Source organism: Apteryx rowi, unplaced genomic scaffold (genome assembly GCF_003343035.1).
Source record: "Apteryx rowi isolate R43461 unplaced genomic scaffold, aptRow1 scaffold_55, whole genome shotgun sequence".
NCBI lineage: Eukaryota > Metazoa > Chordata > Aves > Apterygiformes > Apterygidae > Apteryx > Apteryx rowi.
This window is the reverse complement of record NW_020450816.1, coordinates 2,842,343-2,986,521: the sequence shown is the minus strand read 5'-3', so window position 1 is coordinate 2,986,521 and position 144,179 is coordinate 2,842,343. Positions and strand designations below refer to the sequence as shown.

Genomic DNA, 144,179 nt, shown 5'->3' with positions numbered 1-144,179 from the left:
AATGTTCAACATTTAATTTGGAGGAATGCGTACTTTGCTGACATTTAAGAGTACGCAAAAGTTCTCACTATTTTTTGCTTGACAGCAAAAGGAGTTTTTCAGAAATACTGTAGGGCCAAAAGAGCTGAGAGTCAGGTCCAGGGTCTAGTCTTGCCTCTGCTGTTAATTAAGGGCACTGTCTAAACCGCAGGTGAAGTATTATTAATTCCAGGATTTACACAGTGCTCACACAAACAGTGGAGTGACAATGATTCACAGCAGTGTTGAATAAGAACAAATTACTGGGTGATAAGAAGGCTGATTAAGCAAACCACCTCTCTTCAGTGTTGAGTATCTAGTCAAGGCATTAGAGAACTGCTCGTATCCAGTACATTTCCTGCTCACCGGTAAGAGTTTTCCTGCCTTTGGCTGTTCATTCATGCATCACTCTTTTTTTCCCTTTTCCTGAGAGATGACAAGCCGTGGCGGTTTGCTCAGATCCTCCTGCTGAATGTGAGAGTTTGTGTGTCTAGTGAAGGAGCCGYGTCCCTGGGCTGGGAATAACTAGGGAAAGCAGCTCGAGCTCCTGGAGGAAAGCACCTGTAGTGAGCCAGCCTCTATCCATTGGCAAATCAGTGCATGAAATGCTCTGAAGAGTGAATACAGTCAAGGGAATCATGATGCGCTAGCAGGATTTCTGTGAGCAGCAGAAGAAACTTTATTCATTGAATACATTATTTGCCATGAGTTATTTTCTCAGCTCTGTTTCTGACAGTGAAATCTATTATCCTGAGAAATAATCTTCCACCCCAGCCTCACTACTTGACACATTTAAAGTTAGACTAGAATAAAAATACAGTTGCTTGTCAGTAGAGAAGAAGTTTGCATTAGCAGGGCAAGAGATTAGATGAGCCATTGCAGAATGTCCTGTCCATTTCTACATGCATGATGCAATTAAGTTTCTGTTTTAAAGAACATAGGGTGGCAGGGCAATACCAGCCAGCAGGAAGAACAAACARCAGGCTGCTAAACCATTTTGTTCATTAGTTGGCATGAATTTCTGGAGTTCTGTACAGAACTAGATACTTTTTTCCAATTCTGTCTAGCAGGGATGGACGAGAAGGCCGATTATACATCGAAAAGTATGCATGCTCAGGAGGACAAGTAAAAATTAGTTTGATACGCTAGCTATATCTTTTGGTTCTCACCACCTATTCAAATAAATATATCTCATCTTTTCTGTCCTTTTCCATCTGGTCAGGAACAAATGGTTTCTCATTTACATTCTTCCTTTACAGATTAAAGGGTTATTTTCTCCATATACTGGGGGCAAGAATACTTTACTGACCTTAAAAAGTAAGCTGCTACTTGGGTAGCTGTTGCTCCTGGATGGATGCAGCTGCACTGCCCATTGCAGTATCATGGTGGGCACTACCGTAATTTGACCTTCCTGAGTTTCAGCCCAGAATCTTCTCTGTAATCACTCTGTTGCAACAGTTCAGTCCTAGGGAGCAATACATATTTTTCTCAGTCTTTAAAGAAGCTTTGAAAAGTGTTGATTATTTCATTCAGGCTGCTTTATTCTGGAACTGCATGAGAGGGAAAGGCTTTTTTGAAGTCGTTAAGTCGATAGCAGTGGTTCAGCCTTGCCTTAGGAGTTCAGTATGGGTACCGGATTTGGTGCAGTGACCCTGACTGTAAAGTCCTCCAAAGTGCGCAAGTCTTCACCTTGGAAAGGTAATTGTTCTGATGCGAGAACAATGCAACACACTAACACACGCAAGAAACTTCACTGCAGTCAGGCAACAGCAATCTGCAATAGAAAACTTCACAATGTTTGCAAGGAAGGATGGGAGCCAGGCTCTATCTGTTGCCTGCAATGACACTGAGCAGGGCCAATTCATATCATCATTTAATAGGAGTGGCGTACTTCCCTAAACAGGTACTTTATTTAGAGAAGAGCTATTGCTTTGATTTATATGGCAATTGGAAGCTGATCTTAATTCCTAACAGCTTTCTCATGTGCCTCAAAGTTTCAAACTGATGAAATATTTGCATATATATTAGGGAGGATACTGCAATGGCTCTTTTCTGAGTACATCCTAGCATTTTATTGCATATTGCAGATGATCATTTTGAGAGGAAAAAATGAGTTTGCTGCCACATTTCTTATGATACCTCCCAGAATACATTACAGATCCTAATTGAGACCATTATTTTCAAATGCCCACAGACTCAGGTTGTTTTATAGGCCTATAAAACCAATTCATTATTCTCCTCTGCTGAATTTAAGAAAATTTTATTTGTATCTGATGAACTGATTTACAGCTACATCTAGGAAAGGAAAACAAAAGAATGTCAATATTCACAGGTAAAGAAAATTTATTAGAAAATGAAGATATTACTCTGCCTGCCAGCTCTGTTTCTTTATTCGAGTTAAGGTAAATACCTGTTGCAGTTAGGGAATTTTGGAGACATTCTTGATGTAAGGAAAAAGAATGGAAGAACTGCTTGCTGGCTGGGTTTTTTTGGTTGTATTTAGTTGTTGTTTTGGAAAATAAGAATATGGGAATTCTTTTTATTTATTATATAAGATCTTTGTATATAAGGCCATTTGCATAGTTAAATTCAGCATATGAGTATGGTTGAAAATGATAAATATTTTCTACATTCTTTTTCAGCACTGCATTTGGCAACTTTTCTCCCCAGGGTCCCATAAAAGTGCCAGGACATAATCATTATTCATAATTCCCATGTGCATTTTAACAAAAGAAAAATATCTTTGACTTGATATCTGTTTTCATCTCCTGCAACCGTTTGCCACTGTAAACATGCTTGTCTACAAGAGGAAAGTACATATACTTTTGCTTTTTAAAATAGGGTGTTGATCTATCAATAATGAATTCGGCTATGTCTTTTAACTCTCCCTTAAATTCAGTATGATTACCACTGTGTAATATGGCTGAAATATGTGGCTATCCCAGCTAATGAAGTGGCCACGATTATTCCAAACTAGAAGCAGCTATACTGCAATGCAGTACAGCGCATACACCAAGGAGAGCAAAGTGGTTTGCAATAGTCAAGTATATAATCCTGCTCATAGGAATCTGTGCTCAGTAAGGAAGAAAAAGACCTTGCCTGCATTTTGTCAGATAGTCTACCAGTCAGTGCCTGTGACCCCCTCATCTCCCCAGTCCCTTTGGCTGAAATATTTGCATCTTCATCAGAAGTCACAGACCTCTTCACTGATGTTTTTGAGATTGTGTGATCCATTTCTGTACAATTCTGTACAAAATTTCTGAGTGTCACATGCTGATTTTTCTGGCTTCAGAATAATTATTAATGGTAGCAGCAACCTATCTTAAATACAGTTTTACCATGCAGAAAAAGTGATCAGATTGTCTTGTCTGCTTAGATACTAAGGTTTTTTGGTGAAGGAATGGCTTGTTAGGCACAAGCTCCATTTGGGCTTGCTCACAGAAGCAGTGATACTCAGTGTGGCACGTTGGTAAATGAGGAAGTACTTGCAAAGAAGATCTATGACAATTCATTTGAATTCAAAATTTGTTTTGAAGTGGGACATTTTAATGAACTTTTTTGGCTTAAGCACTATAAACACTCAAATTCTTGATTATTATTAACATTAGTATTCATAAAAGGTGAATTATACAACTAAAGCTGAGATAGCTGAATATTTTGAAGAGCAAACTTCAGAGTGCATTTCACTGCAAAATTAGCAACCCCTCATGCAATTAACTCTACCAGCTAGCTGTATTTGTCATCTTGCCAGGTAAATGGAGATAATATGGAGACTTGATGTAGCAGCAATAATTCCTAAGCATTTCACAGCTCCTCCTCTTTTGGTCCATGTCTTCTTCAGCAAGGCCCATTCAGATAGCTTTATAATCTCTCTTAGTGATGTGCTTCCTCTGTACGTTGCTCCCCTGCCTGGACGCCCTGGTGTTCGCCTTTTGTAACAATCTTGGGTGGCACCTGAATGTTGAACTCGGGATCCAAGAGGGCCTCCTGCAGCACCTGAGGTGCCCCCACGGGGCTGGGGGATGTGGCCCAACACCCATGGGAGACCCCTGCCCCTCAGGAGCGGTGCTGGAGGCTGAGCACGTGCCCCATCAGTGCTCAAGGGCCACAAAACGCTGCATTCAGGCAACTGGATCTCCCTTGCATTTCACCAAGAGTGYAGCTGTTTTAGGCTGGGTTTTCAGAAGTGATTCAGGACAGGGAAGCTGTTGTATTCCTCACCCTTTATCAGTTTTTTAACTGATAAACGAATTCATAAAACATTTTCAAAAGAAAATCAAGCACAGGGACTAAGGTTTTTAACTGCTAAGGCTGAGAATTAAATATTTACGTAATTTTAAAGATATGAAACTTCATCTGCTATGATCCTAAGTTTCACTCAGACTATAGGTTTTGTGCTTCTAAATCCCTGTAGCGCTTTTAAAGTATTTTATTAATTTCTTGTCCATTTCTATTCAAGAAAAACTCCAAAAAGCCAAGACAGAAAATGCTGGAGATGACAACCACAACTCCCGCTTCTAATGCTTGGTAACTTAAGCTTGTCCTAGAAAACCTTTTTTCTTGCCTTTCCCAATACAAGCATAGTTTTCTTTTTTCAGAACATAGCGGTAATCAAATCATGCTAGTGCCCTGCTAACAACAAACACATTTAAACATAAGACATTGTTGTTGTGTAGAAAAGGTCCATCTATGCTCTGAATCTATACATGCCAATTTTGAATAGCAAAGAGTCTGCAGTTTTTCCAGCTGTTGAAAGCACTTAAAACCACTGGTCTGAGGAAATGCTTTAGTTCTGATTTGATTTATGCTTGCAATTTTGCAAGTACATTGAATTTTCAAATTTAGCATCCATTCCCAGAAATACTCTCAAAATATGTGTTAATATATTTAATGCAATGGCCCAAACCATTGAAGGAGGAGTATAAATCATTGAAAAATGTTTTATGAAAATCAGCCTCAGCATGTCAGATTCTGTTTTCATACTAGAATGCCAATATCAAAGCCAAAAGAGCTGGCCTGATTTTCACCAAATGAACAAACACATACATTTTTTGCTCTGTACTTACAGACTGCATTTTGTATTTTTATATTGACAGACTGAAGGAAAATATGCAAAAGCCTCCTTCAGCTGGAGACAACCACAGTGCAATTGCCATCCATACAAGCAGGAAAAGCTGACACCGAAATAAGCTGTTGCCTCTGGAACATGTAAGTTCTTGTTTGAGTCTTGGCTACTGCAGAGACAAATGATAGGGGCTGTGCAATCTCTTCTGCCAGCAGAGAGCTGTGATTTGTTTATGTTGAAAGCTGCAAGATTTGTACACTCATTCTCAGAAAACACAGATTCAGGATGMTGCAAGCTGCAATTAGTGCAAAAAGAGTCAACTTTTAATGTCTCTGCACAAACCTGCAGCAAGTTCATAGGGAGTACAAAGCACTGTACAGCTCACAGGCTTTGTTCCTCTGCAGGCACAAGGAGCGTTACAGTGCACCATGCTTTAAATGTGGAAGAGCTTGTCTGCTCCTGGCCAACTCTGTGGCTGTGCTTCATTTGTCTGAGTCATCTTGCTCTCTTTCATGGGAATTTCATAATACATAAGATACCAAAGTTACATGCATATCATGTTGTGTAAGATTGTATATGCTGAAACACGAGCACTGGAGTTGGCAGAACAATGTATGCTAGTGCCAAAACCAATAGAATACCACATTTCTGATAGCTTTACAAAAGCAAAACACTTAACGCTTTTGTCTCAAGTTTCTACTATTCCCTGCAAAAGTGAAGTTTCTTTTTTTTCCCTTCACTGGAGAGGGAAATTGTTTCTAAGAAATTTTTTTTTTAGTAATGTCATCAAATGTTTGCCCAAAGTGAATAGTGGAAAAACCTGTATTGTCCTCCAAAAAGAAACCTTTATATAATAATACATAGAAACAAAGTCACTTAACCTGGATTAAACAATCACCTCCTTTGAAATCTCAGAAACTTTTCAGCACATCACACAATTAAGATTTTTGGCTTTGAATAGCTTTCACAGGAGCTCATTTTTTGCATATTTCTATGTCTTGGAAAAGTGAAGGTGATTCCTATTAGGAGCACAACCAGCACAGATCATTAAAATAGCATACGTATCTAAGCAGGCGGAAAGCGTGACTACCTCTGGCTCTGCTCCCATTGAGCAGCTACCTTTGCCTAGCTGGTTTGCATTAGAGCCCTGAGGTGTTCCTGGCATCACCATCCTGAATTTCTGGGGCATTTCTGTCTATCCAGGTTTCATGTGGCTCCCAGATTAAGCAGGCTAGGCTCTTCTGGTATTTCTTTAAGCCCTATCATTAATGCCTACTGAATAAGATTCTTTTTTTTTTTTTTTTTTTTTTTCCCCTTACCCTTTTTTCTTCTGAGCAGACAACTGTGCATACAGGATAGTACTTGGCTTTGGCAGAATTATGATTTTAAATGTACATACTGTTATTTGTTGAAACAAGGAAGCAAATCAAAGATGCATGACTCACACTTAGACTTGGAGGTAAGGTTTGGGATGGCCCTTTGTTTCTGCTGTAGTGTCCTCCACAGTCTCAAAGAACAGCTTTTCCTTCTGATCAGCTGAGTTTTTTCCTTCTGGCAAATGAGTCGTCATTCCCCTGGAGCAGTTCTGCCCAGGAATTTCACCTTGTAGCTACATGAAAAGCAAGAGAAATGCAGCAGTAGCTTGCAAATGTGCTTGGCTTTGATCAGTCTGTACCAATAAATGGGTAATTTTAAACATACACTTTTTGCCCATTATCCAAAAGGGAAAAGAATCAAAAAGAAAATAAGCAGATTGGTTTAAATTTCAGGCATAATTCTCACAGATTCAACACCTGTTCACTGGAAATGGTTCCCCAATTTAATTTATTTAATCAAAGTCCAAGATCCAAGTCACTGAAATGTTGAGTCTCTCCAGTCTGTGTATTTGGATGTATATTTTATGAAGTATTTCCTATTTTTATAACAGATAAAAGCAAAAATCAAGGGGTGAAAAAAAAATCCTCACAGATGTTCAAAGTCCACATCTAGACTTAGGGCTAAGGTCCATCATTAAAAGTCAATTGAAAAATCTTGCTTTTCAATCTTCATAAAAAAGGATTGCAAACAAAGATGTTTATTGCTTTTCTACTATTGATGATGAATGTTTAATTCACAGTAAATAATTTATTGGATGAACATCCCTAGTTTTCCTAGACACAAACTTGTCCACAAGCAGATTGCAAAATTTACAATAATACTTTGTGTAAAAATAAATATGAAAATAAATGAACTGTGAATCATGAATATTTGTACTTTGCTAGCTATTATGACAGCTGTTACAGCTTTACAGGATCTAGATACAACTGTGCCGTTTTGTTCCTGTTCTTTAACTGGGTGGACTATGCATGCGACCAGGCAGGGCCTGATCCTCCTCACATGCAAGTTAGTTTAGTCTCTTCCTTGGGAGCAACAAGTGTGATTAGGCCCCCACAGTGAAAAGTAAATGTGGCTATTTAAGTATACAACTTTCTGTGTTCCCACAGTTGCTGCTTAGTCTGGCATTTGAAGGTCCTTTAATCAGTTCTCAGGATCAGTTTAGTTTTTTCAGTGTTCCCTCTAGCAGCTGGGATAGGTGCTGCTGCGGTCTTGAGAGGAGTGGAGGTGCAGCTAGGCTGCTTCCTTACCATGAGAAGGAACAATCCTTCCAGGGTGAAGAGGGAGCAAAGGTACTCTATAATGTGTACCTATAACCATATCTCCATGTGCTGATGAAGTTAGGGCTGCATTGCAGCATGACTAACTAAATAATTGAGGAAGAGGCAAGATAGCCTTGCAATCAATGCAATCGCACATGTGAGCGAGGGAAGTAGGAGAGCAGACCTAACAAAATCTGTTCTTGTTATCAGCTCAGCTGCAATGACCCCAAAGGTGTCACTTTTTTTGTGCCTGTTTCACTTTCTCTTCATAAAATGGAGACACCAGTGCTTTCCTTTGTGTCATTGCAGTGAAAGTTTCTTTAAAGATGCTTATGTGTATGTATATGTACAGTAGCATACGTAAGTATGCCTGTACTAAACAGGTATATTATTGTAGATCTTGTTTTTCTGTCTTCCTTCATTAATATCAAGGCAATTCATTGGGTACTAGTTAGAATTCACGAGCTTCAAAATATCATAAAATGAACACTTCCATATTTATGTGTGGGCAATTTCAAAAAGCTTCATTGTTTCTACCTTACAAACATAATTATTTAGTTTTAATTCCACTGCTACCTTCTGCAGCAAGTGAAAGTGTGTTATCTAAATTGCTGGAGCTATAAAGTCATGTAGATGTCAATCCACCCCATTCTGTCTGGGACTTAAGCTGATGTGAAATGGAAGCATAAAGTGTAATTTTTYCCCACCCAATGCAATCTCCTATTCTGGTAACTTAAAAACTTTTCTGTGACCTGAGTAATGGTTGGGGGATTGTGCCCATGGCAGCTAATAATGACAAGACGCGGGCACATGGACTAGGATGGGCATGACTCCTGTGTGCTAGGAGACCTTAACTGCTTGGTAAAGGTGTCACCGATGCTCCTTACRCTGGTGTAGAAGGAGCTACTGTTTCCTCTTAATGCTGAATCCTGAGGGCTATGTTATCTTTACCTGATGGATATGATACCTTTACTGATAGTTATAATGATGGTGCTGTCAGTTAGCCATATACTGAACTCCAGCTTGCTTGCTGGAATAGCGGGCAGGGCTGGAGTRCTCCCTCACCAGCGTGCAGATGAGCAGGGCGGCCTCACTCAGCCTTTGCTAGCGCGGCTCACGCAAGGYTGACGTGGGTCGCAGAGGGATGGTACCAACAGCTGGGCCCACAGATCGGAGCTGCGGCAGGGCAACAGTGGCAAACAGCTGGAGACAGGGACCCTTTCGTCTGGCACAGCCACCGCTGAGCAGGGACACGCGGGGCTGGTCCAGAGGTTCCCCGCATCTCTCTAGGGGTGATATAATCTGACCCTTTGAGGTGACCTGAGCTAGTATTTTTTTCTGACACATCCCCCTGCACACATGCTGGTGTCTGTAGTACACGTTTGTCACTGCTATTGGGAGAGATGGCCTGGGAGCTGAGGCTGTTAAAGGGCAATTTCTCTCACAAACCTAGATAAACCTGCTGGCCACTTTCCACCCTCAATTTCCCTTTGAATTCTTACTGTTGATAAGGATTAATGAACTGTTTCCTATAAAGCTGGTTTCACTCTTTAAGAAAAAAATACAGGGGAACAAAATTTAATCACAGGCAGTTCTGGTTTTTTCCTGCAGTCTAAATTCCTTTAGCTAAAGCTAGGTGACCCATGAGTTTGCCCAGTTGTTATAGCAAAGCTCTCTTATCTGACTCAGTATAGGAATAAATCATGCAAGGTACATGCCCTCAAAGGATTTACAAGACTGGCTTTCTGAGTTTCTAGTACAGAAAAATAATAAAACTACCATTGCCTCCAAATAATTGATGGTAGCGTACCTATATGAGAAAAAGACACATGGAGTGTGTAAAGACTTACATCCACAGAGACAAAACCTGAAGGAAAAGGATAAAAACCCAGGGAGTGTGATCAGGGTAAATGGTCTCTAGTGAGTCTCTGCAGAGGTTATCTCTGTACTCTCAGGTTGTGAAGAAGAAAGGAGGTTTGCTATTTTTGGCATTGTCAGGAAGTGTTTTACAATGAGTTTCAGCTATCAGTGACCTCTCATAAATAAAGACGTGAGATCCATGGATTTAGGCAAGAGGCTCCTTTTCAATTTGAATTTTTTCAGGTTTTATTAGTGCTGGTGATTTTTAAATTATTGGCCTCCCATGTTGCCCTTACTGTTATTTGGACTATACTCTCCTCAAAGGTATCCATGACTGACTTAGTTTGCACATACCCTGAGTATACCTAGTGTCTAATGAGCTCCCTGGGTTTCTCAAGCTGTCCTAGTCCCAGCTTGTTCGTGCTGTGCAGGTTTCCCAAAACAACTCACCATAGCAGGTTGTTTAGCTCATTCCTGCTTGCTAAGGGAGGCCTATTGCTTATGGTCTCGACTTTATTACTACTTAACTCTAGCCTTGCTGTGCTAATTTCCCCCCGCAGGTGAGCGTCTGCTTAGGTCCAGCAGGCCCGCAGGCTTCCCCAGGGGCACCGCCATGGGTCGGCTGGCTCTGACGCAGCCCATTCCGCTCGGCACCGGCAACGCTGCGGGACCGTGGCGGTGGCTGCCCCTCACTGGTGCTACCTGCTGTGCCTGAAAGCCTCCAAGCAGAGTTACCTATAATGCAGCTTATTTCACAAGTATTTGGGCCATTAATAATTTGTTTAAATATACCTCCCACAGAGCAAATCTCGTCCTCAGAGTTAGTCTTTCCTTGGTGTTTGCATTAAGTGCTTTCCCAAGCAGCTCATATTGACTCTGAGTTTTACCATCAATTTATCTTGTTAATAATATCTGAAATAGCACGCTTCACTTTGTCAATTAGGGGTGCTTATAGCATCTATGGAAAGTAAATTTTTCTCTTCTCTGCAATACTCTTCTACTGTCGTTTTTCTTCATTTGGCTTAGTGTTTGAAAATGTTTTTCTTTTGCATATTAATGCTCATTGTGACTAGTGGCACACAAAGGASCTCAATTTTTCTCACAGCTCACATACTGTACATATGTTTGATATGTTCCTGGGGACAAAATATGTTAGTGGGCTCTGTGGTTATGCTCTGTTGCCAAAGAAATCCATGATATATGGCAGTAATTTGAATTTATAATCTCAACAAGAAACTTTTGAAACAGAAAACACTTCCCAGAATTCCAGAGCAGCAGGAAGAAGTGCCATTTTCTTTCACAGCAACTTCACATTGCGTGAAAAGAGCRCAACAGAAAGACAGCGCACATAGAGGTGTTCGAGAAAAGTAAGGTTCAAGAGGACTGTACCATTTAAAAACATTACTTCCTTGGAAAGATGCATGTCTTACTTTTCTGAAAGCAGAAGTCTCCTCTCACCTCAGAGGTGGAATGTGGTAGCCAGAAAGCACTGTATTTCTTTTCCAGCTGTGCTGATGCCAAGATGATGTCAGTTCTAGTGTAGAAGTACATATTTCATCTATTTTTACAATGCTTTGGCAAAAATGCTGGGTCCCTATCAACAGTGCTGCCTGCATGGCTATGACAGCCTGAACAGAGGACTTGGAGGGGGTTGTTATTTTGCTATTTTGTCCTACTTGAGCTATTCACAGGTCTCAAAGGCGGACTATAGGGAATGTTTGCCAAGGGGGAAAAGCTTGAGTTTATGTTTAGACATTAACCCCTGTAGTTGTAAGGCTTCTAACAGCAGCTCCAGCAGTTTCCGTGATGGAGACAGATGTCCAGTGGAGATTTTTTCTTCAAAGGTCACGAAGTAATCATCAAGCAGCAACTGCAGGTTGACTCTGAACTGCTTTCATGAAGTTGGACTCCTTTCCCTTCCCACCCATCACTTAAACTGAATTACATACGGAGCCACACCRAATGAGTAGTCATATGTAGGAAGTTGTGATTGTGTTCCTTTAGCTGGCTCCCATTTAAAAAACAAAACATAACRTTAGATTAAGAATAATTTCACAGTTCTACTCAGCTAACAGATTGACTTCTTTGCCCAGAGGTGTTTTGCTCTGTGGCTGTTTCATAGGAAGAGCAGAATATCTCTCAAAAGAATCACCAACATGAAAGCCAAGACCTCATATGCTCTTTAGGCCCTGACTTCTCTGCAGGTTAAGAAGAAACTCATTTTGAAACCGAGTTTCACGAAGCCTTGGCACATGTGCCCCAGCTTCTGGCTCATGATGCCTCCTGGCTCTGGTGCTTTCCCTGTTTCAATAGCAAGGATGGTTTGCCTGAATTCCCACAGGCATGGAGCTGGGGCTGGGTTAAGCRCTCACCCAGGAGGTCCGCAGAAGCCAGGCAGGAGGCTGCTGCTGATCAGCCCGCGTTGCCGCTGCTCTGGGGAAGAGCCGATGGCACGTATTGATGGGGGAGGCAGGCTTTCCTTGGCACTGCTATTACTTTTAAGTGCAGGCTCTGAGTGAGCTCTGAAGTATTAGATATAAAAAAAGGAACAACAATGTAGCCTGTATCAAGAGTAATATAATGTCTAGTTTTCTGGCCAATGACTATTTTTCAGAAAATGCCAAGATGAAACAAAAGAAATCGCAGAAGACTGAAGACTGGACCTATTTTTACTGGTGCAGATGAATCAATTCATATCAGTAACATGCTGATTTATTTAAACAATGTCCCAGAGTGCTTGTTTTTCTTGGAAATCAGTTTCTGTATGTTCCCTTTGTTTTAATTCCACATACCACAGAACAGCTTTATAAATCTTCTGCGCTGTCCATCTGAGTCCTGTTTAAGCACACTAACACCTTTGGGACATACGAATACCGATCTCTGATTGATGGCGAGTCTCTGTCATCAGTGCTACAAAGCTGATCTCTAYGTTTCCTCCACAAGAAATAGCCCAGCTCTTCCTACCATGATTTAATTCACAGTGAGTGGGAGATTCAGAGAGCACAAGCACAGTCAGCACTCAGCCAGGCCAAATCTTTTCAAAGTCATTACAAATTGGGCTGTTGCAATAGCTAGAGTGGCTGTAGCGTGTTGATGCAGAGGCTTTTTCCTTTACAGTTTTCAGATACATCCCCTTAAGCTGGTGTGAGCTTTGTTGCCAAACTCTCTCCTCAAGACAGACTTTTTTTTTTTCCGAAGTGGGACTGCCAAAATGTCCCTTGAAGGCCCCATGAAATCTAGAGTGAAATTATTAGCTGAAATTGTCAAGGTTAAAATGAGTTAGTAAATTAATTCAATTAATTTCAATTGTCATAAAGACCAAAAATAGTCAAAAACTTGTCTGAAAATGAATTCTTTGCACTTGGTTCCTGTGTTACAAGGGAAAGTCTGCATGAGTTTTTTGAATTATACGTGACTTCAGTAAGGAAACCCAGCAATGCCTGGTGTTACTTTTATTCCAAAAATGTCTAACAAATTTAATGATATTCCAGGTATTTTTAATGGCATTGTTAATTCTATTAAAATCTTTTTATAGACCTGACAGAATACAAAATAGTGACAGAACACATGCCATGGATATATCAGAGTCTGATGTCATACTCCCCAAGTTTTCTGGTGGTTACTGTTGCCGGTATAAAAGCTCTGAAATGTTCCATAAGTCAATTCTTATAAGAAGCTCCTGGGTACAAAGCAGCTGAGGAAATAATAGCTGGGTTTTGGCAGGTCTTAAATTTAACAAATACATACTTAAACTAGTCAAGGATTCAGGGAATACTGTATTTCTCTCTATTTTTTCAAAGCAGAACATAGGTCACTCAGAAGTTCTTTTTAATCCTTCCAGGGTAGAATAATTAATAGTTCAAGGGCATGAAAATTTTTCAGTTGTTTTCACTCTGTTGTTATTAGAGCAGCTTTAGTTTCTGTCAGCATTTCTGTTAGCTGTTCTTTTAGCTGGAGGCTTGTAATTTTGAATAATGCTCATTCTGGCCTGAAACTCAGCAATATATGYATTAATCAGAGAACTTCTGATGTTTGGCTGTTTCTTCACCACATAGCCAAAGTTATGACCCCTTAGTTTCACTAAAGAAAAGTCTGGATATCTTAAGGGAAAGATATAGGCATAGCTCCTCAGAAAGCAGAAAAACAGAGTGATTTTTCAGAAAGAAAACAGTGAGCGACTTCAGGGAAATCTATAAAACATCGAATTTATTTCTTGAGACCAAAATAATCTTTTTTTTCCCCGTATCCTTCCAACCTTCCATATCATTCCAATCTCAATCTTTTTTTTTYCCCCCCATAAATGAAGTATAGGAAAAACTGCTTTCAAATCGATAACCTAGTGCCTTGTGAATTTAGGAAATATATATTTCTTTCCTCCAGTTCAGTATTTCAAGTTGCTTCAGACAATACTAGCTTGGAGCCAACAAGGCAATTTGAAAAGAAACTAAAAATACTTATATAGTATATGCAAAAGTGTCTCTCCAATACAGCAGATGGTGTTAACGAGTGAGAGAAGTGCAGGGGCAGAAGTGGTGGACGCAGTTTCCCCACTGTCTGCTTCTTGGGCCTGTAAGGTGAGCATCTCTGTGTAACCATTTGAGAACTGGAAATAAAGTCAGAAAGAAGAAGGCAGCTAATATAAACTTATTAATTAAGCAGCCAGAGTTCTGTCTATAGGAAGTGTATATGTGTATAAATACATATGTTTGCACACACACACACACACACGTATATATATGAATACATACAAAAAACCACACACAAATGTATTTGTCTTGGGGTGAAATGTGACCTACTCAGTCTAGTCAACTGAGAGGCAACCATTTATGCATCTTTTTGTTCRTCAGGGTATATTTTGGTTTTGTACAGCAAGATCAAATCACCTTCTTACACAGAAACAAATTATTAATTACTTCTGCCTACATCTTCCTAAAACATTATTTCATAATGATACCTATTTTTTCACAATCATTAACAACTTTTGTTAAGCTTCTTTCTTTAGTTTCTGGATGCAAGTTTGTGTTTGATAGGTAGGAATGACAATTGTCACTGTGACCAATTTATGGTAGTACTTAGTCCTTCTCTATTACAGCGTACCTGCCACAATAAAAGATATTTCAAGGCACACCGGAAAGGAAACACTAATCATGATAATCATAATCATTCTGTAATTTTTCTCTTTAAAACATAGCTATAAGATGTGTTTACATGCCATCTRTCATTTAACTTTCATATCTCAGACACATACTTAGATCAAAGTATCTTCCTGAATACAGCGTGACAGCAGTTTAATTAATAGAACAGTCAAATTAACAGCTACTTGACACTGAGGCATTCAACTATTTCTAACTTTAATGCAGTTAGGATCTCACTTACAGAACATCTATTTTATTGATGGTAAAAACTGGTAATATTTTGGATCCTCATAGTTCATAAATGAGTATGGCTACAGATTCCACTTGTGGAAGGAGGGTTTTTGCTCTTCTGGAGGTGACATATCCTTTCTGTTTTCTTTCAAAAATATCTCACTTCTGACACACCTAATGTAGCCTCCTTTTGGTGTCTATGAACCTGCAATCTCTCTCTCTTTTTTTTTCTTTTTTTTTCTTTTTCCTGAAATCAGCATCATCATGTGTGTGAGAAATGAACTCTCCAAATCTGGCACATTTTAAAGGTGAGAAATTATTAGATGCAATTCCCATGACAGAATATAAATAGTTTGGGAGAAGGCCCAGATGGAGGGTGTTTTTGAAAGAGAAAAGATGAATTACTAGTAAAGCAAACTGCAAAATGGGTAGAACRGCCAAAGAGAATAAGGATAAGGAGAGAAACTTGAAGAAAGATATACATATTCAGACTATAAAGGAAAAATGCTTACCTTCGTAAAACTGCCACCAAAACTAATCCAAATCTCATCTGCAAAAACTTTAGACAATTAACACTTCCCTGTTCACTTTTTCAAAGTGTGAAGAAAAGCAGGAGCTGTCTCTATCTTTGCCCTAGTATCCTGTTAGCCCTATCTTATCCTATAGTTGCTTTATGTAGCATGTCAAATGCTTGTCACTGAAAGCCTTGTCAGTTCTGTAGGAGATGCAGCATACCATGACTAAAGTTGTAAAGTGCTAAGCAAATGAAAAAGGCATAAAATGGATAAGAGGAAAAAAATAACCTGCTGTTAAATAATCCTTCAAACAGTGTTCTGTACAATTTGACAAGATTAATAAGCTTTTCTCATAATAGCGCCTTACAAAATGTGGTGTGTTGGAACTGGGAAGACCCATTTGTCCTGTGTTAAGCTAAGGACAGTGGCAGACGATTAGGATGAACTGTCTATAGATTTCAGGCTCACTGACTTACACATTTTTTAAAAAGTATCTGGGCCCGTATTCAGCTGATCATGAGGAAATACTTCATTTCCTACTTTAGAAATGTAGGTTCTACCACCAAAAAAACAGGGGGAGAGACACTTAGCTATACAGATTCATGGACCCTGCCTTTATACCTCTGTGTTCTGCTGCTGTCTGTGTTGCCATTGTTCAGCTACATTTTATAGTCAGGGTGTTTTTTTAAGGTGTACATCTGAAGGCAAAGATGGATTTTTTAGGATATAAATTGTGTGTATGTTTCATATATAAAATATGTTTTCCAAGATACCAGGTAAAAGCATTGGTACTTGCATCTACACACTGATGAGCAAGGGCAATCCTAAAGCGGTGCATTGCACTGCATAGGAAAGTAGGGCACAGCCACACAGATCTTATTTGGAGCGTGGAGGAACCATTTCCTCACCAAATTGAAGGCCAATTGTCATTTCTGCCGTGGGAGAAGTTTCCTGTTGCAAGGAAATTGAAACTGTTGAAATTGGTCAAGGACAAATAGTTTATGTTGACTGTATTTTCACACCCCAGTGCACAGTGCATATCTTTTGTAGGATGCAGGGGTCCCTCTGAGCCCTCACATTGAGACCTAAGTCTTGGAAAGATCTCAGCTTACAAACGGCATCTGTGATCAATGGTAACAGAAAACCTGCTTTAAAATAACAGCAAAGGAAGCTACTGTGCTGTTCTCTGAATAACCTACAGCACTGCAGAGTAAGCCATAAATCTGCTAACAGGTCTAACACAGATCTAGCTTTCTTAGCAAGTGTGTGTATGACTTTATAATGTAGAGGGCAAGCACGCACATCTCTCCTTTCACCACTTGAAACTCTGATAGCTGTTTGGCTCATAAAGCCTTTGCTGCAGAGAGATCCTTCAGTCTTGCAGGGATTTAAAGCTGCAGCTAGCATTGGGGAATGGGACAGAATTTGATACGGAAATGCTCAACAGGACTTGAAAAGTTTCAAACCTGCAATTTGATAGCTGAAGAATGTATCCTGTAATTGCCTGAGGATTGTACGGAGACTCACCAAACAGGATAKTGGTACCCATTACCAAACCAAGAATGAGAGGCATAGCCTCTCCTCTCTACCCAAACCCCTTCCCCTAAAATGCCCATCCAGAAAAACACACATGTCCATGGAGGCATTTCTGATTAAAGTGATACAAAAAACRACATTTAAAAAAAGTAAAAAAAAGAAATGAGACCACTGTGAGAGAGAACTAATAGCACTAATGGTCTCCATTTAAAATTCTATGGCTTCCTGAAAGAAATGAATAACAATGTCACCAAGCCTGGCCAAGAAATGGCAGGCAAACCTGAAATGTTCCCCCCTAAAGCCCTGCCAAGGGATGCTCACCTCTGGCCTGCAACACATGCACTATCCCAGTCACAGGCTGCTCTTCAAGAAAAGCTRCCAAAGTGTGCAACCCACTTCATGAAGTCATGAACCTGCTGATTTGCCACTAATCACATGCAGATTAAGGAAGCTGACAAGTCTTAGGCCCTGCAGACAGCTCAACAGTGAGACAGCAGCCCTTGAGGTTACCGTTTAGAGAGTGTAAAAATGCAAGCAGGGCAATAGGAAGCAGTCACATCACATGGGTAAAGTTTAGCATATGGTTGGGTAAATCTATGAATTTGTTAGCCGGTGTTGTTTTATGTTAAAATCTTTCAAACAGCTGGTTAACACCTCTCTGAAGGGCCAGGAAGTTGTGTTTTCTTGACATTTCAGTAAACACATTCTTTTATGGAGCAATGGCCACTTGGCTCATGAAAAGGGGTCAAAGCATAGCGTTCCCTGGGGAGAGAGGCAGAAGCTCCTCGTGTGCRAAGAAAGTGGACAGGGGAGCTAGCCGAGCCCGCCATTGCCAGCCTCCAGCATTCAGAAATCATGAGAAAGGATTTAAACAATCGAGGGACTGCTTGAGCTCTCCAGCAGTTTAGAAACCAGTCATCTGGGTTTCTTCTAGCTGCTTTTTCTAAGGGAAGTGGTGTCTCCTTCTTTCATGTTTTGTTTTAGTTTTCATGGTTCAGTGCCCCCACAAGCTTTAGAAACACGAGCAGAACAGAAGTGACCTCCAAATGCTCAAGAGCAGGAGGGAGAGAGCCAAGGGGCCTGTCAGGGAGGCTGGGAGCCCAGCCGTGTGCAGTCCCGCACCTTCCCGTCACTGGCAGTAGACCTTTTGGACACTGCCTCTACCCCACCACCTCCCTGGCGACGCATGCCCACGGCATCCCTTGTCCAGTGTTTTATGAGTCTCAGGTGTGGACTTGGTTGAGTGACTGATAGGATCAGGAAGCTTAGTCACCTGAAGACTTAAGTGAAAATGTGATGTAGGCATATTTCCCCAGACTGCCTCGCTATTCTCTGATAACACAGATTTTTCACCTACCGGCCTCATTCAATCCACACCGCTTGCCCTCCGTTAATCACTTTCCATTCTGAAGAGAAAGYCCCATAACAGAGTTTTTCTTTGCATAAATATATCTTTTTTCAGGGTGGTGGTGGTGGGGGCAGATCTCATATATACTAGCAATTACTCTTCTGTTTCTAGACATTTGTAGCATTTATTTCCCCAAAACAGCTTGGGAAAAGACGCAACAGTTGAGGCCCATAAGATCTGTGGCTTCCCTGCCAACCTGGCATTATATTGTTGATTGAAATTAAATAGGTGAATCAGTTTCTAGTGAAGCTGAAGGGGAGACTGCAAATAACATGTCTGCATTAATTTGAGTAAAATCCATTACTAGAGCACCATGACCCTTATTATTAGACTTTAATGGCTAGGAATCTTAACTACTGATGTCATGCAATAGCTGTAATTATATTCCCAGACCACAGTCATCAACCATGTTATTGGATGTGCCGCACATGCAAACAGAAAAACAGTTCTTGAGCAGGTGCCAGGCCTGTGCAAAGGGCTTGGCAAAGCAGGACAGGGTGGCGCAATATGTAAACACCAATGGTGGCTGTGCACAGCTAAAGAGAAACAGCTATGGGGTGGCTCTGGGGCTTAATTTTATGCATTAGATAGATGTGATGTGATTCAGAGGTTAAAACATGGAGCAAAATACCTTTCAGTCTATCTTTTTCAATTTAGCTCTTCTTGTTAGTGGCACTTTAGGATTTTATGTGAGATGCTAGACTAATTTCTCATTCATTAAAGCCATCAAAGCTGAATTCCCATGTTTCATTATAGGAGACAATCAAATATGCCTATAGAATGTTTGTCTTTCTTTTTCTTTCTTTCTTTCTTTCTTCCTTTCTTTCTTTCTTTCTTTGTGAAGTTTTCTGTTAGCTTTCCTTCACAATAAGCAAGAGCTAATGAGCATTCATTGTCATAATACAAACACTGTCCTTGGCCCTATTTTGTGGAATGCCTAAGCTTGCACTAGCACAGCTGATAACAACTGATTTAATTGGAAATGCATTAGGATAGGTCTGAGCAACAGACATTGCATTGGAAGACATGGGGTTCAGCAGTCTCCAAGTCAGGGAAACATTTATTTCTAAGCATATTTAGGATTCCTGTTAAGCATATGGTTACCTTCTGAAGCTTACAGATTTTCAGTCCTTGACACGTAATTCTTTACAACTTGTCTTCTGATTTTGTGTGTGGTGAAATCATCTCATTAAATGTGTCCACTGTATTGTTCATTTCTGACACATATATGCAGGGTTACTGTCTGATCTTTGATGTGCAGTTTCCATTTTCTCTGCTGATCTAATAGAGTAGTTTTTCAAATAGTTATGGAGGTGTTGAATCCTGAAATAAGAATCTGGATCCTTAATTTGAATTCCTGGAAAGAATCAGTCTGATAAATGCTGAGTGATTAATGTTGTAGAGATAATGCAGTTTGATTTCTGTAGTGTGGCAAAGCAGGTCTACATCCCATTTGTTTTCCTCTATTTGCACAACTCTCCTCTTGTAATCTTTTCTCCTTGTGTAATCAAGCTTGCGGTTTCCTTCTCTGTTTGTATTTTGATACAGTATGGGTGTTGGGATTTTACATATTTTGTCTAATGTTGAATTAAACTCAGGGAAAAAAAAATCAACTTCCACTTTACCTGCGGGGAGAGATACCAAAACCATTACAGTGAGAGGAAAAGGTGGCCCCCTTCATGGGGGCCAGGAATAACTTCCTTCCCTGCTGAGCAACAGGAAGAGGCTATTTCTGAAGCTCTCATGTTATGGATACTCACTTTGATTTTCTTTGGAAGAAACCTGCACCAGTCAGTTGCCATTCAGGCCTTGCTTTTTCAGGCAGATGGACGTCTTTTATTCTTTGCACATTGCAGCCGTGTGTGCAGCACATGTTTGTTGAAGCTGAACATGAGTACACATAAGGGGAAGTCTTATTCCACTCAGTCATTCTTCCTGGAGAAGCTCCATTTAACAATTAATAGCTATGGTGAGACGTCCCTGCTTATGAAGTTAATGATTTATTTAAACGTAATTTCAGAAACTGAAATGCCCTGAGGTGTGCATTATTCTGACAGGAGTCAAGGTTAAGCACTGGCTGTAGTGTGCCAACAAAACAGATGTTTAATTGAAGTCATATAAAATATTTACAGTGAAGTTGCAGCTGTTCATGAAATGCAGCACGTGGCACACCATTTGATATGAAAGGTTTAGCAAAAATCCTGAGATGTGTCTTGACAATGGCTTAAAATAAATAAGATGTCATTAATTAGTTTCTCTCCTTCTTAAAGCCAGGTTGGATTCCATCTTTCTACATTAAGATTCACTTTGCCAGGGTGTTGGGTGCTTTTGCCATGAGCAAGAGTGACAATAATTCCCCAGAAGCCTGTCTTAATCTAAATTTCATAGCATACCCAAAGCTGAATGCATTATGTCTCTGCCAGTTTTTATGTTCTTAGTCATCTGGAAAACAGCAGAATGTGACTGGATGAACATTGGTCCTGAATTTTGTCTTTCAATGCTGTATGCGTTCAAGTCAATATCTGCTTCTTTTTCCCAAAATAGAACGTGAATGATAAAGATGTGGGAGAAAATATAACTTGAACCTCATGAAATGAAAGCAGACTGCTAACTTTGTGATTTTCCCTCCTGACTTCTCAAAATATTTATTAGCTGTTTAGCAAGGGAGAAAAAATGATCCCCTTTCAATGTAAGCTGGAAAACTTTCAGGACATTCTCTTCCTTTTGCTTTTAATGTTCCAGCAAGAAACTCACTCAAAATTTTAGACCAGGAAATTGCTCTTTCAGCTCTATTAATGTAGCTCTGTAGTGGGAATGGTTGGGGATTCGGCAGTGACTGCTGCACCAGCCGCTGCTCAGGTTTCTCAGCTTCTTTCAAAGAACTTAATCTCTGAAAAGGATGTTCAGCATTTTGCCTAGTTGAACCCTTTTAAAATGAGTCGTGCTTACATTATGATGTGTCCAGCTGGCATAGTGACTCATACACAGACAAATTAACAACATAATGCAATTGGCACTTGGAAATAATAAATCTTTAATTTAGGAGAGAATTAAAAACATGGGCACAATCTCCTGCAAATAGCTGCATTTGTGCAATAGCTAATTATGCACACTCCTCGTTTAGTCTGACTGTTCACAGGGAGAAAYAGTGACCTTCTTGGAGCTGGGGGCAGAATTCCCACCAACTTTCATTGGGTCAGGATCCTACTCACCACATATAAATAGAAGTGCAGGTGTTCTTATTTGCAGACTTAGACTCTTGCATTGGGTTTTTGATGCATTTATATTACATTTTTTCCCCCAGGAGTCTTATAAGCAGGGCAAAAACTACTTTCACAGCAGTCTTTCTTCTTTGTGTAGGATTAACTTCTATTTAACAGGGAAAATGTTTAAAGTTATTTGAAAATTGGTGAATAAAGAAACATAGGGACAGGTTCGCAAATGCTGTTTGAATCCTCCCTCTGCCATAAAAAAGGCTTGTATTAAAAGGGGTTGGATTCTTAGCCATATTATCTAACATTTTTCTTTAAAGCCAAGGTGAGGTAGACTATAGTTTATTTCATAAAGCATTATTATGAAGATTATAAAGACAGCCTGCCTTTTGGATGCAGAATGAGATAAACAACATATGTAAGCAAATACAGACAGTATGAGTTCTGKTTTTTTTATACACATCTTTACCATATCTTACAAAAAAACAAGAAATAACACTACTGCTCAGTATCGAAAAGTATCCCCCTCTCCTGTAAGAACAGATAGGTATAAGAACAGTAACAAAGTCCATATTTAAAAGGTGTTGAAAGACTTAATTCCTGCTAAAATCTTTATTCTTCTTGGGGATCTGGCTCTGAGTGAATTTGGCCTGGTTGCWACAGGATGCAGAGACCTGCATGCTGGCTTTACCCAAATGTACTGGGAAGGGGGCAATCTCATGTGAAGATGTCTGTTTGCCTCAGATTGACCTGAAATGCCTCATATGAGCAATGTGGATTTGACCATGGTAAAACTGAGGGTAAATGCAGATACAGAGATGATGTACATCCTTGGTTGATGGTTGGATGATGTGCAAGCTTGGCTTATCCTGCTCCGCAGAAGCAGTTACCTGCATCTTTACTGTCCACTCAATCACTTGATCAATTTAGGTCATTGCCAGCTCAAGGATCTTCACACCACACTAAAAATGAAATGTAAGTCTGGTAAGCCATATCATGCCTGAAAGCAAAGCAACATGAAGGTACCTCTGAATTTGGGGCCTTGGATGCTTATCAATACATGTTGGTTCAGATGACACCCCAGAAACATTATTGCTGCTTTATTGCTACATGCTGAGCCCACGTATTTGTCCTGGTATTACTGGATAGACTAATTGTATCTAGAAGGTGACTTTACAGCATCTCCTGAGCTCGAGGCTCCAAGTCCTGGTCCTGACCCAGATGGCTGGGGGAATGCAGCTGGGACTCCTTGCAGCTCCCCTCCAGCCTCTTTGTCCCTGTTTCCTTGCCTGACTCCAGGGAGACAGACCAGAACCACCCAACGTGAGATCATGATGTTTCTGACACTTGGACCTCAAGCCTGGGAGCTCTTCCAGTTGCTTTAATTTAGATATTGCTGGATAACCCGTTAGGTGCTGCTAGTTAATAGATCTACTAAGCACCAACTGTGTCTATATATTTTTATATACTTGACCATAATCCATGCTTTTATTAAGACTTCATGATTTTATATAGCTTTACACCACTAGGAAATCTAGCAAAAGCTAGTTTCACCAAATCAGTTTGTTTTTCATCGAGTCTGACAGCTTCATCAGTTCTAATGACTTTCTCCTCATTCTTGAAGAATTATATTTAACTGTGCTAGGGGTAGCTGAACAGAGTGTGGATGGGATAAACAGTACAATAAAGCAAAACCCCTACAGGTAGCTAGTGTATGAATACCACCYTGTCTTCCTTCCAGCCATCAGCTTGGGTTAAAGGAAATGTTTGTGTTGAGTAGCCCACACCTATTTTTTTAAGGTAGAAGTTTGAAAAATGTGCCTTGATTTTACATATCTCTGAAGGGCAGAGACAACAGAGTGCTAATGGGATAGGACAGCGCTGGACTGGATGTGAAAGTGGAGACCAACATGACAGCAGCTGGCACACAGGTCCAAGTGCCTGTCCCATCTCTCCTGCTTTCATGATTTAAACATCATCTCCTTTTTTACCACTATGGTGACTAGAGAAAAGTAGAAGGTTTCAATTAAACTTTTGGTAGGGACTGGCCAAAGAACACTAAATGGAGATTGGGGAAGGCAGGCTGAGTGATGGGAGACAGCTTGCTTCTTCCAGGGTTGTGCTGGCAGAGGATTGGCTAACCATAAATTTGGCATAGGTGCAAAGTACCCCTGGATCAGAGCACTTTCTCAAAATAGAAGCTTTTTACTGAAGCAATACAAAACCCAACAAAGATGCCACTTACAGAACCAAACCAAACCAAAATGCTGGTTTACTTCCAGGAGATAAAATCTACCATAGTGGTTTATCACTTAGCTGAGGTTTTGTACTTTCGAATTTCTAGAAGACCGCCTTGAAATTTAAGAGGCAGGGTGCTGGAAAAGTTCTCCGACTCCCTTCAGTTGAGTGAAACAGACACTTTTCAGGAAAAAAAAATGAAACCAAACCTAAGCTGCATTTATAGTATCCCACATAATTTACTTTGTAAGCTATAAGAAGAGTCCAACTTCTCTTCTAAGAATGACTACTTCTGACTGGAAAGGGAAGAAAAAACCCTAGCAGATGGTAAAACAGAAGAAAATGACAGTGCCCATTTCAGATATGGAGCCAAAAGCTTATTGGCACAGTCTTGGAAGACTTTTGGCTTACAAAAGTATATTGCATAGATTTCTAAGAAGACTTCCAATTTAATAATATTTTCTGCTTCTGCATTTCTTCATGGTAATGGAGCATGCTGAATACCAAGGACCAGAAGTACAGGAGGGAATGAGAGTGAAAAGTCAATGAATTAAGAAGAAATAATCATATGTTTTAAAAGATTAACTAAATTCAAGTCTTGGGCAAAATTCCATTGTATTTTGAAATGGTTACTATCTCTCGGAGAAACCAAATGAAAATTAGATTAGATGAAATACTATGCTTTCCATTTATTTTCTACTCTTCTTTTCACATGGTTCTGACCTCTGTATTCCTTGTCCTCTCCCAAGACAGCAGTTGTGCTATCCAGATTGCTAGCAGTCATCAGAGAACACAGCTATTCCACTCTTTTTTTTTTTTGCCAAGTTGTCTGCTGAAGGCGAGAGAATAGTTTTAAAGCATTTATGTATTAAAATATATTCAAAGCAATATAAAGTCCATTTATAGAACCCACAGAAATAGAGAAATGTCCTAGGTAGCCTGAGATGTAAAACAGTATCCTTTTTCTCCTGATAAAAATACTTCTTTTCTTTCTCAATATAGGGAGGTGTATAATAAAGCTTCATTAGCTCAAAGCCAGAGCTGAAAGAATAATAAAGAAAATAAACCCATCAATATGGCGGTCTACAACTCATTTGACTGCTTTGCATATATTTTAATGTATTCTTGTCTGAGCTTACATGTGAATGATGTCTTCTTTGCATGACTTGTTATACAAAATTTATATTCTGCTATGTATTACTGCTTGTGCCTGAATGTAAAATTTGCAAGCAAATGTGCAGCTGTTAACAAAAATAATGAAATAATATTTCTTATGGGATAAGAAACCATGGTTAATTAAACCTGGGCATCATGATCCCAGCTCTCCCAGTCAGAAAGACAAGGTGATGAAACCACAGGCTTCGTGACCATGGAAGCATATAAATGCAAATTCCTTTGTGTGAATGTGAAAGAGGACTTTTAACAGAGAACTTTCTGTATGCAAAGGACTAGAAAAGGACTAGAAAAAAGATTTTACTTCTCTCTCTCACCTTTACACTGTAAAGAGCCTAGTCCCCGTTTAAAAGTGAAGGTTTGTGAACAAGTCTGGGGTGCAGCATTTCCTTTTTAAAAAGGGAAGTAAGAAAAACCTGTCTGGCATCTGGTTCCCTACCTAGAGAGCTCCCATCCTCCTCCTGACTGACTCAGACCTAAATTATCTTAAGTGGTTTGCAATTTTTACTGGTGCTAGGAAGGATACTGCTTCCTGGCCCCTTCTTTCAAAGGACTGAGCAGCTGGAGCATTGAAGGGGGCTCTGAGCGTTTGGCACCTGCACACCCTCTGCCCTGCAGTACTCAGAAATAAAGGCATACAAACCTTACAGTCCCAAAACACAAAGACACCTGTTCCTCCTCTTCAAAGAGTGAAAAACTTTGAATTAGCCAACAGAAACTAATGTTTGACTTAGCATCATAAAGGTTGGACGTCATACTAAGAATACAGAAAACTTGGAGCAATTTCTGTGAAGGTGTCATCATCAAGCAGTGGGTGGAAATCTTTGCGTATAAAATGCATGACAAGTAAGTGCAAACAACCGAAATTCCTGGACTGCAGGATATTTTCACAGGCAATTCTGCTGAATGGAGGAAAGGCTATATACTGAGGAAAATGAGGTTTGTTCCTCAGTAGCTGTCACTAGCAGTCAATTAACTTCAAAAGAGACATTGAAATTGGAAAGCAGAGTGACAAACACAGTCTGCAGCCTGTAGGAAATAGGGTAGAATTGTGTTTTATTTCATGAGACTGCTATCTCCTAAAATATTTTCTGTTCTAACCTTTATGAGAGTCAGGCATACAAATGCTGTGTTTTCTCCTAAGTTCTTAGGGCTGGATGAGTAACCACGGTTTGGGCAATGAATATTTGACTTAAGGATTCTCATTTTAGACAACGTGAATGCTTTTATAATCTCCACTGCATGCTCAATATGAAACATGCCAACACCAAACATAGCAGAGAATAAAGGACAGAAAGGACTATGTTAACGAGAAATGTATGTTGCCACTCTCCTCTAGAAAGGTTTGCCAGGGACGGGGTTGTGGGATAAATATTACTTTTAGTATAATAAGTCACTTCTGGAAATAAGTGTTCAAACCCTCGCCCCATTTTCTGCCTTTCACAAAGTCTCCGTACCAGCTCTCCCAGCTTGATGAGCTTGGTCTTGCTGGTGGAGGAGCTGGAGATCTGAATGAGCAGTGGAGTAGTCAGGGCTGTACTGGAAATAGTGGGTGTCAAAATTAGGGGCACCCCCCAGCCCACTCCGTGCCAGGCTCTTGTGGACCCTAAGGCAGTGCTTCCGGTCAGCATGACTTCCAGATATACAGAGGGTAACGCAAGCACAGTGTGGGTGGGTGTGAACGTGCCATCCAAGAGCATCTGAAACCAGTGGCCAATTTTCAAATAGTTTTGACAGAAGACCCCTTTGAAAGAGTTTCAGTTTTACTTCAGTATAAACAGCTGCAGAGAAGCAAGGGATGTGAGTGAGAGAGGAAGGAAGAGGAGGAGAACCCCTGTCAGGGCTCCCATATAGTCTAGCGGTGAGGATTCCTGGTTTTCACCCARGTGGCCTGGGTTCGACTCCTGGTGTGGGAATCCACAGTATGTTGGTGCCAATTTTCACCTGCATGTTTGATAGTCCAGGATCAGTCCTGGACTTTCCTTCCATCTCCTAGAAAATTTACTGCTGAAAGTCAAGGCATTTATGCTGCTGGAGTGAAAAGTTTTAATTAAAGTTGRGTTTCAGCTATGAGACAAGTCCGCGAGAACCAAAGAGCTTGGGCCAAGGAGAGGGGAGTGAAGTTCTGGCTGCAGGCTGTGCCAGGCAAGAACTGGTCACAGAGACGCTTGGTGGGGTCAGGGCAACACACCAAGGGAGCCTGTGCTCTGGCTTTGGCGTGYGCCCAGAAAACACAGTTAACAGTTGCCTTTTTCTTTCTGTGTTCAAGAGGCTTGACAGCCATCCAGGCTTACCCCTAGATAAAAATGAATATATCTCATATTGTGCAGCTTCTTTTTGCATGTGTATCAAATTTCTTGACCTGTCTTAAAATGAATCAGGCCTGCGGGCTTTTTTTGTGGAAAATGCCAGATCCCAGTGACTCTGGCCTTAGCCACAGGCTGTTAGAGAAACAAAGGGCGAATGCAGGGGGGGATCGTTACCCAGCGGCCCGCTACGGGGGCCGCCTTCCCTAATGAGCCTGACAGCATGCGGGGCCACCTTGCTCTTCATATGTAAAGCTAATCCCTTGCCCTCCCTGACAGCCACTATTTACATTTGCAAATGAACCCACCGCCCCCCGCTGCCGGTGGGTGCTCGGAGGGGCTGCGGAGGCGCAGAGGGCCGGGGAGACGCGGCGCGGTCGCACCGCCGCAGCCCGACAGCACGGCCCTCCCCTGCGAGGGCAGCACCTGCCTCCCCGCCAAGGCGTCAGCCAGCGCGGGAGGTGGAGGAGTAAGCGTCGCAGCGACGGGAATACCAACGGGGCTGCTGTCTGACCGAATTGCTCCCGAAGGGACAAGGTCATCGAACCCCCTCGCTGGCCCCGGGCGAGTGCCCAGCACGGGCTGAGCCCGGCTTCCTTCAGACGTCTCTTGCTTCTGCCTAGGTCGGCAGGGAAGAGCGAGACGACCGGCTGAAACGGCAGCTGAGCACAGCTCCACTGCTAGCGAGCAGAGGTGCTGGTCGGGGGCTACGCTGCCGGAGGGCAAATGCGCGGCCACCAGCGTCTTTCTCAGCCTGTCCTCACGGGCCATCGTGCTGCGGCTGTGCTGCAGAGCTGCGCTGTGCCAGGGCTGCCAGGAAATCGGGAATGCAGGCTGCGGGGAAGGGGCACTGGCGCGGCCAGCTGGCCCTGCACACCGGCCCTCTGCACAGCCCTGCCAGCCTCAGCGAGTGACTTAGGGAAAATTTTCGGTAATTTGCCCATGTTTGCCTATAAGCAGCTCCTGCAGCTCTCTCCCACTGTTTCAGTGGGATGTGAACTATATGCCTTGCAGTCTTCATCCATCTAAAGACTCATTTGCAATCTGTAGGATTCTTCTGCAACTCTGGAATTTACAGACTAGTTTACAACCATATTTTGCTTTAAATCCTCAAAGTCAATATTGGTTAAGTAGAAGTTTGTGGGGAAACAGAGGGGGAATGTACCAAGAATTTTTCTTCTTTTATTTCTCACCCCACCAACCACTTTTTCTATGGCATTGCTATTTACTCCAAACCCTAATATCCAGACTGTAAAAGCATGGAGGAAACCCATGCCCATGGCAGCAAAATAAGCTGGAAGCTCCTTGGCAGGAGAGCCAACCTGGTGGGAAGCTGCCGAGCCCGGAGGGGAAGGAGGGGAGGAAGGGGCACTGTGGTCGCTGGGAGGGGGCCAGTCTGAAGAGCCGCCGGAGCTCACCCTCTGGTTTGAGTGAACGCATTGACATCTGGCGGTGGGGGCTTCTGGGGAGCACACGTGACAAGCAAGGAGATGCTGTGTTACATTCTGGTCTAATGACAACTGAGTCATTGATTTGACTAATTTGCTGGGAATGATCCTGTGAATGCATTTTCCATAGGAGAATGAAGGCAAGAGGTCATCTCTCCCGTATGCGATCTCACGACAGTTGCTAAATATGCTGAAGTAGGGGAGGAAAAGTTGGGGACGTGTGCGCTATATTCCTATTTTGTTTTAATGAATAAGGAGTAACACTCCTGCTAATAGCGAGAAACCAGCAAGGGAAATTACGATCGTTCTCGCRGGGCGCAGCAGGGAGCCCTGAGCCTGCTGCTCGGCTATTGTGTGCCTCCAAAGACGGGCTTGTTCTGCTGAAATGCCAGGCGTTTCCAGAGTTAAGGTTATCCTCGGAGCAGAATATATAAATAAGAGATTGCTTGCAAGCTCTGCAGCCAGGCTTGGGCTGTAGGAAATGTTTGTTTTCATTTCTGTCACTAGGCAGCAGGGAACCCATCGCCTTTGTTCTGTAGGTAATACTGCTGGCGGTGGCAAATATTGACATACATGGAGGTAGTTTTCATTTTCATGTGTTTCTTGTTACCACTTACTGCTATGTGATTTTGCTTTTCTGTTCTCTTGTTTTCCAACGATTTGGAGGGGGGAGGGGGGGGTTGACCTTCCTCCTTGGACCCTTCCCGGCACTGACTATATTGTCCTGGGTTGCAGACAGCATGGCAAAACTGCAGGGGATATTACAGTCTCATAACCCTTGTGATGACTTACCCCAAATGAGTTGACAGCTTCAGCTTCAGCCCAGTATGACAGGAACAAGGGTGCATGTGCCAGAGGCATTAATTAGCAGGCTTGACAGGGATCCCCTTGTAGGAACTGAACTTCCCTTCTGATCCTTTCACAGTTGTTGTTTCAGCTCAAGGCTCAGAAATGTTGCCAGGTGCTACGTAAAGAACTTTGTCCTGTTTCTATGTATGCTGTACCTGGCTTGTGCTTAGACAGAGAAAGGTGATTTTTCAGGGTTCTCAAACATTGAAATGAAAGGAGGGAGATTTCAAGATGAGTGACTTGTCCAATATGCCTTTTCTTCTTTCTACGAGTGCTTCTTTAGTTAATTTTCTTTAAGGCACTCTACATGCAGCCAATGATTTTGACTTATTACTGATCACAGAAAATACTTGTTTCCATTACTGATCAATTCACAAATTCAGGAGCACTGTCACACAGCTAAACCCACTTAAGTAAAATGATCTTCCACAAAGAAAAATAACATCATTAAGAAATACTGTAAATGGCTACACAAAACTTGTAAAAGGAAACAAGAAACGTACAAACAAACAACAACAAAAAAAAACAGCCAGGTACTAAGAGTTCAAATTTGTAAAATCCTACTGTATTTTCAGCTAATCACAATGGCAAAGCATTAAATAACATTTTAGCAATGAAGTAAATACTTGTAGCGCTCCTTATATACCACATACAATGGGAATTGCCTTAACATTTGACATTGCTCAGAGAAAACAGATGATTTTTATTGAAAATAAATCGAGGAGAATAAGACTGAAAGGAACCTCAAGAAGTCACCTAAATCTTTGCTGAAATCACTCAGCGTTTTGAGTAACTTGTACATTTGATAGGAGCTGCCAAGAGGTATGATATTAACCCTTTAGGGCAACTAACTGGTTGCATAGTTCATATTGACGGTGATGGTCAAAACTACCCCAGGGGTAGTTTGCATTTTCTTATGTTGCTTGTCAAAAATTGCTACATAATTTTGCTTTCCTAATGGTGGGGGCAAATATTCCTTGTACCAATGCATCCTGGGTAGACAATCTGCTCTTCCAAAGGCTCTGAACTGTTGACATTTATGGAGTAATACTTCTGAAGTGTCTCAGTGAACAACTGCGATGGCTTTTCAAAAAAGCCCTCTTGAAAATGATGCCATAGCAACAGTCATTTAAAGTTTGGTGTGAAGAAGAGAGTGAGCATTTGGCTGACCTGTAGCTTGATTCAGCTTCTCAGCCTTCCTATATGAATATCCAATTACCGGTTTGAGCTGTCGTAGTAGCYGGGGAGAGGAGGGGAGGGGAGGAAGTGCTGATAATCATGTTGCAATTGCAATTCTTCCACTGTTCTTTCCCTTTCATCTACAAATTATCCAGATTGGGAATGAGTCGTTAATGAGCTGATCATGATAGCAGGTATTTGTTCATAAATATGCTCAGAGTAGTTCTCAGGTGTTAAAGGCTTCTTTAGCTTGCCTTGCGGGTGGTGGTGTGATTAGCCATTGACCTCATGTGGTGTTTCTGTCCCACCTGGCTAATTGAGCCGTCTGAAAAAAGAACAGCGATCTCTAATTATAATTTATACTTTCTGATACAAAGTGCTGGACTAAGAATAACCCATGCTAAAATCTGTGAAACATTCAGGATTCACAAACCTCTGATGACTGCAGTCCTCACAGAAAAAAAGGCAACATGCCTACCTTGAACCATTCAAAATTTTAATTTGTGAACAAAGTCACAAATCCAGGTTCTTTTGGTAGGAGGGTCTTATCCTTTTGCCAGTTGTAGTGGTGCAATTTTGTTCAGTGAGAAGTGAGGCTAAGCACGAAGCTTGGGAGAGATGTTCCTTTGCAGGGGAAGGAATGTTGTTCTTTCTCAGGCTCAATATTGAAGCTGTTCATCAAAAGTTCAGTATCCTYCATCTGCAAACAGCACCCAGGGGCAGCTTTCTGATGTCAAAACTTATCTGGTTCAGCAGCATCTATTTCTGCCAGTGCATCTAAGGCTGCAGGTTTACATACCTGACAAAATGCTGCCTCAGCATCCAGGGCTGCTGCTGCCACTCTAAACGTACTGTGGCCAGGACTCAGGGTAAAATCTCTGCGTGCCAGGGGAAAGCATGCATATCCTTAACCGTTTTCAGGATTTTTGTAACCCCCTGCCTGCACCCTCCTGCGCAACAAGATACTTTAACAAATGGTTATCCCACCCTTATCAACCAATGAAAAAGAACATTTCTCACATTATGTGGGCCTCTAGGAGAGAAGAGGATGCCCCCTGCTCGCTCAGCCCTGCTTTTTGCAGTCTGAGGAATCACTTACACCTTTTCCTCCTGGCAGGGAAGCAAGCATTTTTACAATGAGGTTAGTACTAGCAGTCATTGGGGGGAATGAGGATTATAGCTCAGTTGGTCTTAAAAACCTGGACTGGCACTGATGCTGCCCTCATTCCCTCATCCAGTGATTTATCCCACTCCCAGTTTTCCACAGCAGGAGAAGCTGCCCCATAACAAAGGAGATCTCATACAGAACCTACAAGAGCTAATTTCCATCATGACAACTCCCACCCCACACTGATGGTGGCACAATTAATTTTTCCAGTTTGCGTTTTCTGCAGCCGCAGGTACACGCTCCTGTTGTTGCGCTGGCTAAAGGACGGGCCCCACAGCCTCGTCACCTTCGGAAGTGAGTGCCCATTTCTCAAATTGACCAACAGTACTGGAGGGACTGGGCAAGAGACGAGGGAAATACTCAGAGCAGCATTACGACCAGGGTTCCCTACAACTCCCACCAGTTTAAAGGACTTTAAATCTATTAAACTTTCATCTGAATAAACACGTTTGTATTGTGGCAGAGGGATGAATAAGCAATTGCTATGGAATAGTTTATATTGGATAATGAGATAAGTGAAAAGCAAGTGTGATTTGCTTCAGTTTTCTTTATTTAAAAAATTATGGATGAAAAAAGGAAAGGAAAGAAAGTTTGATGTAAATAGAGAAATGAAGCTGAATATAATCTACAATGCACTACCAAATCTGTGTTTAGCTGCATGTTTTTTTTCACTGGCATTATAGCACTGAATTATTTATCAAACAGATTAACAGTGCGTACATGTATATTTAATGTAAAATTATCATCCACTTACAGAGGGTTTTTAAATTAGTACATGGGAGAGGCTGGCTCCTTGGGTTTTTGCACTACTTTATAGAAATCGCCCTTCCCCAACTTGTGAACTCCATTTAATTCTGAATATAGTACTCCAGGTTCTTATGTTATCTGACAGAAGTCTAATAGAAACACCACTGATGCCTGAGGCATACAGGGCCTTCGATACCCTGAGTAACAAAAGAGAAATAAGAGAGCTGCTGTGGGCAGAGGTGGGACCTCACAGTGCTGAGCGGGGCCAGGCTACGGCTGCATGCACATGTGTGGGGATGGGGTAAGGCAAGTGGGTCAGGCCAAGGGTTGACCAGGAGTGTTACCTATAAGCCTATAATGACCTGAGCCTACTACCCAAAAGCCTCTTTGTTGGGGGGGATATAGCTGTCACGCTATAACGTGGCAGCCAAGCCCCTGCTTAGCCATCCTCAAAAGACATCTGATGTTTCAAAGTTTTCCAGCCTCGGCATCTCTGCAGCTAAATTCTTATTGCAGCCTTGGAACATGCCCATTACATACATGACAGAGTAACTTCAGTGAAATAGGASTGTAGATACCAAGATATTGTAAAAATCTTTAGCTGATGTTCAAATCTACTTCTTAAAATGAAAGTCCTATTGAGAAACCTGGAGAAATTTTTTGCATCTTTTTCTTCCCTCTCCCTCCCACAAACACATCGAGCCACCTATGAAAATCAGGCTGTGCCTTTTAGTTAGAGGTTGCTGTCAGACGCAAGCCACCCTGGTTTGTCTATCTAGCAACATCATTCAAAGCTTCAGTTCGCTTTTTGTGTATTTTTTTATTGTTTGCAGTCTGAGAAAGATCAGGCTGTTGGTAATTTAATTTACTAGTTTTTCACAGCTGAGAAGTGATTGTTTTCTTGTGCCTACAAAGTACAGCTTGATTATCAGAATCTGTTTTCTGCATCTAGCATAAAAGTTATGGGATTCTGCTTATGTATCAAAGCGACGGTTCCTTCCCAGAGACTTGGTTTGAGCTATTCTGGGCAGTTCTCAAGAGAGAGGGGGGGAAAAACAATATCAGAAGATTACCTTCAGCTTGCAGCACTGTAGCTGCACAAAGAATTGCAGTGTTATGACTAAATATTTATAGAAAAGCACTTGCTAAAAAGCTCAGTACAGTAAACAGCTACCATATTGCTTCAGTCATGACTTCTCTGATACAGGCCAGGAAGTGTCCATTCCTGTCAGTATTTCTGGCCAGGAAGAAGCCAAAAGACCATGCACTGGAGAACCACAACAGGGAAGCATAAAGCACCTGGGAAACATCTGCCCCATCTTCTGATACAGCAAAAAATGCTCAAAAGTTGTACTGAAATGAGATGGCAGCTGATTTTAAGCTATGGCAGATGCCGTTGCCCAGTGCCTCCCCTTGTGCTGTGTGCCCACATGTATGCACCTACTGCCAATCCCCATGTCTCCCATAGCACTGTACCGCTTCCTGCGGCCCATGGGAGTCGCGAGGACCCTCCACCAAAACGCCTCACGCAGCGGCATCTCGGAAGGCAAAGTTTGCCTCATGCTATTTATGCTTCTTAAAGGCACTGCTTAAAAAAACACACTAAAGCAGATGCTGGGCTGAGATGATTTGAGTTTGTATTTTTATTTTGTTTTCAGCAGTATCTGTGTGTGCTTCTTCATTTTCCTCTGAGTGGACAAATCTGCTTTCAATTCTTAAACGATCTGAAATGATCTACTTATCTAACCCATATCGATGAAAAACTTTCATCTGAGGATCAAAAATATCCTGGTACATTCAGAATAATGAATTTACCCTGTAGGATAATGTATTTTAATCCTTTCGTGAGCTAGCTTTCCTCCCAATTTTAAACCGGGGACGCCTCTTAGCAATCTAAAAGACTTGAAAGACTCGATTCTCTCCTGCATTTATGCACACACATATTATCACTAATTGTTTAGTCTGTCTTTAATCTATCTAAATGCGTAATATAGACTTCAAACATATTATTTTGTTTCCATTTCAAATTGCACAATGAGTCACTAAGCAGAAAGATTTGTTCACTGCCAGTTTTTAAATGTTGATATGATGGACAGAATTTGCCAAATTGTTAGCATGAGATAAATGTCTTTTCACCTAAATACTAGTGGCGAATACCTCTCCAAAGTGCAAGGCGCCAGGATTGACATTCTGTTTATACCTTTCTCCCCTTCTTTTCTCCTCTCCTCCGCTTCCAGTTAGAGTTTGATTAAAATTGTTAATCTTGAGTGTTTGTGCTTGATGCTTGCATTTATTATACCTGTACAAGTGTTTCAAGCCCTATGAAACAATACAGAAGTATTCTTACAAGATGTCAAGGCTGTCATTATTTGGCATATACACAGAGCTTAGCAGCTTTGGGCAAGCCTCACAGACCATTCCCTGTGAATTTACAGGAGCAGCCCTGAGCTAGCTGCCGTGACCAGCAGTGAGCTCAGTGCTCCCATGCATGACCCCTCGACCTGCTCACTGACCTGCCCCTGGTTTGTCCTGTCCTCGCAGACACAAGCGGCAAGTGGGGAAAGGCAGCAGCCTCATGTGTTCGSGTGGGCGCTTCACGTTGCTCCTCACACAGTGTAAGACTGAGAACGCAAGCCAAGACTTTGGGCAAAGGCCGCGTAAAGGAGCTCTCCGTCCCATCTGAAAGTAACAGCAGTTTGGGGATTGTTTTCCAGACCCTGATATCTGAGGCGCATTTTCTGCTTCGACTTCTGTAAAAGTGGATTTCTTAACTCTTCTGTAAAATATAAAATCTGTAAGAGATTTTCTGACTTTCCTTTTTCCTTAGGCTCTGCTGAGGATGGGGAGGCAGATTCATATTCAGTTGATTGGCTGAACTTGAACTTTGAAATTTTTCTTTATAAATATGTGATTGTTTTATATTGAAGAAACAAGTAAGCAGAGAAGCCATATCTAGTGTAACTAGCACCACAAAGAAAAGTTATCAGGGAGAGAAAATTTCTTTAAATACAGATGTGAGGCAGCTTTTAGATAAAGGTTAAAAAGACAGTGAATGAAAAATAGGTGTATGACTGAAACAGAACCTTATGTAATGTTCACAGACCTACTCCAATTACCAGAGTTTTATTTTTTGCAGAATCCCAGGGCATATGAACAAGACTATTAGAAATGGTTGACAGCTCAGAGGTGGTAGATTGAAGAAGCACTCTTTGTGACAGATGGACCCAAGAGCCATTAAAAGCTCTCCATAAAAAGAAGTGTGTTGATTTTTAAGAGGTTTGGAAATAAAAAGTTATAGGATGAGATTGCCTTTGAATGTGCTTACTTGTATTTACAATACACATCAGTATAGTGAATTTTGTCTTAATGTCCACAGGAGGTAGGACCAATAAAAGACCATATTTAAACTATCAGTAGCCCCAAGAGCATTTACATTGTTAATGAGAATGATAGCTTGAATTTTTCTCTTGAGAGTCATTGAAAGGAACCGGCTGATATAGCTGGTCGGTAGTGACAAGCAGAGTAACTACTATAATTCAACCAATAAACTATGTTTTACCTCTTAAAAGCTCTGGGGTTTATGATAAAATGGTGAGAATTCTCTGGTTTGTCCTGTGAAATAGTGCCATTCAAATCAGTGGTAATGACATGGAAAGAAGCAACTACTGAATGCATCGAATAAAGATCAGTTTGCCAACAGTCATGTCAACAGTATTAGGGAATCTTCACTAGGTGTCTCCAGAAGCAGATCCAAACTGCAGTGTCAATATACAGATCCAAAGGGTCCCCAACCTGTGCTTGTTCACGGGGCCGTGAGTGTGCGCGTGCATGTGGGTGTTTGACGGAGAAGTGAGGTGCACTGCTGCTGTCTCTGGGAGGAGATGTGGGCTGGTGTTGCATCCCTGGGAGATATATACCCTTCCACAACGTAATTGCTCCTAAAGGGCTGATAAAGTGAGTGGAAATTAATACATTGCTGAGGTTGTCTGGCCACCTAGGAGACCAGAGAGTAAAAAGCAAAAGGCAAACTCCTTTGTGTTTCAAGGTTTTGAATCAATCACAGAATGGGATTTTTGGAGGATTTTGCTCCTTAACACAGACAATGATGTGCCATTATGGTGAGGGCAATCTCTATGCATTATCAGGAGATCTGGACATGTTTTATACAGATGGAGCAGTTAGACATTACTTGCATAGTGAAAATTGCAACGGGTGGTTGTTTGCTTTTATTGGTGGCTAACAGGAGATTTTTCCAAGCTGCTTATAAAGATGGCTGCATGGAAAAAGTATTACTGTGGAATAAAGCAATGCTATTTATATGGTGGATGAGCTTAGGCTCATTAGCAATGAAATGCTTCTCTATGTGATAAAAATTCTTTGTCAACATCAACTGAATCAACACAGCACCTCTGTGAGAAGATGGAGTATTACCTCAATTTTGTGTGTAGAAACAGAGAAATATCATTCATGATCACACATAGATCAGTGATGAAGCTTGATCGTGAAACCAGATCACATTACTCTCAAAGGCAGCTGCTACTACCAGGCTGTAAGATAAAAGACACAAAATGAAATTGTTTAGCACAAATAAGGGACATTTGCAAAGCAATCCTTTTACCTTGGGTCAGCTGTAGTGTTATTTTCAATATAGCTTCTCATTCAGTAAATTTCGAAGATCATCAGGAGTTACTGCCAGTGATCAGCTTTGGTAATAAAATCTCAAGGTTTTGCTATACCGCAGGTTTTTCTGCTATGACTGCTTTAGCTCCTAATGGCGTGTAAGGAGAAAAGCCGGGCCCCAATASTGTTGATTCAATGAATTTGCAGCTTGCTAAAGGAACACTGCTCTGCCCTAACAGGATTTTATGGGAAACAAAAGAAGGGGAAAAAATGCGTTCTCTAACAGAACAGAAATCCTCTGGTTTTGCTAAATAGCTAACTTATCTGAATGCCACATGATGATACATCCCAGTAAYACATAAGCAAGCACTGAGATCAGATTGGTTCCACATTCAGTCAAAAACCCATCGAACATCATTAAATCACTGCAATGACCTCAAAATGAAAAGATTTCTTGTGGGTGTAAGTGGAGAAAAATCCTGTAGCTAGTTTTATGCTGGCAATGTTAAGTGTGTTTCAAATGTCTTTAAACAGAAACACCGGGTAAAAGCAGTCCCTGGGACATCTGGAGCAGGGAGCAGCAGTGGCGGATTTGCGCAGCCCCCTGCCTTGCATGAGGTCAGGTTGGCCRGTGGGCACCGGACTGCGTCCTGGCCACTCTCTTAACAGCTCCGGGGAGCCTCCAGGCTCAGCAGCAGCGTGGACGAGAGAGCATCTCCAAGTCATCCTCCCTAGGTAGAACAAAAGGCCCTGGCAGATGCCAAGCATTTATCCCATTGTTCTTGCTTGGCAATAATAGAGTCATAATTGCTAATAATAGATTAACATTATATAATTTTAATAGTTAGGCTTCTCTGATAGAAAGGCGAGAGAAAAATATTTGGGATTGTACTCCTCTAGGTTCTCTTTATGTACTGTTGGCTTGAGACAAGACTTATGAAATGTCAGCTTTAGAGTAATAAATGAGAGGATAGTTATGGGCTGCCTATAAACCATATTTTGACTATAAAACACAGTAATCCACTCTTCCCATGAGTCAGTTTACATGAGAGTCTGCTGGATTTCATTTTTGATGAAGCAATATTGTTTTGAAGTAGGAAACATGACAAAACCTTAAGCACGCTGGACATTAAATATCRTATCATATTGCTTGACTGGAACAAAGGACACATAGCTGAATATAATTTCTGTGTTGAAATTACTTTTGTAATTTTTAAATTGCCAGCATGATGATATTTAGCTGCTGAAACCTGAAAACCAAAAAAACAACTTTTAATTTTTTCTTCTCTTCCTTTCCTCATGCCTAATCAGTTGTATGTAAGACTTATGAAGGGCAGGACTATTCTGTAGTCTCGTGGTATGACTGTAGTTTGTGTCGACATACCAATCTATCTTTAAACTCACTCCCTGCAGTACAGTAAYGGAGCAGAGATTTCAAAGCAGGGAAACTGCTTGACTATTTTGAACCCTATTCTGAATTTCATGTTACAACGTGGAATTAGTGGTACTCAGGTTGTTTAAATGTAGGTGGGATATCTCTAGGTCAACAACAATTAGACATCTGGACTGCAGTATAAGTGTCTCCTGAGAAGGATGCCTGTCGTACAGCAGTAATCTGGCACCAATGGCAGGAATGAGGAGTGTGTGTGTGTAACTCATAAATCATTTCCAAGAAGAAAGTACATTATAACTTCCACTGAGTAACGAACAATTTGGTGCAGGCTTCACAATATATTAAACATAGTATGCATTCTGCTGAAATCCCTGTTAAATCTGTGCGAACAGTATCAGGCAATTGCATTTGCATTTTGGCTTTTTTTTTAGAAAACCCAATTTTGGGCTATAAGCATGCATTAAATCTTCGCTGGAAGAGAAGTGAGTAATCTGAGACTCAGCATGGCCTCTCCTAGCTTAGTTCTCCCTTTTTTATGCTCTTCATGCAGCATATTGTTTTGAATGTAGATGAACTTAGAAAAACTAATGAAGCCAGAAAGAAAATGTAGAGAGGGAAAATATCTCCCCAGAACTCCAAGCAGAGCGTGCCAGCGGCAGCTCCCCACGTTCCTGTAGGGTCTCCTTACCTTCGAATCTTTCTGCAAGTAAATTACTGAAGTAAGCACCTTCAGTTTTCCTTTATGTTAATCAGAATCACTTTTTTTCCGGGAGACAATTGCTCCTGACTTTCACTGTGTGAAAATCAGGGAGCCAAATTCAGTGTTGGAATAAGCAGCAGGAGCCTCACTGGAGATCAGGGGAGCTTTGTCAAGAGACATGGCTCAAGTAGGCTCGTGGGAGCGGGAGGGTCTTTCTACTTGGTTCCCCCATGTTCTCAGCTCCTCCACAACACAAAACAGGACTGCTGAGACACAATTATTTTCTGTCTTAAATGGAGAGATGCAGACTTGATGTTTTCTTGTCATTTTTGTTATGATTTCAAGTTGTGAAGACTGATTCAAGTGAGCTGTTGGTGGGGAAGGAACGATTGCAGAGCTGTTCAGTCTTTTCTCCAGGGTTTTGGTGGTATGAATAGTGTCATCATTTTGATTTTTTATCTATTGTAAAATCCATAAAGCATAAGAACATAAGAACAAGCCTTTGAAACACCTCCTCCTATATCCTATCTCTGACAGTAGCTGGTAGCAGTTGCTTGGGGAAAGGACTAATTACATACTCTTGAATAGGCAAGTATTCCAACTAACAGGTAATTATTTGCTGGATCTTTGTATTTAAAAATAATGGATTTAAATAGTAAATGCAATATATAATTATTGAAGCAAATTCTGAAATATCCCTGCGATGCCATGTGTTGTTTGATCTGAGTAAGTCTTTCAGGCTTTGGGATGTTATTTATTTATTTATTTGAAGTAATTTTCATTTTCTGGGCTTTTTTTTCCAACTGGCCATCACAGACTTTCATCAAATTGACTGGTGGTCAATCACTTTGGACGGGCCAGCTGGTCTGCACCTCAGATGTGTTTCTCCCAGCATTTATCAGTGTAGAGTAGGTGTTTCATAAATCCATCCAGATAAGCAATTACTTTGCTTCCATCGATAATGTGTTTCGGAATATGTTTTTTCTTCAGCAAGATGGTGTTTCCTACACCTATACTTTTCATCTAACAAACCGGCAGCCAACTGGCTGCAGACTCGTCTACTAAAAGACCAACTGCTGCTGTTTCTCTTTTATCTTTTTTGGCTTAGGGGTTGCTGGCTAGAGGATAGAGGGTTCTTCCCCCCCCCCCCCCTTACATCACTAAATTTGATAACAGCCAACAAGGTCAGTGTCAACTCCTTGATTACTATCAGCCAGGTTATCTGCTCACTACCATCAGAAACTGTCTTTACTAACAAAGAACTTTTAGTGCAGCAGTAGATAGTTATTAGGGCAGTTTTTCAGAGAAAGAAACTACTTTTCAAACCTCCTGCTTTAAGATAAAAAATTACCTGAAGCATTCCTAGAATTTTGGGTAAATTGTTGTTCTGTTTTCCTTCTCTGACCCTCCTCATTTCTTTCTTTCTGCTTCTTTTTAAAAACATCCTATTTTAAATATACAAAAAGATAAATTTATATATTTTGTCCAGATCAAAAATGCTGGAGGGTTTATGAGAAAATGCATTATAAAATTTCAGCTTAGTTTTGCAGGGTCAGTTTTGTTATTGTGAATTCAGAAATATCAGGGCAGATCTTTCACTATGATAAATTAAATTTATATAGCTATGACAGTTAGTGCAAGGTGAGAATGTGTTCTCCATAAGATAAAAGATTACTTGAACAGAGCTTGAACTTAAAGCTCTTTATTGTTTGCTCATCAAGGGATGTGTATCAAAATAGGTCTAGTCTGAATTACTGATAAAGAGAAATCTTGTTTTATTCCAAATAAAAATTGTTTTTTAGGCAGATGTAGCCACCTCTTCAGTGTCTGTGGTTGTCTCATGTCATCAAAACTGATCTGGTTTCATTAATGTTCTTCAGCTCTGTTGTTTTCACAAATGAGAATGACCAATGACTGCAGAAGGACTGTTCCATCTGAATTGTGGGTCTTCTGCTCATGCATAATCAGATTTGACCAATTACTTATGACTTTTTATGCCTCTTCAAAATTACATTAGTCATAGCATTGACTAATAAGGCACCACTGTGTTATATTAATATTACAGAACTGTATTATTGTTTATATATCCTGAAATGTTGTTTTTCAAAGTAGACAGTGCACTGGCGGCAGTAATCTTCCTGCACAGTCCATGAATGAATGAATGTGTTCCCGTGCAGTGTGCAGTCCTCATAAATCAGCCCATTATCTCTTAAGCATCAGCACATATAATTGAAATGGACATAATGCTTATAACCCCCTATTCACAAAGCATGTGTCTGGAAATAGGCTCAGATCTGCTGAATAGGTATTTTGACCTTAGGTAACCTTCATTTAATTGCTTTTCATACAACATGGAAGAAATTAACAGAGTCGCAAAAGAAATTAATATAATTTTAGGGAATTATCTCCAGCAGTCACATAAGGTCATTTATGAAATTCAATAATCGTGACTGATGCCCATTTGATGTCTTCTGATTGACAGGTCAATACTGAGATTTTTTTACCTAAATGTAGAGCCTCACAATGATTTGCTGAACAGCATTTCAAAAACGTACTTCATTAGAATGTACAGAATATGCAAAAAGGAAATTTATATCAAGAATTCAGCAAAGGACTGAGTATCTGCATTATACACCATAAAAGATAAAATTACACATGCAGTGCCGTATCATATAAACACTGTGTGGAAAGAATAGAAATACAGCAGCTTGTTGTTTCTAAGGAAGGATCTCATTTTGTCTCAGGTTAGCTCACAGCTCAGCCAGGAGACAAAAGCAGGCCATGCGAGGACAGGCAGAAACCCCTGCCACTCGCGGTCCCAGCAGGGGCATTGCCGTGGCGGAGGAAGCTGTCAGGCAGCACCTAGGTGTTGTATTGCYGTGCATTCGCCCCCAATCCTTTTGATATGGGCAAATACACTTTGATCTGGCAGGAAGGGAGCCACGCTCCCTTTGAGGGTCGCGGCACTGCCCAGCCAGGCACCAGCCGGGAGAGCAACGCTCCTTGCTGGGGCTGCCGCGGTTTCCAAGGGGCYGCGAGGCGCCCTGTATCGTGATTTTCAAGGCGTTTTGGGGCAGAAACCAAACCCAAATTGGGAGGTGAGCAGGAGGGCACTGGGGCTGCCCCGGTGGGCAAGCGCAAGCGCTGGGGCAGCAGCCCAGCAGGCCCCTAGCCAGTGCAGGCACAGGGCAGCCTGTCGGGGAGAGCTGTGCAAACACACAGCTGCAATATTTCRGCCTCTGCTCTCTGGAGCCTTGAGAAGAATGGCCATCGAGGCAAACAGGGACACACATGCGGTGAGGAGGAAAGACTTGCGCAGGCTTCAGGAGAGCCAAGATTTACAGCCACTTGTGCTACCTCCTGAGAAGCAATTGTAATGTACACAGCTKTGTACTTAACACCCATGTCCTTTAATTTTCTCAGTAGGGAAAAGTGCCACGAGCCTTTCCAAGGTAAATAAAACACGGCTACTTTGCACTGTGCATGCATGTCATATCCAAAGCCTGCTGCTTCTTCCCCTACAGCTTTTCCCAGTACCTGGCCTTTCCTTTCCGTTCAGACAGCAAACGCCCCTTGCTGTCCTCTCCTCCCCTCCCTCTGCCACTGGCCCCCACCAGTTCCTATCTCCTGTAACTTCCTCYAGTTCAGCTTCCCCAAAATGCGCATTTTTCACCCCACTCCCTCCATGTCCCCCTGCCAGGACTCTCTCTCCCCTCTGATCTCAGCTACTGGTGAGTTTTTAGCTCGTCCAGTTTCTCAGATAATTCCACCATCTTCTGCTGTGTCGCTTTGAATTCCTCCTTCTTTCCGCACCACTCACATAAGGGCAATCCCTCCTGCACACCTGCCTAAAAGGCGGCCATATCACGTCGCTCCTGAACCAGCTGTTCCCTTAGAGCTGTCYGCAGCAGGCTGCTCCTGCCCATCAACTCTCTAATCCCAGTTTCAGCTACCATGCAGTGCATTTGCAGTCACTTCAGGTCTCCAGCAGCACACTGTCTCCCTAATAACTCTCAATTCAGGAATGAATTAAAAAAATCAGATCCTTGATATTCAAAAAAATGTTTAAATTCTGGACTTTTTGAAAAAATGACCTCTCTTCTTTCCACAGCCTCCCCTCTTCTGCAGAGCTTTGCTGCTTGCAGCAACCACCATCCCTTCCTCTCTACTCACAGATATTCATGACACTTTTAAGGTCAATCAAAATTTTTGCCTCAATAGTGTAAGTGTAGGGAAGGAGATATGCAAGGAACATGACATATTCTGGGCCTCTCTTCAGAAAGAAAAAATCATCATGCATATATGCAAAGGGGGTAAATATGAGCTATCTCAGTAAATTACAATAAATAAACACCTTCTTGAGTTGCTCCCAAGTCTGAATACTTTAAGATAGATCAAGTAGTTACAATTGTAGAAGCCAGGCTATTGTTCTGAAATTAGAAAAGCTCTTGAGTTGAGTTTGCCAGAATTGTCACTTAAAAATAAAAGACAGAAAATTTCCAATATTGTCCATTTGTTTCAACAAGTTTTTTTCTTTTTGCATCACTGAATAATCCTTGGCCAAAGCTGTACCAGAGCTGAATTTTGTATGTCAGTCTTATAGGAAAATGAATGGTGAACTCATTTGACAAGACTTACTCAGTGCCTCTCCTTGGCTGTGAGCTATAATACAAGCTATACAATAGCCTCAACTACTTCGGTTAAATTTATATGCAAGGAACTGGCCAATTATGCATAAAATTTTATGTACATATCAGCATCTATTTTTTTGTCTGCAGTCAAAAACACTGAGGTAAAATCCAGATCTACTAAAATCCATAGCAAAACTTCCARTTACTGCAGGTGGAGCTAAAAAATCTCCTTCCAGATTTCCACCAGCCACATACATAAGAAGGTATTTTCCATGTTGGCAAATACATGATTTTTCACATCCCATATTTAAACCATCAAATCAGGATCTGAAAATATATTCATGCAACCACATACATTAATCTCTAGCTATCTCATTCTATTTGAATTACTAGTCAGATATTTTATGGCAGCTTTCACTGTAGTTTCCAAACCTCTCACAGATCGTAATATTTTACCTCTGTCAAGTTAAGGAGGAAACCTGTAAATATTTAAGCACAGATTCGATGCAGCTTTGTAAAAACCGATAAACTAACTTGGCCAGGACAGATGTGAAGCACGGAAAGTCGAGTGACTTGTCCAATAATGAGCACACACAGAGGAAACTCATCATGGAGCTGGAAACAGGACATGGGTCTGCAGCGTGCTGGTGATTTCATAGCCCAAACACCTCTTCTCTGCCTACTCATTTCTGTCTCAGCTGTCCACTGCTTTGAAAACAGGCACATGTGAACATGGCTTGTCTGGACCCATGTCAGTAACCCATTTTCATATGTGTGTTTGAATAGACTCATGGATTCCCTCCCTTCTCCCCTAAGGATTTTCCTTACCTGTGTTGAAACCACAGTGAAGGGAACATTAGTCACTGCTTTAAGCTGTAAAAAGCAACAACCCTGAAATCTCAATTAGCATAGACAGAAGTTTTAGAAGAAGCTTATATCTGATCCTGATCTCATTTACCTCAGCATAAAGCCAATGGGGAGCCACAAGTGTGATATTTGCACTCAGGTCAGGTGAAGAAGAAAGGGTCAGTGAAACCTATTGTAAATATTCGGCATTGCATGTATGGCATAATGTCAGAGTAGTAAAATGCAAAGAACCCTGAAGGTCTTTTTTCCTTTGACTCAGGGTGAGACAGGGACTTTAAAGAATCCCTGTAAAGAGACATCAAAGGGAAGAACATGACGACCCCAATGAAATTCCAAATTACACCACAAATCTCAGGAAAATAACCAGTGCACTTCTCACTTAAAACCATTTGAAAAGGAGTTTTACTGTAAGAGCTATAAATCAGGGAATCTGAGGTTAGCAATTAGAGCTGGATTTTTAAAACACCAGCATGAGAAGTGAGTCAGGTGACCACTTTACAGAGGACAACCCAGCTCTAATAAGCCACTGCATTAATAAGGAGAAAGCTCATTTCATCCGCCATTAAATATCCATTAAGGACTTTAATTCTTGCCAGCTAGCTTGCATGAAGTGGAGTCAGCGGTGAGCTATGTTTATTAAACCTCACTATTCATTTTGCCCAAAATGGCCTTGTACCCTGATGGGGAAGAGAAAAGCCAGTGATTCAGTTGATGAATGCCATGAAGAGTGTTCCCAACTATTTCCCTACTAATAACACGTAGGTAAATGGAAAAAGGTTTTAGTTTGCTTAAGGAAGCTAAATGCTTTTCAGGCTGTGCTTAAAGACTGAATGATAGACTTTCCAAATTGTTCATGAGATTCAACCCCACTAACTTTCATAAGGTGTTGTGCACCTAAGCGTAGCTAGTGGTTTAAAAATTTTTCCACTCATGCCACTAAAATACTGCTCTGTCCTCTCCAGCTGCTCACAGCTAAAGCACAAGAATGAGGGAAGTGGGTCTGAGCTATCAGAAAACCATTACATAACTAATAATAGTTCAAATCATTCTTCAGCTGTAATTTGTAGGTGCAGCTTTGCGTTGGAGGTAGCGTCCATCAACGTTGTTCTGTAGGGTATCCAGTGAGAAGCCAGATAAATCTTCTCAGCCCATCACGAATGCCCATTTGCCTGTGATCAGTTTGCACACAGTGTGGCAGGTAATCAATTCTTGTCTGCTAAACAGCAGATATGCAGCCTAAACGAGGGGGTTGGACCTCCTCTGGGAGAATGGATCTGTGAAAGAAAAGGGAGGAAAGGAGAGGGTAAAAACAGGATGCTGATGATGCTGTGCCTAAGCTGTGAAACAGGCACCCAAGAATTATGGCATATACTACTGTCAGGCTGTCCCTCCTGATAACCCCACCACACACGGCTCTTTTTCACACACCATATTCAACCCTTTATTTTTTACCCCCTTAGTTCCTTAGATTAAGTATTTTCTTCCTTAATATAGAATTTGGAACTAAAAGAACCCAGACTTCATGATTTTTAAAAAGCATCTTTACCTGTGGTTTAAATGTTCTCTGCAAAATGAAGCCCGTCAAGCTAGAGCTGACAGAGTGCTGTACAACGGGATGCCTCAAAGCTTGCTCAGCTAAAGGCTAAGGCCTGTCTTTTATGGTGTTCACAGCCCCTTATATTTGTGAACACTTAGGTAAAGTGTGGAGACACTCAAGCCGGCTAGCTGAAAGCTAATTTAGTTTCTAGGAGCAGGAGAGCTGCCCCAGACAAGATGTCCTGATGAACATGGCTTTATGTCACGCTATAAATGCATACTTGGCACTGAGTTTCATGACAGCACTAGCAAGAGACTAATGCTGATTTTCCTTGGCAGAAAACCTATTGCAGAGCAGCAACAGAAAAAATGCCATGTCCTTGTTAGGGCACAGTGACCTGAAGAGATGCAGAGAGGGAGGGAAGGGAGACGGCACTGCAAGTGTGTTACACTGGCTGTGTGAATGTGTGAATGGTGACACGAGGTCTGAGATGGCACAGGGTCAAACCCGTCACACATTTTTTGAGTGTGACAGATTTTAGGGCTGTAAAATAAATTAGATTAAGTCTAAAATTATGAGTCGTATCTCCTAGCTGAGCCCCCAGGCAGAGCCTGACGCGGTATTAGAGCAAGACAAGAAATACACCCGTCTCAGCTTCCAAATTCAGGTTCCCACAGGGGCACAGGGCCAGAAGACCATGTCCATGTCTGTGTTCTGGATGGTCAGGGGACGAGGGACAGAGGAAAGAGGCATCAGGCACCTGCCTTCCAGTCCAGAAGCAGCCGGAGCCATTTGTGCCATTTTGTCACACAGCTCTGGGCCACCTTCCTTATCTCTTGGGCCAGAAATGTCAATATAMTTTTATGTGCTCCATCCTCAGGGCCTTTCTTTTCTGATCAGATTCAGGAGGAACACCAGATCTCTGGAACATCCAGTCCTATTTCTAAAAAAAAAATCATTTATAGGAATTTTGATAAACATCAGGTATCTCTGGGAGCTTATAGAAATCAAATGAAACCTCTGCGACATTTCAGATTTGTCTCCTGCTTATTTTGGAAACATGTCTTTACACAAACTTAGATACTGTATCTTTAATTCGTATTTTCCTGCCATTACATCAAAAACAACTAATTAGGTTTCTGAAAATGTTTGAAAATATCAGTTCTGCTACACTTTCTTCTTCTTCTGATCAAAAAGCATGACAAATAAAWCCTCTACAATAGCTTTCATTTAACTACTGGCACAGCATACCAGACTACTTTACTGCTTGCAACAGCTAACTGTTTAACAAACTGTTTTTCTCCTATGGGAGAAAACTAGCCAGCCTCAACTAAATATTTGGGGTTACAAGCTGTTAAGAGTACAGTATTAGATTAATTTTTATAGCTTAAAAGTGCTCATGGCTGCTTCTCAGCTCAAAATCAGTATTAGAGCATCTGCTTCAAAGAACCTATAATATAAACCATGGAAGAGCAAAATAAAACAGGTTGCCATGGTTGATGAGGAGTCTTACAGAGTGGTAGATGGTTACTTAAAGTGTAGTGTGGAAATCTGCCACATAGAACTTGTCTTTTGATAGAGCTGATCAAAATTTTTCTGAGGACAATTTCTTAAATGGAAAATAATTAACACCAAAATAATGAAGCAACTCAAAATATTCTGAGTCATAATAAAAAACAACTTGGAAACACAGAATTTTCCACAATATCAATATTATGATCCCTGTGGAATTCTAGTCCAAATAATACTCCATGTTGCGCTTTATTAGAGTGCAAACATTCTCGTGTTTCTAAACATAGACAAAAATCTAAGTGCCATTTTCATTTTAGTCCTCTGAGTCCAAATATCTCGTAAAGATTAAAACTTCAGTCTTTTAAGAAAAATATATATCTTTCAAAAAGGGCAAAAAAAGATACGTGAGTGTCACTATTTTTCCTGTTCTCTTGATGAGCACAATATAAGGACCTAAACTGACTTCAGGTGGAACAGGTGAAAACAATAGGTTATTTTGAAAATGGTCTCTGCATTGATTCGCTTCAGAGCAGGAAATTGTGTCCATGGTGCTGCTCTTTAGCTCTGGCACAGATGCACAGAGTGAAAGAAGAGAAACCAAGTGACTCTCTATGAAGTGGTGGCTGCATCTTGTCTGTTTGCTTGCTTGCTTGTTTGTTTGTTTGCTTTTCACTCTTTTAAAACCGAGTGATGGAGGATGTCAAATGTTTTTGACTTTTGCTGATTTCGTGGGAGCTGAGATTGCTTAGCTCCCCAAAGACAGACCCTGTAATTACCATCATTGCTGTGATCTGGAGATTGATCTGCAGTGAAACAGCACAATGTCATCACACTCAAGTGCTTCTTTCATCTTTGTGATGAAGACTTCGAGAGTTTATTTTCCTGTGAGATTGTCCCCTTCATTTTTTTATGCAAACTATTAAGAACATTGACAAATTTCTGAGGTGGTACCTTAAAGGGATTTTTTTATTATTTAGAGTAAACATCCCAGGGATTAATTCATTTTTATTTATCAGGGGAAAAAAAGATTCTTCTGACCAGAGAAAATCAGGCAGAGTCAAGATAACTTAGTTACAAAGAGAAAACCTGCAAACACAAGCATGCCAAAAAAATTACAGTTTTGTACAACCTTCTGTCTACCTTGTTAACAATCAGCACAGTCTACTGCCAAGATAGGTCTATGGTTTGCTGAAAGATTAAACTGCAAGGGACAAATTCTCCTGTCATTAACATGACAACACCAACAGACATAAGGACTGGCTGTGTTGTTTCTTCTTAGGCACATCGGTCTGAAATTCTGCACCTAATGTTGCTGCTTTATATGCTGCATTCATTTGGCTTTTTGCTCTTGGCAGATAAGCTGAGAGCTATTAATATGCATTTCCATGTATTAATATGTTAATATGCTATGGCTAAATGCAGATAAGTAAGGAGGTGGAATGAAAAAAGTCCTCGAGCATTCCAGATTTTCATCCATGATCTGTTTTTTGCTGTTCCTTTTTTCAAGCACATTGTTAAGATTTTGACTTTCCAAAATAATAAAAAAAAAACTGAAGAAAAGCCAAAAAGAAGAATATAAAAAGAGGAAGAAAAAAATCCACATGCATTCATATTGGATCCAATATCATTTGTGCAATGCAGCTGTCACAGGCTTCCTTTCTGAAGTCAGATCAAGCCAAGGTGTTATTACTCTACTGGGTGCTGTCTGGATTTTTTAAAGAACTCTTTCTCCTTTGAAACCCTGTTTTTCAACAGAGACACTTCACCATTGCTTTTCAGTGAGCTTCATGCTGTTGCTGCAATCGAGCCAAGCAGATTCGTTGCTTAACCAAATTCTCCTGTTACCTCTTGAACATATATAAGCAAAATTCTCCAGTGTCAAGAGACACATTTGGGGGGAGGGGGAAAAAGCAAACACAGAGCAGGGTTTTTTATCTTTTTAGGACAATCATGTGTTTAAAAACAATATTTTCATCATTTGGGACGGGAATAAAAAGTAGGAGCCATTTAATGGCAAAACAGGTTATTTGCTTGCAAAACTCTAGTGGTGTCAATAGAGCTCTGTTAGCCAAGATGGGCTGCAGATTTTTGTCTCTCCTAATCACCTGAGGCATCCAGGGGCAGGTGTGAATTTTGCTATATTGCCTATAAAAGCAAAGGCGTGACAGAGATGATAGATATTACAAGTTCCTTTACATGTATCTATCAGTATGTCTAAAACCTAATCAATACTGTTTCTGCCATTCTGGGTTTGGGTTTGTCTGGAAGAGTCAAAGGCTTCTGTTAAACTCTGCCAGAGATAGTTGGCTATCAAGGACTGCCATGCAGTGATTCCCTCTGTAATGCCTTCGCCAGGGGCCCGAGATTTTGGTTCCTCCCCCAGTGAGCATTTTAATGCTTTATASGAGGACAGAACAGCTCCAAAGGGAGAGAATCAAGAGGACCCTGTCCCAGAATATTTCATAATCCATGGTTTGGTTATATTCCTGAAGAAAAAAGAGGTTCAGCTCCCTTTATACACAGGATGAAGTTGTGCCTTGGTCTCCTGCAGCTGTGCTGTATCATGAGTCACTGGGTCAGTGGGTAAAAGTCTGCTCTTGCTATTGTGTTCTTTTGTGTATCACAGGCTAAATTATTGTTGGCCAAAATACTTCCAGCTGCAATTGTTGAGTGCATTCAGCTTAAGTCTGTGAATAGTTTGGGGCAAAAATAAACTACAGCTTTCGGCAAACAAATTCTTTGCTTCCAAGAATGTCTTGGCGCTGTTAAGAACAACACTGTTGACTGCAAGCATGAAGGCTATTTCCGGAAGCTGGAGTGGGATCGAGTGGGCAGGAGCTTCCCAAGGTTGTGGGGAAGGATATGCATGAATTGTGTAAGGAGTGTTATACTTCTAGCCATGGAGATTCATACAGGTCTTGAAAGCTCTGTTCTTGGGAGCTTTGGGCCTTGCCCTGTTCCCATGACCAGGTCTGACCTATTTGCCTCAGGAAACGACAGGCAGAAAATGCAAGCTTTGCCTAGACTCAGGAAAGTTCTTCTGAATCAACTGAAGGTGTACATTTAAAATGTGCTAGTTCAGCTGAGTTAAACGCGTGGACTCATGAGATAGCCATGCTGATTTAATACTAGGCACCCTTAGTAAGAATCGTTTTGATTCATTTTTGAATTGAGATAAGCTAACTTTGAAGAAAGAAAAAAAAACCCTTGAATTCTAAATAAAATTATCCACCTGAGGTTTGGCATAGTTTAACCTGCGCACATACATTTTATCTCAGATTAATTTACATGAGAGTCCCAATGTAGCTACCAAGGTTATTCTTTTCTCAAGGGTTTATTTTTGGGAACACACTAATTTTGAGCAACAGATATATTCTGTGTGTGACCTCAGCATGCAAAGACTTGATTCAAGTTTCAAGACATTTAAGATTACTAAATTAATCAGCCTTGCTGCCTGTAATGTATCAATTTTTGTAATGCTGTTATTGCCAGATTTTAAAAACAGAAATGGTTATATAGTTACATAATGTAAGCAAAGCACATGACCTATGGTCCTCCAGAGAGAGCCTACAAAGGCAATAGTCCTCTCCCTCCTAGCAGTTGAAATGTTTCCTTGCCCAGATTTTGCAGTCCTTTGTTTCCTGCTGTCAGCAATCATATTTCTGTGGAGACTGTAAGTTTAAAACAGAAGGCAAAATGAGAAAGCAAGAGATAGAGGAAGACATAAAAAGAGGAATGGAACAGAATTTAGTTCTTCACAAGGGACTCGAAGGAGATCCACCAAATCCAGAGCACTGAGGCTGAGACCACTTTTATGTTTCTATTTAGCTGAAAAGAGAAATAGAATTGTTTTATTTTATAACTAAATCCTGTTAAGCAAAAGCCTCTCCCATAGCTTTGTCTCCTTTTCCAATCATGGCTATTGTATCATCCTATGCACTTACACATCAATATCCCTTCTTCTTCACAGTTTGATTCAGTTCAATGCATAGTCTAACAAATGGCCATCCGGAGACTAAGCATGTAAGAGATGAAAAAGACATTAATAACTACAGCAAAAAAAGGTGTGAGATTCTGATTAAAGTTCAAGCACCCAAGATACATACAATCTGGTTCATGGTATAATCACAGCATTCATTTAAAATGCTCATTGTTTATTTTCTTGTATTATTACTATTCATGTATTTTTAGTAGTCTACATTGCTACCAAGGAAAATCGAAGGATAAATAAACATGAAAAAAAAAATCTTGAGTTTAATTTGCTTATTCAGAGAAGTCTGCACAGAGACCCAGAATAGGAATCATAGCACAACTGTACCTTAGTTTCTGTTACCACCCTGAGAAGAATGGGACGGTTTTAAGTAGGTGCTCTTAATCTGCCTCTATCAAATTCCTAGCGTAGCAATGAGTTAAGAAATGTCAGATGTACCTATACAGAGAATCTATCACTTTAAAATTATAACAGGAGTTTGAAGCAACCTTTGTATTAGTTAACTAGATTGCCTGTAATATGGTAATTAGGTCACAGAAACTCATTTGACAATCTTCATTGTAAATAGCCATTAATTAATGTATAATTAAACTTCACTTTCATTGGAGGCATCACATCTGAGCGGAACATGAAAACAGAATTAGAAAACATTATATTCCATGTTATATATGATTGTTGATTAAATGGCTACTGTGTCTAAATGATTCCCAAATTATCACACAAAATAACTATGAAGGTAATCAGATAACAATGATCTGTTCAGTGTTAGAGTTTGCCGAGTGTATGTGCCTGATTACTACAAGCTAAATTACCAAACAGCTGTTTGAACACAATGCAGACTCACCAAGACATCCTAAAATAGCAACCCTTGTTCGCAAAGCCAGGATCTTACTTCAGRTAAAGTTCAGATTGCATGATGGTAAAAAGAGACACTTTCTACTGTAAACAATAATTTAATATCACACAGACTTTTGTTCAGATCCTCAGAGTCACTGGAAAGATTTCTAATGACATAKTTGACCAAGTTTAATGACAGCAAGGTAAAATGCTGTAGGATCCATGCATTTTGAACACCATGCTCTCCCATCCCCTCCCTGCGGTGAACACCAACACTTTTGATTTCTCCCTTTCACTTATGTTTCAATCAGCTTGCAGGACCCTCTGTGATCTCCTGGATAAACTCAGCACTGAGCTTCACTTTGCCTACCCTTGCGAAACAGTGTTAGGAGGTTTTTTAGGGTTAGTTTTCATCAGCTATCTGATCTAGGGACTATGTGGCTGTACAAGAGTCAAASCTCTTTTTTTCAAGGGACTTTGACAAGATGGAAAACTAGGATTATGAGAAATGATGTGTGTGTTTTCRGTAAACGTGAAAAAGAAGTCTCCTCTTGCAATTTCAGTTTATATGCAAAACCTTTTTTCAAGTAGTAGTGGCAATACTGAAAAAATAGGTTCCTCTGTGTTTCTCTTCTTTCCCCTCAACTGGATTAGCTGCTACTTTTTTTAGGAGATCTACTTCTATAGGAACTTTTCTTTTATATATTTGCCATGAGTATAGCAGGTGAGAGCAGTGGAAAGAACTGCAGGAGAACAAGGAGACATTGGGAAACTCAATAGAGATTGGAAGAGACAAAAGAAACCCCGAAAACCCAAACCTGAACAAATTACTATAAAAGCAGTATTTCACTCCAAAGTTACAAAGAAAAAAGGGTGCAATGGCTCATAAGCACATCAGAAGAAAGGGGTGAGAGCAAGATGGAGCACAACAATAACAAGAAATTAGAAGTCATGACAGACCACATAAAGATGATAGAAAGGAAGAAGATTTGCACAGTTTACTAACAGCTGGAGCCAGACTTCTGTTGACTACAAAAGCTGCAGCGTCTCCCTGCCTTCGCTGGTAGATCCTTCCTCACAGCCTGGAGTCAAGTAAAGCTTCCTTACACTGTAGTGCTGGCRAATGGTATCCGTCAGGTGTAGGCTGGGGAGGCAGAAGTCAATGGCACTCAGGCCACGGATTGGAGAGCACCGGGATTGTGTCTGTTCTCTTCTCCCCTCTTGGAGCATGGCGCTTATGGTCTAAAACTGGTCTGAAATGTGAGGAAGAGCAAGAAAAAAGAGGAGCCGCAAAGGGCAGTGCAGCTACCAGAGACAAGGCGGTGGTGATGAGGAGCTCCCCGGAGACACTTAGCAAATAGCTCAAGAAAAAGTGGTGACAAAAACAGCAGCATCCCTCAAACTAGACCAAACTCCTTCTAGCTCTGCACTGCTCCTATAGTCACATCAGGCCAGGATGAGCTTTCATTCTTGGTCTTCCTCTTGGAAAAGATAAATTTTTTTGCAAAGATCTGCTTTGGGGGGGGAGGGGGTCTGTTGGTCCTACTATTATAACAGTCTCTTCATACCTTAGAAAACAGTATCATAGRGACTCTGCCTACAGGATACAGCTATGCTGTCAAGTCCTTCATTTCTAATGGCTCTGGTTCAAGCTCAGACTCACTTTTTTGGAGAAATCACTCCCAGATCACCGTAATGCAAGTAATCATTGTTGCATGGTCAGAAGAGAATATTAAAAAAATGTTCTAAATGTTGAGGCTTGATCATTTCTAGAAAATGGTTGCAAAAATAGTCCTTTATTGATTCTAAATGATTTCCAGATCAAAATTGTTCAATTTTCAAATTAAATCCTCAATCTGCAAGCATTTATAAGTAGCAGCCTTCTTCATGTCAATAGTTTTATTGAATTCATGTTATGAATTGAGAAAATGAAACCATGTACCCTCAGCTCTGCAGACTCAGGCTAGTACTCCAATTGCATTCTGTCTTGCATTATACAAATTGCAGAACTGGATTTTCATTAGCACCAGAGCTAATCAAAGACATTTGATCCAAACTGTTTTGACAGAAAATTGGCTATTTGACAAAATTAATGTTTTCATGAGAAGAAAGAGTCACCTTTTTTTGTTTAAAAGAAATACTCCTCTTTCTTTTTCCCTCTCACAATTTTAGACACACACATGCATATATAGCATGGATTCAGAGGTGCCACCACAAATTCCTGCTGCAATTTCAGACTCCTGTTCTTTGTCTGCCATAAAGTACTGCTAAACTTTCTGGTTCCATTTTTTGGTAATAGAAAATATTTGGGTTTTTGAGAAGTTAAATATTTCTGTGAAAAATATCCTTCTGTTTTTGATTAGATATCATGTAATATTTTGTTATAATTGGTGAATCATATGGCTATAACTTTGGAAATCAGAAATAAATTACTTAAAAACAGTGCCAAGTTATCTGCTCCCTCACAGAGAAAACTAAAACCACAGAGCAAAAATTAAAAATTCCATGTTTTACTATCAAGAGTGACATTTCACAGTGCTCTTTCAGCTAATTTTGAACACTTATTTTTAAAAAATCCGTTATTATCATTCACTGGCGTGAATGAAAAAGACCATAACTATTCTTCAGATTTTGAACAGAAATAAAAATGAGGCCAATAGTAAAATTAAAAAATAAAAATGAAGCTTGTCTAGAAGTCAGAATCATGTCTGCCTTTGAGTCAAAATCAATTTATCTGGCAGAAATATGATGTCAATTACACAAAAACTTGACTTCATTTTTTCAAAACTGAAAAGAAAAATAAGCAACTAAAATTAGCAATTCTGTATATATAATGAAATCAGTCCTTTCATGATCACCTTTAAGGAATGTCCTGTTTTATCTTATTATATATTTTGGATGATTTTTTTTACAAATACTCAAGTTGTCATAAGGACTCAAGCACTCAGAAAATGCTGACAGCCCTATGCTTCACTGCATGCACGTTCTGTTGGGAGAAGAAGATGAGTACAGTTGCCCTGATGAGGAAGGCTGAGGTCTCTTCCATCCTACATTTCAAGTCTTTTTTTCTGCAACGAATTTGATTCAAGGCATAGCATATTTGAATAAGGACTTCATCCAATATTGCCACTTCCCTTTGCTATCACCTCTGCCAAGTCTGTTTGCAGTGACAGGGAAGATAACTTTCACACAACAGAGAAAAATGAAAGCACTTTCCACAGAGACATGCGTCTCAAACTGGCAGAGTGTGCTCCTGAATATGTACTCCAGTGCTCTTCCTCAGTCAGATGCCTTGAACAAAGTCACGAGGTGTTTACAGATGAGCATGCTGTTGAAGGTTTATCCTCAAATATAAAGCATGAGCCAGATTTTCAAAACACAGTGGCCAAGGCCTGGCTGAAAACAGAGCCGTTCATACACTTGGCCTGGCCTGACTGCAAACACAGGCCTCAATTTTGCCCTCACTGAGTTTGGTACGAACCTTAGCCCTGTTTTCAAATGGCTAAGTTAGGCCAAAATGAAGTGTTCTGGGGTATCCTGCCCTCTTCTCTAGACCTATGCAAGTCCCGGTGTATCTAGCTGCGCAGCAAAGGAGTGTGGAGGCACCTGAAGCAGGTCCGCGTTGGGTATTGGAAAGGGTCTCGCCAGAGAAGCATGAAGCCCAGCACAGGCTAATTTACCCAATTTCTCTGGATGATAAAAAAATACCTATATGTAAATGGGGTTTGGGACCATAAGCCGCTATTCATATAATGTTACTCCTGCTGCAGTATGGAGAATATCAAACATACTTGTGTTAAATAGGAAAGTGGTATTCCACTGCTGACACAGGTAAAATACATGCAGTTGAAGATAGGTGCTAAACCTGAATGTTGGATGGATCACATGTTTTTTGTAAGGAAAAAGAGAGAGAGAGAGAAAGAGAGAGAGAGAAAGAAAGAAGAAAAGAAAGAAAGAAGGAAAGAAAGAAAAATCTCTTTGAGCTTCTTGGATGAGAAACACTGTATGTTTAATAAGTGCTAGGAATGTGATTTATTCTTAATACTCCTTTAAGAGTACTCTGCAGAGACATAATAGGAAAATCCATTGCTGGCTTTATCAAGAGAGAATCCAAAAGCTCCCATCAAATTCAGAGCTAAATACATGCTGCTTGTTGGTGAAAAGTAACRTTATCCACACATACTTGATTTTTATAAGTGGCACTATCATATTAAATTCTGTATGAGCTTTATTTCAGAGCTCCCTGGAAGACAGGTGAATAGAAAGGGGCAAGTAGCTATGATGGGAAATCGTGACTTACTCCCCTCTCCTTGATAACAGTCTGAGAAGGGAGATTATAGGGAAGAGAGAAGTAGAGGATTCAGCTGATAATGCTCTTATTTACATAATGATTCTGAAGTCTAATATCTCCCAATGTTTTCTCAGCTCTCACTCTCACTTGTCCTTTACCTGCTGTTTATATCTTTATTCCTAAAGCCAACTTCCTTACTACTATGGAAAGATCCAATTTAGAAAAGTGCAACTTAGTTTAATTAGCTTCTCTTCCTCTTCACAGCTCAGCTGTTGGGTGGAGTGCAAAATAAAGATCTACCAGTCTGCAAACTCTTTCTTCTGTATTAAATGACTTATTGTATAACCTTAGTGCTATGATTTTGCTTTTCTGTTGCAAGATATTAACAATTAAGAGCAAAGTGGCACTTTGAAGGATAACGCCAACTCAGGTCTCCATAGCCAACATACAGAGTGAGGGACATACATATATGCTATTATAACACTGCAGTTGTATCCACTGGTAGTCGACCTAAAAGTAAAGAAAGGGAAAGGACAATTTTTCTGTGGTAGGCGGATACAAGGAAGACAGCCACACAGTCTCATATCTTGACAGCTGTGATGATGCGTGTTAATATTGCGTTTGTGCGTCAGAGCTGGAGACACCTTTATGCAAGGACCAGAGAAGGTCCCAGCCTGAGGCACGTACAGTCCCCGTGTTTGGTGGCAGAGCTCAGTGGGACGAGCAAGGGGGGGGTGAGCAGCAGACAGAAAAGTAGCACTAACAGTGAAAAAATCACACCTATAACAGAGCTCAGTTATTTGGTTACGTGTGGTGTGGGGCACTGCTCAGTTGGAGGCAGGGGGATGCAATCTGGCCAAAGGAGCCCTTTCAGCTGAGTTGCAGCCTGTTTCCCCAGCACAGGCAGGCCCTGCCTCTGAGAATCATGCAGTTTAGAAAGCAGCATCAGTGAAATGAGAGATGTACTGTATCTCACTCCAGTGACCAGGAATCAAGGGTTACTAGGTCAATGGCATTTCAGGACAACTCTGACCCACCACTGGCTTCAGAGCAGAGACAAGCTTGGTCTGCTCTGGGTTGCATCTTTTGAAATTCATGTAGCCAGTGAAAAGGTGGCACTCTACAATACAAATTGCTTTTGCAAGCTTACAGACATTTGGAAACAGGAAAGCATGGATGCTCAGCCAGGCTTGTCACTACCACTTATCATCAGACACTTTGAATTTGGTGATTTCCTGCTTCTAAAATGCTACTCAGATGCCAGAAAACTGCTCAGTGAGTGACTGGGCAGACGAATTTGGTGTGCTGGTGTGCTGATCACTCACCCTCTGAAAATGAGGTTCCTTTGGGGAGGCACGCCAAAAATGAACCATCTTAAAAATAATGACTTCACAATACAAAAAAGAAAGAGGACCAAAACCTTTGCTGAACAGTTAAGACAAAGCAGATGAAGGACCACTTGGAAAACTACCTATCTGTTGAATTTGTGGTATTTCAGGATACCCTTGTTTAATCCTGACTCTATGCCAGGATGAGACCCAAGCTTGCATTTTTCCCGCTTCCACATTGTGGTTTCTGTGGTGTGGGTATAGGGGAGAGCCGTGGTATGCTAGGGCTAGACAGTCAAAGGACTTGAGCCCGAAGATGATGTGTAGATGACACAAACCAAAATTTATCTTCTGTTCTGACACAGGAATTTCGTTTCTCAGTAGAAGAGGATGTAAAAATCAGCAAATAATTGAGGTACAAACAGAAAATAATTTATCTGCTCTTCTCCTATAGTTTTCTTCCTAGCTTTTTTGAAAGACCTTCATACTGTGACATTTTTCAGTGGTATATACATTCATGTTGCTATATAATTCATTACTCAAGGGTCTGTAGTGTAAAATACAATTTTCATACTTGGATTCCAACCATACTTGCCATGCATAATAAAAACCACGCATTCATTTCACAAAGTAAATCAAATTCTTTTTGGAGGCATGCTTTTATAGATGGCTGAATCTGCAGTGAGTTTCTGCTTTGTTTGAAATAAAAAGGAAAGGGAAAAAAAGAAAAGTTTTCTCCCTCTGGATATTTTTTCACAGCATTACAACAGCTTCTGGGAAGGAAGATTGCCTGTTTCTTTAAATAGAGCATTGCTTGTTAGCCATGTGTATCGCACAATTAAGTGTGAAACAATTACTCCACTGTCTGCAAACCGAGGAGAAATGTTTGTATGCAGATACATCCTATTTTGTAAACGTGGTCGCGAGCAGCATTATACAGCTGCTTGGAAAGTTTCCCTTCATTGCTGGCTGATCCCCGGAGCTGGTGTTGCTGGGTGGGCTTTAGCGAGGAGCACAAGGCAAACCCTTTCTGAGCTGGCAATACTGGCAGCATCGCCCTTCAGGCTGGCTAGCGTAGCGCCACGGCAGCGCCACGGCACACGGCAGGGACACTTTGCGAGGCGGCAGGCTGGGTGGCGTCCATGGGCCCTGACAGCGCTGCGCAACCTGCCAGCCTGTGCCAAACGCCGCACTGCGAACGAGCCCTCAGAAGGTCTTGACTGACAACCTTCCTGCAGTATAAAAACCCCTCTGAATGGATTTGACAGCACAAATATGAGATCCTCACGAGAGCAGTTGCAGTCTATTGAGTTATTAATTATTGTGATTTATTATACTGCTTTTTGTTTATTTTGCACTGGAAGTGGCACTCTGCTGCGTACAAGGCACAGATGGGGGCATAGGCGTTGTAATAGGCATACAACGCAATAGCATGATTCTGCCGGGTACCTAATGTCCTTAATTTCCATGAAAGTAAATGGGATTTGTGGTTGCCCAGCACCTCAGAGGAGCAGGCACTAATTATCAAGCAATGTGTGGAGTAGTGAAAAGCACTGATTGCAGGAAAGTTAGATATGATGCAGCCCAGAAGATTAAGAGGTTGTCATGCTAGCTCACAGGAAATCATTAGCGCAGTATTTTATGAAATAATGATAACATATACTGCTCCCTACAGTTCATACTTCTACTGTAAATATAACACAAGTTCATAACAGGGAACACAAATATTCCAGTATCTCCAAAATCTGCCCGAAGAATGGGTATGCTATAGTCCACACTGTCCTCAGTTTGCCTACCTCTGGGCATACAGCCCAGAAAATCAGTAGTGTCTATATATATTTATAACCCAAGGCCAACAAGAAAACCTATATACATCCCGAGTATCTGTTTCGGGCTGCCATTCCCTCTCCCAGGTCTTAATCCCCACCTCACTGAAGTCAAGCAAATGACTATTTGTGGGTACCCTGGGGTTTGGATTTGTCCCTAAACCATCTGACTTCCTTAAGCCTTTACTATTGCAAAGGTTTCAGGGAAGGGCTAACATTCCTTATCAACCATATCTGCTAGGTTTTCATGTCACTGGGCTGGCGCAGGGATAACATATCAGCAAATGCTCATTTGGACATGTTCACTATTTTTCCTTTGTGTCACAGTTCTAATATGAAGTAAAGTTAGCTGTGTCTGTTTAACTAAAATCAGTGTCAGCAGATATCGAACAACATAAGAAATATGAAATTGCAGAAGGTGGGAGTTGCATGTGTAATTTAGCAACAGATATAATTCCCAAGACTCCCACTATCTTATAAAGTAATCTTGAGATTATAGTGGCACAATTAATTTTGGATACCATGCTTCTGATGACTGAACAAACTTGGTAAATATGTACAGGATTTCATCAGTCATTCATTCTGATCTGCAGTTTGATTCAACATATAAATTAAGATTTGAATTGCTCTCCATCCATCCTGTAGCGGTAGAAAAGATCTGAGCAAAATCTATTTATGTATGCCACTAGGACTCTCCCAAAAAGATTCAAGCAGAATCCAGACTTCTGGTTACACTCATACCTAATGCCCACAAATAAAACTCTCACACAAACCATACAAGATGATTTACCTCCTTTCTAAAAGAAAAAAGAATAAACTCAAAATAGTCACCTTTTTCTCCATCTGTTCCCAACTAATTTTACAGGAACATCAATAGGAAGCATGTGTGCATTTTGCTGCTGTCTCACCAATGAAAAAGGAAGTTCTGTATTTACATGAAAGCCAGCCATAATAGACCTCATAGGGGTGATCTTCATTCATAGCTACTGCTCACCCAGGCATTTCTGGTTGTGATCTGTCACTGGTGAAATTTCACAGAAGTGTGAACATCGTCTCAGGAAGACACCTACAGCATCATCTGGAGAGATCTAGGAAGGAAAAAGAACTGAGACTCAGCTGCAGTTCATTTATCTCTGTATTCTCCCTTCCTCCAAAGGAAGATACCAGGAAAGAGAGGGAACTGAGGGAACGTTTTCCACCAGCTCCTACATTCTACTTTCTGAGTCTTTTTCTGTCTTCCCCCATCAGCTTTTCATTAAAATTTACATATATGATGGAACAACATTTAGTTAAGTTACTTGGCACTTGAATTTACAAGGTTACCTTCACAGCACCAAATCAGACAACATTTACAGGGCGATATATTGAAAACCTTATGAGAACACAAGTAGAGCACTAATACTGTGTATATCATTAACTTCAGGGTAATGAAACATTAACTGCTTCATTCCTGACAAATATACCAGATACCTCTTCCAACACTATGTTACTGTTTGAAGGCAGGGAACTGACAGCAGTTTAACTTTAGTTAAATCAGCTCAGCATCTGTGGAGTTTGGAGCACTTGCTCTGAGCAAATAAAGAAGCAACCCATTCAAACAAAAGGCAACAGTTCAGAAATTGYATTATTTTGTATTTTTCTAGAATGTTAGAATTCTTGGCTTTTTAGCTGCAACATTTTCAGTCTTTCCAGAATCTTAAGTTGCTGCTTCTCTCAGAAAGCCTAAGGAGGGGGAATAATGCATAAGCATGGGCTGAAGCATCAGGAAAGAATTTCAACAACAAAAGCGGGGGTACAGCTAGGAAGGTGTGCAGTCCCATGCAGTTTTCCCTATTTTTCATTCTGATTTGGCTTTTAAAAGTGTTCCATTATGGCCCACTGGATGGCTCTGTGATCATTTAGTCACTGGGCAAAGTTGAATTGCGCCAGTGTAAATCAGGAGTAATTTCACTTTTGTCAGTAGAATTGCAGGGGTGTCAAATTTATCTGTGTAGGATCAGAATGAATCCCCTGAGCTCTCTTTTAGTTTACTCACATTCATCTGTTGGTCAAATTCAGTGTCACCTCCCCAGACAATTGCAGTGCTGATGGGCCAAGGTTTTTTCTTTGATTTTGTTTGGAACTTTTTTTCCTTCTCTTAAATGGATCAGGAGGAGAGGAGGCAGAAAATAGGAAGAATAGCTCTTTCAAGCWTTGGCTTTTGGAAATAAGCAGGTAAAGGGTTGAGATTTTAGGTCCATGTCATTTGGAGGTAAGAGGCATCAACATATCATCCTTTGACAACTGTTACTGCAGAGTTAGAAATTACCCAGCACGTTCCAAGTATGCAGAGGACAGAAAGAAGTCTGTGACTCCTCCTTTTCCTCTTCTCTTGGCATCATGACAAAATGAATGCTTTTTGTGACAATTTCATCCCTATTTCTGAAGAGGAAGAAAATCATTCAGATGAAGCTATTTTATAAAAAGTCACATACAACCCAATAAAATTCAACAAAGAATCATCATCTTCTGTAGTTACTACTATTCACAGGATCAACAGCAGTATCTCTGGAAAGTTTAAGGAATAAAACCGTAGAGCCAGAATCTGTGGCGTTTGCTAGCTGAGTATCTTCTTCAGGACAGACCTGTACTACACCTCTATACTGCRACATGCCTATACTTCCTCTATAGCTTAGGAATTCCTTAGGAAAACCTCCTTTCTTTGTATGTGCTTTGTATGGTTGAATAGTGTACATAGTCTGTCSCTGGTGCTTTCAGACTATTGAACCTTGCAATTCGGGACAAAAACAATAAAATTGTTAGCTCTTTTTTCCCCTTCCAAATATCAGGATAGAAATACTGCTTGATGGAGATGCTGTGGGAACTCCTGTGTGTCTGTTTGAAGAAGTATTCATACTGCCACGCACCTTGTATGCCACTAAGTCTGGAAACATTTGTGGCTGGACTAAGAAGTGGAATAAAACTGGAGCACTTTGGGCACATGCCTTCATRACTTTTTCCTTCTCTTGCACAGAAAGGGAGTGATTTGTGAAATACACACGTCAAAGTCTGCATGAGTTGTGCAAAGTGAAGTCAACATTTACCTCACGGAAATCCTGAAATCRACAAGAGCTCATTTAGCAGGGGATACACAGTGAAGTTTTATTAATCACTCAACCAAGCTGTTAGCCAGCCTTCCTGAATTTCCTAGACAGACTCAAAATAGAGGGGAAAAAAGTGAAAAAAAAGTATTCCCATAAATCCTGTGATCAAGTAATGGTGTGCTCTGTCGTTGGCCTCTGTTAGTGCTGCACCACCGAGGGACCCGGGGCCAGGCTGTATTTCATCCTTGATGGCGCTGTCGTAGGATAACTGATGTTGGAGGGATCTCAGTGGCATCTGCTTTGACACCCCCGCTCAAACCTTTCGTGMAGGGGAGGAAAAGGAAACCCATTTGCCAGCACCGTGGCCCCTGCTGGCCAGGTCCTCAGCCTGACGCCTGGGAGACTGGACACTGAGGGAGCTGCTGGTGAGAGCGTTAATCCCTGACTGTAACCGCGATGTCCTGCTGCATGGTGGGACATTCACACCAAGGCTGCACATTAAAAACACAGAKGAATTCTCTGGTGTTTTGTTTATAGTGTTAGAGAAATTAAAAATCTGTGTGTGTGAATATAATATATGTATGCACATATATGATATACATGTAGCTAGACCTATGACTACACAAATGTATTCTCCTTCTGTATCTAGCCCATACCCATCTTTATGCACATACCTCTCTGTTTTAGACTTAGAGAGATTAAATTCCATCTAAAGCCCATTTTGGGCAGCTAGTCCCTTTTTGGATGCTGCCAGTTGGTGCCTTGTAACAGGAGTTTCTCCAAACGATTGTTTTTGTCCCTGAGGTCAAATTTAGCTTGTGTTTGCCCATGTTCAGTAAGGTGCTGATGGACAATTATCCTTGCCCCACATCACACATGAGTAACATACACAGTTCACTTCAAGCATGTAATTAATGGTCCCTGCTTAAAGGCTGTATTTCATTTGATTTATATCACATGACATTCTTTTTCAGCCCTGCTTGTTAATTAGCCCTATTAGGAACCCTTTCTTCCTTTTCTCTTTCATTAGCTAAATACAAGAGTTTCCTGATTTTCAGGGGTGGAGGGATGAAGCGAAAGTCTTGCTGAAAAATTAGCTGCAGGTTAATTACCTGCTTGTCCTGATTAGAGATGCTGAAGTTAAACTGATGGCTTCAGGTGCATTGTTTCTGTTGTGCCTGGTAGGGGCATGTTGATATTTCATTGTGGGACCATGCCAGATAGAGCAGTGCCAGACCGCTCATTAACCTGGGTACATCTACCGCACAAGGGCACGTGGAGGGGAGCCCGTGCTTGACACGTGGGTGCTCCTCGCCSCGGCAGCCCTGCCGCATTGCTCCTGCCAGTGCCAGCAGTCTCCCTTGTGCRTTATCTCTTTCACTCAGGGGGCTGCAATAGCTAAATGTATGGTGCAGAAACCTGTTGGCACAAATCACAGCGGGAACGTGCCAGCTGGCTTGGGCCAAACCTTGGCAGTGTTGCTGGTGACATGAGGGGCCCTGAAGGCACTCAGCAAAGGCTTAAAATTTCCTCTGAGGTCACCCTCATGTCCTCTGCAGGAAGAAATTAATTTTGGATGAACTCTGGGATGGAGGAAACAGGTCGGTAATTTATATTGCAGTAGTGGCAGGTTACCGTCAGAAGTCAGTTTTCGGGTACTTCTGAGGGGGCTACTGGAGGCCAGGGCAGCGTAGAGCAGCCTCAGAACCCAGGGGTGTTCGCACAGCTGGCTTGACAGGTATCCTGTAGGGATTGCATATTCAGGGTGCAAAGCCGTGCCAGGCAATTCAGACTATTTGTTTCCTAGTATGAACCAAACACAGCAGATTATGGTATCTCAGAGGGATTGTGTCCAGCAGCTTATGGCCTGAAATATCTTTTGAGGAAACATTCATCAAATTACTCAGATAACTGAACAAGTTCAGAAGTGGCTAACCTTCCTGTTTCCGTGAACCACAAACCAAAACCCCCACATGCCCAGGAGCCGGGATGCACCGGGGAACGGCAGAGCAGGGAAATCTCAGGAGCTCAAAGGTGGAAGGTGGCAGCGCTCTCCAGAGTGACCAGCAGCCCCAGCTGCTGCAGCCACCCATTGGCCCATGCAGGCGGCTCAGCCCTGGGTTATCCGCCCAGGCCCAGGCCTGCTGCCGCTTTCATGACAGCCTCTGTCTTACAGAAATGGGTGGCTCTTCGCATTTGACAAGCCTCCTTTGGCTGGCTCACTTGCTCACRCAGTGCGCATAGCACCCTCCAGGAGACAGGCTTTCGTGTTGCTCCATTTTTTTCAGTTGCTTATTTCTGGCAGCAATGGAGACACAACAAAGGTCAAACTCAAATGAAAAAGCAGAAATAAAGAATTCAAAGCATTCTGTACTTCTGGAGTCAAACATTTCCCTCCCCTTCTTTTACAGGCATTTAGCATGGCTCTTCCCCGATCCCCTTTCTCCTCAAAAAACAATATTAAACAATACTTAGGATGAAAATGAATCTACCACTGGGCAGTAATCTAAAGCATACTGCTGCATACATTCGCCCTGCTTGCAAGTGGCCGGGTAATGCTTGGAGGCTGTCTAATTGTCATGGAGAGATCAGCAAACCTCTTTGAAAACCATGTCAGCCCCATTTAATTATTTTGTTTCACACTCCGGTGCTTTTAACACAACAGTGCCTGTCAGGTGTTCACTGTGTGTATGACTGCCTTGAAGAAGAGCAACTGATTTAAAGGTTGGAGGAGAATTAAAAATAAAGATTCATTATGGTTTCCAAGGAAAGTAAAATGAAATGAAATGAGAACTAAAAACAATTGCCCTAGTAATCAGCCGCATGATTAAGGAAATGGACCAGAGAGAGAGCAGGAAGTGCATTGTAAATCTGTAGGATCAGCTCTTCACACATGACTCTGTGACATCTGGCTGCTCAGCAACATATACGAGTTGAGCAATCCCGCTGCTAGAAAATGTTGAGGTGCCACCTGAAGAACACAGAAATTGGCTGTTTCCTCAATAGACGGGCCCAAAGCTTCCATGTTCAGGTAATAAGAAATCTACAGGCTGAAAAACTGTAACTGCACCACCAGGGACCTAATTTCCCATTCTGGCACCTTTGGTTATTATTTATCCCCGCTCAAGATAGTACCGATAAGCCACCACATCTGCACACAAGAATTTCACTCTTCATCTGTGCAGTGCTTTGGAAAATCAAGTCCTTTCGAAATACTCATATGGGTCCTACACAAAATCTCATTTCATAGCGTTCACTAAGGGCCCAAAAACTTTAGAAAGAGTAAAAATAGAGCACTTGAAAAGTCTTTCTAAGGCCACATCAACCACTCTGCCAGGAGAAATTAGATTTAGGGCTTTAACACTTTTCCAAAGAAGGGTGTAAATGTATATCCTCTGGCCAGCTACATCAGACCAGTATTAGCTTTTCAGGATGCTTGTACAATTCAGCACAGGAATATCTTTTAGTTTTCATTGATATTTTTTTGATATGTAATCAAGCCTTAGTGTTTTAAAAATACAAATAAAGAACTGCTAATGCATTCCTCCTTGAGTGACTAATTATATTGTTCTACATCCCTTCTTTGCCATTAATTCCTTGTCATGTGTCTTCTTCCTCCTCTTTTTAAGTTTTTTTTTTTTTAATAATTATTTTAAGCAGCAGCAACCTGGTATCACTGGGTGTATTGGTATAGATATATTGGTATATTGGGCCCTATTTTCATTCTCTCCAGAGCTCCCTTGAGCTACTATGCATGTAGTTCATCCCCAAGATGCACTGATGAAGAGGTGGCTTTTGTATCTATGAATAATGTGAATAATGTACTTGCTTTTTTCAAGATTGTGAAGTGTCATGCATGTTGTAATGGTACTAGAGATACAAATACTAAAGGAAACAGCACCCAAAATCAAAAAAAAAAAAAAACAAAAAACGCTTAGAATAATATCAACTCTGCCTGCCATTAATTTTACCAGCAGTTACGTTTTCCAAATTTTGTTCTTCATCTTCTAATAACATTCTCAAATTATATGCCACAATTCTCAAATTGCTACTTATGCTACCATGGAAATGTAGTAATTACTATTGTTGTTACAACTAAATAAGAGTGTGGGAAAAGAAGCAGATTTGTGTCTACTCTATGGCTGTTTCCGTATAAATCAGTCTTTCTGCTATCAGAAATGTTTCTTGGTGTGGTACTTGATAAGAGAAAGGAAATAGAGTTTGGTCCATACATGATAAGGGTGAATCAAATGGCACAATCGCCTGTGTTAGGCCTTCTCCTTTATGAACACCATTCTTCTCTTGAAGATCCTCATGAATGAGATAGGTCTTTAAAAATATATTACAAAAGATTAGAGGAAAATGATGATTTTACACCATTTTACATCTTCTTTAACTGCTCTTATTTATAGCTATTGTTTATTTTTGTGTTAATTTAACATAGTCTGATTAAGTATTACACATTATAATTATTATTCAGTTATTAAGCTTCTTACTTTTAGTTACTAGTTCACAGACACCATAAATGTTACTGTAATTCTAAATCAAAAATAATGATGCACTACAAAGAGTGACTACCCTTTCTGGTGAGTGTATTTCTTGGCTGATCTACTGAAAGTGAAAAGTGAAAGAGAAAAGGGGGAAGACTTCCATCTATAAGAGTATTAAATAAATGCAGGAAGGGTACTGATAGGCATGAAGTAGGGAGAGTGTGATTAGACCTATTTATTGACAGCTGATATATAGCACAGCAGTAAACTCAATTCAGGAAAAATCTTTGACAGCAGAAATTTTGGTTCAGCATCTAGAAACTTTTTTTTAATAATAAATGCTGCTTTCGCATTCCCTTCTGGCCTTGTGGAAGGAGGGTGGAGCAGTTTTTTAGTAGGGTAGAGACTGGTATTGTTTGTGGCCTCTATGTGCATAGGAGAAAATGTTTGAAGATTGGGTTTACTTAGGACATATCGGCTCAGTGCAAAGCAAGCTGTCATATCTGCCTGTGAAACCCTGTTCTGTTCCTGGAATGACTTGAACAGAAGAGATTTCTTATCTTTTACTAATTCTGGACTGGCCTGAGTAAAAAACAGTGGTCAGAAATGGAAAGAGCAAATATTTAGAAAGACTGGAATATATCTGGAAAATATGTTTCCCCCTCTTCCATCTGTCATCCCAGTCATCTTCACAAAAGCATCCGCAGCCCAACGGCACAACAACCGTGGCACAGCTACGCAGGGGCTGCCTCGGGATCCGGCTTGGGCCCGTCCGCGCGACGGCAACTGAAAACGGCACATGTCTGTAATTCAATAGGATCTTGGCAGGGCCTTCCTGTTCCTTCTGGCAAAAGATTAATGCACTCCCAGCCATTTCGGGATTTTCTGTGCCACTGATGCCTATGGTCAGCCCCGAGAAATTCTTGGCAGCTGCACGACCCAGCTCGCAAGCTGTGAGATGTGCATGTGTCCAAGAGCAACTGGGTCTCATTGGTTTCTGCGCCAAGGATTTGACTGTCAGCATGTGTGTGAGTAAGAGAGACACTGGGGGAGAAAAAAAGAAAGAAAGAAAGAAAGAAAATCCAGTCAGTAACATCACATCGTGGACATGATTTAGTTGGCCACATGTGAAAAATCTTTGGATTTCTGCTTTACAGAGAAAACTTTTACTGGTGCCAGCTTATCACATACCTTAATTTGTGGGAAAGACATCAGACAGAGAAGTGGTATGGATAAAAAAGGCCAGTGGCTATTTTCATAATCTTCCCCCTACCATGCTCATTTCTATGCAGTTTTAGATTCCAGCTGCCTCTACAGCCTTAATATGAGTTGTCTTTTATTTTTGGTTTATTTATCGAGAGGCTGCCTTTACATTCCCAAAGGTCTAAACTCCATTGACGGTGATTTTTGTTGTGCAGGTTGGTTGTTACACAGCTTTAGAAAATTCATGGAAGTGTCTTAAGCTTGGCAAGAAAAAAGGAGATGCAAAATGACTGTATAAGGAGATGAAAAATGACTGTATAAAAATAACTATATAGAGAGGGGGAAAGGTCAAAGCTTCTGGACATTTTTCTGAAAACAGTGTTTTYTTAGAAAATATGTTACTTTCCAAGTATGGCAGGCTTTGGAATAGCCACACTGTGGGAAACCTCTCTTCTAACACTGAGGAGCCTATCAGAAGCACTTTGATACCTTGCCATGTGGACAGAAAATGCCACCCTAGGCTCATCTCAGGGCCAAATTCTCTCCCTCAGCTCAATAAGCACTCAGAGTTTGGGGGGATATCTTCCTGGGCTGAGAGCAGCTCTTGGATGCACTTGCATGAATGTTAGTCACATTGTTATCCACGTGTTCAGGGTAGGATTTATTAGGTATCTATCTTATGGGAAAATTATTTTAACAATAAGATAAAATTCTGCAGGAAGGGTTTTCCTTGCAGTAAAAGAAGATGATATAGCAGAGGATGGAATTCGCTTTTATTTGAGCTTACAAGAATCATTACTTCAACTGAAGCAAATGCTAATATAGTAAATGTGAAATTCTTTTTGTATTGAACACTTATTCTCTCTCTTATATCTTATACCTGTTCTGAATTTCTTCCTATATTCTGCTRATGGTTATCAAGAGCTTAACACAGATATGTAAAGTGGGATACTTTCTCCCTTTCTGACACACTTTGGAAACATTCAGAGTTATCTTGCACATACAGTTCATTCCTGCTGGAGTCACATCAGTAGTACAAATACTGGTTTGCAGTATCACAGGAAGAAAGAGGTGATAACAGAGTGCTGATTACCTAGGAGAAATTTTCTTTCTATTAGTAACAATACAACACAAAACCACTGGCGTAATTATTTAGTGCTTGATATGTGATGCTGGTTGGGAAACAAAATAAGGATTTTTAATCATATTTCCATTTTGAGGTTTCCCAGTTGTCACAGCTTTAGCCCCAAAGCCATTAATGATCCTAGGCACCAAGATAAAAGAAAGATTCACTCTGTGTCAGCAGCTATGCAAACATCTTCTCCTTGCACAGCGGAATATTCCTTTCTAAACTATCAAGTGTCCAAGAGCTAAGGTAGTCTTGCTCAATAGATATTAATATAATAAAGATCATTTCAAATTGGCAATTGAATCTCCCAAGCGACAACTCCGTGGCCATTAAAAAGTGACTCTTACGGAAAATTGTCCATTTTGGAGAAGCTCCATATTATTACCTATGCTGAGGAGAGACAGATTTTCCATCTTCATCAAGCATCCAGCACCCCAGCATTAGGTGTGAGGCGAAGGCATGTATCTGTGACCTGCATGGTGCTATGACGTGGCATACGCTGGGTATGAATAACCTGCCGCATGCCAGGTGTAGGATGTACTATATATGATGCAGTCATATGTGCAACACACTGAGCAGAGGAATACCTGTACATGCTCAGCTTTGCAGTCTTACTCCCAGCTCTGTCAGGGCAACAGAGCTATGACCAGTCTTAACTGCTACAGTATGTGGCTTGCAGGGCAGGCATCAAATAACAAAAAGTAATTGCTCTGAGTGAGAATGGTTGCTCAACTATTTTTGACATATAGGCCTTTCATTTTTACAGTAGAATAAATGCAGCAGACAGTACAAGCAGGCTTGGAAAGAGATAGAAAAATATAGCCTTCAGACTTTTAGACAAAGATTTATTGGGTTTAGATAGCATACAGAGATAATGCAAACAGCCCAGAGGTCTGAGTTACAGCCAAAATTAAATGAGTATGATGTTGATTTTCTAGTCCCACAGGGACAACTGTCCACGTCAGAGAACTGGTTTGGCCTGATCCAAAGTGAGTCAGAGCTGACATTAACTGAATGACATGAATATTCACTGCCTTTTAAGGCTGAATCCTTTCTCTTGGAGAGTGCAGGTGAGCAGACAAACAGACAAGAAGCGAGCATGGCAAAATGACAGATTGCTGGGAAAGACTTGCAGAAATGCTGTCCAAAGGGGCTACCTTTTCCCAGTTTGGTTGGAAATGCCATCTTTGAACTCTACATTGCGAATGATACATAGGGATTTGATGCAATGGAGACTGAGTTCAGTTTTCTATCCACGTCCTCCCTTTTGTAGAGGAAACGTAGTTATGGCCAATGTGGTCTCAGGATGTTGTGGTCAATATAATAGCTCTCTGAATGTCACTAGATCAATGCAAAGAGTAATGCTCACCGCCAGGGCTGTACTGCACCTTTGCATTCAGTCCGGGACTATGCATCACTCTGCACACGGAGCATCTGGGCAGGTATTTGGGAACTCGGAGGCTATCCCAAAACGCTCATGATGTGGAGGAATGCCAGGGCGGCATACAAATGGTCCGGAGACTACAGTAAACATTTGGGAGCGGGCGAGCGTTATGCCTGCACAGTATTATTAATCACATAATCTGTCTCTGTCAGCAATGCAGTTTCAGCTGAAACTCAGTTTATCAGCACTAGCATAGCTAAGAGCTAGATAGAATAGACTAGACAGCGACTCCACATACCACAGCGGTATTTAAAGGCTGCAATCTCACAAAAATTCAGGAGAATAGAATGGTAGATAATATTATACAGCATAATGGCAGGGGTAGATGTCTTTAACGTGGTTTGGTGTCCATGGTTCAGATTTGGAGGACTGGATTTCTGGGAAAAATATTCCAAATAGAAGTTGCAGAGAACAACAGAGTCTGTTGTTGCTGAGGTTAGAGAAAAATGGGCACAGACAGAAATCTAAGCATATCAGTGTGAGAGGAGGAGTGGGTAGTTCTCAGCTAGGTACCAGGTTGGAGTGGCCATATGTGAAGAGCCAGAAAAGACATGCAGTGTTAAACAAGTCAAAAGAAAAACAATTCCTGTTTTCCACCAGAAAGGTAGAAGAATGAGGGGAAAGAACAATATCAAGTTATATGTGTGTGTGTATATATATATAACATATATATATACATATACACGTATATTTATATATATACACATAGGCCCTGTTTACATATATATACTGCTTTCTTAGAGAAAAGAACCTTTAAGAACCATCTGTTGCTTAAACTCTGCCTCAGCTCTAGCTGAGATCTCACTGATGGCTATAAATCCATCTCACACAGATCTAATCTTGCCACTGAAGAGGGGATTATGTTAACCGATGACACTCAGGTTAGCAGCGGGTTCCAAGTGGACGGCTAGTTTGTTTTATCTGTTGAACCTGTGGCTCAAAAGAAAAACAGTTTTCAAGTGCACATTTTCCATGCAGTGGAGATAATTCCACATCTTTTGTTCTGAAGTATTCCAGAACAGTTCACAGACTGTATAAGCTACATGCATTAAGTTTTGTTAAATTACATTGCTGCAAATCCACAGTTACTCCATTGAGTTCAGTAAAATTAAACACGTCTGGAGCATGTATACATATTCTGTATCTTTTAAGTTTTTCACTTGAGAGTGATGTGTTTTTCTACATATAATTTCTTTAAGGGAATTCCTAAGTAAGTCGTTAATCTTTTCCATAAATGTATATATAAGGCAAATCCACTCCCAAGCTAATTGGTGCATGCCAGCATTGATACTGAATTTTTCTGAGAAATATGCACAGAGATTTTATTAGTAGAAAATATTACAGGAACAATTCAGCCTAGCTACTTGAGGAATTTACTAAGATCACATAAAATGTATTTTGTTTCCCTCTAACATTTAAGACCTGATCCACAGCCAATTATGTCAATAGAAATCTTTCCACTGACTGCATTAGTAGGGAAGTTGCAGGATACATTGGCCTCAGCAGTATCACTGGCTCAAGAAATTCCTCTCTGTCCGAGTCTCCTTCTTCCTTTTGTTTGTTCCCCTCTTCACACTTCAGCTTGCGGCCCCATCAGTTATAGGCAACAATTTGTGGCTTGGGAGCAATTACATCTGAAGCCAGTTTGGCTGCTGAAGCTGGCATATGGGAACTGTGGCTGGAGTTTCAGGGCTTGTGAAACAGTTTCTAAAACCTCTGTAAAATGTGGCTAGGAAAGGTCATATCTGAACAGCCGAGTGTCCTTCATCTAGTAATGTCTAAGGTTTGAGCAAAAAGAAAGACACAGGTAAACCTGAAGCAGACAGCAAAAGAAAATGCTTGTCACAGGGGAATTGCCTACCCACCCCCTGGATTACATCCGGAGACACAAGAGACGCCTGCAAGGGAAAACAGCCTGGCAGCCACAATCTCTTGGCTGAGGACACCAGATGCACAACTGCCAGAAGCCTATTAAATATTGAAGAGTGAGCATTCACCAGGCAGGGGAAAAGGAACATATTGATTGACTCGCTTTGTTGCTCCCAGGAGAAAGGTTTTGTGACATGCCTTGCAAAAGCAATATGCTTTTCTCTACTTCTGTTTACTGCAGCGCAAAGGCAGAGGAGGAGGCYGCAATGCAAGCGCAAAGCCATGCAAGCTGCCAGGTTGGTATTGATCCCCACGCTAGTGTTCAGGGTCGCCGGCGCTCAGCAGCAGGGATGTCCTGAGCGTCTCAGATTGCTCCTGGCAGCTGCGCTGGTATCGAGTGCTCAGTGCAAGCAAACAACAGCTCTGACATTCACTTGGGGGCTGTAAATGGCCTGTTGTTAATACCACATCTGCATGGCAAACATAGGCAGTTTATATCGCTCTCTTTTTTTTTTCCTCCTTAAGATGCTGCAAAGACCGAGGATCTTTCGCAAGGGGAAAGCGAGTCCTGTGGTGATATGTTATTCCCTTGAGTGTCTAAGCAACTGTTTGCAGTGATCAGACCTTGACCTTTGGGAAGGTTTGCGACCTATTGCAGGCAGAACGTTTTATTCCAAATCATCCTATTAAATCAAGGAGCTTTTCACTTCACTAAAAATAACATCTTCCATCTCCAGCTGGTCAGTGAATGTATTATAACAAAAAAAAATAAAAATAGTATGTCGGTAACAGTGGCTGAAGCTGTTATCAAATTTCACCACTTAAGAATAGTCATTTTATGGAGGTGCAATAAATAATGGATACTGTTTTACTGGACGACTTTTGTTTTTAGCAGTTGTGGAGTAATTTATTTTTTAATATACACCAGAATTTAATCAAAACCACGCTCCAACTTATACTCGTCACACTGGATAATATGTGTTTTCCTAAAAAAAACATATTCAAGTCTTGCATTCTTTAATTTGGCTGTAAGCTCACAACTTGGCAGTTAGCTTGACAGACATTTAAAAACTTGATTCTAATCTTCTGTCTTTAAACCTCCAGGAATGCATAGGTTGAATCATGCTGAAATTTAAAATTTGTACCATATTCTAACTTTTCCCTGAATATTAAGAGAAAAGGTACTTCATGTTATACTGGTCAAATGCTCTATTCAAAGCAATAAAAGATGGGCCTGAAGTTTAACTGCAGTGTTATCTTGCACACTTTTTGGATGGTTCCTCCAGAACATATCAACATAAAACATTTTATGCCTGGAAGGAATTCATCCAGCCGACATGCCTGTCCCTTTCTTGGTTTATATGATTCTATGGTCTCCTTGATTTTCCTCATATCCCTTCCTTCTGTTCATTAAACATAAATAGCTTTCCTATTTTTCACTGGCATATTCTCTGCTTGAATTCCTCTTTGGTCAGCCTCAAAACATTCTTCTCATAATTATTCCACTCCATAGTGTGTGGTAGTTACTGTGGGGTTTCAAGATTTGGAAATGGGTTCAAAACTAGCAGTGGTGCTCAGTGAAGCAGTAGCGGTTCTCACCAACTGTGAATCTGACCTCAAGCTTTTGAAACCAAGTTGAGAAAGACTTTTCTTGTTCTGAGATCCTTAAAATAATCATTTATTCTGTAAAACATTGCAATTTTCCTGGCACTATGATAAGCTGAGATTTTTAGTAAWACTATTACTTTGTTTTTCAGGATCATTAAATATCATTTACCAAATGGTTATTAATATGTTCTGCATATAATTTTGTTGCCTGAATTAGCTGCTTGCTTCAATTTTACAAAATGTTCCCTTTGTTTTCCTGTACCTACACACTCACTTTCACACACAATGGTTTGTTGCTATTCCTTCTGTGCATAAGTGATAGACTTTTCTCTTTTTGCCCAAACCTTTGTGCACTACTTCTCACATTTCAAGTGAAAATGGATGTTGTGCATGTGGAGTCTCATGTTGTTTCTGTCCATGAGTAACAAAACTCAACACCCTCTATGCCTGGCTATGGTCACTTTGAAAATGTAGTTCAAAAGCTTCCTGTTTTTCTTAAATACTCTTTTGTCCTTTCTGAATGGCTCTCAACACTTCAATGTGTTTTTTTCAAGTTATACTCCTGAAAGGAAAAACCTTAGCTTCTTCACTTTCCTCTGCCAAAAATACTTCTACTCTGATATGGATAAATAACCTCGGGGGCTGTGAAGTTTGTTTACTTTCCATAACCATTCTCATTTCTAAGAAGGTCAGATCTAAGACCAGTGTGCATCTGTAATCCAGACAGGATCCAAGTGGCAGGGCCAGCATTAGGTCTGGTATGCAGGAGGAAAGAAAAGCTCACATTTTTACAGCAGAGAAAGATTCCTTGCTTATTGCCCTGGATGATCCCAGAGCCCTCAGCGCCTTCCCACTCACCACCTCTCTGGTGACAGTGCCTTGCAGGTGGTGGCTTTCACATCCACTGTGAAAGTGAGCTCGAGGCCGAGATGGCAAGTGTGCTCAGGTGGACGTGTGCCCATGAGCCCAGATTTTGGGTGGTGGTGTGGTGACCTTGGGGAGAGGGGGCAGTGGGGCAGAGAAGTGCACTAGCGTTCAAGCACCCTCCGTTGCTCCTCTCCACCAGGCCACCAATCCCTTGGGCTGCTTCCTTCTCCTCCTCACAGCTTTGCTCTCAGATTTTCTTCTGCTGCTTATACCTCCCTATTGCATAGTTAGCCTTCACAGTGTGAGCGGATGAAGAGAATGAGGGCAGCAACATTGGGAGAAGTGTGGAGAAGAAGGGGACCAAAAGTGTTTCCTCTTGTGCAATTCCCCTGTTCAGCTGCAAACTCTCCAGCAGCAGTATCAAAGCAGAGAACAAGGAGGAAATGCCATAAATGAACAGGGATCCTCTGAAAACTAAGTCTGTTTAAGGCATCTCTAACTCCTTTACAGCTCTAGTTCCCAAGGATCTCCCAGGCGAGGGAGAAACAGAGTTGCTTCTGCACTTTCCCACCTTTGCCATTCCTGTTCTTGCTGTCCACTGCCAATCTTCAGATAAAGGAGAAACAATTTCATACAGGCTAGAGCAAATGGCCTGCTGCCAAGTCCGTGTTTGCCAACTGACCTGGCTCTCCTTTATTCCCTTTATGATGATTCTTTTACAGTGGGTCACAAGCCAATTTTTTTTCAATTCTTGCTTTAAGCACTCAGCTTATCTCTGAACAGGAGACTAGTTAATGGGATCTACCGAGCAGGTATTTATTTCTGTATTCTGTTTCACCCAAGCCAAGAGCATGGACAAAAACRCTCACTCACAGTCACACATTTAATTGAAATCTGTGACCTGTTTACTAAGGCTACTGCAATTATAATTTCAATTAACCTCTGCACTTTCTGTAACCAACAGGTACCTAATTTCATCTATTGACAGAGGTAACAGAGTTCTCCCTCCTGTTATAACTCCCCCCATCCCCAACACACACATACGTCTCTGTAAATGGCCTCGTTTTTCAGGAGGTGGTCATGAGAGGCCAGTTTGAGGTCTGGACTGCTAAAGTGACTACAGTCTAGGTATATGGGTCACTTTGACATAAGGTCTATCTTCCATTTCTTCTTTATATCTCTTTAGGTTCAGTTCTAAATGTATAAGCTAAGGGGATGTAAAAACTCCTCAGTCCTCATAAAAAACACCTAATTTAGAGGCAGAAGAAGCAAAGAGGACAGGAAATGTGTACCTCCCTTCATCCTGCTCCTCCTGGGGTGGGATGGCTCCTTCTTGCTCATTCTACTGCTCTCTCGGATGCCCAGTATAATGGTCCACCACAGTTCCCTGCCATTTTCCATTTCTGAAATTTAAAATCATGCTACTTTTGAGCCATCCAAATGCAAAAAAGAATCAGAGAAATTTTGTCAGGGCCCAATCCAGCTCCCATTAAAATCAATAGGAGATTTCAAGTCAATTTTAATGGGGGTTGGTTCAGACCTCCTAGAGTGTAAAAATTACAATTTTCATGCTCAGAAGATTCCATAATAGCAGATTTGATTCAGCTTTTCAAAACGATACAGCCCTAGACAGAAAATATGTAATTACTGTGTAGATAGTCAGATATGAGACTATGAAGCTTGACTAACAGACCTCTTGAAACCTTAGCATGCATTTCAAGGAAAATAATTGAATAAGCCACTTAATGTGATATCTGCTGGAGTCTTTCCAGGAAAATACTTTTTTTTTTTTTTTTTTTTTTTGCATATCTACTAAACAAGTCAAAGCAGGTGACGCTGGTGGTTAAAAATGATCATAGCTCTTAACTGTAATGGGCTAGGTGGCTTTGGGGCCTCCCACTGTATGGACCACAAAATGCCCTGACAGTACAAATCAGAGTTATATCCCAGAATATTCCAGTTCATCCCTGCTCCATCATCCCTCTGTGAGGGGAGAGTTTGTTACCAGCTATAAAACCTTATCTTGTCCTCCTTAGGCCAGAAAGCGGAAATGGCTCTGCCAGACGGAGCGAAGGAGGTGCTGGGAATAGCAGGGCAGAGGCTCAGAGCCCCAGCACTGACTCCTTTCTTTTGCCTTCCTCTTACCCTCTCTGATTTCCCAGGAGCACTGAGATATTCCTTCTTTGATCTTATTCATATTCACAAATATTTAAGCCAGCTGAGATGAGCTCAGGCCACCTGAAAGCACATGTGGCTCTTTTGTTCAGCTGCATACCAGCAAAGCAAGGAAATAGCTGTGACCTCGAAAAGGATTTGGGGAGTGGTATGCAAAAGAGAGCATCATGCAGCCCATTCCAAAACTGATTAGAATTTCTTAACAAAAGATAAAAGTTCCTTAATCATTCTTCAAGGTTAAGAGGTTCACGTTGTACTCCCATGTGCTGTGACCTTCCTTAATTAGCATGCTGTTGGTATTTCACATTTGAAATATGAATAAGCTATTCATTATCATCATAGCCATTATTCTTCTGCGAGCCACCAGAAAAAAAAGTTGCTTCTTTTCATAGGAGACAAGGTCAATCTTCTGTATCAGTTGACTAAACCTGAATAATGTATGAACTGTTTTTCACAGCAGGATTTCTCAGCTGAGCAGGTGATAAGTAATGCATGCCCATAATGATGGCCAGCCAGAAAAGATAATCTACTATTTGGAAATATTTTTGCTATGAAGTATTTGCTACCTCTGCTACAGTATCATCTGAATGAATGGGCCTTTGCAGATAGAAACCTGACTTGATTATCTCTTTACTTCAATTCATTTTCTCTAATAAAGTGGGAGTTATGATATAGTCCATACCTGACAGTGAAGATATAAAGGCAGGCGTTTTATAGCAAAAAATATTTTTTTGTCTTGTGTTGATATCAGAAGTATCTGCATTTAGTGCCTGAGTGTAATAAAACAGGTAAAGCTTGTAGGGAGACGTAACAATTTTTATTAGACTAGCTAAAATAGTGAAAAAAAAAGATGAACTTCTGGGTACACAAGCCTTTCTGGAGGTTAGAAAAAATGGCCCTATTTAGTTGGTGTTTCTGTTTAGGGCATAGGAAGGGTTTGTGTGACAAAAAGCTTGTCTTTTTTTTCCAGCTGTGTCCCTTCACTCAGAATATTCTCTTACCTCTCCTTTCAAACCTTGCCTTGCTATATCCTTAGGGTATCACAGACGCAACAACATTACTGCTAATTACATTAACTCATCTCACATAATGAGAATTAATGAGAATTCTACCATTGTAAAGACAGGTCAAGTGTGCAGTATAACACTTGGCATTTTTCTACTTGTTCAATGATATTTCTATTGCATTTATTAACTTCATAGTGGGACACATACATATTGAACACACACCAGAAAAATCACATTTTTCTACATCCACTGGTGAAGTTTTGTGCTTCAAGTTCTATTCTAAAAGATGGTTTTCATATCAAAAAGCAGCATTGCTGGTTGTCTCTGTCTTCACTTCAAAAGTTGAAGACCACATATTTTTCAGTCAGGCTCTTGGTTCAGTATTCTTCAGTCTACAGCCCAAGGCAATTCCTCCATACTGAACCAAATATCTGCAAAAACATTCTATTTACAAGGAAACTTTCAGATTCTGTAATGGCAAAACTGAAAAAATTTCTATCTACAGCATAAGGCGAAATCCTGTAATTTTTCTTCCAAGCATCCTTCATGATTTTCCAAAAAAAAAGGAGAATATTTTGTAGTATTATTCAATAAATCATATGTTCTTTTCCTAAGTCATATATGAAGCCATTAAATAGACATTTTAGCAAAACTGTTAAAAAATATATCCTGGAAAGTGAAGACATATGAAAGACAAAGACAAAGATCCATAATACATATATTTTATATTTTTAGTCTAGTACATGAGTTTTGCTGCAATATCAGAAATCTTAGAGCCTTTCTCAGATATCTCTTTTAGACACTTAACCTTCAGTGGACAGATGAGGAGTAAAGCTGAATATCTTTTTAAACAATATGTTCAGTTGCAGGAATCACAGAATAGGATTCCTGTACATCTATTACTCAGATGATCAGACTAGATGGGTGCGGAGGACCACGCACACAAATAACATTGTCTGAAAAGAAACCATCCCAGCTTCATTTGCTCAGTAAATTTTGCTCTCACGAAGGCTAAGCATACCCTGGGATGCTGACCTTGAAAGGGTATGAATATATTTACATTTACTGTGCTTCTGCAGCTTCTCTATTTTCATATGAGAAAAATAATTTATACGTACAGAATTTGTACACGCCATTTCCATGTAGTTTATTGGCACAGTTTTGGAGGAGCATTTTGCAAACTGGACGCTTGTTGACTAATGCGTCTTGGCTATGGTTCAGTTCTTTAATACTTTCGTGCACTCTGGGCTAATCAGGGAACCAAAGCTAGTGAATGCAAGAGAGGTGTCTGTTTAATGTCTACATAGTTGCCCAGGGAAAGATTGCCATACGTGACTCATTAACATATCACATTTAGCACCACTGATGTAATGCCTTTGAGAAGCCATCTTTTCCCTTCCCTGCAGAAAAGAAAAAACAGTGTGAAGGTCTTTTTTGGTTTTTTGAACCATGCTTTAGCTTTATCCAAACCYAGTCTCAAATACAAGAATTTTGTATTGGTGGAGCAGCAATCTCAGAAGAGGTGCATGTATCTGACATATAGGTGCTTCTAATTCCGTTTGCTGTCTAGTCTGCCAGCAACAAATATTTTCTGTGTCTATCCTGATCTAGTCTTTCATTTATATGGTGTTCATCCCTGTGCTGCGTGAGCACCATTGCACTCACTCTGTGCTATTTCACAGTGAAAGAGCAGATCATACGCTCRCTCTACAAAGGTATCTTCACATCCGCTAGGCAGAGAAGCCTGGTGGCACGGTTCAGGCCTCAGCTACAGCAGTGAGCTGTTGGTTATTTCAGAGGAAGTTAGTGAAGTTGCATGGGTGACTGTATTGGCCCAGGAGAAAGTACAACAAGTTCACTAGTCTCGGTCCCTGCCCACAGATAAGCATGAGTGGAAATGTGCAAGAGAAGCTTGTTTCCTTCACTCTGCTGTTCAAATACTGCTCAGACTACCTTCCCTCCCCACTGACCACAGCAGTCACATTTGTAGAAATACGTTGTCTCACTATTTTTTTTTTTTAAATGCTATAACCTAAAATGTATGCTTTTCCAAACACACCCTTCATCTAGAATTATTTAACATCTGTTAAAATGTGTTTTGATGTTGGAGATATATGAAACCATAGCAATTCCCAGGTTTTTTTTTTTAATTCCTTTCCATGGCATTGCTCTAAAACCTTAATGCAAACTCAAACTTTTTGACTACGTCAGAGATTTATTGACAGACAAAAACATTTTATTACAAACACAAATCAAGGACAAGGTTGAGTGAATTGACTAAATTACTTAACACATCAGTGACTAACAGTGACTCCACCTACGAAAAGCTTGATACCACTAGATTTGCTGGTGTTCTGGTATCTCTGCAGTTCACCCTCTCAGGATGATGAGTTTAAGGTCAGCAGAAGGTAACATCCTAGAAGGTCATACAACTGTGAATCCACCTTGAGGATTTGTTTAAATCTTCCTTGAAATTTCACAGTTGTCCATATCCTTATCCTGTGGCTTACACTTGGTCTAAGTGATTTCACAAACGCTGTGTAAATGATGAACTATTGTAATTACTGTCTGTATGAATGATAAGAATAAATCAGAAATTTACCTTAAATGTTCTAGGTCAGATTTTCTAACTCTCCATTTATCAAGTTTCTCACGATAAGCCTGCTCATTTCTTTTCAGAAGAGGGAGGGCTGTGTGGCAACATGTGGGAAAACAGTAACAGCAGCTTATATCCAGAGCCTACAGAACTTACTCACTTTAGGTGATTCCTAAATTAATTACTAAATTGCCAAAAAACATTAGGAAAGAAGCAAAGTAATTCTGGAATATCTGTGGCCAAAGAGATGGGGCAACCAGTAAGAGATTGCTGTGACCCAAAATAGGCTTGAAACAGTTCCTCAACGCTTGTGCTAGGAAGTTGTTACAAAAGGGTTGCTATTTTCGCGATGCTAATGGCTGAGCCTATGAAGTCTTAAGTTCCTTCCAATATGAACTAGAAAGTAAGAGCCTTTGCTTTGTTTATAACTCAGGTAACATTATGAAAGCAACAAAGTCAAGGAATTTAACTTTGATATTTTCAAAGTAAAATCGTATTACCAGTCATTTTTAACCCTGATACATTTTTTTCAAGACTATACTAGTAGAAATGTAATATAATAATTTATTATCATAACATCTTTTTTAAAGTAAAACAAAATTACCTTTTTTCAGGGCAGAAGAAAAACTGAAAAACATTTTTTCCAGATGAACCTCTTTTTAAAAAAAGATTTTTTATACTGTCCATAGAACAAGAAATTCTTCACACAGTTCTCATAACAGTGCATATGGACATTTGTGGGAAATATGCTGTAATATATTATCAGTCATGTGTAAGGAGGCTGCTGAGGAAAAGGCAGTAAACAGTTGGATCAGGTTCTTCCATGCAGCACTGATGAGATCGGGTTCCCAAACATCTTCACCAAGAAACTGGTGAAATTTGCTTTTCCCCTTTACAACCCATATTTCTGAGAGCCTTTTCCACAGAAACCAAATGTCATGCATAGGAAAAAAAAATTGTGATGTGAGTCTGCATCCCTAGGTTTAGATACAGGCAAAAGTTCCACACTGCAGTTTTATGCTAGAATTTGGGGAACAAAAATGATTTTTTGTTTTTCACTGAAAATCTGCAAGTTTATCATCTTTGCCTCTTTGGGTAATTATATTTTGAATGAAAAAGAAAAATAATATTAGTGTTTTGATCAGCTCTAATTTGGAGCTGCATCTACAGCACCTGATGTACCATTTTCTCCTAAATCTTACAGCTATTATAAAAAGAACAAGTTGCAACACTGAACAGCTTAAAAAAAAAAACAAAAATAAACCCAGTAAGAACAACAGTTCACCTACACCAACAATAAAAATAGCAACAGGATGCATTTAAAATCAAACAGTAGACAAATCACATGCTCTCCTCACTCTGCTTCCACTTAGCATTGCTAATACACAACTGAAAAGATGCTAAGTGTGCTTTAGTCATTCTCAGGATCATTAAAGAAATCTTTAGTGACTTGAAGTGATTCAACAACTTCTTGAGAAGATATTGGCTTATGCAGGAAGTTCCAGTCCACTAATTTCTATTTATTATATGCTTGAATGGTTTCTGAACCAATAGAAAGTCATGCATGATTGTGTAAGAACGGAAGTACAAGATAAGGAGATGTTGCTGTGACCACCCCTCAGAGCCGCAATTGCCAGCCATGCATGCTTTTCTTAATTTCTTTGAGACATTGACTTGCCAAGCTGAAACAGAAAGTTCCTCTCAACTCACAGAGGCAGAATCACTTTGACATTAATGCCAGTACTGCTCTTCTTTCTCTGGTCAGGAGAGAGGCTGAAATGCTGCTGCAGTTGCACGGTCTGCCTGAGAGCGTTGTATGAAACAGATCTTTTATGCCAGCCTCTCCAGCGGTTTGCTATGGGTACTRAAAAATGGCATTATTGAGCAGATCATTTAAAATAAATCACCTGTAAAAATTCATTTTATAGTTGCAGATTCCTGGACCTGCAGGGCAAATCCAGAGATCTTCCTCAAATCAAGAGATCTAAGTCACACGGAGCTCAATCTGGAGGCTCCAAGAAGGGGGGGGGGGTAAGAACCCTCATCTACTGAGAAAATTAGTAGAAACCAAGATGTGAGAACTGAGGTTGACAATACTTTCAAAAGTTTGCAAGCATCAGCACAGACACTCTAGAAAAAGAGGATATAATAGCATCATCAAGAGAACTTCTTATAGGTGTGCAAAACAATGTTGCAGCAGAAGATGAATTGACTGTCATCCTGAAAGCAAATGGAACATTTATTACTTTTAAATTGAACACAGGTGCAAATGCCAGTGTGGTGCCAAAGAAAGTGATAACAGCCTTGAGAAACATGAAAGTGCAGAACAGAGTTGATTCATGCTGTGAGGTAAAATTTGTGTGCCCTCTGACAAGATACTAGAAGAGGACATGGATAAACCTGTACTGGAAAATGAAACAGCATATGTTCACTCAAAGACTGCCCCCTTTAATTATGTCTAATTAAATAAACATGTAGAAACGGAAATTTTTCTACTGCTTTTCAACCTGATTTAACTTTGTAGTTGGTCTTGCTTTGAATGTGAAGTTGAGCTAGATGAGCTCCAGAGTCCCTTCCRACCTAAATTTTTCTATTATTTTATACTTATAAAAGAAAAAGATCTACAGACAGCTATTTATTGTCAAATATTTTTCTTCTTTCAATGCATCAGTAAGGTTCTGCCTGATGTGCTCAGAAACAAGGCAGAGATTTGTGCACATTCAGCATCCCTGCCAGAAGAGGCTGCCACTTGGGTTGAGTTTGGCACCTTAGACACTTCTCAGGAAAAGACAGACATGTTTTTATTGCATAATCACAGCTGACGTAAGTGATTATTTGATTTGTGGGGAAAAAATATCACTACAAATAGAAGAAAGTGAGAAAAGTCAGAGCAGCAACAAGACTAAAAGCAAGTGACTGGCCTTGTAGGTCAGCAATTAGAGCACTCATCTGGAATGGCAGAAGAGAACTTGCTCTTTCTAATCCAGTGAATATCTAATATTTATACAACAGAGCATATATCTTAGCTTGGATGGTAAGAGCTGATGATCTGGAAATGAGCAGTCATAACCTGTTTTAGAATATTTTTCCATTTGTAATGTTGCAATAGCGCACAACCTCAGCTTTATTTCATATCAATCTATTTATCATGTTGCATGACTGGTTCTGTAGGTGGTAATCTAGTAGCTAACCATGGCATTCTGCATAAATAAATACTTACATATACACATAGATATACATACACCCACAAGCCCATATATCTCCAGAAAGCTCAGTCCTTCTCTATAGAACATTTGTCTTACTTAACTGGAAGAGATAGAATTGATTACTTTTGCTGTTTTTTTCATGGAAACCAGGGCATTGGTTAAACAGTAGTCTGGGTTTATAATCCTCAGGAAGGAGCTAGTTATGCATTTATGGATGAAGATCCTGGTATGTCACATTACTAGATGAAGTAGCCTGTTTATTATTATACCTTATACCACTTCATCCTTTCCTTGTTATATCTCTAACCTGATAAATTTTTTGGAAAAAAAATTCTGTTGATTCAGAAAAACAAGTACTTAACTGAATCTCTAATGTGAAATTCAACATCCTGTACAAATATTTCATTGATTTGAAAACTCATTTTGCAGTGTTCTACACTTTGAAACTATGCACTTCTTATTAGCATTATTCTTGTTTCACTACATGTGTATTTTCTTATGCGCAACAGTAGAAAATTTGGGATATATTTCCTACATTTGATCAATGTTAACCAGGGAGAGTTCTTTTCTTCTTTCTTCTTTATATGGAGCTCTTAACGGAGGCAGATACTGCAGTCAGAAGAACACAATGTACCTCTCAGTAAGTGAGATCTGCAGTATTTGGTATTTCCCACAGTGTATGCAGGAAATATATTGGTTTTTACTCTCTGATCATAGCATCATGTTCTCTTTTCTGTAACTTGTGTTATTTGAGTAACACAGAAAAGGGAATAACAATTAAAGTTTATAGAAAGAAGTAATAGAAATGGATTGATCCTAATTCAGAAATCCTGGCAGTCCCAATAACTCTTAGGTTTCCTGCAGGGTACACTGCAGGAAAAGCAAAATGCTTGGTGGGGGAGAATAAGAGTTTGTCTTGGCACGACAGAACTGCATGAATCACCTTTTTGAAGGAAAAGAAGCTGAAATTCTAACCATTAGTGCATTTAACAACACAAGATACAGATTCTTGTACTGTGTATAAAAAATTAACTTGGGACATTAAAATACTGTTAACTCCTTTATTTCTTCTACCTTCTGCTCCATGTGCAGCATCTTCTGAGCGGCTAAGGACTTACTCCATTTCTGGGAACACAATCCTTCCTTTTTTCCTAGTCTGATCTCTGAATGCATTTAATATTAGGTTTCATTTCTGGAGCATCTCTTGCAAGAGCAGTATCTCTTCTCTGGACTGAATCCAAACTCTCTTCCTTCTGTGCTTTTTTTTTTCATTTCAGCAATGGGTTTCACATATTCTGCTCTTCCTACCCACTGCAGCAGTCCTCAGAGTCTCATTCTTGGTCTCATTCTTTATTACTTTATTCTCAAGAGTTACTTTACTCTGGGTTTTACACAGGGACATTACTTCTGTGCAGCTACACTGCACGTCTCCCTCAGCTCACTGGGGTAGCTACTTTCATTTATCAGCCTCTCTTGGTTCTTTCACCTGTGGTGTCACAGTGACTTGCTACTCTTCAATATTTCAATTACTAAAGCACCTAGCTGGTAAAAATACACTAATGCCTTGCAAGTCCTGGCCTGAGCTCTGACAGCAATTCAAGTTTGATTGTTCCTCAGCTCTTTAACTTGAGCTAAAAATCCAGATTCTCCATAAATTTGGCAGTCCCTTGCTTTCTCCCTAGGAGGTATCTTAAATATCAGAAGTTTGGGTGGTTTGCAAGGCACATAAAAACATGTAGGGTGCAATGGCACTGAGTGTGATGCCAGGATAACTCAAAAAGGAAGTGGAAAGGCTGGTGAGACCTCCTGAGCCCTGAAATCCAATCACAAGAGATACAGGAAACTATTGCTCAAAAAGCTGTGCATTTTCTAGAACACAGTTTAAAGCAAGATAGTTAAGAAACCAAGGAGAGGGAAAAAAAAGCATATATATCAGCAATTAACTTCAACCAGACTATGGCTGACTCTTCTGATACTTTGAGCTAAACCACTAGTTTCTCATTTCATTTCATTTCATTTCATTGAAAACTCTACAAAACAAGGTACTTTGGCTAGAGCAAAACTTTGCACTATTTCTTGATGAGTTTTTGAAATCATAAACAATTTCACAAAACAGGGCTGAAGTCTGCTCTCACTAAGATTTGCCATTGAAGAATATGCTGGAGATTCAAACCTCAGCTGGCCTAGCCCACTGGGCTTATAGCCTATAATTTGGGTGAACCAGGCTGAATTTGGTATTTCTGGAATGACTGTAGTCTCAAATGAAATGCTTTCATGTTTTGTTTGCAGTGAAAATATAAAAAAAAAAAAAAAAAATCAGGGTTTCCAACCCCATTTGCTGAAGAAGCACAAACACAGAAATGGAACAGAAATATGCAGATCAAAAAAGATACATTTATTCAGCTATTTCCCATCAGCTGCATGCTCTCATCCCTGAATATTGTGTGGGAAATATTTTCTCTAACCTGGAATTTTTTTCATAATTTCACATATTCTCCCATTCTACCTTCCAAAAATGTCTTGTGAAAAATATGAGAGACAGAGATAAAAAGAGAGCTGGAAAGCCTGTCACCTGGTGATTAAGGCAGGCATTTATCTGAAATACAGGCAGCCCAGCTGGAAGCCCACCTTTCAAATCAGACCCAGCAGGGAGGGGAAGCTACTGGGGGGGGGGGGGACTCCCAGAGATTGCTGATCAGCTTTTTCTTTCCACTGTGCTGATCATCTCTGCCTTTTTTCCACAGTTATTAAAACCCCTTGATATAAAATATTTCAGTGGAGCCCTATTACATTAAGAAAAAGAGGCTAACTCTTCACAGGCACTGGTGATTCTTTCTCAGAAATGGCAGTGAGTGTTTAATATCAAAAAAAGAGTTATTTTATATGCAACATAACAGTATTATTCATATACGAATAACATCACTGCTCATTCTCCCTACTGTATGTGGTGCAGTTATCTCCCCCTGGCAAACACGATGCATGAGGTTAGGCTGTGAGCTTAGTAAAGGCCTGTTTTAATACCGAAGAATTATTGCACAATCCTGGAAACCTTCATCAGCAGTAGAGGCCTTGGGATGGTCCACATGAGGTGTATAGAGTATGGAAAACTCTGTGATGTGTCATGAGGTAGTGATGGGCTAATACCTTTTAGACCCAGCCTACAGCTTCTGAGACAGACCGCCTGTAAAAGACCACCAGTAAAATCTGCTCGTTGTTGCTGAAGTTGTTCTAGGAAATTAGCTATTTTCTGTAGAAGAGGTTTTTGGAAATTGATTTGTCAGATCAAATCATATGCAGTCTGACTATACTGCAGCCGCGGAATTTCTCAGTGTGTCTTGAAACCTCAGTTAAAAGGCCATGTGTAACATTTATAGACTACATTCATTCAGGATTAGCTTATGTTACCCCAGGGACTGTTGATTATATTACTGTATTTCTGTTTCACTTTCAGTCGTTCCAGGGGGAGTTCTGTATATAAATCAGTATGTTGCTAGGTTATTTCCTTTTAATCACTTACAAATTCTGATGATCAAGAGTACTTTTCAAACCAATTTCAACTGAGTAGTAGTTGGAAAAACTGTATCTGTCAAGTTTACCAATGTGCAATAATTCATTCCAGAGCTGAATTCTTAATTCTGCTTCTATTAATCCATACATCTTCCAGTACATCCTTCAGCCAAGATTTGGGAGGCAGAAAATGTCTTGTGAACCAGAGGTCTGGCAGGATGAGCAACAAATTCAGGCGAGGAAAAGAATTTTAAATTAGACTATTTTTGAGGGAAGGGAAGTGGAGAAGATTGGGACTTAATTCTTGTTACTTTTGGATATGTTAGCTCTTCCATTTGACAGATACTGTGTGGAAGATAGGTGACCAGTCACTCTGCATGGGAACACAAACAGGGAATCAGGATTACGGGGTCAAGCGCAGGGTCTGTTACTGACAGATGCCTTCAAAGATGTGGACAGTGAAGAGAAATGCATGAGCTTTGGGAAGGTTTGCAAGCTGGGAAATAATAAAAGTGACCTACCGGGATTTGTCACGAAATATTCTCCAGATCTGCTATATAGAGGTCAACAGTGAAAATCCTGATCCATCATTTCTTATATTCACTTTGACCTTAATGGGATCATGATTTCATCCCTAGATCTTACAGTGAGGGAGAAGCAACAATAAGGATGACTGTTCCCCATCTGCAGACCATCATCTCTTTATAATAGCTTCATTCATCCTTCTATGCAAGTCATTTGGTTTGTGCATTTCTGAATATTCCTAGGATTTGGGGGGAGGAAGCAGCGGAGAGAAAGAGATTCCAAACTCCCATAAGAGAATTCACATTCCATAAAGAACAAGTCTTTTGTGAGTCTGTTGGATCAATATGACCTTCCATGCTGTAATATTTTTAATTTGGACCCTGTGCTACATTTACCTTATGGGACTTCCAACTGCCTAAGCCTTTTGAATTTGCTCCTTTTCTGTTTAAGTTAATATTTAGTACCTCTTTCCTGAGTTATCATAACATATCTGTTACTGCTCAAAAATAGCACCCATGTTTATAGTAGGATAAGAAGCTGTTATTTCAGGTCCATAAGCAGTTTAATATGTGACTAGTCTCTGATTGTTAACTTATTCTTGAAAATGACAGAATAATCCTCATGTTATTTAATTGTTACTGCTACACCATGCATTAGATTCTCTTGCCGCTTTCTGTAATAAACATCTCACTTGGGTGATCTTAATTCCAGTAAAAATATATTCTGAGGTGCACTGTAAAAACTGTTAAAATGCCTTTATTAAGTGAGGTCTCTTCACAACTTTGTGATTGTGGCTACTTTTGGTATTTTGTGTCACCTTGTGGAGTTGTCCAATATGAGGTGCTGGTAGAACTCCTTCTTTACCTCATTATTATAATAGCACAACATTCAGCAATATGTTTGGGGAAATAATACTGCGTACAGCCGCTGGGCATGGCCAGAGCCCAGCCGCCAACCCAAGCCTTTGGGGCTGCAGCGGGGAGCGGTGCTGCTGTTGCTGACCGTTATGATGGACTATTCCCATTAGAGGCCACTGCAGCTGGATGCAATTTAGCGAAGCCCTGGGGAATGCTCTAAACTTCCAGCCGCTACAATTCTTGAGGATAAGGAAAGCAAAAAGGTGGTTTGAAGCCATATGTTTCTCAGCTGTCCCCCCCTTCTTCCTCCAGCACTCCCAGTGTGGCAGGCTCACACTCTTCAACTGACAAGCCAAGCTCTGACACAGCCAAGAATTTGAATAAGCATAGGAAAAAAAGCAATGGATTTCAGCTTAGTATATGCTGAGCTAAATATCCAGATTGCCTACAGCCATATCTCCTGATAGTAAAACAAAGCAAAAGCCATGTGATTCTTCATGAGCCCAGGGAAATGAAGTCACACAAAACTGGCAGTGTTGGTTAATACTGKGTACAAACCACTAAGCAGAATGAAAGGGAGTGTTAAAACAGAGCATCTTTATTTAGCTTAAAATAAAGGCAGAGTAGCACTAGACATGGCTAAGTTGCACTTTTCAAAATACCAAGGCTTTTGTGAGAAGGAGAGGCCCACTAAAGGCTCCCAGTAGCTAAAAGTTAGGTACATGAAATCAAAATTTTAGGCTTTGGGAGAAAAAGCCAACATACTCAACCTTTGTAAACTGGCTGCTGATATGAACATACTGAAGATAAACAAGGCTTAAATCCTCTGCCTCACACAACCTGCCCAGGGCTGAGCAGGAATGTGCACTCACCTCCCCATGTACCTGCCTATGCCCTTTTCCCTTCAAAGCTCCCTGGATTCTCTACCAGCACAGCTGGCAAAGATGCTGCTGCCTGCTTGAGTTTTGTATCATTCTGGTAATTATTCGTATTATTAAATTCTGTAGCAGAATGGTTAGGGGCAGTGTGAAGCTTTTCCTAATCTAGTTAGATTCGCTAAGGCCATTCTTTAAAGCTTTCAAAATTAACAGCTTCATCTTCTTAAGCTGAAACAACAAACAAAAACCCCAGGGCAGAAGAACATTTCCTCTGATAAAAATAGTCTCCCACACACACACTGAAAGTACATTTCCATACATTATATTCTAGATTAAAGCTTCACATTGAGTTTATAAACCCACCTGCAAAATGCTTGACCTATCTTTAAAGCCAGAGTTGGAAAAAGAGGGAGAAGAAGGAGGGAAAAGGGATTTGTTTTCTTTGAGGGTTTGCTAACATTGCTACATTAATGATTTGTGCTTCTGAAATACTTTGCAAGGTTACATGTTGTGGATGGATTATTAGCACCATATGGAGAACTGGAGTGCTTCAGGGAAGCCCTTGTGATAATCCCCCTTTCAAACAAGGCTGATGTATTCTGTAGCTTTTCAAACCAGACTACAGTAAAAAATACCTAAACAAGCAATCATACAGCAAGATAAATAAGCAAGTAGATAGGCAACGAATAAGAAAACTGTGCTAGAGTCTGTAGTGATAGAAGCTCTGAACTTAGCCCCAAAGCTGTCGGGCAGCCCTGTAGCTTGGACAGCAGTTCTAGACCCTTTGGTCTCAGCCTGTGCGTCCATTACCCTTTTCCTATATATATGTACATATATATGTGTGTGTATATTTATTCTTTTCCTCTGTAATAGAGTTTCTCCCCCACATCTGCTTCTCTTGAGTCAAATTTCTGGTCTTTTATTAGCATTTCCTCCTTGCTTACAACCTCACAGTCTTTCTCAGCTGGGACTTCTCATCCAGTACCTTCCTGCAGATCCTGCTGCTGAGGCATATTCCCCTGGCAGTCGCTGCTGCTTTCACATCTCTCACTCTCAAACCCTTGCTCAGGGATAGCTGGAGAGCTGTCAACAACCAGTTAGCTCAGTTCTCTGGTCCCATTACATAACCCGTGGTTGTGTTGCCCCCATGGAGAAGGTGGGAGTGCTAAACTTGGCACAGCTGCACAGCTGAGATTGAGCAAAGCCCAGGTTACTGCGACAAGAAAACTGTAAATTTACTTGTGTGGCATTGGGAGAAAGAAGTAGCCACAAAAGCTGGTGTTATCATTCTTCCCTGAATTCTTCAGGAGCAATTTATGCCTTAAGATCTATTGCAGATACTATGTCACAGGAGAGGAATGGTCTATGCACTCAACAGATAACAGCATTCAACAGATAACACGCATCAGACAGGGAGCTCACCAGCATGCAGCCAAGATATTTTGCACAGAAATAAGCCTAAAAGATTCATGGAGGTATAATTCTTGCTTTTGATCCAAATCAATGCATGTTGTTGACCATATTCAAYCAAAGCAGAAGAGTAGTTAATAGATGCTATTTTTTCTTAATATGAAATACTACGTATTTCATGTAATGTAGAAGAAATTCTCTTATTCCATGGTGACTTCAAATGTAAATATTTATGCTTCTGGGCTTCTAGTTTTGTCTTTCCTGTATTTCAAGAGAGGGTATTAATCCATTGCATTAATGAACTTTGCATAAAGATTCATAAGTCATTCTAGAAAAAAAAGTTGAAATATACTGAATAAGCAATAAGGTGAAATCCTTTGTACATCCAGGGTTACTGTTCCACTACTGCAGTTTTTATGTTGCGCGTTTCATGATGTGTATGATCTTTGATGTCAATGCAAAAAGTCAAAGAGATATGGAGGAGGTAAGTTCCTGAAGTACATTTCAGCTGTCTCACCTCCACTTTATTAATGGATACAATAGCTTTTCTCTCTTTCCTTCTGTCAAATGTTCTCCTACTATGGAGTTCTGAAGTCTGAATATATACTTTTGTGTCATTTCTGGAAAACTCTGGATAACTGAGCATTGTCCATTGGAGAAAAATTACAAAAGACAAAAGCTGCTTGATAATTATCTGTTGGCTTGTATTTGGTCAATAAGCACTCCCAGAAGACAGGCACAATGCTCCTGTACCTTAAAAAGTATTCAGACCAATAGCACAATCTGAAAAAATGTATGGGTGTAGCAATAAATATAAATTGATTTGAAACATTTATTTTGATTCATACAAAGAAGATTTGGCTTGTCATACAAGTAATGGAAATGATGAGAACATGTATCGCCCAACACTCATGCCTTGCAAATTCACAATTGTATGCTAAAGTGATGTCAAGCTTTGACCAAGTTTCTATTGAAAAGAGGCCAATTAATGGTTTTGAGTGAAAGCCATGTGAAACTCAGTGGTTTAAACTGAATTTGGAGGGTCACCAAAAGCATAACAATATCTAAACCAGTAATAATTTAACTGAAGCCAAGGGTGGTAGCAAATGTCTACAGGCTAAAAAGAAAACAGAGACACAACCTGCCTCCCACTGTGGGCCAACACAGTGAAGTCTGCACAGGTGTAGTTAGTGCTTTCACCTGTCAACAGGTTCCTTACTTACTCTTCACTTTTGTTCATCTCCACTTTCCTTGTAGGAGGTTTATGGAAAAGTTTTAAGGAATATCAGGATAAGACGTGTTCTCACGGGGAGGATGGTGTCATCTCCATATTTTCTGAGAGGTATTTTTAACAGAAAATATCCATTTTGACTTGTGGTGTTTTTTGTCTAGTATCTTCTGGAAGATGGAGGGATAAGTGGAATGCGAGCTTTAACCTCTAGCTCACAGCCCCAAATTCAGCTCAGCTCAGTAGTAACTGAACATTTGGTTGTAATTTGACAGCCTGTGTCAACCAAGTTAATAACTTGCATCAAGCTTCTGTATGGAAAAAAATCTGCTTTACAGAAATCATCATCAAAAATTGCACCTTTGATGACAACAACTTTCTGGGAAAATAAATGTATGTTTCAGAAGTAATATTTGAGTATATTGAGAAGTGCAATCTCTCAATATATAACACACAAATACAAACATAATGAGACAATACTTAGAGTTGAGGAACAATTTTATGATAGAATCTGAAAGGCCAATCTGCTGTTCCAACCAATTTTCTTTGAAACTTAGTAGTGCAGATAAATGACATGTTGGATGAAAAATACTTTGGAAGATTTCACAATAAAGACACTATAAACAACAGTGAAAAGGCACACAACAAACTTTACACAGACCATCTCTTTGAGATAACTGTTAAAAAACATCAATACAGTCACTGACTACCTCAAGATACTCCCTTGTCTATTCCCTCTCACGGCCCATCCCAGGGGCAGGATCAAATATACCAACAGTGTTTCCAGCAGATACTCTAAAAGACAGCTAATGACGGAGGCCTCACAACTCCCTGCAGCAATCTCTTCCAGTGTTTTACTAGCCTTATCTTTTAAAAAGGTTTCCTAATGTTTAATCTTCTTTGCTATAATTTGAGTGCATGACTTCTTGTCTGTGCTCCTTATTCTTCACAGAGTAAGCATGAGTCTGTAGCTAAGTGACTGAAGTTCTTATCAAAGGGGGTAAAATGAGAAAATCTGAAAACCAGTCCTCACTCAAAGGACAATTTTGATAATGTGCTACACTTTGAATGCATAAACAATCCTTGAACCAGAGACTAGATCCCAAGATTCCCCTTCCCAGATGATAAAGAACTTTCTGAATTTCAGCTTTTGGACCTCAGCAGAATGCAGAGACACAAATTTTATTTCATATCTAGGCCTGTGTGTTTTGTGGCATGAGGACTCACATCTATGAAGAACTGAAAGACACATGCAGGGTTTTTTCTCTGAATTTGAAGACACTCTGAAAAAGTAGATCTGAAAGGTATAAACTGTCCTATCCTATTTTTCCTTTTCTCTTTTTCTTTAAATAGAAGAAACTATAAAGATGAACATTACAGTGCCTACCTTGTAACACTTAGCTGACTTAACAGAATGACAAAATATATATTGGATCTTTTCAGATACCAAAATTTCCTCTACCTTCATCTTCAGATTGTCATTGACCACTATAATAATTCAGTTATGTGTTTGCTGTGAAAAATATGGACACACTTAGCTTTCAGGAGTACAAGAAGCAGCAGCTGGGCTTAGGTTGCTGTGGAGTGCATAAGCCTTAGCTGTACTTAATTATTTGCAGAATATTACAGGATCATACAATTCAAAACTGCTATAGGTGTCAGATATACATATGACCATGCCTGCATTTGGGAAAATGTAATTGCACTCCTGATATTTATCTTTTACTGTGTTATGATTGTTTAATGTTATTTTAGGCTAAAACTTTTCCCACCACTCAAAACAATCCAGCTTTGCACTTTTTTGCATTTTTATTGGGTGCTATCTGAATAAATGACTATGAAAAAAATCTTTTGAAAGATTATGTGATTCTTTTCAGAGCTCTGTGGGCCAGAGGTTTTTATTTTCATTTTTGGAAGTATTCATTTAATTTATTAGTTGTGAAACTTCTGGGCTAGAGACAGAAAAAAATACATCCTTCATTCTCTCCCTGGAACATGTGCAGCATGCCCTCTGGACCACCCTCAGCCACAGCTTTTCAGTAGCAAGAATGGAGCCTGCACTACTTCTATCTCATAAAGGTCAGCTCCTCAAGAGCAAAGAAGGTGGGATCTGAAGTCATTTTCTTGTCCCCCTGGGACTGGGAAGAGTTGAAAAGCCTACTAGATATGAAGTGTCCTACCTACCTACCTACCTACCTGCCTCTGCAATGCCAGTGGGAAGCAGCTGCATAGCGTTGGAGGTGCTTTTGCCTCTTTCACAAAGCAAGTTCAGACACTGTTTCTCATTACTGCCCACCCTGCAAGCTTTTCCTCCATGCTCAAGGGCATGTATTACTTGCAAAAAGTGGAAAGGCCATTTCCCATGTCAGCTGTAAGCAAGGGGACTTCTCTCTGTGAGGCAGGCTGTGACCCTGCCTGTTCGTTTGTGTTTCCCAGGCGGTGCAGGGGAGGCTGGTGTCTGGAGCAGCTGGGACCACCCGGAGCTCCCTGGCTAGCAGGAAAGGCCAAGCCTGAGGCAGCAGCACCAGCTCCTGCAATACCGTCCCCTGGCTCTAGTGCCCAGCACACTGATAAAGCCTAGGACTGCTGTTTCTCCTGTGCCCAGGCTTTGTAGCTCAAAAAACCTAACTCTAAGATCACATCCCTACATGGTTCCACCCCATATCTCTAGAGCCACATGATCCTACTTTGACCATACAAGCCTTAAAAGGATGACAAGAAGCCCTGGGGCCTTCAGTGTGTTCTCCTGTCATCTGAATTCGAGAAATCCCTTGCTGCTATTTCCCCCTAGGACTGCGGTGAGCTAGCCCACAGAGCCACAGAGCTGTAGCTGAGTCTTAAATCTTTCCCAGCAATGATGGAAAATGAAACCAAACACAGGGTAGAGGAGTCTTTTGCACTAAGTCCAAACTTTCAATACAAGTTAAACATTTTTTGGGGTGGCAATGTACTGCAGGTATTTCTGTGGTCCACAAAATCTGAGATTGCCCCCATTCCACATATATCCTTCTTAAATCATGTGAGGTTGAAAAAAACAAAAAGAAGTGGACATCTCGCACATGGCTGTTTCTTTATATGAGCAAGAGAAAGGAATGCAGAAAGACAAATTAGTGACAGTGGAAGAAAAAAAGACAAGTTAACTTTTCACCAATTTCCAACCTGATCTGTTTGCTGTATTAATTCCTATTCTATGCTCTACTGTGAGTTGCTAATACTCAAACTGCTGTTTAAAGGGTATCTGTATCCCAGTGGAGAAGATTAGAGCTATGCATTTAGTGGAGTACTATATAGACCCGGGAGCTTTAAGGAGAAGAAAATGAGAGAAGAAAAATGAAATAATTTTTTAAGATATCTAAGAAAAAGAATGATAACTTTTTCTCCATTGAGTTGTATATTAATACAGATCACTTTCTTAGGGGAAGGAAATGTTTAATGAGAAAGAAATGAGATACAACTTTGATCAGATACTTCATGCTAATAGTATGCTAATCTAAGATGAACATTAGTAAGGGATTGGCATCCTTCTCAGGTAGCTGAGGCACAAGGCTAAGCAACATGCCCAAACCATGTTATAGTATTCTGATGGCACACTCTGGACTGGAGTATGGCTTTTTAAACTCTAACAAGATAATCCCCAGAGAGGAAAAGAGAGGGAAACAGGAAAATTCCTTGGCCATACCAAATGGAGACCTCACTGCAGAACTCCTCCAGTTTATGTGAATATCCTCCGCAAACTTGAAAGTAAAATTAAAGGCTAGCTGTGCACACTCATTTTGCAAGTTTGAATTGTACTGAGACCTGGGACAGTGACTAACCCAGGGATAGGGTCAGTCGCTCTCCTTTGGCACTCTCAGGCTTTCTCTGCTTTTGTCACCTGTGTTCCTAGGAAAGACAGATGTAGTAAGGGGCTCAAGGGTGCTCTGAGAGTATTTGAGCCAGCTTTCCCCAACAGCCTTTCAGTGAGGCTAAAGCTCTAAGGGTGACCCTCAAACTCAGTTTATAAAACAAAACAATACATTATTTTAAATAGTTAGCAAAATACCATATTTGTAAACTGCAATATTTTTAGTCAAAACCAGTCAAACCATCAATACTTTCATTTTTAAGCACAGGAGACAGCTCAGGTCACGGGGAATGGAAAAGTGTGTTGTGAGGGGAAATGGACTGGCAGCCAAAGGCATCAGAATCCACAGTGGGAAATGGCTTGAAGATGCTCTCTCCCAACTCTTCTGAGTGGCCTAAAAACTTCTTCCTGTAACTGGATCAAGTACATAATCTGCGACACTCAGGGAAAGCATGGATCAGTGATGGACTTCTGCTGGCTGTGAAACCTTTTGTACCATTAGTACATGAACAGCAGTATCTGCAGAAGCAGCCTGGACATACAGAAGTGTCTTAACTAAAGCAAATTAACTGGAAATTCAAAGTTAAAAGCTGTTGTTTCAAAGACCTCTAACACATCTAACAGCATATATGCCTTGATCAGTGCAGCCCAGGGCTGGCTTACCTCTGTCAAAGCAAATCGGCATTGTGTTGCTTGGAATCAGCTGAGAATTTGGCTCTGTGAGCTCTCTGCTAACATACTGAAGATACTCTGAGAAACCCAGGGTAGGAAATAAATTGAAAAAGTCTGGTGCCTATCTGTCAGTTTTCTGAAAAACTGGATATGGTAGGAGTGTTTTAGCAATGGATTAATTGACCAAACATCAAAAGAAGATCTCAGTGATATATTGATGCTTGTGGTCATAACAGCAGTTGTAGTTTCACATCTGAGGACTAAGTTTGATATGAGAAATGCTGTGAAAACATTATACCTGCATGTGTTAAGTCAATAGGTAATAGACTGAAGTATAAATATGTCTCAGAAGGTATAAAAGCTGGGAATGGAGGAGAACGGGTTTGCTAATGGAGCCACAGTTTCTTAACACAGTTCAGAGTGCAGAAGATAACCTTAAAGTCTGCTAAAACTCTAAATTTAGGAGACTCCCAGAGTCTTCCCAAGCTTATATATCCTGCATATGTGTACCATGATAGAACACAGGGAAAGGATAAAAAATGCATGCTCAAATACCACATTTACCATTAAATTTGCAGAGCTGTGGCTCCACTCTTACTTGCAGCATTATCCAGAGGCAGAACCATTCCCAGTTTTTGTGCACTAGCATTTTCCATATATAGCTTCTGTCCAAAGCATCTCATGAAGGGTCCACAAAATAAAACTGAATAGAAATTGGTAGTGCCCTACTGAGCAGGCTGGATATTAATTGCTGCTTACACTTCATGTAAACACATTCAGCTCACCATAGTGAAAACAAAGCAATGTTGAAAAGTTGCAATGGAGATACAGTAACCAGAAGTGGGGCTACAAATATGTTAGCACTTTAATACACGAGAGATGTTGAAGACTCAAGAAGACTCTGATAGGGATTGTCCACATTAAATAAGCTTTTAAGCTTCATTTAGCCTTTTTATTTTGAATGTTGTTTGCCTTGTGACAGGGTAAAATATGCCACAAATAAATTGTTTCAAGCTATGTTGGACACTGCATTTACAATTCTAGATTAAAAAGTAGTCTTGTTTAACAAGAACTCTCTCATTTGCCTCAATCTATGCGACTAATGTGTTAAAATGATTCCCTTGTTCAGAACATTTAAACTGCTATATTAGCCTTTCCTAGTCCTTCCCAGTGCAGCAGAACAATGATACTTAATGTTGTGTCTGAACTGTGCAGATGAATCACACAAGCAGTGGCTCTCTTCCAAAAAAATGTATGAGTTGATAAATTGCTGGGTTCTCTAAAGGATTCATGGTCTTCTCTTGCAGGTTTAAATCAGGATTAACCCCACAGAGCTTACCCCATTACATGCAAAATGCAATCAATATGCAAATATAGATGTAGAGTTTCTAAAGCGACACCCAGTGTGTTGCAACTGGTATGTAGCGTTGTGGTCCACAATATATTTAAAATCCCTCTTTTCTGTTAGCAAAGTTTGTGCACATGAACATGGGGAACCTACATGTGGACACATTTAGTGATTTCACAAAAAAAATGCTATTTTTAACTTGGTTTCTTCTTCATTCCCATTCTGAACATTACTTGTTGTTATGCTGCTCTGAATCCTCTGAATGACTTTGAGGCTGTAATGTGTTGATGACAGCCATTTGCTGAGTTGAATTTAAATTTACCTTGTCCTACACCATTTAAGCTACAGCAGGCACTGGCAGCCAGCGGTCATGGAGAGAAAATGGGAATGGTTCAAAATCATTTCTCCCATTAAGTATAAACAGAAGTTATGAGGAAAAAAAACTCATTAAGATGAAATGCTGTATTCAGAGTGATGTAGATTAAATATGATATTGACATGCTTGTTGTGGATAAGGAAAAAAGTAAACTATGTTTGAAATAACATTTATTGCTCTTGAAATTAGGCAGAAAGGTGCCCATAACATGCAAGTGTGATAGCTGCAGCTAAGGTATTGTCTCTTTGGTACACTGTCCTTTCTTCTCTACTGCCTCATAGACAACATGTAGCAATGTTATTCCCTTTAATGAAGAAAACTGGGCCTGACCCTGACAGGAGGAAGGGACATGTTGCCTCATGGTGGGTTAAAATAATAGAATTATAGAATAATTTAGGTTGGCAGGGACCTCTGGAGGTCATCTGGTCCAACCCCCTGCTCAAAGAGGGCCGTCCTTCAAGTTAGATCAGGTCGCTCAGCGTCTGTCCAGGGGAGTTTTGAAAGTCTCCAAGGATGGAGATCCCATATCCTTTCCGGGCAACTCCCTCCAATGCTTAATCACTATCACTATGAAAACTGTTTTCCTGATATCCAGATGGAATTTCCCTTGCTGCACTATGGCCACTGCTTCTCCTCCTTTTGCTGTGCACACTTGAGAAGACTGGCTCCATCTTTTCTATAAGCTCCATTACGTAGCTGAAGACAGCAATTAGGTCCCCCTTAGTCTTTTCGTCTCCAGGCTGAGCTAACCCAAAGCCCCTTCTCATACAGTTGCTCCACATCATCTGATTAAGAAGTTGCGTGCAATAATGAAATCTGGGATCAGACTCCAAGCACAATTTACAACACTATTCTAAATGGATCTTATGAACTTCTAGCAGGCCTGAGATATCAGAGAATCTCCTTTTTATTTTCCTCTTATCCTTTATCAAGTCTAGTCTAGCTTATCATACCTATCTCTATATTGGACTGGAGTTGAAATGACTAGTCTGCTGCTGAACATTCAGGAGGGATCAGGCTTTCTCCTGCAAGACTAAAGAGCCAGAGTGTGAGTTCCCGTCCAAAGGAAACCCAGACTGAATACATAATGCTTAATATGATTTAAAAAGCATTTAAACATAAGTGTTGCTGCAAAATTGAGTGCTCAGTTGTCACCTGCTTTTGAAAAGGGGGCCATCAGATACAAGTGCACTTTTTTTTGAAATGCACAGAAGTGAAGGCTTCATCTGTTTTGAAATAGCTCCTTCTCTTTGCTACAAAGCACCTCTCATGAAAACGTGCCATTAATTATCTTTTCTTTCCTAATAGCGATAGAACCCTAATGTTTTGCAAAAACAAAGTGAAATCCATATTGCCAATTTTCATAGTCCATCTTATGGTAAACATTCTGCTGCCTTTCTTGAACAGACCTTCCAGGAAATACCAGGAATGAGAACATTTCCCCCCTTAGCCTGGCCCCCCAGCACCAATATCTCAGTGTCCATGCRGGACACAGAGACAAGAGCAGGCAGTAAACTGGCTTTGGAGTTTGTTGGCCTTCAAACCACAGCTGTGTTGAAGGAATAATATAGAGACAGTCTGGGCTGCCTTAAATTATGTCAGAAACACTAGCTCCCGCAGAGACAAAAAAATATGACAGTGGCTCAATGGCTTGCACAGAAGTTTCAAACACATTGCTTTTACTGCCTCTACCTCTCTGCCCAGAGGGGAGGCTTGATGTGGAGGCTGGCTCAAAGTCTCCAGTGGATTGAGGGAGCACTAGCAGGCCCTGGAAAAGCTCACAGGGGCACTTTGTATTGCTGGAGGTGTGCAAAGCTGATTTAATGGAGCTGAGGATCAGGCTTGATATGTGATCACGCAGACCTGATGAGAGACTTTTCCTTTTTAGTATAAAAATGATTTTGCGATTGCGAGAATGCTTGGGTTTTCTGTTGCATGAATGGTAGTGCAGACATTTCTGAAGCTTCCTCCCTTCTAGGCACACAAGAATTAATAACTTAGTGCATTAAAACATATATGTTAAAACTATCAGAGTAAAACTGCCCACAATAAAGGAGTCTCAGCTGTGAGTACATCATGCCAGGGAAACTATCAGCAGCTCAGCAACACCACCACCAAAGTAACCATCTGCCCACTTCCTCACTAGGGAAATGCCAGCGACTGGCACGCTATTGCCTTGTCTTGGTGCACGGACAGCACTGATCACTCCTCAGATAGCCCTTCTACCAGACCCTCTCCCTCAGACGATATCATCTGGAAATTGCCCAGCCAGTGTAAACGGCGGCCCCGAGGCTCCCCCTTCCACCCCGACCCTCCCAGCTGTCCTGCGGGGACAGAAAAAGCTGAAAGGAAAGAGAGAGGGAATTGGAGGGACTTGGTGAAATGCTGACTGTTAGCCTCTATTCCTAGATGCTGTGTGGCTTTTCTATGTGTATTCATTGTTAACTTTCAACAGAGACTTATTATAGAGAAACTGGATGTCTTTGAGGGCTATATTTGGAGTTGCTGAAGCAAAAAAACCCTCTAAATTGCAATTGCAGCCTACTGAAACACTGAATTTGCTTTCTCTCTAATTAAAATTTCTCTCATAAACTTGAGCTTCTTCAGCATGCAGAGTATTTTTTCCTGCCTCTTCCTAATGTTTATACATTCAAGTCTCTGTGGAAGATGAATACAATTTCTTTCCTGAGATCACCCCAATTTGAGTTCTTTTTCAACTTTAGTTTGTGTTCCAAAATAGTCATTGTGTGTCTCTCCCCAGTTGATACAAATTTGTTGTAGTGCATGATTAAGGTAGTCATAGGATCTCTATCCCCAATTGATATAAATTTGCTGTAGTGCGTAGGATTAAGGAGTTTATCTGTGCATATATTCATTTACTTATAACTAATAGGAAAACTATACCTGGACAATGGAGAAACAATCTTTTTTCCTTTTTTTATCCAAGAAGGGATTTGTGTTTGCTATGAATTCACAGCAAGTGCTGTGTCTTCTGAAACAAAAAATGGCATGCTTCGCTGGTAGTGATGCCACAGTAGTGACTCGCATCTATTTATATCTGATCTTGTCTTCTGTCATTGGTGTCAGACTTTAGCTTGCCCTTCCCCCTCTTCTTTTAGTTTGCTTCAGTGCTGATTATTCTGCAAATGGCAATGTGGAGCTGCATGCAGCACGATAGCAGACAAAATTAAAGGGCTTAATGAACTGCATATGCTGTTAAGGGCTTGCTGCAGCACGAAGCAAAAGCTCTAGCAGATCAAATGAAAAATTCTGGTCCAGAAAAATTATGGGAAGGGTATTTTGAGGGAGGAAAGCAAAGATATGAGAGCAGAATAAATGACTACAAGCTTTATGCTAAAAGAACAAAATGAAATATTCGTCATTCTGCACACTTCCACAACTATAGATTAGAGATGCACACTGAGGCCATCCGGTATGCTTCTGGCTGAGATAGCAACATAAAGTAGACATCATTTTTAAATATATTCTTTTTCAAAACTAATGCATACCCACAAAATAATCATGAGGTCTGTGAAATACAAACTGGAAAAAGTCTTTAAGCGTATTGTAAAATTCAAAATAATACACCATCTGACTATTACTCAAGCTGCTCTGGTGTTAAAGTAGCCCTAACATGAAGAAAGCTGATAAACTGCACCAGTTCTGCAACAACACACATGCCTGTTTATGGACAGTGTATTCCTTCCCAAAAATGATTACAAAGAGCTAGTATTATTTCTGGGATTAAAAATTTTATTTTATAATTTAGATTCTGCTTGCAGAAATGCACATAATTAAAATGACTTTTTCAAAATCACTCGTTTGTATTCACCTCGCACAGCTTTTTGCTGACTCCTTTTTTTCTGTGAACTCAAGGAGTCAGGAGGTCAAGAGAGTCTTGCTTTCAGTTTATTTATCTGTCATTAAATGGCATCCTGACACTTAAAGTTTCTGGAGGTAATACCTTGAAACAGTTGCCTCCAATAATGAATACTCTGCTGAACTCCGATTACTCAGAGGATTCACACGATTGTGAAATTTCACATGGTTCATGATCCATGACATGACATGACAAAATCACCTGACATGGTCAGACGACCCTGTTCCCTGACTAGATAGGAGTGCAAGGTTTTCTAAAACCTCCAATTTCAAATTTGAGGTCTAGCCATATTTGTTTAGATAGTCTCAGAAATCATTCTTTGGTGACCTTGATGCTAGAAAAACTCAATTGCTCAGATTTTCATATAAAGCAAATGAGAAGTGTGTCTACCAAACCTCAATTTACTAAAGCTTATTCTGGAGCTGTAAGAATAAAATGATTCTTTTACTGAAGAAAAGAAAGTGGAAAGCACATTATTTTCATAAAGAATGAAAGAAAAATCTCTGTCATACACTCAGCCGTGAACAACTGAGGTTTTTATTTGAAACAGCAGAATATTCAATCAGTGAATTCATCGCTATAGAAGATCTATACCGTATGCCACAGACAAGTAAAAATGCAGCCAGCACACATAGGTGGTGATGCAAAGGAAACAGATAAAACAGAACTAGTTATTTTTAACAGTCATTAATATTACAAGAGAAACTGTGACAAAGGGAGCAGCTTTGGAATTCAGTATGGTATTCTCATTAATACCAACAAAATATTATCTAATGAGATATGTCATATCAAGAATAACACAGAATGAAGGCAAGAACATGCATCTTAATCAGACAACCACAGCACCAATTATCCAAAAAATTATTCTTGTGAGAGTCTGAGCTAAATCTTGACTTAGTACAAATAACAGATGTTCCTTTCACTACATGTTACAGTGTTTTAGCTGTACAAGAGCATAAAGATTTCTGAGAAGAAGAGGTGTTTTAGYAAGACAGCAAGACAAATTGCTGAGCATATATTTCTCAGTTTGGATCACAAAACCACACTCATTTACTTTGTGCCAATGACACACAGTATAACTTGCAGTATCAAAGATGCTTAATGAAATGCTCGACTGTACAGAGCAGAAAAGGGACAAGATTCCCACCCTCTCTTACCTGAGCTCTGATAAACAGGTTGTACAAAAATTCAGATGCTAATTTTAATATATGGCATCAAAACCACCTGCACACATGTACTTTCTGTGAATGTGGAGAGAGGAAAAATGTAGCTAGAATCATGTAATCAGAAGACCTGTTTTTTAAAAGCCTAAGATGTTCCTAGAAACAACCTGTCATGCAGAATCTGGTAAATATTTTACCCAGAAAAGTCAGCAAATAAATGATGCTCCTTTCCCTATTTTACATACTTTCTATGATGTAAGTTAGTAACTTATTGCTGAAATGATTAAAATAAAGCAGGGTAACAGACTTTACTGGTGGTGTAAATATTTTCTAAAAAGAGCTAGACATCAACTAGAAGCCATACATTTCTCTGAGCTCCATCTGTCTGTCTGTCTGTCTGTCAGTCTATCTATCTATCTATCATAAAGCAACTTTTGATAACAGCAGCATCTGATATTCCTTTCTTTCCTGGTACCCTTCCCAAAAGATCATACTCCCAATGTTTTTTGAACTACTTTTGATAATAAATTAATTTGAGTACAGGAAAAATCCAGTATCATATCTGACGATCTCAGTTACATAACTAAGTATCACTTCAGCTATAAAGACTTGAACATTAATGATCTATTGATTAAAAGATCRTGATAGTCAAGATCATGATCTTTTGATATCATGCTATCATGAAGATATGATATGATATGATTATCATGATATCAAGATCATGATATTAATTTATAGGTTATTTGTGAACAAACAGACAAGACTAATTGAAGCTTTCTATCTTCTGGATGGCTTCTCATCTTCAATAATCAGAAGTATTCTTACTGTCTAACAAAGTAGTTTTACAGACAATTTTACAGTTTCAGGTAACTCTATGGTAAGAATATCAATTCCAGATGCACTCTCCATGAGTGAGATTCTGATCTGGATTAAAATTAACTTGACAAAATGAACAAACAATAGATGCTCAATATTAATTTTAAGGTTTGCCTTCATTTCTCCAGGGTGATGGCATCCCATTTTAGTCTCCTGTGAAACATCATCCTACCTCCTTTGAAGGGACTTTCTATTTTTTATTCAAAAGTAAAATAAAACTTCATAAATGTATTATTGCAGAAGAGAGAGAAGGAGAGGAAGAAATGACAGTTTTCAGACAAACATTTTCCAAAAAATGTTCTACAGCCAAAAAATTTTCAGTTTTGAAAAGCTTTTTTTTCTTAATAAGGAAAAGTCATTACAAAAAAAGTAGGCATTCTGAAAACAAAATCAGCAGAACGCCTAATTTTCCATCTCCCAAACTTCTAGATGGAAATTTTTCAAGCAGCCTCAACTTAAACCCACAATACCTATTCCCACTACTCCTATTCCATTACAGCATGAAGAAAATTTCACAGAACATAAGTTTGTGGCTTTCTAGATATGCAGAGCTCCCTGAGCACATTTGTTCATTGTAACTATATGAAGCTGAGTATTTCGGCAACCTCCTGAGCGGGAGGTCTGCCAGGTGGAAGAAGGACGTTAGAAACCCCATTGCTCAGGCAAGTTAAGACTAAGGTGAACAAACAGTGCAGCACGGACAAAGCAGGGACTAACTGAGCTTTTCTACCCCTGACTTTGTGGTCATGTCTTTATCTCATTTGGTTGTCTTTAAATTCTACCATGTACCACAGCTTACTCATTATAGTCTCTTCTAAAAACAAATGATATCCAAGGTCAAACAAAACCACTTTCGTAGTAACTAAGGCCTCATGATTTTAACCTTGTACTTCTAGTTAATAAGAAGTGGGTGGGTTTCATTACCTCAGCTCGAAAGATAGATGTGAAAACAGGCTCCTTCTTATGCATATGATGAGGCAGTGCTTGGTACTGGGAAAACAGAGGAATTTGTGATATATGACATGCAATTGTAAGTATTACTTAGTAACTACATGCCACTGAAAGCACGTGTGCTGTTCTGAGATGAGCCACCCATCACAGATATGGTTCGACGTACCTGAGAGTTAGCCAAGAGGCAAGCTGTGCTTTGAATCACATAGCTGGAGAACAATCAGCTGAAACCATTGGGAAGGAAATGAGGGAGACAGAAGACAACATACTGTTTTGATTCTCTTAACCTTCAGTTCAGCATTAGCATCTCTGTCTATGCCTGAATTGCTGGGTGCAGGAGCCCTTCCTACTCCCTAGGTTTGAATGTGTGCCCTAGATACTCCACAACTTAATAAGACCCAGATTTGCACTGTAGCTGCCTGGTCTCCTCCTCCCTTTACACTTGAGTTCACGAGAAAAAAACTAAAGCTTGCAGACCAGAAAGGATTCGCAGTACATCCCCAGCAGATTGCCAGCAATCTAGCCCACAGAACTGGGACTGGCCTTTCCATACCTCTGCAGACAGGAAGCGCCAATATACTTTATTTTATTTTTGCACAGAAAGAGTTATTGTACCTTTACATTTGTGGAAACCCTCTCCATGCTGCTCATATAACCTAGACTCTCAGAGGCATAATTTGGAGGAAAGTCAGTGTGTGTGAGTCCTGCTTGCCTTGGAGCATTTACAGTAGTGTGTAGCTGACATTTTTCTTGCACACTTCCCTTTAGGTTACTTTTCACAATACAAAGCCTTCAGGTAATAGGTCTATGGAGTAGAAAGATTTCAGATGACTCAGTGAGTTTTAAATATTGTATTTCTACTGTCTCCATTCTATAAAAGATGTTATTTACCTAGTCTTAAAGAGCAATATATTCTCGGCAGAGCGGAAATTTTGGATACGTTAGTTCCCTGTGGCCTATTTTGCAATGATCTAGTAACAGAAATGAGCTGTAAAGTTAACTTAGCCAATTTTCTAAGGATTTGCCTAATGTGGGGGAAGTCTCTGGATGGATTAGATCTAGCTACATCATCTCAGCTTGACACAAGCCAGGGGTGCTAGCCTGACCGACTGGGTTATAGCCCATGTGCTGTCTGCCCCTCGCAGCTTCACACGCTGCGTACGGTCCCTGAAGCTGCAGGCAGGTAGGCCTGATTTGCAATAGCCCCGAGGCAATGCGTAATTATGCCAGAGGCCAACCCAGACTCCAGACACTCCTAAGACTGGAGAAGTGAAAAAGTAGCAAGTGAAAAAGACACCTTCTCCTTCTCACTCATGCTTAACAAATCTCAGCTGGAGATTAATTATTTCTGTGTAATTACTCTAAGTTCTGAAGTAATGATCATGTAGACAGGAGGCATTAGAGCAAAACTGAAAATAAATCGTAGGAACATTTTTATTTAAAACCCTGCTTCATAACAAGGCTATAAATAACATCAAAGAAATCAGTAAGAATAGAGCACCAGAGCCTAATTAACAAATTGCCTCCATGTAGTATTAGTTTCTGTGAATTTCTTTATAGAGATAAATTGGAGAGTGGCTTGTCTTTTCCATTTCGTTTTTCACATGAAGAAGTTAGATTTAATACATTTCAAAATATAAATAGTAATAAGGTCATAAATGATGCTGAAATGAACAAGAGTTGAAGAAAGGGACAGATAAGGAGAGGAGTCAGACTGATAAGGAAGTTAGTAATTTCAAAATGCCATAAAGTTGAACTAGATAGTAGTAGCCTCTTAAAAAAAAAAAAAAAAAAGGAATCCTGAAAAACCCCCAGTCATCTGTCGGCTCAAAATCAGGTCATTGTAGTATGTAGGCAAAAATTACTGTCAGGGAAGACATGTGATGAAAAGAAAGCTTGGCACCGTTGTTGCTGATGCAACATTGCAGAGAATAAGTCAGAAATCAGAGACAGAACAGAACTATTAGGGCATCTGCTCCGTGCCCCAGCAGCGGAGGAATGTGTGCGCTGTTTTTTTCGGTGCCTCATTAGGCCCATTTTAAGTGACCCCTAAGCATGACTTTCACCACTTCTCCTGCAAGTCAGTCTGTGATCAGTTAAAGTTTTCCAATAGGAAGCGCTTACTTCTGCATAGTCGATGCTTCATAAAACTCATTTTGCTAGCCATAATTATACTCCCTTGCGTTATCCTAAGTATTCAGGTGGCCCATATGCAGTTCTCAAGACATTCTTCAGAGATAGTCTGGTAAATTATATACATTTTCTGCACTTGATTTTAAATCCAAGTAAAAGAAAATCTTAGGCAGATATTATTGAACTAGACTCCTACAAAAGACATACTAATGTCTAATTCAGCTGTTCAACTGCTTCTCAAAGAAACTACCTGCCAGCATCACCCATTCACCTTCTCTAGCTTGGAGAGGAAAAGCAGGTCTAGCCTTCCTAGTGAATAAGTAAGATTAATTTTTTCACTATTTCTATACTCAATTAATTCACTTCATGATCAAGTTCATTTGTAACTTTGAGTCTTCACGCTTTCCTAAGCTCCCAGTTTTGAGGTGAAAAAATTCGTGTCCACCAGTGAGGCACAAAATATTGCCAGCACCTTTTCAAATGAACTCAGACCAGAGAGGAATCACAGGCCTTAAGCAAAAGCGAGTCTGACAAACTTCACCATGCTGAGACACAGAGAAAGGCACATTTAGAGCTTGGAGAATTTCACACTAAGCCTGTTGCAGAGCCCATGCTGTAGGCAGTGGAAAGAGGAAGCATGTATATTGTGAAGTCCACAAAGGGGATGATGTGGAAAAGAAATGCAGTTCATCATTTATGTTAAGCCTTTCAGGTCTTCCACCACTTGGCATCCTGTGGAAGCCTGTATGTACATACACAGATAGTGGGAAATGTTCGTCTGTGTAGAGTGGAAAAAATACTGTAATGCTCAGTGTGTATTTGTGTTAATAACTGGCACAAAACAACAATAGATACATTAAAAAAATAATAAAAACATGCCAAAGAAGTTCAACATTCTTCCAAGATACAGGTTCATCTTCTACAGCCAGCCTGCAGCTGAACAGAAATAGCAACATGTGCTATTGTAAAACCACCTGGTGCAGTGTTTTGGAAACTGATACTGATTTACTTAGCCAGTAATTTCCACCCTGCCCATGACCTTGGCCCTAGTTGGCAGCTGTCAATAAAAGAGAATATATGGTGATTATTTTGCAGTCTCCATCCAGTTCCCATGGCTGGTTCCTACTCCCTCGTGAGGAAAGGTGAAACTCCTGTTCACACAAGTCCAGCCCGAGTCAGTCCCAGGATATAGGCTGCACTGTAAGGTTAAGATACTCGTACAAATACACTAGCTTATCTCATCCCATCTGTCTGCATTATGAAGGTATGTGGGAAAACAACTCCTCAGTGTTATTCCAAGCTATGAAAATAAGAGAATTGCGGGGGGAGAGTGTTTTTTCAGTTTGTTTGTTTTTTTACTTTGGCAAAAGATTTATATAGGTGAAATGTACTGATTGGTAGCTTGGATAATATTGTTTTAACCTGGCTAGTGTAAATGCAACATTTATTCCTAATCAAGTCAATGATAATTCATTTAGCTCTGCAAAGATATTTGCTTGGTTTACATATGTTAGAGTGACACATTGTACTGTGATACACTGTATAAAGAAATATTTTGCATATCTCTTCTAAATTAATTGCTTAAATTTAATAGTTTCCTATTAGGCAAAATAGGAGTTCATGACTCACTTTCTTGATATCATCCTTTCAGTTTATATTTCTCCTCCTCTCCAAATGTAATTAATATTAATGCTTTAAATTACTTCTAGCATAGAAGACCCCTGTGTCTTTAATCATGTTCATTTCTGGATCTATTTAAAATTCTTTTCTCTTTTTTTCAGTCACAGGACATGACTGAAATTTTAATGCTGTCTGCAAAATGGATATGTACCACTGATTTATCATGTGTAATGACATTCTATTTCCGTATATCCCACTCAGCTGACTGACTGTTGTTACACATCTAGCAAAGGTGTTCTCATATATCCACAACAGCATAGTCAAAAACACCCCAAAAACTGGAAAAAGTTGATAATGTGCTTTTCCAGGGAAGAAACAAAGGGCAGACACTGACCTGTTTTCTAACCCTGAAGATGATCATTTGGTTCAGGGACAAGACACACTGCCGAAGTAATTGCTCAGTCTGTAGTCATTCTTTGGATAAAGTCAGAGAGACTAAATTCTGTCAGTCTGGCACCTTTCACAAAACCTATATTCACCAGGAAATTTTAAAGCTACTGTTCCAATGTACTTCAGGAGCAATAGCTCTCCTACCAAAGACTTTTACCTCAGGGATTTTAAAGAAGCTTATGATTAAACAGACCTTATCCTGAATTATTTTCCTAAGCCTCCTCTTCTGTTCAAGCACAATGAATTGCTGGCTGCTGCACTGGGAATTCCCGAGAGCATCATGACTGTGTAAGATCACGCTGAGTGACTGGCTTAGGTGGGCCAGGTGAGTCAGTCACAGTGAGGAAGCTATTTTAGGGACACCACTTGCTCTGAGCTGATGCCAGATAGATATTAGCTCAGTAGCAACATCACCTTTGGAAATTTTTACTCACTTGCAGGTCTGCTGTACCACCATTTAGAAACCTGACAAAATTCTGCATTGCGAGAGTTATTTTAGTATAGATTTGAGACATGTAAGTTCTATTTCAAGGGGCATTGACTCTTTATTTGATTCTTTAACCTAAAATGTGAATTTATATGTTAATGCCAATAATAAACAAATATTTCTGGGGCTGTAATATCAGAATTTAGATATCATTTAGAAACTTCCTGATTTCAACCTGAGATTTGTAAATTGGGATGATCAGTACTTTTACATGCAGTAAAGTCTGTGATCTTACCAATCATGCTAGGTATCAGAATTTGCCTGGGTCATCTTGATGATCATGTATTTTCATAGGATGAAAATTCAGTACACTAAATGGCAGTTATTCTCCCTTAACTGAAGCAAGCACTGCAGCTATTTCTGAGGATGAACATTGCATTTATATCACAGTAGTAATGAGATGTCCCAACAAATGGGATTAGGGTCTCATTGTACTGTGGAATAAATTAAAGCATAGTAAAAGACAGCTCCTGCCATGAAACATCTACCACCTAATTAAACAAGTCAAACAAAATGTAGCCTTCTCAAGAGGAAACACTGGCACAGAGAAGTAGATTGCCTCATTAAAGATGTCACAGCTATATGGTGAAGTGCCATGGGGAGAACCCCAGAGGTCCAGCCCGGTGCTCTCTCACGCCAACTTCAGGGCTGTGCCTTGATGGGTTACTCCCTGAGATCACACCGAAACTCTTCCCTTTCTTCTTGCGGAAATTACATGTTGAAAACATTTGCTGATGTGGTGATCCACATGGAAATGGAGAGATACCAGATAACATGATCTAGAGGCCCCTTGCTTCTAGGCATCAAAAACAACCCCTGTGCAATACTGATGATGAAATCTCCACTAGAAGCTAAAAGCCGTTGGGACGTGGAGACAGATTTTATTGTCGTGGACTGCAGAGAAATGAGGAGATATTTTGGACAGCTTTACCGTGAAAGAGCAAGAATACTTATGGGTAAAATTCATTGAAATACCCCACATATAATAGTCATACGAGTTCTTAATATTCCTTTGTGATATGGAAGCACTATTATCCTTGTTTTTTATATGGTATAACAGAGGCAGTAAGCATGGTTCAGTTGTCTAAACAAAGGTGTCTGGCAGTATTTTAGAAACTTTACAGTGATCTTCCTGGCTCTCCAGGACTCCTGGGTTTCCTGGGGCTCTGTGTTATATTTGCCAGTCTCATGCAGATATCTTGGATACCAAAGGACCTACATTTAAGCACCTGAATGTTTAAGCATCAGAAAAATGGGGAAAGGGGTGGCGGGGAGGCAGCTGGGATGAACGGAGAAAAGCCCGTGTGGGCAGTAAGGGCTTAAACTGCACAGAAATTAGAACTAATGCATTTGAAAGCAGGAGGAAAGAGGTGGCAGTGATGAAATTTTATTGTTTCAGGAGTTGGGAGGAGGAAAAGTTTGAAACACACCACAAAATTCAAATAGTGATGAGCATCAGCAACCAAAAATAGTAACTGAATTTACCAGTGGCTTTTCAATACAAATAGACATTGTACCTTACACTCACTGATAGCACAGCCATAAAGAGGGTCTACATTCAACTGCCTATGATTTCACATCTCTTATTGCTTAACTATTCTCTTACAATTGTGCCTAAAAAAAAAAAAACAGTGATGTGACATTAGACATTAACAATGTAAGAACAAAATAAATATATGCGCTTACTCCCCTATTCAGTTAGACTAGTTGTATGGCCATTTGGTTCTTTCTGTTTCAAAGAAGCTGAACTGGTCTGGTGACAGATAATTGAATCCATAATTATTCCCACATAGGTACAGTAGGAAAGCGAAGAAAATTTGCTTTGGAGTGTTTTATTAGTGCAGACAAATTTTGCTATTTTTAAAGTGCAAACACTTTGGAACTATAAAACATTATTTTTATCTTCAGACAGTGCTCTATAGTCAGCAGAGAGGGAGATAATTAATATTGCAAAATTAATTGTTTTACTGTGAGACAGCATTTTACACAATTCCCTGTGTTCAGTAAACATTCATTTGGAAATGGAGAGGCATAACTCTTAACAAATAGCTCATGTTCTCTATCCTATTCTGATTACATGGATTTGGCTAGAAATTCTTCTTTCTGACAGTATTTTCTAAAACTAATTTTTGTTGCTGCTGAAAGATCTGAGTCTAACGTACCATCTAACAGATTCTCTCTTGACACTGAACATTAAATGTCACATACTTCATGTAGGAAATGTAAGGAATTGGCATCTCATTTTTAAATCCTGATTTGAAGAACTAGAAATAAAGTTTAAATGATTTGGTAACAAAAATTAAGCTTTGATTTGGTTTCAGTTATTCAAACGCAATCAACAATGTTTGTTGGTGCAGGAACTTCTTTATCAGGGATTTGTCTTGCTCTGAACTAATTATTTCTGTGTTGAGACTCTCCCATTAGCATCTTTGTGGCACTCCATTTCAGTCAATGACTATGTTGGCAGCAAAAACAGCCTGCCAAAAATGACACTTGGTAAAAACTCTCCCATTTAGAGAAAATGACTTGGTAAACTCCTCTCTTCTGAGTATAAAAAAACCCTCATTTTTCAGAAACCACTGCTGTACAGTAACTTTAAACTCCCCAAGAAGAATTTCTGACGCRCTCTGTCTCTGGGAGGGATTTGAAGACTGACAGTTTGTTTGACACTGAAGAATATTTTTGCATGTGATTACGGGAATTTTGTCTTATTCATCGCCTTAATTTTGATCAGAGCATCAAAAACAACAGTCACTGCCTCTCTTGACRGGCATCCATACCCTGATTTTCCCGGCTCGGTCAAAGATCCAGGCCAGCATGCAGATGTTTGGCTTTTGTATGCTATGGTTCACAGTTACTCAGCAAAAAAGGCTTATTTGACACCTCCATTTCAAACTGTATTTGACAGGAAACAGTAAGCAAGGCACAGTTTTGTGTATTCAGGCCAGCAAGGCATTTAAGCAAAGGGGAAATGCTACTGGCTGTATTAAAGTGATGCATAAGTAGAGTACACCTGCTTTCCCGGCAGGTTCAGAAAAAAAATCAGATAGTTTGGAAGTCTGAAGGCGATGGCTTGTCCCTGGGCCGCCTGAGGGGCTGCTGGGTGACGTAATGCTTTGTGTTCATTTAACAGCTGGGTCTAAGAGACTTTTTAACTTACTGATCWGTGACATTCAGGGCTATTTTGTGCTCTCTAGAATTTAAACTGCAGAGCAAGTCCTCTGTAATGCGTATAGCCCTTCTGACACTGGGTGCTGTTGCTGTATAAAAACGTTCCACTATTTAACAATTTCTTGCTAAGAAATGCAGTCACCTATATTGTACAGCTTAGCTTCCGCTTGATAGATTACATGCTACAATGAAATATATACTTGTCTATCTAATTTCTTTAACTACATCCTTGAACAATGATTATGATATGCATTGCATTTTAAATTACCTGCCATTATGTTTCATGTGCTGTACAGATTTCAGTTGCCATTTGCAAAGCAGCCAGAAAATTACAGCAATTATTGGAAATTATTGTGATATAAAAGCAATGTACTTCCCCTCCTCCTATCAATTTTCTTTGTATTGGTACATAAAGTAGACTGCTACTTCAGCACCTACTAAAACAAACAATACTTTTCCTCCTTTACTATTAACTGTACAGAGAGAATTAATTCTCCTTGGTTTTATAGTATTGGTAGCAGATAGGCAGTCAATATTCATACTGAGCTTTTTTCAGGATTATGCTTTTTACTACTGAGCCATTTACTTGACAGAGATTAGAATCTGATATATAAGTATATGCACACCCACACATATCTTCACAAGTATAACAGTCAATTCTTTATTATTCTTTGAAAATATAATTTATTTTTAATTTAATTATTGCTTTTCTGGTTCAGATTGAGGAGAAGATTTTAAGAAGAACTTCTGTGACCTATGTTTTTTATTACTTAATTTATCTTAATGGCAAGGACTTGTCCTATAAACCCATTCATCCATAGTTAGCTTTACATTCATGATTAGTTTCTTAAGAGCCTATGGGTACACTCATGTGCACAAAGTTAAACATTCATGTGTTTATAAGAGCAAGGTCTTATTTTGCCTGGGCTTTCTTAAATACAGAGCACTAAGCCCTCATTGTGTTCCTTTAAGGGAAGAAACATTTGAAAAGTGTTTGAAAAAGAAGATTAATGTTTTTCATAGCATACATTAACAACAGTAATAATTTTTATCATGTATGCTTAACTATGAAGCAAAATTTGTAATGCAGATCTCTACGCTATAGCATAACAAACTTGTACTTTGTTTATTCCTGTGAGTTTAATTGAATCTGACACTGTAAATAGTAGGAATTTTAATTACTTAAAATAACATCTGTATTATGACCTAATATACTGGTTAAAGTGGATGTTGTTTGATTATAATTCAATTGCTTTTTTTGCTTAGAAAAGCAAATGTATGCACTGTATTTATTGTGACAGGAAGGTGTCTCACAGTAGTTGCTGGAAAAACAAACCAAAAAAAATCTAAATAGGAAAACTATGTTAAAATAAAACAAAATTTCAAAATAAAACCACAAAAAAACCCCTAATTCCTAGTTAAAACCTTACCTTGGCTCCATGTTATATCCATTGGAACAGTTACCCCAAAAAGATATGTAAGAAAGTTCTCTGATGTGGGATACTAGGGTATGCAATGTCATGATATTACAAAGTAAGGGCCTTAAATTAAGTGGGTCGTTTATTTATTTACCTTTCCCTTCTGTTGTGGTTTTCTCTCTGAACTCCCTTTCATTTTTTTTCCTTTTCTACTTATGTTTTACTTTAAAAAAGGCCACCAAGAATACAAATGAAACACAGTTTATCCTTGAGTTTAATTTGAAAAAGCCAAGCACCTCTGCTGCCTGTTTAATATCAGTAAAGGTATTTACTTTCTGCTCGGCATCCTGATGGCAGCCCATCCAAGAAATGGGAGAAGGGTGCTGGGACAATAAGCAGCAATGTTGTGAGAAGGAGGCGAGCAGGAAAATGAAGCCATATGTATTGTATGCTGAATATTGTAATCTCCACTAATTCCTGTTGATTATTTTGACACAGTTTGCAGCATAAATGTTACTGGTTAAATTACTGGGCTTACTCTCACGCACATTTTCAGCATTTCTGCAGACATAGCATCGCTTCATGCTTGATTCCTTTCACGGTAGGATGCTGTTGTATTTAAACATACATTTTGCAAAGTACAGTGTTGGTTGTTATTTATTGTAGCAACTGGTGACTAGTGTCATGGCAATTTTTAGCATGAAACAGAATTTTATCATTGTTTCTGATGAGAGGTGAACAAACCAATTCCGAAACAAGAAACTCTCCAGGGGAGCTAGCTTAAATGGGCTCTCCTCTTTCCTTCACCCCTCTCCTCCATGAGAAAACAAACCCAGACCATTGTGCAGGTTTGGACTGTTGCTTGCCCAGGTGCTCAGCGGTGCACAGGCACCGGATGGAGCACGCTGGCCTGGACACAACACACAAATTAAGCACTGGCAAAAGTCCCACTGGTTTGAGAAATTGCTATGTGAAGATATGCTGAAGGCCTTGCACTCAAACCACCTCTTTCCTGTCTTGAGGTTCATCTCTCAACTCCCTTTTTCAGTATTTTCCATAAAGTTTTGATGGTAGTGGTATGTAAGTCTGTGCGTGTTTTGCTGAATCAGTACTTGAAACAGATGGATGTCCTGGACAGACGTGGCTGTGTCAACCGTAGGCGCACCATAGGGCAGTCTGACATGGACAAGGCAGGTCCCAGGTCCACTATGGTCTCCCCAGCTGGGACATGGTAACCAAGTGCTTGGACCCATGGTCCAAAGGGGCTTACCTGTGCCAGCTGAAACGGGCTGATGGTGGAAGAGTAGTGGCTTAGCCGCTGATTTTTGCTTCACCTTAATGCCACAAGTGGGGAAACACAGCAGCTGGCGAGTGCATCTGCTGCCCCTGCTGCAATGCCGCACTTACCCCTTCCAGAGGGGCAGGACTAGGTCAATGCTTCAGCCCTGGAGATCAAGTCTCCTGAGGTAATATGCTTGGGAATGGGACTGACTCTCTGAGCTTCATGCACAGTGGCCCCTTGGCCCGTGCCAACATGCTCCAGACCCTGCTCCACCACCACCCCCTTGGGGACCTCCCTGGAGTCTGTCCTGATGCTTGTCCAGCTCATACTTCTGGGGTCCCTTTCCTTTACGTGACTGTATGGGCAAACTTGACAGCACCTCGTATATTATTTGGCTACGGAGGAATGAGAGTTACAACCTATGGGTTGTTATTACTGAGTATAACCAGATGAGCGTATGTCAGAAAGAGCTGCTTAGTCAGTATTACAGCTAAAAATAGACATATATTTATGCCAGCTTAGGTTGCCATGGGTAAGTCTAAACAGTATTGGTTTTTCTTTTTTCTAAACAGTGGTTTAAGTTATACGAACTCAACTTAAAGAAAAGCAGAAATAAGCCATGTTGCAATAATTTTTTTTTTTTTTAGGGCAAAGTACTGTTGACAGAAATGTTCAGTATGGCATATGCACAATCAGGTAGTGTGAGGAAGGCTAAGCTATCGGTGTCCTGCATCTATCATCCATAAAGGAAACTATGTACCCAGTGAAAAAAATATATGAATATAGGTTTCTATAGTAACACAGAACTTTTATTTTTCTTCAGGTTTATTATGTAGAAGCCAAAGAGCATGTTCAGACACTGAGTGCATTCATGACCCCATAGAAATATCTGGTGACAGCTTTCTCCAAGGCACCTCTAATACACTTGTTAACTGCTAAAGACTGCAGCTTGCACTGGAAAAGTGTAGAAACAAGAAACAAACATTCCTCACAACGATGATATACAACCATACTCCAGGTTTGTATCTATAGCTCAGCAAAAATCAAAAACAATGTCCAAAATGTGCAATTAAAAAGCTCACTGCTGTCATTTTCTAGAATAAACTCAAGTGACTTGATCCTACAACCAGAACCTTCTTCTGGTACTTACTTGCTCTTGAACTGCGGCAATGGAGTAATTCTGAGCGGATCAGGACTGTGTAATAACCCAATCACTTTCTTACATTGGGGATTCTGATCTGGTTGCTTGTGACTTATTTTTACAATTTAATGTGACAGCTTGATTACAAACGTTAAGAGATTTCTGTCAGTTCAGTAGCATTCAAGAGTCTGTTAGATATTGGGGGACCATATTACAGAACTTTTGAAAGAAATGGTTAAATACCCTGGAATGAGTCTTTTTTATAGTAGTATCCATCTTCCATGACTTATCCCTTTTCAATTCACTTTAAGCACCGTTTAATTTTAAACGGCAAACTTTGTAGGTAGCTTCAGGGCATTGTAGACAAGACAAGCTAAAAACAGTGGTGCTGAAAGTTTTTATTAGTTCTTACCAGGAAAGTTATGGACTGCCATATCTAAAAGCACACGCGCAGTCTATTTAAAACACTGTTATATTTGCTCACTCTTTAGGTTCCCTTGGTGGCTAGCTATGTTGTGGTTGAGTCCAGGAGCAAGTCTTCAATCTCGTGGCCCTGTGGTTACAGGAAAAAAGGCCGCTGAGGATCAAATTTTAGTTTTATACAGCTGTACAGCAACACTTTGGGCACCTTGGAATTACAGGGAAAAAATTAACTAAACTTTGTTTGCTTTCCCATGGTGCACTGCTTTATGGCAGGGATGAAGGATAGTCTGTGCTTAAGGAAAAGGCTTAGAGGATGAAAGTTCAGTTCCTAACTATCTCAGGGTTTTTTGCATTACCACGAGCAACTCACACTGGGCAAGGTTGTCAAAAATAATGAATGATTTCAGTTTCCTCCAGATGAGATTGCCCAATTGGAGACAATTTAACGGGCCTTGATTTTCCAGGAAACACTGAGCATTGGCATTCCCCCAAATAAGGTCCCTTTTTCTCCAGGTTGGGTAGCCCAGACTTTGACCTCCTAATGTTCCTACTTGCTTGCTGAAAATCTAGGCCAATCTCTCTGGGGCTTAATTGCCTATCTATATTGAGTGGAAACTCATATTTTCCCCATCCTTTATCTTTCTTTCATTTTCCTTTTTACCTGCTTAGTTGCAAATCCCATTTATTATGTGTCTTCTTATGGTGCCTGATATTGAGTTCTCAAATCCCACTTGAGGATTTTCAGTGTTACTACAGTGCAAGTACCTCGGTATCAAAAGTTTCCCTGTTGATATGCATATTTCTCTGTGCTTTATATAAAACACTAAAATACGCCTGCATCCAATTTGGGTACGGGATAGCTGGCATAGAGAAAAGAACTGCACTGCCTTAGGAGATTTTTCTTGCCCTGATGCTGTGGCTTTGGCCAGATTGCCTCTCCTTCCCATGTTTCTCAGCTGGTTTGCTAAGGGGCAGGGAGGTGCCTCCTTCACCACGCAGCCTCCCCACAGGCTACCCCCCAGTTGTGCATCCCGAGTGCCAAGACCTTGCACGGAGACAGTGCAACCCAGCGCCAGCTGCTGACGGCCCGCTCGGCACCCAGCAGGAGCTACCAGGCTGTCTGAAAAAGCAGGGCAAATGCGAAGCACTGGGAAATCAGGAACTGGGAAACCAGGTGACCCCTGGCTTTGGTTAAAATGAAGAAGAGTATGAGTGGTGTCGGGGCTCGGGCTGCAAACCTGAGCCTGAGCGGGCACACGGATCTGGTGACTCCAGCCCTCGGCGCACAGGGGGGCTCAGGGAAGACCTTTCCCCTCAATGGCAGTTTAGCAGATTATCCTACAGTCCTCACCTTTCTGCCAGGCTCTCCTCTGCGAATGGAGGACACCATAAGAAGCATTTTGAAAAGCACTACCCTGCCTTAGTACACTTCCTTAAAATTAAAAAACAATAAGCTGAAGTATGTTAAATTTAATAAAACCAGAAGGACCCAAGGAAAATAAACCACTATCTCAACCTGCTTTTTGCTAGTTTGGGTTCAGAAAAAGAAAAAGCAATGCAACGGGGAATTAGCCCCGCCACCAGTGAAGCGCAGTCCTTGCAGCTGCCCCACACACCCGCCCCCCCGGAAGCTTTGGTTAGCAAGCCAGGTACACAACAAAAAAAAGCTCTCCATACCCTGTTCACTGCAAACCCCGCTAGCCTAGGCTAGCACGGTGGGTCCCTGGCTTGGCCCAGCTCTGCAGCGCTGCAGCCGCGGTTGCAGGGCCCCGCGCCAAAGCCCACAGCACCAGGAGAAGAGCAGCAAGTATCTATCAGGGGAGTTTTCCCGCGCCCAGGGTGCGCTCAGGCATCACTGGCACTAAGACAAAGTGCGTTGCTGCTAGATGTGTGCGTAGCTAACACTTCTAGCTAAAACTTTGGCCTTGTAAACTGCTGTCTAAGACAAATGGCATTGCTCTGAAGGATTTTAACATCTCCATCCCAGGCTTCAGGACTGGATCGGAAATAGCTCATGCAAAGGTTTGCCCTGTGACCTGCCATTCGTATTGCAAAGCCATAAACACGCTTTGTTTTCACACAAGAAAAGAGTCTGGTATTTCAGGGGGAGGGGGCGGTTTGCATTACTTACACAGTTCAAACTTCAGCAGAAATAAAACTATTTACTTAAGCGTAATTCATTGCAATCATTAATATTACTTCTAATTTAGATGAGGTAAAGACAGCAGATCTCCCTGTCCATTTCAATTTAAACTGTCATGCAGAATCCAGTCTGTTAAGCTTAGGTACAAATATGCTATCTAAACAGTCCACAAGCTTTATTGCACAATGTTAAAAACCTAATGGTCTTCATCTACTAACTTCTGATTTCTGTTCTGAAATGGAGAGCTTTCTAACAGCTTTGTTTAAATTATCTGAGTTTAGAAAGCACTTAAATTCAGCCTTGAACTGACCTTGTTGTACAAACTGTAATTTTTTTGGCACCAAAGCCTCAGGCTGCAGTCTTGCAGTTGCGTGCTGCGTTGTGTCTTTTCAAACACAACCCCTGAATGCATCTTGCAGATATTCTCAGCAAAAGAACCTTTCCTGYTCATGTCTAGATGCTTTGCCAAAAGTTCATACTCAAGTAAGTGCTGCAATGAATTATCTCTTCTTCCAAATGGGATAGCAACAATAAAATAATCTACAGGTTAAATAAGGAGCTCTTTGCGTTATTTAGACATAGGAAAAGCAGGGAAAGACTTGGGAGTTCTGTCTCGGAAACATGATAAAAATGTGACATTCACATCACCATGTGATCATACCAGGCATGCCTGTAGACATCTGCTTGACTGCATATAACTGCTTCCTGTAAAAAGGAGCAAAACTAAAACTTGTGAGCATTGGAAAATTTTGATATTTCAACATTTTTTTGCTTCCAGATCAGGAGGAAGCTGAAAAACTGATCTCTCCTCTCCTCTTCAGTTTAATGCTAACCCCACTCAAGGTCAATATTGCGACTCCTCCGATAGTATTTTTGAGACAGTGATGATTTAATGGAAATATCTTCTTCCACTAGGAAGATCTGCTGGTGGAAAATTGTGGTCCACACTACTTCAGGTGTTGCTTTTAATTTTTTGACTGCCTTGCACGGAGCCTATCTTTAGCTACATTTCTCCATTCCTGAATGATATTCCACCATTTTTGTCATTCCTGTGATATACTTGCTTATTTTGTATTTATTTTTAAATAAGTGCTGCCAAGATCTTAGACTCTTTACAGGCTTCCCTTCCAAACATCCTCTCTCAGTTTTCCTGGGCTCCTGTAATGATTCGGAGTCACCCTGAAGCTTCAAAACACACACAGGACACCTTAAGATATACAGAGACAGCAGTAAAATTACACCACTTTAAATTACAGGCAAAAATGTCACTAGGATTTCAGGGAAAAAATTGCCTGGTACTCATCTCTAGTGAATTTAGTGCTCTCAGACATCCTCCCCACTGATGTGGGAGCCGAGTCCTGCCTCCCTGTGGAAGGTGCTCAGTCACCCTGGGCACTGCAAAGAAACAGAAAAGTGAAGAAAGGGGGAAAAAATGTATAACAACTTCAGCAACTTGAATTGTCTTTAATGCTGTCCATTATATCTGCAGATATAAAAAAAGCTTAAGTGAGAGAAAATAAACCTTGTATATTTAATTCATGGGAAAAAGTCACATTTTTCTTAATGTTCAAATCAATGAGCAGGGCACAATGGCATTTGTACTGTGATTTTAAATTGACCTTTTCTTACACAAGGCTATGTCTCTATATAGGAAGACTTYCTCAAACTGAGCACCTGGCATTACTTATGGCAAAACACATGTGTTATTTTACAGGGGATTTTGAGTTTTATCTTGAAGAATAAAAGCTTCCTCCCAGAAACATGCTGAGCTAAATTGTTCATTTCCATTATAGGGATAAAAATCCTTACATCTCCCCCCCAAAAAGACCAGTATTATAGAAGCTGAAAAGTAACAACATGTAGAATATATTCCTTGCCCTATTTTTTGTCTTTCTTTACGTATGTGCATTTTAATTATCAGTTAGAATAAAACCCAGCTTAATAGCTATGAATGTTTGGCATATGCTGGGGGAAGAAAAATTTGAACTGCAAGGTTTCAAAAGCCTGGTTTTGCAGAACTACTGACATGGTGGCACTTTGCCAGACTGATTTAGAGACAAGGCTCATTTTTATTTTTTCAAGCTGTCTTCTGCTATCACTCTGGATGCCCAGATGTCATCCATTTATGAGTTCTGAAGAAGTTCAGGAGTAAAGATGATGAGCTGCTTGCAAAGATATGCAATCTCTCATTCAAAACAACTACTGTTTCTGAGGACTGGCAGATAGCTAATGTTTAGAAAAAGAATTCAGATGTAATCAAAAGCATTAGAGTGGTAAACCTTCCATCTGTACCTGGAAACTGTGGTTGAAACGTAACTTATAAACAGAATAACAAATTGCCTAGCGTATCATAGCAGGAGTGTGTTTACCCAATGGTCTCTGCAAGAGAAAAAGATCTCACCATTTATTGGAAGCTTTGAATGTGAAAAACAAGTAAATCATAAAAGAAGAACTGGTTGACACAATCTGCTCCAGTTTTCCAAAACATCCTGCCCTGTAAAAGAGGCTCCTGGAGGTATTTATCATGTTAAAGTCAAAGTACGGTCATGAATCAGAAGCCTGGTAGAAGACAGCAAAGTCATGYTGCATGTTTACTTTTTAAAAGAAAATTGCTACAAGGCTCCATATTAGGTTCAATGTTTAATATATTTCCTAATCGTCTGAATGGAAGGTCAGCAGTGAATGCTGATGACAGAAAGTTATTAAATGAGAAACAACAAAGTTCAGTACTAGATGGAAATGTTTACTTGCCTAAGTCCAAATGCTTCTGTGTAAAGCATCACTATCGCTGATATCACTATGCAGCTGTGGTTAAAGACACATGTGCCTTCTTTTCCTTACGCACGTGTATAGTAACCCAAAAGTAAAATAATTGAGCATGTGTGTCAGCTGATGAGGTACACAGAGAAAAATAATGATTTCAGGATTCAGTGTAAGGTCTCATCTAAAAATAAAAGAGTAGAATATTCATTATGTCATTAGAATAAAATGATATCTGCTTTATTCAAGGGCTGTGACAAGGTATTTTCTAGTAGACTCAAAAAGCAATTGGTCCTTAATTTTGATAAAAAGCATCTATAAATATGTATATTATTTAGTTATGAACATTTATTTTTTAGCTCTGGCAGGTAAGAATAAAATTATTCTTATAATATGGTATGAAGAAGCAAAATAAAATGTTCGTGGGAGCCATGCAGAAATGATGGGATTGATGGGGTGAGCAGGAAATATTGCTGGTTTGGTTTTGTTTTATGAAAGTTGGTCCTATATTTAGGCCTGTTAGGATTTTTAGAACTGGGATGGGTGAGCTCATCAAACTACTGGTTTTTTGATTGCTGTATTAATCACCATCACAAAACATCTATAGATGGAAAGGTGTAGACGTAGGTCTGCAGTGTGTAATTTTGTAGGGCTAATGTAAAATGAGGAGCAGAGTCCTTTTAGAACTCAGACCAGAAAAAGTCCAACATAATGAAAGTAATATATGTAACTCAGGGGTATTACAGCACAAAGTCTATGCCTGGCAATATTTTTGAGCTTCTTTTTCTGTTAACTTATTTAAATATAAGCCAGCATGAGTTCTTATCCATATAGTGTCTTGAGGCATTAATCTCCTTAATAAAATGTTATGCATTCCCACAGAAGCCAGCAATATGAAAATAAAAGGGAGCCTATGTTCATATTTCACCATAAAAATGATCTTAAAGAATTGCTGAGCGCAAGGTCTAAATTGTATTGTAAGCATGCTAGCTAACTTTCTCTTTGGAGGCAGAGTAATAATGAGGATGTCCTGTGAAAATACGAAATAACAAGAACAAGCAAGCTGAAAATATAACTAGAAGAGCTAATGCATGGTTATTGATTTTGGAGTGTTTGGGCAGATTCTTAGCCACTATAAATTGCCCCACTGACATCACTATTGTCACCACTGCAGGATCTGTCCCTCTGCGTTCACACAAAGAACTCCAATGGATGTACAAGCAATTTTGCATGTGCAAAGGAAGTCTCCTTTTTGGAAATGGTGTGTTTGTTCGGAGGCGGCATTTTCGCAAAGAGATTTAGACAAAAGGACATTTTCCAAACCTGTGGGCGTGGGCACTCAAGTGTCACGTCAGGGTGAGATCTGAGCTTGCAAATCCTGAGTCTGGTTCCCACGGGCAGGCAGGAAATCTAGCCGTGGGGCTGAGAAGGGGCACCCGTGGGCTCCACTCTGCACCCTCATCCCTATCACAGGGCAGTGAGCACCTTGGGTGTGCCACATCAAATACCTGCCACTCCGTTTAAAATCAGCTTTTACCTGGCTCACGTCAGACCCACAGCAGAAATCTGCTGGAGTAGCAATACCAATGAGGGTGAGCAGGTTTGTGGCTCTGAAGCGGCTTGTGCCAGGTAAAGAGTGGCATGTCCCCACTAAAGAAAGCACTTTCCTGCTCATATAGCTGTGCCTGCACTGGAAAGCTTGTAGCGACTAGACTAAGTCTTAATGAATATCAAGAGCCCTAGGGCCCAGTTAAACAAACTTTTCCAACAGCAGCCGGTCCTGCACAAGCCGTGACCACTGCCAGTGTGCCCCCTAGACGCTTGTTACCATGCACACAACTCCCCTGCTTTAACTAGTCATCTAACTATACCATGACCTCATTCCAATTAAAACAAAACCAAAAAACCCTCCTTCCACACCAGAGAGCTGTCACCTAGAAACATGAATGATACGTGCATTCGTAGGATCTCTCTCTGCTACATACCTTGGTATTAGACTATGATCCTAAGCTATGTAGTCTTGCCCTGGTATTCAGGATGCAGATGAAATACCTGGGCTACATAATCATGCTGAAAGAACAATGCAGTAGACTCTTAGTGTGGCGGAACAGTTCAAAAGGAAGGCATAAAGCTCGTGGGTCAATAGGTTTTACATTTATACCTTTTTTCCCTAAGGCACTATATTTTTCTCTCTCTCTCTGATAGTCTCCCCATTGTACCATTTAGACACTTTCAACCTATGTCAAAAAACTCCTCTTGTATGTAGAAAATTGTATCAAGTAATGACTCCATGTACAAAGCCAGAATATCTAACTGAGTCAAACTGGGTTACTTTGATGGTTAATCAAAGTTAAACCTGTTGTAACTGGCCAGAGAAGATTCCCAAATCTAAAAGGCTCTTCTTCCCTCATAGTTTCTGAAGGTGTAAGGAGACAGTAGTGAAAGAGCCTGATAAACTAACTTATCAAACAAAGATGGACACAAAGAGCTGACAACTAGTGCTATGGCTTACTGAGTACTAAAGGAAGCAAAGAGAGGGACTAGAGCTGCTTGAAGGCTTTCTGGCAGCTGGGCCCTTTATTAGCCTTAGAGGTTAGCACCGAGAGCAACAAGGGCAGTCTAACACATCTGTCTGATTCCAGAATCCATCTCTGACAAAGACAGCAAGCATGAATGATTAGAAGTGAACCACTTCCAAAAAGAATGAACCCCTTAATATCATACATAAGATGTTATGAGGCATAGCAAATTTGTTGTGTTTAATTTTATCACATAGTGCAACCAAATTCTGCTAGAGACACTTAACTACTAGTAGGACACAGAAAAATGGAATGGGCCTATGTGACCCAAACAAGACTGTAATTTGTATTAGATGATAGCTTCTATGGTAATTTCTCATCAGATAACTCATTCTTACACTCCCTGGAAGAACGCTTGTTTATAGTAGCCTGTTGTTCACATCTTTCTTACTGATACAGCAGGAAACATGACAGAAAGGAGATTGCTTGTGACTGATGTATCTACTGCATATGCAATTTGTGCACATTATATATAATTACAGAATATATGGTAAAGCATTTTTCTGTAAAACTGAGCAATGCAAAATTGCTTTTTTAATTATTTTGTCTCCAAATGCCTTTCATAGGGATTCAAATTTTTTTCCCCAAAGATTATTTCTGGGCACAGATAATGATGCCATAAGCATTTGAAAGCTGTCATTTCTGTTAAATCTCCATGCTGAAAAGGATTATTACATATCAGTATCTAGGCAGTTTTTGTCACTATAATTCAACAGATCTGGGACTGGATACTCTACCTTTGCAAATAAGCACAGTTATTGGACAAGTCTCTCTGACTTTAGTGCAGGGTGTTAAAAACTGTGGATATTTGTTTAAATAAATCTTTCCTCTTCTTTTAAATCAGAGCAAGATATTTTCCTTATTTTTTTCCACTGCAGGACCACTCCCTGACCCTCTTCCACAAACAAATATTACCTCCAAATTTCAGGAGCAATTTCATAGGTATTTTTACAGCCAGCCCAGTTCTGATTGAAGAGACAAAATGAGCTCAAATGCTATTAGGAGCAGCATTGTACCTTTTACTCTCATAACAAAAGTGCAATACCTCTTTCTGCTTCCCTTTCCTCAAGAAAAATGGCAGGTCACAACCATTCTATACATTCAAGGTGAAAGTCTCTGAGCTGCATATTTGTTTGAACCACAAAGCTTCCCAGATCACTAATGAAGCTTGGAATTGTCTGTAACAACCAGCCACGTGCAGTGATAAAGCAAGTAGGAGTCTATAAGGATACTGGTATCCAAGATTGTTTCAAGTGGAGAGGTTTTTGCTTTGACACTTGAGGGACAGGTTTGAAGAATCAATAAATACTTATCGATTAGACTTACTTTTTTATAACATCTGAATGATTAAAAGTATTTGTGAAGCTTTTTTTTAATTCATCACATCCTTTGTAGCTCACTATTTTTTCCTCTAAGACACTGGTGCAATCATATGTCTCCACCAAGTGAAAATGGCATAATTTCCTAAACGGGCAAAAAAATCCCTACAATTATTGCTCAGATTTCCCATATAAAGTAGAAAATTATGTTTCTAAGAGCCTGGGGATTGAACACAATTTTCCAGAGTCAGTCAGACAGTCCTGCTTACCTATAATGCACTGCTTTTGAAATCAGCCACACAGCATGCTATGTGACATATCCTGAATCTAATTATTTTCCAGTTTATGAGAGGGTGTGAAACAAGCCTACTATCTCTTTATATTGCACTTACACTTCTAATTATATCTACAGCTTGTTATCAAAAATATCATTAGGCAAGGTGCCAGGAGGTCACGGAACTCAGTTAGTAATTGTGGCTGACTGGCTAACTGCTGGCAGTTAACGATGGGGCTGATATACTCAAATCATAGTTATTATGGGAAATCTGTGCAACTGGCTGATGTTTGCTATTTCAGAAGCATTCTAACATTTTTCTCATTTTACTTAAAATAAGTCATCAGTATCCTTGCAAAAGGGCATGGGCTGGCAGCAGTAAAGACAATTAAACAATTGCCTATGGTAATAGTCACTTCTGCTATAGCCTTCAGAGCTTATTAATTAAAAAAATACCCCAGACCTTACTTCCTAATAAGAAGTGAGTTTTAGGAGGATTGAAATTAACTGATTGGATTATTGGCCTCCTTGTAACACATACATGAATACATTGCTTGCATGAAAACCTAGGCACTTGCTAATTAGTTCTAACTCATTAATCATATGCATGTATTGTGTGTGTTTTTTCTATGCAAGAAATGAATAAAAAAACAGAAGTTAGGGAGCTTGATCCTTCAGCCCTTATTCGCTTCAAGTAATGCCTATACAAGTAGTCTTGCTTAATGCTGTTTTTGAGACGTAGATCTCTTTGCCATACATTTTGTACCTTCAGCTTACCAATTAATGTCAGAAATCACTTGGCCTTTCCTTGCCTTAGTGCTTTGAACTGAAGTCAAAGGTGCACGCAACCACACATACTTTGCCTAATTCTAAACTTTCCAGACGGGGACTCATATTTCATGAGTACAGTTCAAAGCAGTATGCAACCTTGATCAGTTCATTACCATAAGTAGAACAGAAAATCTCAAGTGCAAACTAATTCAAGCTAATTTTAACCAATTTAATTCACGCTTTCTTTTTTTAATACAGTAATTAAGTCTACCAAAGAGTCAGCTTAATCAGGGCTGCTTAAATTCAGTTTTTAACATGGAGAATCCTGTTTTAATCAGAGATGATACCTGGCCTAACCATGGTACCTGAACATCTTTAGACCACTGTGGAAGTCTGGATTCAGATCTGAACCTAAATGTTATGAGTAGCCAAACCATGTAACTTCTATACCATGCCATCTTAGGTGTGAAAGGGATTCCCAAAGTCACCTTGTCCATCCAAGGAAGACCGATTAGATTCACGTCCATTGTGATAGATGTTTGTCCAAACTGTTCCTCAAGACCTTTCAGTGATGAGGACTACAAACCTGCCTAGCCAATCTAGTTCAGTGCTTCAGAATCTTCACTAATGGAAAGCTTTTTTTAACGCTTACTGTGATTCATTCTTGTTCCAATTTTAGCTCATTATTTCTCGTCATAGTGAGTCAAAGAAAAATTCTGGGTTTTCTGACCTGTTATTATCACTCTGGAAGTCCTAAATGCTGTCACTAAGGATACTATTGTGACTTCTGTTTAACTGTATATTAGTTTGGCCTTGTATGATCATTTATTGATAACTGGATGCAATTATTATTTCTAGGAGTTAACCTAATCATTAGCAACTTGCCTTCTGATTTTGTCACTGAAAATTTTGCATTCTTAAATATAGCTGATACCTAAGTATCGTACTTACATAAACAAATGAAACTCCCTCAAGACTGCAGTCCATAACATAATATGAATCTCTCTTTTGTAACTGAGGGTTGTCTTTCATTGTTAACACTGCTACTTGTAGTATAATTGACTTGTTGGTCAGAGAGTTGATTTTTTCTTTAGTTAAGTTTTAGCAACTGCCTTGTTTTAGAAGAATTTTCCAAGGCAATAGAAACATATTGGCTGCGTAGTGCTCTGTTCAGAGGTACAGCCAAATTTTGCAGTCAGGCATTAGTCTATACATAGCAGCATATCTAATGCAGCATTTAGATGCAGCTTTTCAAAGCTGATCACACTGTTCATCATAAGTGTCTGACAAATTCAGCCTTTTTGTTTATCTAAAAATTGACATTCCAACCTTGATCAATAAATATCCAAGGATACATTTTAACTTTCTAAAGAACAAGTTACTATATTTATTCAAAGTCATTATGTGCATAGTATGATGGACAAATTCACTTTTTAAATGTTTCTGTTCACTGGTGCTGACTGAATTTGCTCCAGACTTTTTGTTCATAGAACTGTAAGTCATGCTGAGGTTTTTAATTATTCAAATCAGATAAGGAGACTTAGGAAAAATGAGTTTCAAAGTGAACTTCTAATGGATAATGTCTCCAGTGTGAAGACCTTGTTTCTAAATTGCATTTGTCATCACAATTTTTTTTGTATAACTTCAGCTGAAAATAAAACTTGCTTACCTAAATGTGAACAGACAAATGAGCCACAAGAAAATAGATTTTTGTACAGAATGTCATTATTTAGGCCTAGTTTCATATCTAGCCGAGAAATGTCAGCCTTTTCCGAACATTGAGGGAAACTGCTGAAATTGTAACATACGTGCTGAAGATCACTATACATTCCACAAAGATATCATGCTGCTAGGAAATTGCTTTGAAATACATCCTGAAAGGGAGAAAAACAAAAAACAACTTGTAAAAAGGAAGTGCAGAGAAATAGCTCACATTCCTTCAGTCTCTGGAGAGGCGATTCATCTCACCTCATTTAGGGGGTCTGAAAGACATCTAGTTTTCCAGATTCCTCTTTAGAGTTAATAGAAGGGCAGGTAGAGAAGCACCTCAAAAGGATTTTTCTCCATCCAAAGATAATTGTCTAAGCTAGGCGAAATGCAACTCTCCTGGACATTTCTCTCTCTTTACTAAGCCCAAACAGCTCTAGACAGACCCTAAATAACTGGCTTGGCTTAGGTACTTAACTTCCAAGTGGATGAGGTATGGGGGAAAGGATCTCACTCTCGGTGACAGACTGTTAGAACAAGATATATATGAGACATAATCTACCTGTTTATCTACCTGGAAATATATAGTAGGGCATTTTCATTTCTATCTAGGATAAATCAGTGCAAAATGCATAAAAAGAGGGTTTTAGCTATTCTCCTGTCCAGCATTTTCTATCAGACTGATCGCGGTTTCTCTCCGCCCAACACAGGAGCTGTTTCGCRTCCTCTTCAGAAGTTTAACTCTCACCTTATGTTATATAGAGAATTTGGCATCTAAGTAAGCATTCTGACTTCCACTCCTGGATCTGGTAACCTAAGGTCCATGTACAGCAATGCTCAGTGTTACCATCCCCAAGTCCCCTTGAGGATTTTTAGATCTGCTTTTAAGATTAGTTACGTATTTTATTTAATAACCTGACATTGGAATTGGCAACTAGTCTTGCTGTCTTTTGACCACTGTTAAAACATTACTGGAACACTTTAAAAGACTCAGTATTTTAGTAAATCGCATTAATTGTTATTTCCCTTCTCAGCTGTGCTCTAGACTTTGTGCTTTTTGTCTGCTTGTCTGCCAAATTTTATCCCAGGGCAGCTGCAGTTCACTTTTGCTGTATGCAGTTAATTTGAAAAACAGGTCTGGGATCCTTTCAGATGGCAGACAGGATATAAATATAAAACAATATCAATAAGCATGCTCAGTTAGTCACTTGTAAAACTCCTTGCCAAAGTAACGCAGCGATCCAGACTCACTTCAATTCACAAGAAAGGAACAAATTAAAGTAAGGATCAAAATAAACACTACAAATAATGTATTCAGTTGTTTTTCTTTGTTCTTTGACAAATGCACACGTATGATTTTTAAAAGGTAGACAGTGGGTTACTCCCAAAAAGCACAAAGATAGCATGCATTAGTGTTTAAATAAGTAACATTTACACTTTTCAATGATCATTTTCAGTGATGAGCAAGGACCTTATATCCTTGAATCCTCAATTCAGCTACTGCAGTTTTTATTGAGGGACAAGGACCATAAAGGTAGATTTCTTTTCATTTCCAAAATAAGTGAAGTTGAAATGTGGATGTTTTTGTCCTGCATTTGGCTCTGAGTGGTCCTATGCCTTATATTAATACAGAGTGAAAAATACATTTGAATCTGAAAAGCTTTTGTTCAATAAATGAAATTATAATTAAGTCTGCTTAAGTCTGAAATTATGAAAAGTCTCATTTTTATAAAGTGTGGTGGCTTGTCATACACTGTAAACAGTATATACTTACTTCTTGGTTCAGCATAAAAAAGACACTTTTGCTATAGTTCTCAGAAAGAAGCCCACTTCTATTCTGCGCAGTTTCTAAGTAAACAAACTGTAAGTTACAGAGGTAGTTTATCTGGTAGATGCAAACATATGCTGTACTTCCTATTTTTTCCATAGTGTAAACCAGAAGATTACACCACATGGTATACAAAATACACATGGAAAAAATAATCCTGTATCAATTAGAAGTTTCTCTACCATAGTCTGATCCAAAACCCATTGAAATCCTTGGAAAGACTCCTAATGACCTAACTAGGCTTTAGGTCATGATTAGAAGAAAATCTATTTACATCTCTAAACTATTTTATAATGCATCTAATGAAGGAAGACAGAAGAGGACTAGGTCATGATTAGAAGAAAATCTATTTACATCTCTAAACTATTTTATAATGCATCTAATGAAGGAAGACAGAAGAGGACTAAAAGTAGAATTTTCCCTTCTAATCTATAAACTCCTCAGGAAACAACACGGAGGTGAGCTCACTAGCAGTCATATTTGCAGTGAATCATGATTTTACTTTGCGCATATAGGTGGACTGTCTTTAGAGAAGACAAACAATATATAAACCAAAGTTTAACTTTCTTTCTGCTTAGGCACTACTGCTTTTTCTGCTTCCCAAAATTAAACAGAAAGAAAAGCACTACGGACTTATTTTTTGACCAGAATAAGAGCAGATRTATTTATTCAGTCAAACCTAAGACTTGTTAAGTATCTTGCATAGGAGGGCCACGTAACATTTCTTCAGTAGAGCTTAAAAACATGACAAAAATTGTTCAGGATTAGTTGGTTGAATATATGGATTTTACTTTCATTATTTATTTATTATTTATTAATAATAAAAATTACTTTTATGGTAATGATAATCTTATCCACATAACCAATATTTTGTCCAGAGGCAAGTTCATGGAAAAAAATGTTTATGCGCGTAGGAGTCTAGTGGTATGATATTCAGTCTCTTCAGGAAAGTGCAGGAACAAAGTGAACACTAAGTCAAACAAAATAGAGTAAATCAGACACAGCCACATGAAACATCTTGCACAAATTAGGTAAGGAATATGGAAAAAAGATAAAATTTTTAAAAAAAATCCCTGTAACCTGTGTATGGCAGGAATACTCTGGTATTTTTTACTTTTTCTTACAATAGTTAGCCAGCTTCAATCTTCTCTATTGCTCATTTGAGATCATTACCATCAATGAGGAGTACAGCTATGAGTCTGAATGAACAAAATAGAATACTACAGACAAAAGTAAAAGCTCTGTCTATATTATAAACACCACAGAGTATCCTCTTAGGATCTTGGGATGAACTGAATGGTCCCAGGTCCCCTTAAGACTGTTGGAAATACTGAGCAACTTTAAAGACTTAATATTGCATAGCCTACACAAAACTATCCCTCTGTGCACTCCTGCGTCTGCACATAAATACACCTCACCCATGTTAAAGTGGATGGAAGATATATGAGGGGATTATTTGTAAAATGATACTTGATTCAATAACTCAGATCATATTTTTCCAGCTGCATGTTATTTTATTCTATGGTCCTCTGAAACTGAAGAGGAAACTGGAGTACAGAAATAAATTAAGCTAAAAAAATTACAATTGTACTGATTCTGCTAACAAGTAAGAAAAGTAAAATGAGACTGCCAATTTTCCTCATTAAATTATCCGTTAAGATTTGTTTGACTACATATCATGAGTTAATTTTTAAGGTCTGTCTTTTTTTTTAGGGGAGATCTTTCTGAAAACAAAATACTAGTAGACGTGATGGGAAGCTCCTGCACTTCCAGAATTGCAGCAGGAAACATTTGACCTTAATAGACCCCTAACTGTGATGTTTTCACCAGGGAAAAAAATCACTAAGCAATGTCTACAGTAAAACTGTCTTATAACAGCAATGTGGAATTTTAAACAAGATATGTCAAGAGTAATTAAAATCAGAAGAATGATCAAGTCTCAGTTAACATTACAACAGAAACAACCACTACCAAAAAAAGAAAGAAAATGAATATTTTAGAGACAATAAGCGTCTGGTTTAAGGAAATTTACAAGTTTACAGTTTATGTGCAAATATGTCCACCATTTATTCCTCTGAAATTTAACCTGTACATACCCACTGTTGACCGTTATTGACATTTTAAGATGGACACCTCAATGTGTGAGAAGTTTGGAAGGGAATTTCCTTATATATTTTGCCAATAGCAAGGGATGCATCTAATTACATGGGAGCACAAAGCGGTTTTCCTGAAAAATAAACATAAATAAATAAATAATAAATAAAATAATATCTTCAATTTTGAACTGCCTTTTATCTCTGAAGAGTGGCCTTACTGTCTGTGGGCCAAATCACTCTTCCTCTCCGAAAGGGAATGGTCAGAAAAGTCCAGAAAATTTTGAAAGAGGCAAATTGTTCTCTCTTTGAGTTTATGAAATTGTCTTAGAGTCTCAGTGAGCCACTACATATCTTGGAGAATAAGGGCTGGAACAAGAAGTTATTGCTATATAAGGGGTTTGTGTTTTACTCTCCTTAGAGCTAACTCCCTTTCCATGTCTTTTTTGTAATTAGTGTCCATTAGGAAGTCAATGGAAATACAGTTTCTTTCTTGTGTTCGCTTCCAAAGTGGCCTAGAGCAGAAACACAGAACAAGGCAAAGATCTGAGCATTACCAGGGATGGTCCAAAACTAAAAAACAAAAAAACACATAAAAAAAAATCACTACATCGAGTTTATACAATTTATATAATTAAAAGACCACCTTCCTCATCCCATAAGGTTTTGGTACCAAGTGTTAGTACCTTGAGGGTGCTAATGGGCTGTAATTGCCCAACCAGCCCCACCTGAGATGTGCCCTCTCCCCCACCCATGGACCTATTTCAGCCCAGCCCTGGGCCCCTAGCCCTGGTTTGAGCTGTGGTGTGGGTGCTCTGCCTGAATTGCTGCTTGGTGCTCCTGGACCAGCCTGATGTGTTGCCTTGCCACCAGATGGTTGGTGGGAGCTGTCACTCATCTGCTGGGGCCCTGCACCCTGGCAGTGAGCTCCCTGCCCTGCAGGGTGGCCCTCAGCGCCTGCTTGCTTCCCTCTTCCCAAGAGGTTGTTTCTCTTCTTGGCTTCTTCAGAAAGCTAGGAACTCCCCATCGTTGCTGCCCCCTTTCTGAATGAGCTCCGGCAGTTGAAACTGGTGAGGGAAACTGGTGGTGCTTCAGGTCCTGATCCGAGACCCACCACTCTTGCAAAGCATATGGCAGGTTCATGTCCTGATGTGATCCCAGTGCCCTGCTGAGGGACCCCTTCGGTTACAGACTCTGAAGCACCAGTATTTCCTTTTGTTCACATATGGTTGGCTTGTAAGGCCTTACAGGTTAAGGACTTTGGGAGGTGTGGTTGAAGATTATAATAAAATAAGAAGCTAATTAGATGAGGTGGGTTCATACTTGCTGAGAAAGTATAAATTAGTGTTTTGGAATATTTTTAATATGGCTTTGTTTATATCATAAACAATGATAGCTTGAAGAGTACCACTACTACTTATTTTGTGAAGCTTTTTTGAGGCGCTAATGTCTGACTTGCTAAATTAGGTTAGCTCCTTAAAAAGACCTTACAATCAAGTTCCAGCCATAGCAAAGTGTTTTTTCCTGGTGTTAGAGCTGAAAAAGCCCTACAAACCAATTTTTCTATTAAACACCTAACATCTTCCAAGTGATATGACTAGCATGTGCCATTTGCTTTTTGAAAAGATTATGTATTTACTGGCATGAGGAATGGTTTTCTGGTATTGTCAGAATTTTGCAGCTCATACGAGCAGCTCTCTGGATCTCTTTGCAGAGTGTGCTGAAGGCAGATTCAAACCACATAAAGAAAAATGTTGACAAGTACAAGATCAAATTATTGTTGATATCATCACTTTTCTCACTCCAAAGCTTCAAAGGAAAAGTTACAGCTCTGTTGATGATTTTTAAATGACTAATGAGAAAAATACTTGTGACTTACAAAATCTTATTTGTGTTCTAAATGAGAAAAAGCCTCTTTAGATGTTTATTCCAAAGTCAGGCTGATGGTGGTACTTTGTATAAAACAAAGAGTACCCAAAGCTGTGCAGTCTCTAGCACTTGAATTAAATCAAGATTCCACTGGACATCTTCCAGTCTTCTGTCTGGAAAATATGTCAGATATGTAGCTTTAAGATTTCTTTACATTCTCTGTGTCTGATTTGTTTTGTTTTCCTTTGACTCGCATTTGCTAAAGTAGAACAAAATCATCCTATCACAATAAATTGCTTTAAGAAGTAATAATGTATGGATGTCATGAGCTGGAGAATCATACTAAATGCTGTGTAAAATCTTATATAGTTTGCTAGGTATCATAGAGAAGAACTAAGATTCACAGAAGCAAATGTCATCTTTTGCTCAGGTGAATAAGCTGAAAAGTTTGAGAGAGAAAACATCTAGGTTGTGAATGCAGATGGTCTATTAGAACAAAGACAAAAACATGCAGAAAGCATATTGCAAATATTTTCTTTCAAGATGTTCCTAACATCTCAATAATAGTAACATTGATAATTTTCCTAACATTATCAATGGGACTTGATCAGAAACACTTTCTGAAAAGGAGACATGATTTAGAAAGTAAGCAAAATATGTTGTAGTTTTGAAACATGAGTATTAGACCCAGAACTCGTAAAATTTTGAGATGTTGTTTCTGTAAACAGTTTTGAATTCTTGCATGCAATGGAGTTGACCCAGTGTTGTATATGATTAAGTGGAGTGCGTGTGTTTATGTGTGACCAAAAGAGCTTAGCATTCTTGATAGTTATGCTACATATTTATCATTTTAGCAATTTTATTGCTGCATATTCCACAATTTTTGAGATGTTACACTTAAAAGTTTTCACCTGAAAGTACCCATTTAACTGTCTTTGCAATGTTTGTCCTGTTGAAAGAAGGAAAAAAGATCCGTGAGAAGCAGCATTGTTGGACATAATGTCAGATAGGCTAAAAGGCATATAGGAGATGCTCACTACACACAATGGGTTTGCAGAGGCTACTGCTTTCAYTGTTATGGACGGCAAAACAGGGTGCCCAGTGATCAGCCAGCACTGACCACAATTCTGTAGTAAGGGGAAGAGCAAACAGTGCATTCCTGCCATAGCACTTTAGTTATGACTTGGACCTTTTCTCATTTATTGGGCAGACCAAGCAGTGGATGTCAGTTCTATGCACGGTCTTATATATTCATACCTGTGGTATATTATTGTACTTCAAGGTACAGTCAAACTACTTGATAACATCTGAGTGTCTCGCTGCATTCCTCGGGGGAAAATGCTTTCTAGAGCTGCACTACGAAAGAAGCTCATTTGAGCAGAGTGCCAAAAAAAGTAAAAGGTGTGTGGACTGGAGAGTGCTGAGGTTTGAAACAGGCTTTAGTTCTTCTGTAAGTGAATTCCCAACTGTTTGGATGATCTTCCAAGAAAACTGCAGCCTAAGATCAGTGCCTTGGAGCGGGCTGGACTTCTGATGAAAGCCTGGGAGGAGTGGGAGGAATCGTCCCCATTACTTCATTCCTCACATGTTTTGAATAGCACAGTTGCACTTTGTCTTTGCCACCAGTGCTTCCCCTGGAACATCTCCCTCCCTACATTGCACGTCAGCATATGGAAAGCTTCTCCTAATTTGAATTTGAGGTAACCGAACCAAGGGACGAAACAGGAAGCTGAAAGACCTGTGGCTGGTGCCTCCTGTCATGTAGCTGCTCGTAGTGAGCCAGCTGTGCCTCCCTCCAGCTCCCCACCACCAAAGCATTGCTGAGCTCACCACCTCTGCCGCCCATCTAGAGCAGCAACCATCATACGAGCAGCTAAACAACACTGCGAAGCAGCCTACATTTGAGGAAAGAACCAGCTGTGAGGCTGCAGCAGGAGGACCCAGTTATCAGAGCCATCTGAACCTACCAAACCAGACTGTCCTCAGCAAATTGAACCTACCCCTGCCCTAGGCTGTTTCTGTTGAGAAAGACATGACCTGATAGTCTTGACTGCCAGGGAACAGATGACTCTCCTTTAGGCTTATGAACTAGGCCTTGTCCTTCCCAAAATCTGAGGCAAGAAGAGGCAGAAAGTAGTGCTTTCTCTACAGCTTGCAGTTAGTACTTCTCTTCCCTCATTTTTGCCATCCATTTCACAAGTAGGGTCAGTGAAAGAGCACATCATGCTTCTTGCTATCCTCTGAGATGTCATTAAAGTAATTTCTTCCAATTTTCTGATTTCCCAGGGTAAATTCAGCTAGCCAAAGAACCAGAAGCAATACCATGTGACAGAAAATCAACCCCCATCAAGCCACTGGATGTGACATCTGAAGAAGTTATGTGAATATTCTTCATGATTTTTTGAGGTACGTCAGCAATGTTTTGAAGCAAAATGTAGTAATTTCATAGCTTGGCATACTTTGTTTTGCAAATACAGGAAATTTTTTAAAGGGCAAATGTTCACCTAAAATGAGCTTAACTATTTCAGCAGGCGTTTTCTGAAAATAAAAGACCACTTCTACAACAGTTTTAGGAACCTAAAAGTGTAAACAAGTGCCTAATGGGATTTGCAGAAGCACCAAAGCAAGCTGATAGGTATCGAACAGGCAAAAGAACTTTTATCAGTCCTGCTTTGGATTCACTAATATCTTTCAAATTGTACATGGATCTTAGCAGTCAAATTTCAGACAGTATGAAAAATCCACTTTTTTCTCTATTTGAAATGTCAGTAACATACTTGCATCACATTTACATCATGTATAAATATTACTTTCAAATGAGTTAGCCCTTCTAGTGATTATTTGAAAATTCCAAAAATATTTTAATTTACACTTTGCAGCATCTTTTTACAGCTATTTTAAAAGAAACATTCAAGTATCTCGACTGCTTTTAATGTGCCCCTGCAAATTCCCGCAACACTGCTTGAAACAGTTCATGGCTCTTAATTTATTACCTATGGCAAAATTCCAGTTCATAATATAAATGTTTCCTTTTTAAAATTCCAGTTTTAGAAATCTGAACAAATATTCTGTTTGACATATTGGATAACCAATGACAAGTATGTTGTAATAGACAGTTAATTTGGTTCTTTTCACATGACCCATACAGTGTAATCTCTGAAGCTAGAAACCATTCAGAAGGGTATAATGTTTCTGAAAATCTGATCAACTTATTTCTGTTGTTACTGAAAAAGCCGAAATGATTAACTTGTAATCTGTTGCAACTCTTCAACCTTCCTCAGCATAAGTGTACTCATAAGGATGAGGCCTAGAAGTTTGTTCTCTAAGGCCCATGAGTAAATAATACTTTACTCCAATTAAACCACCTGCAGAATATAAAGCAACTCATTGCAAGGATGATGTAGCTTTAAGTGTCTTAGTCATGTTTAAGACTTGCTTCTATATACAGGGAAGAAAATCCATTCTTTGATTTGAGGTTTTTTTAGATTCTCAACACACTTTCTCTTCTAGATTAATTTTCCAGAGGACTTTTCAGTATTCCCCAGGATGATATATAAGACCTCAAATACTGGAAATGCATAATTCCTAAAGAACATATGAGCATGTCATCTTAATTCATTTCTTATGTGATCATACATATTCTCAGACATGCATTTGAAAAGTGAAACTTTGTATTGTTGCGGAAACAAGATAGGACAAATGGTAAGAAGGAATGGAATTTTACTTTATTCCCCAGGGATTCTTTGCATCCTGGAAATGAGATTTGCCCCACATAATATCATTAAATCACCTGTCCCTGCAAGTAAACTCATAAGACTTAGGCAATTAGCAATGTAGACTGCAGATATTAAAATAAATGGAAAGAAAAGTTTCTTTTTAAATGATTCAGTTAAATGTAATGAAATTGATGTAAAATATTCTGGCTGAAATACTATGCCCAATGTTATACAAAGGTCAGAGCAGAAACGTATCATTTTTATATGAATCCCTACTCAGATGTGTAGGGCTCTTCCTTAGGAAGAAAGGGCTTTTCCTTGGCAGTAAGAAGATTTTACCCTTCCTTTACCCCTTAAAAGCCACTGAATATAACTATACTAGTGAAGTTTGATCTTAGACAACTAACATATTTAAAATGATTTATCAAGTTCATTTCATTATCACATYTCATGTAATGTTATTAGATGATATACTAATTTTAAAAAAATTTTGGTCACTATTTCAAAAAGAGCTGACTAATGATGCAGGTCTAATGATGGCATTAGAAATCTAGTAATTGTAATAGGGACCTAATTCACATACTACATAAGAGCAAGTGGCCTCAGTTCTTCAGGGGAAAAGCAATCAAAAGATTTAAGTACAATCTGCAAATCCAGCAAATGTAAAGTTCTAGTAATATTTTTCTTAGGAAGCCTTGACAAGCTAATAAATCACATTAAAAATTGATTTCAGAGCAAATGAATTATCTTACATTTTAATTTTGTTGAAATGGAGAAAATTAAGCAATTTTTAAATTAATGTTCTTTTAAATGCTTCTCCTATCTGTCCTATCCATGGCTGTATATTAGATATCTCTGCATGATCCTTTGCAATTATGTAATTATGTATTTCTAACCATATCTGCAGATATTTGCATTGTAACTGGAAAATGTTTTGTCTTGAAAAGAAGAAATATCATATTTTTTTTAAAATGCATACCTTCTTTTTAATGAAGCTTCCTAAGACAAATTTACCTCATGCAATCAGGTAATCTTCATGTATGTGTCTGCCTGTCTCCAGTTTATAATTTGTGAATTCATTAGTCAGTTTAAATCAAATCTGATGGAAGAGTAACAGCCCCAGAAATGCAAAGTTTTTGCAGGTCTTGTGGAACTAGATGGTAGGATAAAGAAATGAAAATGTATTAGTGCCCATGCTGAAGGAAAGGTTGTAGTGTGAACTGAAGGCAGAGAAGGGAGAGAAATATGAATGGTCCAGCTGATGAGGAAAGTTTTATTTAATTTTATTAGAAAGCAAAGCCATAGGAAACATTGCTTTATCCTTGCTTTAATGTGTTTGTAATTAGCTACTCGATTAAAATATTCAACTCTGCTTTCATTAAAGCACATAACTCTCTGCAGCTTCAGAATGGTCCAGTCCATACTAGCTATTGCTCTGACCTTAGCCAATAGGTTTGAATTTCAGCTCTGCCCCTATGGTGAAAAGCAGTTTGAAAAAATGTAGTTTTTCCAAAGAGAATAGAAAAGGGTTGTTGTTATGGCAGATAGCAGGTATAAAAACATCTGTGCCATTAGATTAGCAGGAGTAAAGATCTGAAAGATGTAGCAGAGATGCGCAACAGTTATTTGTGGTTATCGGTAGTGGTCAGTTGTGTGAGATTCCTCAGGGTGGTTTACTTTCACTGTCTGTGCAGAGCAGCACAACTGGTACGAATTAAATGTATAAAATTTTGATGACTGGAAGACAGTAACTCATTCTGAGATTTTTTTGCTCTCCTGACTTCCACTCTGACTGCTCATTTTGCTTCAAAGGCAGTAATGTTGTGACTGATTTGCTTCCAGATGTTTGATTCAAAGCCTTTTCTCCCAGTAACTAGTACTACCTGACAAGGCTTAAAAGATCTTACCATGCCCTGAAAGCACTTAACTGATTTCCCAATTTTTTTTTCTATAATCAAATGGGTTATAGAATGCTTTCTTCAAAAACTTGGAGTCTTCTAACCCTAAATTTATTTCCAGTCAGATAACTCCTTCACTTCCAAGAATTAAACATATACACATCCAAATGAGATGAAGTGTACATATAACAAGAATTAACAACATCAACACCCAGTGGCCAACCAGACATGCAAGTCCACAAAAAATTGAAGGCAAATATTACCATACCACTATCTGAGGTTAGATACTATGTACAAAACCTGAAACATAGAGGTTACTTTCTTATCTACAGGAATATAGGTGATTTTTTTTTCCCGGATACAGCTATTTGCATGGGACAGGACTATGTCAGTGCGAAAGAGAAGGTTCACTTTCTGAGAGAGCGCTGAATTTTGAAGACTTGTAATAAGCACTTTGCATGCTTAGGAGTACTACATATTATGACCATGCATTATTTGTGCAGAGCTAGCAGGGTTATAGGCATACACACCTCTAACCTCTCCAGACTGAAATAGGGGAGAGTTAAATAATCCTGAGCAATCCTGTTTAGAAACATAAGAGAATCCTTAAAGCTGGGAAGCCTTGTACATCCATTGGCTCTCATAATATAATCCCACAGCACTGAGAATAGTAAATTGTGTCTGTTTCTGAAAAAAACTTCTGATAAATATTTAACTTACTAAATTGTATTTAGTTTACTATACTTCTGCAGATTTTTGTTTTAACTTATGACAATATCTATAATTTTATCTCTATGTATACATGATTTGCTCTATTAAGCAAAGAGGCAGTTTTATTAGCATTCAAAATCTTGAAGCCATTATAAAGCATTAATAGAGTAGACTCCAAGAGCAGGCAGCAAGGCCTCAGGAAGCATGAGGAGTACTCTGTCACTGTCAAGAAGCAACAATGTCCAGGGCTGTTTCATTCTTCAGGTATCCTACAGTCCATTCAGAAAGTAGCAAACAGCTTTCATTGCATCCTACAAATGTGAAGACAACTTTCTTCTGAGAAAACTGAAGCTGAAGGTGTGTTCAGGGGTGGGGAGAGATCTTTTATCCGTATTTATGTCACTAGCAGCCAACACCATACAAGGGTCATTGAGTTTTGTTCCAGAACAGACCCAGAAAGAAGCATAAAGGCCAGTATGCTCCAGTCGTACCAGAAAACCTTCCGCATGTTCTTGTAGCAGTTCTGTTACCTGCACTGATGATCAATGTCTTTCTCATTACCACAGCCTAATCCATGCAGCTCTGATGGATTTAGGATGTGTCTCATGAGAACCAACCTTCTACTGAGATGAGTTCAATCTCCTACTGTCATCAGCAGAACTGTTTTGTCTTACCTTAGTCTGATCTATTTCCCAGTCCACAGTCTCTTCCCATCACGAATGGAGTCCTTGAGTCATGGACCACTGAGTACTTTGGATCTTGTTTTTACCATATCTTGTCATATTGTATTAGGGCAAAGATCATGAAAAAACTAGACAGAAATATTACTCACAGAAACAGTGAGAAAGCTTTGAGTAGCAGATAACAAACCTTCTCTATGTTCCCACGTCAGCCATTTAAATTGTGTCTATTTTTAAATGTCATCAACAAGAACTTGATCTCTTATAGCTTAAATATAAAGGCTTTTGTCAACTCACCTGAAAAGACTGAGTAATGGTTTACTACCCAGAGAACTCTGTTCAGATATGACTTTTGCATAAAGATAATGAGAATACTTTCTAATCTTTTGGCAGGCTGCCATTTTAGTCCATTTATCACTAAAGGCAGTGGGCTAAGATCCTTAGCTAATGTTAAGTATGTTCCCGCTCATGTTAATGGAGGTACACCAGTTTAAAACTGCAAGATCAATGCTTTAATTGCAGTTAAGTGTGCAACAAGAACAAGTGAATTAGACTTTGCATGGAAAGAAAACTGTCTTAAATTGCCAAAGTCTGAGTTCTATCTAAATCAGCCCATTAGTCTCTCAGTTTTCTTTCCAATACCTCACTCCAATCCCAAGGAAAAAATAAACTCCGAGCTTTAGACATCAAGATATTTTTGAGATTTTTCTTGGAAACCATGAAGGCATTTTAATTTTTTGTTTCCTTTGGGATCAACATAAGGGGAAATAGTCACACTTGGCATCTGTCAAAGTATTTTCCTCTCAGAAGTCTGCAGGGCTGTTGCCCAAAAGTCTGTTCACACATTTACACAGCTCTGCTCTCTTTTCGGCCTCCTAGACTAATGATTGATTTCGAGGGCCAGCTCCATGCTTTGTGTTTAATTAAAGCCTATACTGTCCTCCTTTTCACCATATTGTCTTCTAAGTCCCAGAAATCTTTACACAGTATATAACTGGTGTTGTAATTAAATTCTTCTATTCCAGGATCTGGTTTCTTGCTATTAACCACAGTTTTTCACCTTTATAACAAAGCTTTCCAAATCCCTTCGTGGCCTTTAGTACAGACTTCACATTTCCCTATTGAGGCTTCCTAATTTTTCTCATCTCAATTTTCTGAGTACAAAGAGCTTCAGCGTACCATAAGCCTCAGTCCACCGCTTGTTCCTAGACACCCTTGTAGTCCTACTTGTCGTTCTGCTACTGTAAAAACCTTCTC

The 144,179-nt window shown here is 39.8% G+C and overlaps 1 non-coding gene across 1 annotated transcript; it reads left to right on the top strand.

Annotated features, from left to right (window-relative positions):
• Positions 1 to 26,871: 26,871 nt before the first annotated feature.
• On the top strand, positions 26,872 to 26,943 carry TRNAE-UUC. Its single transcript has one exon. It is a non-coding gene; the product is annotated as a tRNA-Glu (tRNA).
• The last annotated feature ends 117,236 nt before the right edge of the window (positions 26,944 to 144,179 follow it).